Source organism: Marmota monax, unplaced genomic scaffold (genome assembly GCF_021218885.2).
Source record: "Marmota monax isolate L192 unplaced genomic scaffold, Marmota_monax_Labrador192_F-V1.1 WCK01_AAM20220418_F8-fsc00647, whole genome shotgun sequence".
Taxonomy (NCBI): Eukaryota; Metazoa; Chordata; class Mammalia; order Rodentia; family Sciuridae; genus Marmota; species Marmota monax.
This window is the reverse complement of record NW_026695061.1, coordinates 4,246-148,424: the sequence shown is the minus strand read 5'-3', so window position 1 is coordinate 148,424 and position 144,179 is coordinate 4,246. Positions and strand designations below refer to the sequence as shown.

The 144,179-nt window shown below is 36.5% G+C and overlaps 1 protein-coding gene and 1 non-coding gene across 7 annotated transcripts; one reads left to right on the top strand and one right to left on the bottom strand.

The window, feature by feature from the left end:
* Nucleotides 1-39,467: 39,467 nt before the first annotated feature.
* Nucleotides 39,468-139,392, top strand: LOC124081583 (phosphorylase b kinase regulatory subunit alpha, skeletal muscle isoform; the record flags this gene model as incomplete). 6 transcript variants are annotated; one of them, XM_046427800.2, is given in 30 exon segments in its annotated part: nt 39,468-39,945; nt 41,069-41,227; nt 47,186-47,233; nt 49,277-49,445; nt 61,880-61,962; nt 68,184-68,264; nt 75,034-75,132; nt 76,263-76,409; nt 79,293-79,346; nt 81,275-81,397; nt 83,381-83,476; nt 84,224-84,331; nt 86,148-86,226; nt 89,364-89,498; nt 96,058-96,167; nt 97,260-97,404; nt 101,100-101,178; nt 103,936-104,105; nt 107,037-107,213; nt 108,734-108,825; nt 109,188-109,327; nt 118,040-118,196; nt 119,164-119,243; nt 121,361-121,439; nt 121,581-121,710; nt 124,210-124,311; nt 125,845-125,960; nt 126,084-126,122; nt 127,800-127,850; nt 139,222-139,392. In XM_046427800.2, coding segments are annotated over 30 exon segments (3,297 nt in total), but the record flags the coding sequence as incomplete, so codon positions are not given.
* On the bottom strand, nt 88,175-88,247 carry Trnaa-agc (transfer RNA alanine (anticodon AGC)). Its single transcript has one exon. It is a non-coding gene; the product is annotated as a tRNA-Ala (tRNA).
* Nucleotides 139,393-144,179: the final 4,787 nt, after the last annotated feature.

Below are 144,179 nucleotides of genomic sequence, written 5' to 3'. Positions count from 1 at the left end.
GTAGCTTGCAAAGAGTGGTCCTGACCTTCCCTGTACAAAACAACTCTCTGCAACAGGTGCAGATGACCAGGCCCCAAAGCACAGCCCACAAGACCTCCAGAGAGAGAGAGGTTCCTGATTGAACCCAGGGCGATGTGCATGCTGTGCAAACATTCTACCATTGAGCTAGACCTCAACTGTCATAATTCTTTTTTTTCTAAATTTATTTATTTACTTATTTTTTTCAAATTTGTTATACATGACAGCAGAATGCATTCGCTTCATAGTACACAAATGGAGCACAAATTTTCACCTCTCTGACTCTACACAAAGTATAAAATCACACCACTGGTGTTCTACCCCCATGCCCCCTCCCTTTCCCTCCCTCCCCTTTGCCCCATCCAAACTTCCTTCATTCCTCCCATGGTCCCACCCCTCCATTATGTATCAGCATCCACTTATCAGAGAAAACATTTGGCCTTTGGCTTTGGGGGATTGGCTTACTTTGCTTAGCATGATATTATTCAGCTCCATCCATTTACCTGCAAATGCCATGATTTTATTCTCTTTCATTGCTGAGTAATATTCCATTGTGTATATATGCCACAGTTTCTTCATCCATTCTTCCATTTAAGGACATCTAATTTGGCTCCACAATTTAGCTATTGTGAATTGTGCTGCTATAAACATGGGTGTGGGGCTGGGGCTGGGGCTGGGGCTCAGTAGTAGTGCACTTGCCTGGCATGTGTGAGGCACTGGGTTTGATTCTCAGCACCACGTAGAAAAAATAAAGTTCTATCAACAACTAAAAAAAAAGGAAAAATACCCCCCCAAAAAAACCAAAATCAAATCAAAACAAACAAACAAACAAACAAACAAAAAATATTGATATGGCTGTGTCCCTGTAGTATGTTGTTTTTAAGCCCTTTGGGTATAAACCAAGGAGTGAAATAGCTGGGCCAAATGATGGTTCCATTCCAAGCTTTCCAAGGAATCGCCATATGACTTTCCAGACTCCTTGCACCAATTTGCAGTCCCACTAGCAATGTATGCGTATGCTTTTTCCCGCCATATCTTCGCCAACTCTTATTGTTATTTGTATTCTTAATAGCTGTCATTCTGACTGGAGAGAGATGAAGTCTTAGAGTAGTTTTGATTTGCATTTCTCTAATTGCTAGAGATGTTGAACATTTTTTCATATATTTGTTGGTTGATTGTATATCATCTTCTGAGAAGTGTCTGTTCAGTTCCTTGGTCCATTCATTGATTGGGGTTTGTTTTTTTGTTTGTTTGTTTTTTGGTATTCACTTTTTTGAGTTCTTATATATCCTAGAGATTAGTGTTCTATCTGATGTGTGTGTGGTAAAAATTTGCTCCCATTCTGTAGTCTCTCTCTTCACCTCACTGTTTCTTTTGTTGAGAAGAAGGTTTTTAATTTGAATCTATCCCATTTATTGATTCTTGGTTTTAATTCTTACACTATAGGAGTCTTATTAAGGAAATTGGTGCCTAATCCAACATGATGAAGATTTGGGTCTATTTTTCTTTTATTAGACGCAGTGTGTCTGGTCTAATTCCTAGGTTCTTGATCCATTTTGAGTAGAATTTTGTGCATGCTGAGAGATAGGGGCTTAATTTCATTTTACTGCATATGGATTTCCAGTTTTCCCAGCACAATTTGTTGAACAGGCTGTCTTTTCTCCAATGTATGTTTTCGGCACGTTTGTCTAGTATGAGATAACTGTTTTTATGTGGGTTAGTCTCTGTGTACTCTATTCTGTACCATTGGTCTACAGGTCTGTTTTGGTGCCAATACCATGCCGTTTTTGTTACTATTGCTCTGTAAGGTCTGATATAGTGATGCCCCCTAGCTTCACTCTTCCTGCTAAGGATTGCATTAGCTATTCTGGGTCTCTTATTTTTCCAGATGAATTTCATGACTGCTTTTTCTATTTCTATGAGGAATGTCATTGGGATTTTGATTGGCATTGCATTAAATCTGTATATTGCTTTTGGTAATATGGTCATTTTGTCAATATTAACTCTGCCTATTCAAGAGCAAAGGAGCTCTTTCCATCTTCTATGGTCTTCTTTAATTTCTTTCTTTAGTGTTCTGTAGTTTTCATTGTAGAGGTCTTTTGTTAGGTTGATTCCGAAGTCTTTCTTTCTTTCTTTCTTTCTTTCTTTCTTTCTTTCTTTCTTTCTATCTATCTATTTGAGGCTATTGTAAATAGGGTATTTTTCCTCATTTTTCTTTCAGAGAATTTGTCACTGATGCACAGAAATGCCTTTGATTTACTGGTGTTGATTTTATATTCTGCTACTTTGCTGAATTCATTTATTAGTGCTAGAAGTTTTCTGGTGGAATTTTTTGGATCCTCTAGGTATAGAATCATGTCATTGGCAAATAGTGATAGTTTGAGGTCTTTTTATATCCATATCCCTTTAATTTCTTTTGTCTGTCTAATTGCTCTGGCTAGATTTTCAAGGACTATGTGAAATAGATGTGGTGGAAGACGGCATCCCTCTCTTGTTGCAGTTTTTAGAGGGAATGCTTTCAATTTTTCTCCATTTAGAATGATGTTGGCCTTGGGCTTAGCATAGATAGCCTTTATGATGTTGAGGTATGCTCCTATGATCCATAGATTTGATAGTGTTTTAAACATGAATGGGGTGCTGTATTTTGTCCAAATGCTTTTTCTGCATTTATTGAGATGATCATATGATTCTTATCTTTGAGTCTATGGATGTGATGAGTTACATTTAATGATTTCTGTATGTTGAACCAACCTTGCATCCCTGGGATGAACCCCACTTGATCATGGTGCACTATCTTTTTGATATGTTTTTGTGTTCAGTTTGCCAGAATGCTGTTGAGAATTTTTGCATCTATGTTTACATTAGAGTTAATGGTCTGAAGTTTTCTTTCTTTGATGTGTCTTTGTCTGTTTTAGAATCAGATATTGGCCTCATAGAATGAGTTTGGAAGTATTCCCTCTTTTTCTATGTCATAGAATAATTTGAGGAGTATTGCTATAATTTTTTTCTGAAAGTCTTGTAGAACTCTGTGAATTCATCTAGCCCTACACTTTTCTTGGTTGGTAGGCTTTTGTTGACACATTCTATTTCATTACTTGAAATTAATCTGTTTAACTTGTGCATATCATCCTGAATTAGTTTTGTAAATCATATGATTCTACAAATTTGTTGATGTCTTCTATATTTTCTATTTTATTGGAGTACAAGTTTTCAATTAATTTCTAATTATCTTCTGTATTTCTGTAATATCCATCTTGATATTTCCTTTTTCATCTGGATATTAGTAATTTGAGTTTTCTCTCTCCTTCTCTTCATTAGCATGGCTAAGGGTTTATCAGTCTTATTCATTTTTTCAAACAACCAACTCTTTGTTTTGTCATTTTTTTCAATTGTTTCAATTTCATTGATTTTAGCTCTGTTTTTAATGATTTCCTGTCTTCTACTGCTTTGGTGTTGATTTGTTCTTCTTTTTATAGGGCTTTCAGATATAACGGTTAGGTCATTTATGTGTTGACTTTTTCTTCTTTAAAGAAATGAATTCCATCCCATGAACTTTCCTCTTAGTACTGCCTTCCTACTGTCCCAGAGATTTTGATATGTTGTATCAGTGTATCATTTGCCTCTAAGAATTTTTTTTTAAAGAGAGAGACAGACAGACAGACAGAATTTTTAAAAATATTTATTTATTTATTTTAGTTCTTGGCGGACACAACATCTCTGTTTGTATGTGGTGCTAAGGATCGAACCCGGGCCTCACGCATGCCAGACGAGCACTCTACCGCTTGAGCCACATCCCCAGCCCCTACCTCTAAGAATTTTTAATCTCCTATTTGATACCCTCTGCAATCCACTGTTCATTCAATAGCATATTGTTTAATCTGCAGGTGTTGGAGTAGCTTCTAGTTTTTATTTTATCTTTGATTTCTAATTCCATTTCATCATGATCTGGTAAAATGCAGAGTAGTATCTCTACTATTTTGTATTTGCTAAGAGTTGCCTTGTGGCATAATGTATGGTCTATTTTAGAGAAGGATCCATGCGCTGTTGAGAAGAAAGTGTATTCACTCATTGATGGATGAAATATTCTATATATGTCTGTTAAGTTTAAGTTAGTGATTGTATATTATGTTTTGTTGGTGTATGGTTCCCTTAAGCAGTATGAACTATCCTTCTTTATCCCCTTTGATTAACTTTGCCTTGCAGTCTACTTTATCTGATATGAGGATGGAAACTCCTGCTTCTTTCTGCAGTCCATGTGAGTGGTATGTTTTTTCCCAACCTTTCATCTTCAGTCTGTGGATGTCTTTTTCTATGAGATGAGTCTCTTGAAGGCATCATATTGTTGGGTCTTTTTTTTTTTTAAATCTAATCTGCCATTATATGTCTTTTGATTGATGAGTTTAGGCCATTAGCATTCAGGGTTATTATTGAGACATGACTTGTATTCCCAGTCATTTCTGTTAATTTTTGGTATTTTAACTTGGCTTAGTTTCTCCTTTCATTGGTTTTTCCTTTAGTGTAATACCTCCCTTTGCTGATTTTCATTGTTGTTTTTTTATTTCCTCCTCAGGGAATATTTTAAGGAGGATGTGGTGTAGTGTAGACTTTCTAATTATAATTTTTTTAAACTTTGACATCAAATCTAAAGCTTAATTTTGCTGGATATATAAGATTCTTGGTTAACATCCATTTTCTGTCAGAGCTTGATATATGTTATTCCAGGATCTTCTAGCTTCAAGGGTCTGGTTTCAGTGATCCACACAGATCCTAATTAGTTTCCCTCTCTTGCGGTTTTTAAAATTCTCTCCTTATTCTGTATGCTAGGCATTTTCATTATAATATGCTTTGGTGTAGACCTGATGTTATTTTGTACATTTGGTGTCCTGTAAGCCTCTTTTATTTGACTTTCCAATTCATTCTTCATGCTTGGAAATTTTTCTGATATTATTTCATTCAATAGATTGTTCATTCCTTTGGTTTGTAACTCTATGCCCTCCTTCATCCCCCAAATTTTTAAATCTAGTCTTTTTGTGCTGTCTCATTACTCTTGAATGTTCTGATCATGGTTTCTCATCATCTCACTGTGTGGTCAACCTTATTTTTAACATTATATATTTTGTCTTTGTTTTCTGAGATCCTGTCTTCCACGTGATCTAGTCTGTTGGTGGTGCTTTCTACTTTGGGTTATTATTTCCTTCATTTCAAGGATTTCTGTGTTTAATTTTTTAAGAACCTCTATCTCTTTATTGAAGTAATCTTTTGCTTCCTGTATTTGCTTTTGTAGCTCTTTATCAAAATGATCTTTTGCTGTCTGTATTTGCTCTCTTATATCATCCTTTAATTCACAGAACATTTTAATCATGTACATTCTGAACTCCTTCTCTATAATTTCTTCTGTTGTGCTGGCCATGGATTCTAATAATGTAGTATTTTGGTTTGTTTGAGGCACTTTCTTCCCTTGTTTTTTCATGTTGTTCGTGTGTCTTCCCTTCTAGCACTTTCGATCTGAGGCGTTACAGTTTTTATGCTATAGGCTTATATTGTCCCTGAAGGTTTTCAATACCTCTCCTTTGAGGGGGAGAACAATGTGAACAGATCGCAATACAAACAATATACAGCCTTAAACCAAATAGCTCCTATTACTAAAATGCTCATGGTTTTGTCACAATATATAGAAATTGTGTGTTCAATTTTTATCTACAGTATAAACAGTAGGTTTGCAAAACGGTCTAAGTTTCTGATGGTGGGGTGTGGGATGAGATGTTAAGGAGGTAGGAGGTGAGGATATACAGTTATTAGATCTTAGAAAGTGTGAAAGAGGAATCTAAAGAAGTTGTCTACTAGCAGGAGAAAGGAGAGTGTGTGATTTTGAGGAGTCAAGTAAGTGGAAGACAATAGACAGAGTACAAAAAACAAACATAAGAATTAAGAAGAATAAAAATGTAAAACTAGGAGATAAGAGAATATACAACACAACTGCAATATACTATTCAGACATCCCAGTCCTCAGTAGCATAATCCATGAAAAGTACTTGGTTTCACAAATGTTGGGGATGTGAGGGTGGGAAAAGAGAGAGAGAGAAAAGAAAAAGAGAAAAGAAAAAAATCAAAGGAAAATACAAGGATAGTTTTTGTTGGAGTTCAGTGTCTTTCCTGCTTCCCTTCTCATCCAATAGGTGAGGATGTCTGTTGTTGGCTGGTTTCTCTACCCTCAGGATGGTGAAGGTTATTAGGGTGGGAGGGTTGGCCTTGGGGGCAGAGAACCTGGAAGTGGGGTATAGCACTCACCAGTCCCAATGGGAAACGGCACCCCAAGGATCTCCTTTGATGCCCTCTTGTGTGATGTGGGTGCCTGGACTTATTTCCTTATCTCACCTATAGACCTCACAATTCCTGGTCTCTAATTCAGTCTATAAACTATCTCACTCACCCCCTCCCTTTCTGCTTCCCAGTCAGGAACCTCTCTCTCCAGAGGTCTTGTGGGCTGAGCTCTGGGGGCTGCACACCTGTCATGGAGAGCTGTTTGGTATTGAGCAGTTCAGGAGCAGGCATTGTGACCTATTGTCCGGCTGTCCACATAGCTACAAGCACTGTGCCGGGTTAGTGGCTGTAGAGAGAAGGGGGAGTTGGGGGCTATAAACACCTTGATATTGCTTCTAGGCCCCAGCCAGTGTCCCAAGCTGGGAGTTGCCCCAACTAAAGATGGTAACAAAGGTATCTCAAGATGGAGGTGGCTGGTTGCAGAGATGGGGTGTTGGGTTGGGTCGGGCCAGGTAGAGGCTTTGTGTGACGTGTTCGGAGAAGCAGCTCTGTGGCGTGCAGTGTTATGGCTAGAAGTTGTCTCCAGACCCTGTCTGGTGACCCCAGGTGCAGGATACCATGGGTAGAGGACTATGGCAGTGTTTGCAGTGTCCCAACATGGAGGCAACTGGGGGAGCCCCTTGTTGGTAGATGGGTGTTCATGCAGGCATGGTGGCCAGAAGTCCTGCATGGCTGCTGATGCTGATGGTCGTGCTAGGGCATGGCAGCCGGAGGTCTTGTGTAGGAGCAGCTGTCGGGGGTCCTTGAATAACTCTCAGAGAAACAGTATTCCCACTACTTGAATCCCAGCTCACAGAGCCACACACAATGCAGCCTCCCTCTAGCCCTCCATCGTGGGTGCCCTCATTTTGGTTTTGACCTGTGTTTCTGGGCTTTTCTTTGATAGAAGAACATGTTTTCATTTATTTATTTTTTCAGTATTGGTGATTGAACCCATGGGCACTCTATCATTTAGCTACTTTCCTAGCCATTTTTATTTTTTTATTGCTGAGACAAGGATCTTACTAAGTTACCGAGGCTGATCTCAAACTTATGATCCTCCTGTCTCAGCCTCCTGAGTAGCTGGCATTACAGACATGCACTTCCTTACCAATGATAGGAGATTTTATTACTGATTCCATGTCATTACTTGTGATTGGTCTGCTCAGATATTCTACTTTTATTCAGGATTCAGTCAAAGTAGGTTCTGTGATTCTAGGAATTTACTCAAATATTTCAAGCTTATAATTGTTATTTTTGTGATATTAGTTGTAATGCCATGTTTTCCTTTCTGATTTTCTTTGAGTGTTTTATTTTTTCTGGGTTAGTCTAGCTAAAGGTTAATCTTTTTTAAAAAAAAAAAATTCTAGTCAGAAGACCAACTCTTATCTTTGTGGATCTTTTTCATGATTTTCTAGTTTCAATTTCATTGGGTTCTGCTGTAATCTTAATTGATTCCTTCCTTCAACTATCTTTGAGTTTGGTTCATTATTCTTTCTCAGGTTTTTTGAGTTGCATCATTAGGGTGTTGATTTGAGATCTCTCCTCTTTTATGATGTGGGTGTTTATTGCTATGAACTTCCCTCTTAGAACTGCTACATCACGTAGGATTTCTTATGTTGTATTTCTATATATCTCAAGGTATTTTTTAACATTTTTTTGGTCCAGGGATAGAACCCAAGGGGATTCAACAATTCAGCCACATCCCTATCCCTTTTATTGTAAAATTTGAAGTAGTGTCTCACTGAGTTGCTGAGGGCCTTGCCAAGTTGCTGAGGCTGGGTTTGAACTTGCTATCCTCCAGCCTCAGCCTTCCAAGCCTCTGGGATTACAAGTGTGCCCCTCCACACCCAGCAACATCTCTTTTGATTTCTACTTTGACCAATGCCTTATCAGGAGCATATTTTTTTAAGTTGCTTATATTTGTGAATTCATCCTAATTACTCCTGTTTGTGATATCCAGTTTTATTCCACCATGGTTGGAATTGAGGCTTAATACATTTTCTGTCTTCTCAAATTTGTTAAGACTTTTTTTGTGGCTTAACATATGATCTATCCTGGAGAATGGTCCATGTGTGATTGAAAGGAGTTGTGTGTTCCATTGCATTTGAATAGAATGTCCTGACTATGTCTGTTAGACACATTTTGTTTAAAGCACAGTTCTAGTCCAAGGTTTCCATATTGGCTCTAGGTTTGGATGATCTGTAGTTGTTGAAAGTAAGATTGTCAAAGTTTGCTGTGATTGGAATGTTTATGTCCCTCCAAAACTCATGTTGAAACAAAATCCCTGTGAAATAATTTCAGAGGTGACAAAAAAAAAAGAGGTGAAGTCTTCAGGACATTAAATCATGAGAACTCCACCATCACAGATGGGATTAGTGCCCTATAAGAGGGCTTGAGGGAGCCTGCTTGTCCCTTCTGCTATGTGAGGATGCACCTATAGTGCATCATCTATGAAGCAGAGAGACCCTTCCCCAGACACCAAGTCTCCCAATGCTCTCACCTTAGACTTTCCAGCTTGTACCACTGTGAGAAATCAATTTCTCTCCTTTATAAATTACTGAGGCCAAGGTATTTTGTTATGCAGCCTAACAGACTAAAACAAAGTTCCCTGTTCTTAAGTCACTGCTATTTGTCTCTCTCTTCACCTCTGTTAATATTTGCTTATAGAGGTGTCCTGATGTTGGAGATATAAATAGATAGATGTGGACAGTTGTTATATCTTCTTGATGAAATGACCCCTTTATCACTATATAATGACTTTCTTTACCTCCTGTGACAGATTTTGATTTACAGTATATTTTGTCTGATGTTAATACAGCTTCACTTGTACTCTTTTGGCTTCAATTTGCATGCGTTACCTTTTTCCATCTCTTCATTCTTGGTCTCCATGTGTCCTTAATGGCAACAGGAGTTTGTTGTAGGCTGAATGGAGTTGAGTCTTACTTTTCTTCTTTTAATCCATTGAGCCACCCCATGTCTTGTGATTGGAGAATGTTGTCTACTTACATTTAAAGTAAATATCAATAGGTAAGCCCTTATTATACCTTTTTTGTTTATTTTTTTCTTAGTTTTTTTTTGGAGTTTCTTTCTCATTCTTTTGCTTCCTGCATATATATATATATATATATATATATATATATAATATAATTTTGTAGTCATGTCATTCCTTTCTCTTTTGTGAGTGTACTAGTGGTTTTTTTATTTGTGGTTAACATGGAGTTTGCATAAAGCACCTTGTAGTTTTAATATTCTATTTTAGCATCACAATAATTTGATTTCACATACAACACTCCACATTTTCAGTCCTCACCCCCCATACACCTCATGCAATTGATATCACACTTTATTTCTGAGAACAAAAATGCAAACTATATTTGAAGTGAGGACAATGGGTGCACAGTTTCTGGAGTCCTACTCAAACGCTGAGGTTCTGAGCCCTGCGTGGGGGTATCAGCGCTGGTGATTTCTGTGGAAATCAGCTGTATAAGGTTCCTCTTACACTCTCTGAGATGCAGTATTCTGACTAGGTGAGATCTGGGTCAGGGCGTGAAACAGAATGCTGCCTCCCTCTGGCCCACCATCTTGGAATCTTCTTTGATACACGGTTTCTGTATATGAGGTGATGAAACATTCTAGCAATAGATTGCCATGATGGGCTCACAACAAATTCAGTGCCATAATTTCATTCTGGATGGAATTATGGCACTGAATTTTACACTTGAACTATGAAACTTGGCATACTCTATAGCATATCCATTTTACCACAGTGAAAATTTCAAATCCAAAAGGAAGAAATCCAGGACTACAGGAGGTACATTCTTGGGGTATCCCACCCTTGCCCCCATCTTTAAGAACATCGTAAATGGAACCCAGGATAGTTCTGGGAAACCTGAAACCCATTAATCATCGACACTTGGCAGAAAACATTTTCCAGTTGCCTCTGAGTCAGCGTCCACTTTTCCTCTCTCCCTCCTTTACTTTCTTGGTTACAACGTTACCCTAACAACCTCTCTTCCCCGCCCTGCTGGTATGCTGGAGGTTTCTCACAAATAATAGTCCTAGTGAAAATCATCTGCCTACATTTATGCCCTTATTTTATGTGTCCAAATCCAGAGTTGTGTGGTTCAGAAAGAACTGGCAGTACATAGAAGAATAGTGCATCCCTCCAAGCCTCTCTGTGGAGTGGAGCCAGGGTACACCCAGATACCTCATCCACACTTTGGTCAGGCACTACATGCTTCTGCCTGGCACTGGGGACAGTCAACCTGGATGAACCAGACCCAGGCCCATAGGTCCTGCCTGTGGCCACCCATGCTGTCAATTGGCACCATTCCCTAAGCTCACAGCCCATCAAGACCATCACAGCCCTAGGGGAGATCCAAGGCCCACATTACTATGGTCTGCCTATTGCTAAGTGGTACTCCTGGCCCAAGACAGCTGCAACCAGTCACAGGTGACGCTAGATGGAATGGAATTTCAAGAGACTGGAGCTGTGTGTCTTTACCTGTTACTGGGGCTGTTCCAGAATCTCTGTCCACAAGCAGGCCTAGGGATGGGGACCATTAGGATCTGCCCAGCATTAGGTTCTACCAGCCGAGCACTGAGTGAGTTCCAGGGCCAAACCCTGAGCTTACTTCCCTCTCTTTACTACTGGAAATAGAGTCTTGCTCTATGCTATGCCATGTGAGATTTGGATAGTGTTGATGAAAGCAGATCCATGGCCGCAAAGAGTGTCACTATTCCCAGCAGCTTTGGAGGCTGAGGTCAGAGGATTGCAAGTTCAAAGCCAGTCTCAGCAACTTAGCATGGCCCTAAGAAACTCAGTGAGACCCTGTCTCAAAATTAAAATAAATTAATTAATTAATTAATTAAAGGGCTGGGGATATGGTTCAGTGGTTAAGTTTCCCTGGGTTCAATCTAGAGTTCAAAACAGAACTCTAGAATATCATGCATTTATTAATATGAACCGATGAGAAAGATGAGAAAGGGTTAGGGGCATGAAGTTCACTATATATCTTTTATTTTTATTTGGGTTTTTGAACCACACAACTCTGGATTTGGACAAACATAAATACATGATCAATTCAAGGAAAAATCATACACTAAAATTAAAGATAAAATTAAAATTCCAGGAAATAAGAGCAGGATGAGGAAAGATTGTTTGTTCAGTGAGTTGATAAAACACACCACAAAACTTTTCATGTCTGAAAGAACGAAAAGAAATACTAGGTTGTTTCACATGTGTTAAAACACCTTATAGCTATGTATACACATTAAAATCTAAGGTCAGGCTGGGTATAATGGAGAAGAAACTTGGGAGGCTGAGGCAGGAGGATCCCAAGCTGGAGACCAGACTGGGCAACTTAGAGAGACTCTGTCGTGGGTTCTATCCCCAATACAAAACAAAAAGAAATACCCTAATGGCAACCTGCAAGAGAACAGAAATGCAAACTATATTTGAAGTGAGGACAAGGAATAAAAAGGCAAATAATAAGCATTATCAATTTATGAGAAGGAAGGAAGGGGAAGATTGATTAAAAGAAAATACCAAACAATCCTCCAAAAGTGGCAATCATAATTGTCTTAGAGTATTTGCACTCTGAAAAGATCCTGACAAGAACAATTTTAGAGGAGGAAAACTTTATTTGGGTCTCATGGCTTCAGAGGTCTCAGTCTATAGGTGTCCTCATCCATTGCTCTATACCAGAGGTGTGGCAGAACATCATGGTGGAAGAGTGTGATGGAGGGAAGGGTCTCAGGACATGGCCACCAGGAACAGAGAGAACAACTCCACTCACAAGGTACAAAATATATGTCCTAAACACATGCCCCCAGTGACCAAACTTCTCCAGACACACCCTTCTGGCCTGCAGTTACCCTCACCTGCATCCCATGCAGGTGGTGGAAATGGGGTTCCCATCAGAGGAATGGGCTGGCTGAGGAATAAATGCTAGGAAAAATAGGGCGAAAACACCACAGGACACAGAAAATAATTTCAAAAGCAGGGGCAGGCCGGGCAAGCTGATCAGATGGATGTAGCTTCTAGATTAATGGCAAAATGGAGCTCTGGCCTGCTTTATTTATATCGCAAAACATCAAAGGCCTTCCAAGGAATGTTCTTCACCAAAAAAAATGTTAAAAGTGGTCTGTCCAGTTCCAAACCGGTTACATCCATCTCTGCAGCTACTATGAGGTATCTTCTTAGCAGAGCAGAGATAAATGACACATGCATTGGGCAATCTATTGTCCCGGGAGAGTCACAGATAGTTCACAATGCCAAACCTAAATCTCCCTGGCTATCATACTGAGAAAAGACCCTCAAGTAATTCAGGGATGACTCCCTGCAAGTTACCATCCAGTTAATCCCCAGCAGAGGATTAATGCACTGTTTAGGTTATATGTCTCTTAATCCGATCATTTTACCTCTAAACATTCTTGCATTTTGTCTTACACATGAGTTCCTGGGGGACACCAAAGATCCAAACCATAATAATAAGATATTTAAACAGATGTAATGCATCAGTTAAAAGAATGATATCAGAGTAGATTAGAGATATTAGAGATCTCCAGGATGGTTAATTTAATAAAAGCAACGTGGTCAGGCATGTAGGCCATATCTGCAAACCGAGCTACTCAGGAGGAAGGAAGATTGCAAGTTCAAAGTCTCACTAAGGCAACTTAGTGAGAGCTCGTCTCAAAATACAATTTTAAAAAAGGAACTGGACTTGCAGCTAAGTGCTTGCTACAGATGTGCAAGGCCCTGGGTTCAACTCCACTACTGCAAAACAACAAAAAAACACACACAAGAAAGTGGAGAAAAGTATGTATGATACCACATACATAAGAAGGGAAAAGCTAGAAATATAAGTGTGTGCATATTTTTATGTTCAAAAGGAAAGGGAAGCCTAAGAGAAATCATTACCTATGGGAATAGGAAGAAGGGCATGAGGTACAGTGGTAATAGTTACACTTCTTTACATATATTTTGTTCTGCACATTTGAATTGGAACCACATAAATATATTTCACAATTATGAAATCATTTTTTTAAAAACAGTTAAATTTCCAAAGCAAAATGAAACAGATAAGCCTATGTATCCAGGTTTTCACCCAGAAAGTAACTTTAAAACACAGCAACATTAATGGATATGGTAATAGGATACCTCCAAAGATAAGGATAATAACCTGCAATATCTGCAGAAGAATCTTACATTCTTCATAGTAACCATATTTTTGGTGCTGTAAGCTTGGTTGGTATTCTGAGATTATTATCTGTATAATGGTGGGATATATGAGTGGTTTGTTTGTTGCCTTGGGAATCAGGATTTAGCTGTGGGGGGAAGGAGTTACTGGTTGTTGAGATTAAGTAAGAATCCTGTGTTCATGGATTTGAAGTGAAAGGATCATGCTGCCCAGATTTTTATTCCCAATCACCATTTTACACTAAAAGGAACAAGGACACCTAGGGGAAATGGCTGAGTTCTAGTCTGGGGCTGGAAATGTGCTAGCAGATCCTCCAGCACTTGCATTCTCACAAAGCAAGGAGGCTTTCACACACCACTAGGACCAGCACCAACAGGGACAATATTGTAAAGCACCGAAATGCTTCAAACGTTTAAACACATTTTTATGATAATATTCCAAATATGATCACACTTAAAAGATGATAGGGAACAAATCCATTGCTTTGAAAAGCAGTATGTTAAGGGAAAGAAAAGAATTGATCTTGCCCATCCTGCAGAATCTGTGCCCCAGGTGCCAAATAGTAAATGAAAGGGATTTTCTTTATAAAAGACTGACAACTAATAAATGAACGTAGAATGATGGGATACCACTGTTTTGCAGTCCTTCATGAATTAAGGTGTATGGCTACTGAGAGACCACCAAACACCACGTCCCTCCTGGACAGAACTCCACACAAGCTATGGGCCGTGAAGCCGATAAACCTGAACCTGAATGTGATTAAGCCTCTAAAGGGAAGTATCAATTTGTAGAAAGTTTAGAAGACAAAAATGCAGTAAATGATACCATGGGAAAGCAATCACAAAGTCCAAATGGGGAAATTCTACAGGACGACTAATCTGATTTCTTCAACAAACTGCAAGGAAAAAAGGAAAGAGAAGATGGGAAATCTATGGCTCAAAAGAGACTTCAAGGGCTGGAGGTGTATGTAGCTCAGTGGTGGAGCGCTTGCCTAGCACAAGTGAGGCACTGGGTTTGATTCTTAGGACCACATAAAAATAAATAGATAAAATAAAGGCATTGTGTCCATCTACAACTAAAAATTTTTAAAAAGACACTTCAAGAGCTAGAGAACATATCAATTGAATGCAATGTACAGACCTTATTAAATTCTGATTCTACAAATATACATCTCTTTCTCTCTGTCACACAAAGTCACAAACACATTTATGAAGAGATATTTGATAATATTAAGGAATTTTATTTTAGGTGTAGTAAGGGTTGTGTGTTCTGTTTAATAAAATTGTTGCCTTATCTTTTATAGGTACTTAATATTTATGTGAAATGATTTTAAATTTGGGGCTTGTGTAAGAATGATAGGAAGGAGAAACTGTGTAGGTGAAAAAAAAACAAGATTAGCTAAGAGGTAATAATTGTTTTAGTTAGATGGTAAGTTTCATTGTATTTTATACTCTTTTTTGTAATAAAATTTCTTAAAATTTCAACACTTATTAAGTTAAAAAGGTATGCAAAAGTAAAAGTATAATTGATCTATAGAACTAAGAGCTGCTCTGGTAAAAGACTAATAAAATAGAGATATTTCTTGGCATGTTCATCTTATTAAAAAAAAAGAGACAAGGCACAAATAAAGTCCATAAAGAATATAAAAGGGGAATAATTCTGATTTAGATCAGATACGAAGGAGTCTGAAAACATTTGCCTTAATCCGTGTTGGTTAATTTTGACCTCCTGAGGATATTGAGCAATACCTGGAGATATTTTAATTGTCACAAATGTGTGCACTGTGGGAGGTTGCTACTGACATAGTTGGTAGAAACCAGTGCTGCTGCTGCTGCTGCTGCTGCACATCCAACAACACACAGGACAGCTTCCCACAACCAAGAAGCATCCAGAATGAAATGTCAATAACACTGAGATTGAAAAACTCTGAACTGGTTGACAGGCTTCTAGGAAAACTTTAATAAGAGAAATTGGCCTCAGAAGAAGCTGAAAATCTGGATAATGCAATAACCAGAGAAGATATTGAATCATTTTCCATGAATCTTCCTATTCCCCAAAAGTACAAGGCAAGTAAATTCTACCAGTTGTGTTCTACCAACACTTCAAGTAATACATAATTTTCATTTCATCTAAACAGTTTTAGAGAATAGAAAAAGATGAGAATCCATGAATCTCATTTATTAGCAAAGCATAACCTTGATACTGAAACCAAACAAAGACACCATAAAAGTAGAAGGCTACAGGCCAATGTAATTTATTAAAGACCAAAATCCCTGGATAAAATATTAGTAAATCAAATTGAGTGTATATTAAAGAATGGGTCATCACAATCAAGTGTGGTTTATTTTTTTTCAAGATTTTTTATTTGTTCTTTTTAGTTATACATGACAGTACAATGTATTTTGACATGTCATACATACATAACTCCCCATTCTTGTGGATGTACATGATGTGGAGTTACACTGGTTGTGTATTCATATGTGAACATAGGAAAATTAAGTCCCATTCATTTTACTGTCTTTCCCACTCACACCCCCCTTACCTTCCTCCCACTTCCCCCTGTCTGGTTTGCTGAACCTCCACTCTTCCTTCCCCCATGCCTATTGTCAGTCAGCATCGACATATCAGACAGAACATTCTGCCTTTGGTTTTGGGGGATTGGCTTATTTCACTTAGCATGATACTCTCCAGTTCTATCCATTTACTTGCAAATGCCATAATTTCATTCTTCTCTATGGCTGAGTAATAAGTGTGGTTTATTTTAAGAATAAAAGTTTCTTTCACCATAGGAAAGCTATCCATGTAATTCACCCATGACCCAAGTAAAGGCATAAAACCACATGATTTTTTGAGTACATGCAGAAAAAGAATTCAGTAAAATTCAACATTCATTCATAGTAATAATAATAAAGTCTTAGGGAAACAAGGAGAGAAATAAACTATTTTATAGTAATAGCCATCTAATAATATCTTCCAGAAACCAACCACAGACATATTTAATGGTGAAACATTAGGCCCTGTTCTGTTAAAGTCAGGAGCGAGAAATGATACCCCACTGTAGGAGTCATTAATATTTGGAAGATAAAGACAAAATTTTTACTTTTGAAAAAGATGTGACTATCTGGCTAAAAAACCTAAAAACAAAACCTTCATACCCTTGGATCCAATTAGAGTTTAACATAGAATGGGTGGAAGATAAACATGCAAAATTAATTTTATTATGCAAAATAATAATCTATTAAATATAAAAGGATACATTTATAGTATAATAAAGTTATAAAATACCAAGAAGTAAATCTGGACTAGAGATGTAGCTCAATGGTGGTGCACTTGCCTTGGATGTGTGACACCTTGGGATCTGAGTTCCAGTACTGCCAAAAAAAAAAAAAAATTCCTTTTTCCCAGAAGTAAACCTATCAAAAACAGTGCAAACATTTCGTGGAGAAAATTATAAGTTTATTGAAAGAAAGAAATTAAGGTTCTAATAAATAAATAAATATATTTTTGCACACAGGAAAATGAAATACTGTCAAAATATCAGTTCTCCCCAATGAAGCTATAAATTCAATGCAATCACACAAAAAACCCAGAATTTTACTTATAACCTGAGCAGATGACTCCAAAATTCATAGGCAATGCAATATTGATAAAGGAAGAAGAAATAGAGTAATGTAACTGTCCCATGAATATGCTCAAAGTAGCATTTCAAATCAGTGGGGAAAGAATACCTCAATAAATGGTGTTAGCACAAGTGGCTAACCATTAAGTTCAGTTTCTGTCTAAACTCATTTTTTAAGAGAGAGAATCTTTTTTGTAGATGGACACAACACAGTGCCTTTTTTTTTATGTGGTGCTGAGAATCGAACCCGGGTCCTGCCCTTGCTAGGCAAGGGCTCTACCACTGAGCCACAATCCCAGCCCAACACTCATTTGTAAAAGTATAATTAAAAGTTACAGATAGGGCTGGGGTTGTGGCTCAGTGATAGAGCACTTGCCTAGCACATGCGAGGCCCTGGGTTCGATCCTCCACATTATATAAAAATAAATAAAATAAAGGTATTGTTTCCAACTACAATTGAAAAACAAATTTTTTAAAAGTTACAGATTAAAACACATGAATAAAAATATTAGAAGGCTGCGAACATTTTTAAAAATAATTTTAAAGATTGAATTGTAAATTATGGAAATGAGTCATTGTATGGGTTTTTCATAAAGAAATTTAATAATAAAAGTTATTAATCGGTAATAAAAGAGCTGGGTGCAGTGATGCACGCCTATAATCCCAGTGGCTTGGGAGACTGAGACAGGAGGATTGCAAGTTAAAATAAAGCCTCAGCAAATTAGTGAGGCCCTAAGCAACTTAGCAAGACCCTGTCTCAAAATAAAAACTAAAAAGTGCTGACAATGTGGCTCAGTAGTTAAGAGCCCCTGTGTTCAATCCCTAGTACCCCCCTGCAAAAAGGTAAACAAACTATGGAATACATACTGGAGGGAAGATTAATACAGACATAAATGAAAAATCTAAAACCAAGAGGAATACTTATGGAATGTAAAGTAAATTACTATGATTAAAACTTCTAAGTAGTTTAAAGGAGCAACAATAAAATGCACTCAGGAACTTGGGAATAAAATTTAATTTGAGAGTTAAATTATAAAATAAATGTAGAATGAATTAAATAGAATGATCACCTTCAAAAATCACAATGGGATCCATCTCTAGTCTCCCTTTCCTTTTCTCAGAAAACCCAGGTTGCTCTGCCTTGCAGGTGGTGGAAGAATCATAGGGAAAATGCCAGGCACTCTGAAAATTAGGAAATGTTATTATAAAGTATCAGAGAAAATGGCAGAGATAATCTAGGCAGCAACCCTAGACTCCTCCACTGCCTGGAAATGAAACAGTGAAAAAACAGCTGACCAGAAGGGTGGGTGACAGAGTACATATTCTAAAGCTCATACTGGAGGGAAGATTTATATAGACTTCAGACTTAAGACTTGGGATTTGGTTACCAGAGCAGAAAATAAAGAAAGAATTCTAAGACCTAGAACCCTAGCCAGCAATAGGAACAGAGGGGAGGGATAACAAAAAGAGAAAGAACGAGAAGAGAAGCCCATAATTTTACATCCTTAACAACAGTTGGAGAGAAAAGCAGAACAAGTTGAAATGGGAGTTGGGTATTATAGACAACACAAATTGTGGGCTAAAAACTATGCCAGGTGGAGCAGTTATTTTGTAGCGTCCACAGCTGGCCAGCCTCCCTAGAACACAGTTTCTCTCCATCTTCAGTTAGCAACAAATAGAATCAGAGGGAGTATCTCTAAAATGGGTTGTCCCAGTAATCCATCTAGAAGGAGCTTTTTGAGGGATCCCTGTTAGCTGAAGGCTACTGGGTAGTGTTGACGGCAATCCAGCATTCCCCACAATCTCCCCAAGAGCTCAAGCAAAGACAGATCAACTGACACCATATACCTGTCACAGTGACAAGAGTAAAACCCAATGATTTGCAGCAGCCTGTGCCAGAAAGCACCCACAGATAGCCTGAACCCACAGGCCTCAAAGTTGTAGACAACCACCAAAACTTTAGTGCCACTACATGAAAGCCCCAGTGGAGCAAAGTGAATGCTCAGTGACTCATGACCTCCAACCATAGGAGCTCAAATAAAGGCGGGCCAACTGACACTCTACTCTATAGGGATTGTACCATGGTGATTGTACATCAGCCAGGATGGAAGCTTCTGTGCCACAGACCCACAGAGAACCTCCACAGTTGCAGAGGGCCACCAAGTTCTATGCCACTATGAAGAAGCTTCTGTGCAGGGGTGCGAGCACTCTGCATTCTATAGCAGTCAGCAATAATCCTGAGCCCTGTACCCCTGTAACCCCACACCCAACAGAAATAAGCAGAAGATGCAGTACCCTCTAGACATGCAGACTTGGGAAGCTGGGCTGGCTAACAAGCACCTGCTAGTGAGAGAACCATAGCAGCTAGGGAAATAGCTCTTGTGCCTCAGCACCTCTAAGAAGGTACATAGCTGAGTCCCAGAGTTGACAGTTAACTCAGTTGCTCCTCAGACATGTGGACATCGGGGGCCGTGAATGAATTATGTGTTTATTTGAGCTGTCTCAAGGCAGGGGATTGCTTTTCTGAGAACTCTTGGTGAAATTTCACTGATTTGAGACTGCTTAGGTTATACTGACACCAAGGCCCATCGACTCAGGAAGCCTAGGTTCAAACATAGCAGATTGAAAGTAGAGGAGGTGGGCTTAACCTCCTAAGTTCCAACCGAGTTGTCCTTACCATCTTCTTCCTGTTTTCCTCAGGAAGTCTTTCACTCTGAATCCCACTGGTGTTTCTACCCATTTAAATAAAGCACACAGGCTCCATTTTGTTGTTAGATCCAGTCTGTATCAGAGATGGATCATCACACTTTGCCCCACTTTTCATTTATTTCTGTGTCTTGTCTTTATTTCTTAAATTCCTCATACCTTTAATATTTCTAATGTGACTCACCACCCAAGTTGGGGGAAACTGAGTAAACATCACATGGGTCGTGTTCTGTGGACCCACAGAACACAATTCTGGAGGATAACCACAAGCAGTAAACAGAGAACCTCAGCACATACACAATGGCAGTACACCCCACAAAGAGGCTTACAGAGGAGTGTCCCAGAGACACTAGCCACTGTCCAGTGTACCCAAATACAAACCTGCCTACCTGTGTACTCCAGAGCAGGCAGCAGTCCTACAACCCCCACTGCAGGCCACCCAGCTCCACATCAACCAGAATACAACACCTCTACTTTTTGTTTTAAAGTCTGTGGATTGATTGAATTATTAATTCAACTTATTAGTGGAAGAAAACGGATTTTAATTATAATTATTAATGCAAATTATTCAAATCATTAGAATTCAATATTTTCATACAGGAATATATTGCACATCTATAATCTTCCCTTTTTCTATACTCCCCCCAACCTCCCCTTGTTCCCCCCACTCCCGTCCCCTTTTCAGTCCCTAATAGTCCCTCTTCTACTTTAAAGTGATGTTTTCTTTCCTTTTCTTTGATTCCACATATAAGAGAAAACATGTGATACACGTCTTTATGTGTCTGAATGGTTACAATACTACTACTTTTGACCACCATGCCCCACATAATCTGAATTGTATGTGGGAGAATCCAAAGTAGATTTATTTATTTAGGTACTAGAGATTTAACCTAGGGACATTTTACCATTGTGCTATATCCCTTTCCTTTTTGTTTTTAATTTTGAGACAGGGTCTTGCTAAGTTGCATAGGGCCTCACTAAATTCTGAGGTTAACATAAAGCTTGTGATCCTCTTATCTCAGCCTCCCAAGCTGCTGGAATTACAGGCATGAGCCACCATGCCCAGCCCAAACTGGATCAACAGTGCTGGATACATGAAGTTTTCTTTGGAGGGCACATAAGACTACACCCCCTAACAAGGAGTAACCTGGGGACTAAGTCACAGACAATTAAGGACCATCTTGGCTAAACCAACAGAAATCTAGTATACATACCAAGGAAAGAAAGAGCCTTCCTAGAATTGTTTCAGAGGTCAACTGGTATGATCATTACCTCTATACATGGGGAAACTTAGAGGTAAAGCCAAGGAGTGGAGGGTACCTTTTAAAGGTCCTAAATCCTGATGAAATCCAAATAAAAAAAGACTTAATAAGAAATCTCCCACCTCAGCATGAAATATCATAAATAGCTCTAATGTTAATTTTGATCTTACCAATATTATTTTTTGTTTTGGATTGATAGATATTCCAGTATTATTCAATATTATAGCCCTCAATTCATTTGTCTATATTTCTTCTAATGTTTTAAAGCATTAACTGGAATCATTCTTTCTGTCTTTGTTTTCCTTTCCTATATCAGGTTTATATTTTCAGTCTGTCTTTTCCAAACTCTTACATTACCTGTTCCTGCTTCAACTCTCTCTTTTTCCTTTTATCTTAGTTTGCATTATTTTTTCTATCTTTTCTCTTTCCTTCCATTTTTCTTTGCCCATCTTTCTCTTCTTCCCCTTTTCAACACATATATAGTATAATAGTAATTTTACTATCTTTAATAACTAAGTCCTCAACCTATTCTAGAACATTACTGATTCTATACACAGATTACAGGAGCTGTGGAGAACATTTGCAATGACTGTTTTCCCCTAAGGTTTATTAGTACATGGCTTTGCTCTGAAGTGATGGCAGTTAACAGGTTTCTTATTTTCTCTCAAAGTGATGCTGATCCTAGGCAGAACAGAAGATAGAGGTTGAGTGAGAGTATCAGTACATGGGTATTTGCCCAACCTGGGGCACTTAAAAAACGGAAGGTCATTAAATAGTCCCTTACATAAAAGTAGAAGGGAACAAACCACTCAAAATGTTCTACAACACTTCAAAATTCTGTTGACACCACAATATAGGAAATATAAAAATTTAGGAAGTTCAGAGATAAAATGTTCAATGAACTAAAAGATTATATAAGGGATGAACAAAGAGAGGAAATGCAGGAAATGAAAGATCAATTCAATAAAGAGATAAAGATTCTGAGAAAAAAAACAAAAAAAACAAAACAGAAATCCTGGAAATGAAAGACTCAATAGGCACGGCCATTTCCGCTCCTCCATCCGTGCGGCTTTCCGACTCCGCCGACTTTGGCTGCTGTTGGAGAGTGGTGAGCCAATGGGACCGCATCCATGATGCCCACCTCACCAAGAAACTGTTGGACCTCGTTCATCAGTCATGTAACTACTAGCAACTTCGGAAAGGAGCCAATGAGGCCACCAAAACCCTCAACAGAGGCATCTCTGAATTCATTGTGATGGCTGCAGATGCTGAACCTCTGGAGATCATCCTGCACCTCCCACTGCTATGTGAAGACAAGAATGTGCCCTATGTGTTTGTGCATTCCAAGCAGGCCCTAGGGCTGGCCTGTGGGGTCTCCAGGCCTGTCATTGCCTGTTCTGTCATCATCAAAGAAGGCTCTCAACTAAAGCAGCAGATCCAGTCCATTCAGCAGTCTATTGAAAGACTCTTAGTCTAAACCTGTGGCCTCTGCCCTGCTCTCCCCACCAACCCCACCCCCAGGTTGTGTATCATATTGTCTGTCTTAGCATGTAGTCAGCAGCTTTCTATTATAAAATATTATACTAAATCTGAAAAAAGAAAGACTCAATAAATAAAATGAAAAATTCAGTTGAAAGCATCACCAATAGATGAGACCACATAGAAGACAGATTCTCAAAACTCAAAATATATAATCTTGAAAATAAAGCTGTCAATAAAGAAGACATGTTAAGACAGATCATAATGGAATGAAATTAGAAGTTGATAACAAGATGAAAACAAACCAATTTAATTTCTGTATATTAAATAATGCACTTTTGAATGAAGAATAGATCATAGAAAATTGGGGAGAAATAGAAAAAGCAAAGCTCTTAGAAACAAATGAGGACAGAAATATATCAAACTCTCTGGGAAGGTTCTAAAAGGAAACTTTATTGCATTTAATGTCCAAAATTTAAAAAAAAAAAGCCAGGCATAGTAAACACCTGCAATCCCAGTGGCTCAGGAGGCTGAGGCAGGAGGATCATGAGTTCAAAGCCAGCCTCAGCAAATTAGTGAGGCAAGAAGCAACTCAATTCAGTGAGACCCTGTCTCTAAATAAAATATAGGTCCAGGGATATAGCTCAGTTGGTACAGTGCTTGCCTTAGATGCACAAGGCCCTGGGTTCAATCCCCAGCACCACCAAAGTAAATAAATAAAATATATAGAGGGACTGGGGATGTGACTCAGTGGTTAAGTGCCCCTGAGTTCAATCCCTGGTATCAAAAAAAAAAAAACAAGCCAGTTAGCCAATCCCAAAAAAACAAATGCCGAATGTCTTCTCTGATATAAGGGGGGTGACTCAAAATGGGGTTGGGAGGGAGAGCAAGAGAGGAAAATTACCTCTAGATAGGGAATAGGGGTGGGAGGGAAAGGGAGGGAGAAGGGGAATAGCATGGATGATGAAAGGAGACCCTCATCATTATACAAAATACATGTATGAAGATGTGAATTTGGTGTCAACATACATTATATGTAATCAGAGATATGATAAATTATGATATAATAGTGTATTAAGAATTGTAATGGAAAAATAAATAAATAAATGAAAAAACACAAGTCAGCCAAAAAAAAAAAAATCCCAAATGACCTAATGTTTCACCTTAAGACCCTACAAAAGAAAGCACAAACTAATTCCCCAGTCACTAGAAGATAGGAAATAATTAAGATCAGAGCCAAAATTAATGAAATTGAGAATAAAAGAACATGATAAAGATCAATACAACAAAGAATCGTTTTTTTTAAAAAAAAAATACTATTAGCCACACTAACCAAAAGAAAGAGAGAAGATCCAAATCAATACAATTAGAGTTAAAAAAGAAGATATTATCATAGATACTTCTGAAATCTGAAGGAATTATAGAAACCAGTTTGAAAACTTATACTTCAATAAAATGGAAAATATACAACAATTTGACAAATTTCTGGACATATATGATATAACCAAATTGATTCATGAGGGTGTAGAAAAACTAAACAGACCAATATCCAGCAATGAGATTAAAGCAGTAGCTGGGCAAGGTGGTGGACACGTGTAATCTAAGCAGCTCAGGAGATTGAGGAAGGAGGGTCATAGATTCAAAGTCAGCCTCAGCAACTTTGCAAAGCCTTAAGTAACTCTGAGACCTGACTTAAAATTGAAAATTAAAAGGGCTGGGAATATAGTTTAGTGGTAAATCATCTCTGTGTTCAATCCTTTAGCCCCCTGCCCCCAACACACACCATGCCCAAATGAGATTAAAGCAGCATTAAAAGCCTTCAACAAAGAAAAGTCCAGGACCAGATGGAATCTCAGCTGAATTCAATCAGACCCTTACAGAAGAAATAACACCAACACTCCTCCACGTATTCCATGAAATAAAAAGAGAAGGAATATTGCCAAATGCATTCTATGAAACCCAAATCACCCTGATACCAAAACCTGACAAAGACATACAAAGGAAAAAACTACAGACCAATATCCCAGAAGAACATAGATGCAAAAGTCCCTAATAAAAATTAGCAAAGTACATTCAAAACACACTGAGAAGATAGTACACCATGATCAAATGGGTTTCATCCCAGGGATGCAAGATTTGTTCAACATAATACAAATCATAGTATAATTCACCACATAAATAGAATTAAGGGAAAAAAGCACACATTATTATCTCAACCAATGCATAAAAATCCTTCAACAAAGGTCAGTACCCATATATGTTTAAAACACTAGAGAAACCAGGGATATAAGGAACTTACCTCAACATTATAAAAGCTATATATGACAAACCCCAGGTCAACAATATACTGAATTCAGAAAAACTGAAAGCATTTCTTCTAAAGTCAGGAACTAGATAAGGGTGTCCACTTTCACCACTCCTATTCAATACAGTTCTTGAAAATAGAGAAATCAGGCAAGAGAAGAAAAAGAAGAATTCAATTTATCTCTGTTTTCCAATGACAAGATCCTATGACTGACTTCCTTAACAAGACCCTTAAAGTGCAAAACATAAAACCAACAATCAATAAGTGAAAATCGCAGCCTTGGGGACAGGAGTCTCCTGTGTTTCTCCCTTGCTAGCAAAGCAATAAACCTTTTTCCTTTTTCTCAAAACCATGTCCTCATTATTGCATTGGCATCAAGGACAAGAACCAAGTTTTCAAAAACAAATTTGGTGACCCAGATGGGACCCAAGAGCAGACCCTGTTCCAGCTTTCTTGGGAAGGCCTGGCTGTCCAGAACCCTATTTTCATGCTGAGGATGCAAGGTGCTGGGGAACTTGTTGAGAGCCAAGTGTAGGAGACAGGTGAGTTTGCTTTGGATCCAACTGGAGGAGCTATTCCTGTGAGTAAAGAGAGGGACTAATTAACCATCCCAGCAGCTGCTGAGGCTCCTTTTGCTTCGGAGAACTTCCAACTTCTCTTCCTGAATGGTACAGGTTGTTCCATTGTGGTCCACTTAAGGAAAAAGGAAACTGAACTCAGTAAAGTTGTAACATGGCCATCTGGTAAGTCCCCCGGTGTGCAGGCTGAGACCCCTGATTCCACACATCTGGTTTCTCTTCATGGGAACATCTGGTCCCTCTTTATGGGGACATTCTAGTGCCAATGGTGTAGGAGTCATGGTTAAACCGGACTAGAAAAACTAGGGATATTGCTGCTCTAGGTTCTCATCTGTTTTGGGGTCTTGAGTTTGGGAATTCCCTGTGGTTGTCTGTGTTTTTGTTTTTGTTTTGTTTTGTTTGTATCTCTGTCCCTTTTAAAATATGATCAATACTGCATTGATCCTATAAGGAAAGATCTTGGGTGGTTAAATTAAAGGTTCCCATGTGTCTGCCATGGTTTCGGGGCTCCTCTTTGGTTGTCTCTCTCTGTTTCTTTTTTTGTACAATCTTGTATTTGGAGTTGGTATGTCAGAAGTAAAGTAATTGGAAGGGCCACACCTATAGGTATAAGCCTGTCTAAGATAATGTTTTATTGTAATGATCTGTTTTTTAAATAGCTTTATGGATTTATACAATCTCACAGTTGGAGTTAGTCTGTCAAAGGTAAAGTAAGTGGAATAAATTTCTACATGCAGGTTTATCTGTTTCAAAGGTTCCTGTCTGTCAGCCCTGGTTTCAGTGATTCTCTGTGTGTGTGTGTGTGTGGTTTTGGTTTTTTTGTGTGTGTGTTTTTTTTTTTTTTTTGGTTTTTTGTATCCATTACTGGCCCTTTAAGACATGGGTTATACTGCCTTGATCTTATCAGTAGTCTCTTGAGTAGAGAGATCTTGACTGAATGGGTCACAGGTAGGGATAAGCCTGTCTAAGAGAAAGAGGGTTTACTGTTACACAATCTGGCCCTTGAATGGTTTTTCTGGTTATATAATCTTGATGTTGAAGTTGGTCTGTCAGGGGTAAAGTATATGAAAGAAATTTTATATGTACAGGCATTTATACAGTTGCATGATAAGGGGTCTCAAATGTGAGGAACTGAGTTGAAGGTGCCAAAAGTCACTGCCTCTAATGTGCAAAGATAGCAGGACACTAGAAGAAAGGGTTAAAAAGATTTCAATATTTCAAATGGGGGAGTGCCAGTGCTGGCACTCCCAGCACTATTTCTCAGCCTGGCCCCAGGCAGCCACAGATCATCTTACTGTGGTCAAGGACATTAGCTCTAAACTGGGGAAAAAAATCCAGAAAAGCTGCCTGGGCAGTAGAAAAATGGCCAAAGAGAACCTGGCCTCTGACCTGCCTTCCAGCCCCTTTTGTCCATGGATGGTGGAGATTACTGGCCACAAAAGGATGTGTCAGGAGGTTTCAGCACTATTAGTTTATGACCTGGGGACAGGAATAGTCTCCCCTTTTAAGATCTAATGGGACACCTCATTTGGCCAGGGGATATCCATCACTGGGGCAAAGCAGTTCTTGCTATAACAGTATACCATCAAACTAAAATGCTTAGGGACAGAATAAATAACTGCATCCAGGAAAGAAAAAGACAGAAACTAAGGCCAACCTGTGTTTTGTAGGCAGTGTCTGCAAAGTGATCTTCAAGGAAGCCTAATGAAAAGGATGGAAAGGGCCTTCTCCATTGCATATCAATATGCCTAGTATAAGAAAAAAGGCCAAAAAGGATCCTATGGGTACAATTGACAGTGGGGAACTCACTTAAAGTTGATGGCATTGTGATAATGGTAGCAGAGACAGGTCAGGCTCAAAAATATCCTGTGTTCCAACCCCTTGAATGCAACTTGGAAGAAAAAAGATTAAGGCAGTTTTTGTATGTGCCAAATTGTCTGATCCCTCTCCTGGGATGAAATTCATTGTGTAAATTACATGATAGATAACATTCATAAATATTGTTTCATAATATGAAATTAACAAAGGGTCTGAAACTAAAAAATATAAAGGAAAGTTATAGGTATGGAAATAGTTTAGCATGGAAAATTCAAAGGTAAAAGAAATGCTTCTGGATGAGAAAATATTTTATCTGGCAAAGTAATACACTTGTGCTAAAGTCCAAGATGAAAGAGGACAAAACTAAGGATATAAAGAAGTTGTAAATGTTTAAGTAATTAAAAGAGGTTTGCGGAAGGTAAATCTCAAAATGTTTGTGTTTGTGATTAAGTTAGCTGTAATTAGTAGTCAGTTAAAGTTATTTGAACTTTAATGTACTGATATGAAACATTGATATGCTATAATCAATATGATTTTATTGTACTTGTTAGGTTTTATTACTTTGGAAGCTAAGTCTTAAAGAAATTAGGGTTTGTATCTGTTTTTATAGTCTTAAATGATTACTTCATAACTGGTTAAACAACTGTTATTTAGGTTATAATGATATAGTTGACACCCAAAATATATGTGACTAGGTATATGTACACATCTGAGAACTATATATGTCTAAGCCTATCTAAGTGTTATGTAAAACTTTATAAAAATAAAAGTTTATATAAATTTACTAGCAAAATAACCAATAAGTGCTTTTACACATTGTATCTGACATAGAAGGGCCACACTATTATTAGAAGACCTGTCTTACATCTGTTTGCTTTGACTTAGACAATTTCGGATCATTAACACTGTTTCATAAAAATATAAGAGATTTAAGGCTATCCTTTGATTTTTGCTAACTCATGCAGACCTCTGATTATTGTTGCTATACATTCTAAATTGTACTTTTAAACTTCAACTTAGTTAAATGTAAAATTTAGGTGGGCACTTTGCCAAGTTGTTGATCTTTAAACTAAAATTATCTGTAGCAGTAGTCTCAGATTTGCATAGATAAAACAAATTTGGTTGGTATTTATTCATGCCATTTGATGAATTATGGCTGAATAAAGTAACCTGGTGCCAATAAGTTATATGTACAATTTTGTGTTTCTCTTCATACTGGAATTGGAATTTAAATGTATTTTAAAAGGTGTTGGGTGCAGAGCAGGCTGAACTGTGTTGTCTGCAGGGCAGGCTGAACAGATGTTGGCTGCAAGATAGACCACGCACTCAAACCCCCCTCTATCTGGTCCTTTATCACCTGTTTGCCTCAAATCTGAACATTCAACCCTGCTTAAGGCTGAACACTTAACCCCCCCCTTGGGCCAACAAGGCAGCTTGCAGACCCAGAGGCCCTATTAGATTTGGGCCATAAAAACTCCCTCCTGCCAGGCTCCCTCTCTCTCTTGCTCTCTCTCTCTTGCTCTCTCTCTTGCTCTTTCTCTCTCTCTCTTGCTCTTTCTCTCTTGCTCTCTCTCTCTCCTGCTCTTTATCTTTCTTATGCGCACTCTCTGTCTCTCTCTTGCTCTTGCTCTCTCCCTGTTCATCTCTTCTCTTTTATCTCTCTCTCTTTCCTTCTTTCCTTTCTCTTTGTTGCACTGCTGCAATAAAGATCTTTTGGTTGCTCCGAGTGTTGTGGTCACTTTCCTTTCAAAAGGTAATAAGTAGAGCCTGGTCCATTTAAAGGTGACATTATGAAACATGATAGCATTTTGCCACTTTTTCCACAAAAGAAAGTTAAAGTTAAAAGCTCTCTTAGCCTTTTTTGATTCATGGGTTCAGATATAATATGTCATTTGTCAAGACCCCCACCTTACCTGAGATAAGGCTCTGCTTCTCACCTTAATCCTTGTTAGAATGGCTCCAAAATAGGCTAGACTTCAACTTATTTAAATTTGTGTTCAAAAGATTGATTTTTGTTATAAAAGTCACTGTGATCTCAAAATAAACAGGGGATATATAACTAAGTAAAGGTTTAAGATTATAAAAATAATTTTCTTGGTTTATACTAATTACAGAAATTGAATAATTTTTGCTTTGTTAATTTCATTTTGTATTTTCCTTGTAAACTTTATAATTGTTGCTTATTAGTATTTTGCAGAGGTGCTGCTTTCAATGAAACAACTTGAGTTAATTTGAGATAATAAGCCATCACCTATAGGACATACAGTATATAATGTTGGCTTCCAACAATAATACTAACCCCAATTAAGTGAACTTATAACCTGCTACTCCTTCTTTAAGACTGGTAACACTGGCCTGCTGTGTATTTAAAAACCAAAAACTTGGATATCAAAGTCAAGGAAGTAAAAGGGCCAAAGAAAAAGCAGCCACCACTTTGGCCTTTGCCCTCTAAGGTCAGCCAGGACCCAGAGAATGATAGGACCCCTCTCTGGGGTCCTGTGACTCCAGCGAGTCATACAATCTACCGATCAGGGAAAGCCAGAGGACCTTAAAGAACATGAATCCAGGGCTAGGGTTGTGGCTCATTGGTAGAGTGCTTACCTGGAACATGTGAGGCACTGGGTTCAATCCTCAGCACCACATAAAAATAAATAAATAAAGTCATTGTGTCCATCTACAACTCAAATATTAAAAAAAAGAACACGAAGGCAACCAGACCATATTCTGCAAAGAGGAGGGTCATATGGTGAGGGAAATGTCCCTGATGCTTCCAAGAGAAGCCATGTATGGTCAGCAGGACTCTGATGCATCCTGGAAAATGGCACCACCAGTAGAGGAAAGCTAAAGGAGCCAGGAGGTTTCACACAAGCTCCCAAGAGTGATCTTTGAGGAATCTTAGCTGACATTTAAGAGTAGATAGGAACAAGGTCAGTTTTGACCAACTTGATCTTAAACATCTAGCAAGAGAGTATAGCCTAAGCACAGTCCTACATGGACATTTAAAAGTAAAAACAATGGTTTTTTAAAATGTAAACTAGGATGTATATTAGTGTCAGCCCTACTAAAAGTAAGTAAAGCTGGAGGCTATAAAGGAGGGGTTCTTATGTGGGAATGCCTAATAATAATGCTCACAAAGGACTCAAGTTTGTCCTGAGTTAATTTGAGCCTGATCTCATAGACTTACAAACCTTCCTAACTTCCTACATTGATAAACTCAATCTACTATTCACTGATATGATTATGAGTTACAGTCTTCATGGTTTTCATAGACTGGCTTAAATGTTAATTGATTTTGTGATAATTGTTTGTGAAAAAAGTAATGCTTTTCTGACTTGTTTATTGTTGTCTTAGCATTATCCCTGCCTTAAGTATGCCTTGTCCAGTTACCTGCCATCTGCCACTGTGGACATCTGGAATGCTTGGATGCTGAATATCCTTAACTGTCTATGCCTACCGCCCAAGTAGAAAACAAGAACTTTGGGTTACTTCCCCAAACTATACCTCTTTCAGCAGGAAGCAGCTTGGAGATGTTATTGCCCATTTTTCCATAGAAATGGAAGGTGGAGATTGACAGTGGGGAAATGTTCCACATTATGCTTTGAATATAGCCCTTGCTTCTCTGCTATTGCAACTTATTTTTAAATGGACATGTTTCTATATCTTCCTCTCTCCCTGCTCTTCCCTAATCTTTCCCCCTCCCTGAACTCAGAGGAAACAGGATTACCATTCTTCCCCATTTTAGGCAGAGTCATCTGTACTTGAGTACATACAAATCAGAGGAATGAAGTAATCCAGACTTTGGGTATGGTCCTAAAGCCAGAATTAGACAGGCAGATAGGCAAGGGTCAGATCCAGAGAATGGAGGGATTGAAATGTTAACTCCTTCAGAGCCCTTCCTTCATCCTTATCAAGAACCTGACCCTGCTCCAACCTTATGCTATGATAACCTATCCCAGTGATTATCACTCCCTACAGGGAGTTGTTAATTATGCCCCCTTCCTGCCTGGATCACTCCTCCCTGGCCCCTTCAGCCCACCTGTTTCCCACATTTTGGCCATCCCACCAAGCATTTCCTGGGCCTAGGCATACATTCAGGAAGGAGAAAAATAAGGGGAAGAGAGCAGGTGAACAAAGGACCTAGGACATATAAAAAAGGCAAAACCCCTCACTTCTTGGGATACCAGGATACCAGTTATGGCCCCCTTCTCCCTCCCTGGAGAAGTCTATCTCACCCCCTTTTTAAATAAACCCTGTTTTATATGCCTGCCTTGGCATGCTTCTCTAATATTATACTTCAACCTGTGAGGGAGCAGAACTCATCACCGGTAACCAGTGGTATCAGTACCAAAAAAATCTCAGGAATAACCATCTCCCAAATGAATAAGCTAATTACAACTGCATCAGAGAACACATGGAATGTAGCCTTTGAATCACCTCTTTAAAAGTATCCTGTTCCTGCTGATGGGAAGAATTATAGTCTTTAGGACAGGAGTTCCCTTGTGTTTCTCCTTTGCTAGCAAAGAAATAAACCCTCTTTTTTTCTTTTTCTCAAAAAATAAAAAAATAATAAGTGGGATAGCATCAAATTAAAAAGTGTTTCCACAGCAAACAAAACAATTAACAGTATGGAGAGAGAGCCTATAGCATGGGAGAAAATCTTTGCCACCTACTCCTCTTACAGTGGATTAATATGCAGCATTATAAAGAACACAAAAAAAATCAACACTAAAAATTAAGACAAACAATAATTGGGCAAAGGGATTCAAAAAACATTTTGCAAAAGAAGAAATACAAATGGCCAACAAATATATGAAAAAATATTCAACATTCCTGAGAATTAGGGGAATGCAATTCAAAACTACATTGAGATTCTTTTTCACTCCAGTTAGAATAGCAATCATGAAGGATATAAATAAAAAATAAATGCTGGTGAGGATGCAGGCAAAAAAGTATGCTCATACATTGTTGGTAGGACTACAAATTATTACAACCACTTTGAAAAACAGCATGGAAATTCCTAAAAAGAATATAAATATAAACACCATATGACCTACCTATTCCCTTCCTCAGTATTTATCAGACACAGTATTTATACAGACACACACACACACACATACATATATACACACACAGTGGAGGTTTTACTGTTATAAATAAGAATGAAATGATGTCATTTGCCAGTTAATGAATGGAATTGAAGAAATTATGCTAACTGTAATAGGCCAAACTCAGAAAGTCATGTATTGATTATTTTCTCTCACATACAGAAGCTAGAGAAGAATAAGGAAGAAAAAGTGGAGACATTCCCAAGAAAAGAGAAGGGAGGTGAGTACAGTGGAGAAAAGGGAGAGAGGAGGAGGGAAAAGGGAGGAACTGCAGAATAAAACTGACCAACTTATGCTATATACACATATGAATATACCAAAGTGAATTTCACCTTTTGTTGAGCCACAGTTTAGTCGGAATGACACCTGGCATTTTGCTAGAGGGAATGGTTGAAAGGTGACCCTGCTCTGGGATTAGGGCGGATCCTGCTGGGATTAGGGTGGATCCTGCTGCCTCGGGTGCCCAATACTTTGGAGTTCCCGTTGAGTTCTTGGGGGGGGGGGGAGAATTGGCGCGTGGAGCCGGTGGAGGGAGTGTGTTCCGAGAAGTGTGTGTAGAGTGCTGATGAGAGTTCGGGAATAAAGAGTTGCTGTTTGAACCTACAAGGCTTTGTGGTGGCTCGGTTATTTGTGCCCAGCCAGACTGCGGCAACCTTTATGTGTATTTATAAAACACCAATTAAAAATAAATAAATAAATAGAAGGAAGACCAGTAAATTAAAGGAAGGCAAATGAGGAGAGAGCAGGAGAAAAAAGAGGAAGTACTGAGTAATGAAATGGACCAAATTATATTCCAAGCATATATGATTATGCCACAATGAACCCCACTATTCCATGTAATGTGCTAAAATATTTTTTAAACTGTGCTGTAGAGACACAATTTTTTTTTTTATTATTTTTATTTTATTTTATTTTTTTAAAGAGAGAGTGGGAGAGAGAGAGAGAGAGAGAGAGAGAGAGAGAGAGAGAGAATTTTTTAATATTTATTTTTTTTTTTAGTTCTCGGCGGACACAACATCTTTGTTTGTATGTGGTGCTGAGGATCGAACCCGGGCCGCAAGCACGCCAGGCGAGCACGCTACCGCTTGAGCCACATCCCCAGCCCCCACAATTTTTAATTAAATAAAATTTAATTTTATTTCTTGATTGTGTCCTAGTTATCATTGTCTATCCCAAGGTCACAGTGAATTTATCTTATTCTTTTCTTTTAGAAGATTTAGAATTTTATTTCTGCCATTTAGATCTCAGTTCCATTTCAAGTAAAATTTTAAGGTATGCTTTGAAGAAAAGTCAATAATCACAGTTTTGCATATAGCTGTCAAATTTTTCTAAGAATATTTATTTAAATAATTAATCTTTCCCCTTTTTAATTATCCTGATGTCATTCCTGATAAACGACTTATTTGTTGGCCTATTTCTGAGCTTCCTATATTATCCACCTTATTTTATTTTTCTTTTTCTTGTTTAGCTCTAGTTGGACACAATACCTTTATTTTATTTATTTATTTTTATGTGGTGCTGAGGATTGAACCCAGCACCTTGCACTTGTTAGGCGAGCACTTTACCGCTGACCCACAACCCAAGCCCCCCAAGTTATTTTCAATTATTTCCATAGGCAAGACCCATTTTTTAAATTTTAATTTTAATTTTTTTAGTCATACATGACAGCAGAATGTATTTTGACATATAACACATACATGGAATGTACAAACATCAATCATATTGTCTATTCTATTCTGCTGCCCTTCCTATCCCCCCTACTACTCCTCTCCTCTCCCATCCTTTCTCTCTACCCAATCTAATGTGACACACTTTTTTTTCTTTTTCTCATTACAACATCATATATGTATTCTGTATAACAATGAGGTTCTCTTTCCATCTTCTGTGCAAATCCCCTTCTCCCTCCCATTCCCTCCCACCTCTCTTCCCTATTTAGTGGTAGTCTTCTTCTCATGCTCTTCTTCCCTATCCCATTTTGAGTCACCCCCCTTATATCAGAGAAGACATTCGGCATTTGTTTTTTGGCTAACTTCACTTAGCATTATCTGCTCTAATGCCATCCATTTTCCTGCAAATACCATGATCTTGTTATTTTTTAGTGCTGAGTAATATTCCATTGTGTATAAATGCCACATTTTTTTAATCCATTCATCTATTGAAGGGCATCTAGGTTGGTTCCATATTCTAGCTATTGTGAATTGTGCTGCTATAAACATTGATGTGGCTGTGTCCCTGTAGTATGCTCTTTTTAGGTCTTTTTGGTATAGTCCGAGAAGGGGACTAGCTGGTCAAATGGTGGTTCCATTCCCAGTTTTCCAAGGAATCTCCATACTGCTTTCCAAATTGGCTGCACCAATTTGCAGTCCCACCAGCAATGTATGAGTATACCTTTTTCCCCCCTGCATCCTCGCCAGCACTTAATGTTGTTTGACTTCATAATGGCTGTCATTCTTATTGGAGTGAAATGGTATCTTAGAGTAGTTTTAATTTGCATTTCTCTGACTGCTAGAGATGGTAAGCATTTTTTCATGTATTTGTTGATTGATTGTATATCCTCTTCTGAGAAGTTTCTGTTCAAGTCCTTGGCCCATTTGTTGATTGGGTTATTTGCTTTTTTGTTGTTTAACTTTTTGAGTTCTTTGTATACTCTAGAGATTAGAACTCTATCTGATGTTTGAGGGGTAAAAATTTGTTCCCAGGATGTAGGCTCGCATATTATTTCTCTTGCTGAGAAAAAAACTTTTTAGTTTGAATTCGTCCCATTCGTTGATTCTTGGTTTTAACTGGCAAGACCCATTTTTGTAAATTCAGTAGCTGTATAGTATGCTTTGATTTCAAGTAGTATATGTCTCTAAATTTGACTCGTTTTCAGTATCTTTTGAATGATTCAGGTTATTTACATTTTCAGGTAACTTTTAGAATCAGCTTATTCAATTCAACAAAGTACTCTGCTAGAATTTTCAATGGAATTTGTTCATTGAATCTGTAGATTAATTTGGGGGGATTTGTGCATGATTTTATTGAATCTTACCATATGTGGACATGGAAACTCTATTATTTAGGTCTTATTTTATTCCTTTCAACAACATTTTTGTATTTTTCAGTAAACTGTTCAATTTTCACTGCAAATACAAACACAGACACAAAGCATAATGGCATGGCAAGAATGTAGATAAAAGGGAACCTTTGTACAATGTTGGTAGGAATGTACAATTAGTACAGAAAACAGTATATAGCTTCCTTTAAACTATTATATGATCCAGCAATCTCATTAATGGGTTTATATTAAAGGGAAATGAAATCAGTATATCAAAGAAACATCTGCATTCTTATGTTTTTTGCAATGCTATTCACAATAGCCCCAAAATGGAAAATCTAAGTGTCCATCAGCTGATGAATGGATAAAGAAAATGTGGTGTGGGGCTGGGGCTGTGGCTTAGTGGTAGAGCACTTACCTAACGTGTGCGAGGCCCTGGGTTCAATCCTCAGCACCACATAAAAATAAAAATAAAACAAAGGTATAAAAAAAATCACATCAATCTTAAAAAAATGTGTATGTACACAGTAAAATACTATTCAGCTATGAGAAAGGATGAAATCCTATTATTTGTGATAGCATGGATAGTACTGGAGGACATTAAGTAAAATAAGTGAGGCCCAGAAAGACAAGTACTATGTGATCTCACACATGGAGTACAGAAAAGTTGATCTCGCCAAAATTGAGGGTAGAATAGTGGCTACCAGAGGCTGAGGCGAGTAGGGGAGAAGGAGGGATGAGGAAAGTTTGGCCAATGGTTCTTAAGTTACTTAGAACATCAGGAGAAAGAAGTCCTGATGTTCTATTTCACAGTAGGGTGAATATATATAACAATAATTTATTTCCTATATGAAAAAGCTAAAAGTGAGGATTTTGAATGTTTTCCCCACAAAGAAATGAGAAATGTTTGAAGAGATAGATATGCTTACCCTGATTTGAATATTAAACAAATCATACACATATAGAGACATCACATAGGATCCCATAAATATGTGTAATTTTTATGAAAATAATCAAGGTTTATAGCAGCTTAACTCACAATAGCTAAACTACAGAACCAACCTAGGGGCCCTTCAACAGATGAATGGATAAAGAAATTGTGGTATATATACACAATGGAATATTATTCGGCCTTAAGAAGGATGAAATTATGGCATTAGCCGGTAAGTGGATGAAGCAGAAAATATCATGCTAAGCGAAATAAGCCAATCCCCCAAAATAGAAAGGCCAAATGTTTTCTCTGATATCTGGATGCTAATTCACAGTAAGAGGGGGTGCGCTAGGGAAGAATAGAGGTACCTTGAATTAGGCAGAGGGAAATGAAGGGAGGGGAGGGGGTATGGGGGTGCAAAGGATAGTGCAATGAATCGGACATAATTACTTTATGTACATACATGATTACATGACCAGTGTTATTTTAACATCATGTACAACCAGAAAAATGAGAAGTTATAGTTCATTTATGCATGATGTATCAAAATGCATTCCACTGTCATGTATAATTAGAACAAATAAAAAAGTTAAAATAATGAAATAATAATAATAAAGAAACATAATGGCTTCTAGACTGATGAGACTTGACTAAAACTTGATGACAATTTTGATATACTTAAAGAAAGAATGTGTCAGTGAGCCATGGAATTGTTGATAAGGCAGAGTCAGTGAAACCAGAATGGAAGAGCACACTGGTCAGCTACTTAATCTTTATATGCCTTAGTTTTTTCACCTCTAAAATGGCTTAAATAATAGTACACTTAATAGGGTCATTGTATAAAACAAAACAGTACCTGGTATGTAATGAGACTTACATATTACTAGAGGGAGGAAATGTAATGGTCAGGTCAGTGTAAACTGTGCCATAGTTCTTTCTATTTCTCATCAACCAGTATCCTGGTCTACACGCATCAAGTTGTTATGAAGTAGTCAGCATGAGTCAGCCTCTTGAGTCTGACCAGTTCTGGAACTCTGAGTAGATCAAGTTTCTCAGACTGTAAGACTGAAGGTCCAAACTGAACTGAGGTTGAAAGCATCAAGACAATGAAATCTAACAAGATCCCTGATAGCCAGCCAGCTGCCTTTTTTAGTGACACCCCACTTCTGGCATAATCTATTCATACTTCTAAACAAACAACTTGGGGGCAGGTCTATGCAGAAGGAATAAAAAGACTAGAAAAAGTTCCTTAAAATATTAATAGGTGGTGTGCAAAGGAATTATGGATGATTTTTAATATCTTCTTTGCTTTACTTTTTTTTTACCTTTTATTTTGTTTAATTAATTTGTTTATGTGGTGCTGAGGATCGAACCCAGTGCCTCACGCATGCCAGGCAAGCACTCTACCTCTGTGCCACAACCCCAGCCCCTTTGCTTTACTTTTTGTACGCTCCTATTTTTCTTTAGTGAGCAGGTATTACTTTAATATTTTGTAAGCATGATTAAATGATGAGGAGGAGAAGAAAAAAGAGTAGGTGCTTGAAGGGGGCAAGAGTAGAAAAGGATTCTGGGGCCCCAGACTGAGGGGAGGATGTCAGGGAGTTGGGGGCATTTCAGGGATGATCTTTCATCCAATATGTACTTGCTATTCCTGTGCACTGGAGACTTGAAGTGGTGCCTTACAGGCCAGTCATTCCATTTGCGTAGGTAGTGAATGTAATGGAAAATATTTGCCTGAGAATTCCGTGTCACTGTATCTAATTGTATCACTGACTGACTGGCTGCTTAATATGAAGTACCAGATCTAAGGGGTCTTGTTTGTTTGTTTTGTTTTTGGTACTGGGGATTGAATCCAGGGGCGCTTAACCACTGAACCACATCCTCAGACCCCCCTCCTTTATATATATATTTTTAAAATTTAAGAGACAAGGTCTCACTAAGTTGCTTAGGGCCTCGCTAAATTGCTGAGGCTGGCTTTGAACTTGTGATCTCCCTGTCTCAGCCTCCTGAGCTGCTGGGATTACAGGCATGTGCCTCCACTCCAGGCCCAGATCTGAGTTTTTGAGTCTTCCCTCCTTCTTCAGTATCCTTATCAAATATTTGCTGGTTTCTTTTCAAATTTCCTGGCTATACGCTAAATTGGACAGGGGAGAGGTGGTGTTGACAGTAGAAAAGAGGGAATTTATAAGGAGAAAGCAAAGTTGAGGAAATGAAAAGAAAATGCAAAATCACTGTGGCCTGGGGGCGGTGACTAGGGAAGGTTTAGAATTTGCAAGGTCAGTCATTCTAAATCTTTTACCCTGGGATTGAGAGAGCAGGTGGTACTTAAGCTGAGCCTGGAGAGGCAAGTAGGGTTTGGATCAGCAGGGAGCAAGGGGTGGGGGTGGGAACAGTAGAAAGAGGAAGCAAAGTCTCCGGGGCCCCTGCTGCCTGAAGGGTTGTGAACGAATCCCCAGAAGCCAGTAATCTGCGTTACCTGCAGGCTTCTTTCCCAGCCTCTCTCTCCCCCTTTATTTTCAGCTGAGTCTTTGTTGCTTCAGCCTTGTGACCTACGTGGGCAGTGGGGCCACCAAAGCAGTTATATGATCTCCAGCCCAGTCCTGCCAAGGCCGCCCTATGGCGCTGCTCCTTCCCATCCCGATTCCCTGCCTGTGGCATTCGCTTCCTCCCAGCGCACCACTGACGCCTCCTTTGCCAAATTCGCAGACTCCCCGTTTTTTTAAGAAATGAAGTATCTTAGGGAGTTCTTTCTTGTTTGGTTTCAGTTGGAGTGCGGAGTTCAGTCTGAACCTTTGGTAAAAATCTAAGATACAATAAAGACCCGGAAATCCAATTCTTTAGACCTTGAGCGCAAACGTGTCTTTCAGTTTTGAAGTTCCTAAACCTATCCTGCAGAAGAAAGAAAAAAACAGCCTCCTCAACATCCTGTGTGCACAGCAAGTGTGTTAAATTAAAATAGTCACTTGTAGGGTTTCGAAAATAAACCTGAGAGAGCACATTGCCTACTATGGCACATTCTCCGCCGCGGGGCTGGCGGCCTAGCCCTGGGGCTGCAGCGCGCAGCTGCCAGGACCCGCAGCACCCGCCCCGCCTCCGGCTCGCGTCTCCAGCAAAGCGTAGGCGGCGCCGTGGCCAGCGACCTGCTGTCTGTGACCGCGCTGGAGGCTCAGGGCCGCCGAGGTCTCCAGGAATTGGGTGGAGGATGCCAGAGCCACGCGCGGAGGCCACACGGGACTAGGGTGGTAGCGAGCGTCCTCTGGGAAGTTGTGGCGGAGCTGTAGATTGCGGAGGTTTGACTGGCCTTGGCGTGTCGTGGGCTCTGGAGGCCGCCGGACCCCGGAGTGCTACACCGGACCGGCCGGCCCCAGGCCGGAGCGGTGGGAAGGCTCTGCCCGGCCTGGCACTCGTGCTTCCCACAGCGAGGGTGCATCAGCGTTGGAGCCTCCTTCGTTAGTGGTCAGCAGCACTCCAGTCTTTCTCTGAGGGGATTCGAAACGTGGCGCGATGAGGAGCCGGAGTAACTCGGGGGTCCAGCTGGACGGCTATGCTCGACTGGTGCATCAGACCATCCTATGCCATCAGGTAAGTGTGGGGGTGTCTCCTACACATACTACTACACTACTCCTGGGATCACCGAGCATGTGGAGTGTGATAGACCAGAGACCCGGGGTGAACCTTCGTATGCGTATATGTGTGTATCTTTAGCAGGTTCTCCTGACCCCTAGCTGGGAAGGCCAAAAAAGGACCCTTAAGGAAAGGTACGTGTTGGGCCTGGAACAGAACCAGAGTCAGGCACCCATAGCCAGGACCCCCTCTGCCCCCTCCCCCATGATGATTTCAGAGCCCTGCACCCCCAAGCCACAGCTGGGATCCAGGAGTAGAGTTGCAAGATGTGTTGGTGCTTGTTTATTGATGCCCCCTATCCCGGGTTTGGGCCTCACTTCCTTCCCTTCTACCCTACCACCCCCGTCAGAAAAGAGATAGGGAACATTTAGCCTTTTTAGGACTAGAATATTGTGAAGGTCAAGGCACTTTGTGTGTATGTTTACTTTTAGTTGTATTTTTTCTACTTCTGTAATTACTACTGTTTTTTTTGTTGGTGATAGTTAATTCTTTCAAACTAGAAAAGTTAAAACTTTTAATAATGCCCTTTAATAATGCATTTAATGATGCTTTTAATAAATTTATTGATATTATTTAAGTACTTTAACAATAACCTCATTTCAGGCTTGTAAGTAAGTCAGTTCTTTCCCCATACTCAAGATAGCATTTGGAAATAGTGCAAACTTTCCATTACAAGATGACTATATTCTGGGGAGCTAATGAACAGCAGCATGATAACTGGAGTTATTAATACTTTATACTTGAAATGTGCTAAGAGAGTAAATCTTCAGTATTCTCACCACACCAAAGAAAGATAACTAAGTGAGGTGATGTATGTAGTAATTTAACTTGATTGTGGTAATATGTGAATCCAGATATCAAATCATCCTGTTGTACATAGTAAATATATACAATTTTTATTGTTAATTATAACTCAATAAAGATGGGGTGGGGAGAGATAGCATTTGTCTGCAATAGTCAGAAGACGTTTCAAAACTTGAATGGGGAAATAGGAGAAAGATAAAAAATACCCAATAATTCATTCCCTAATTTTGTTCCCTAATATGAACACCTACCTGCCCTCTTTTTCTTGGTCTTACAGAATCCAGTGACTGGCTTGCTTCCAGCCAGCTATGATCAGAAAGATGCTTGGGTCCGAGATAATGTATATAGCATCCTGGCTGTGTGGGGTTTGGGCCTGGCCTATCGGAAGAATGCAGACCGAGATGAGGATAAGGCAAAGGCATATGAACTGGAGCAGGTACGGGAAACAAAAATACAAAGCAATCCAAAGCTGTATATGGTTGGGTGAGGGAGAGCAAGGATTGAAGAAAATGTAGCCCTTTCTTCACATCCTTGAAATTACATTCCAAAAAGTTTTCCTATATTGTACTAAACTGTTTCTTGGCAGTGGAGACTTGACACTTGTTGATTCAGGGGACGAGGGCACAGTCTGTTCTATTACCATGGAAAATCCTACCCTGGGATCTTAAAATTAATAATCTTCTTTCTAAGTAAATGTATTTTGCAATTTCCACCATTTTATTCTCATGGACAAGAATGTTTGGGGGCAGATATCTAGTACTTTACTTCATTTTTGAAAAGTATTGGTGGTATTTGTATGAGGGTATCTGACACAGATCAGTAGACTTTTTGTACTAAACACAAGTAGACTATTTGTTGATTTTTTTATAAAAAAATCTGTGGCCTGCTACCTCCCTGCCCCCCACCCCCAGGGACAAAATGAGGTCAGAGCCAGCAAACGCTTTTATGCCAACTTTTAAGGTACTTCCTCACAGTAAATTAGCATCCTTTTATAGAACAATTTATACACTCGGGGAAGTGCATCCTCTTGAATGACCAAAAAAACAGTAATCTGGGCTACAGGAAACTTTTTTTTAATCCCTTTATTTTATTTATTTTTATACGATGCTGAGGATTGAACCCAGCACTTTGTGCTGCTAGGCAAGCACTTTACCACTGAGCCACAACCCCAGCCCTACAGCAAACTTTTAATGTTGAGGTCCTCTGCTGTCAGTTGTAAGATATAGTGAGGTTCTTTCTACACCAACCATTTTTTACTATGGTCTCCCTCAGATTTAGGCAATCTGAGCTTAAGTATTCATTTATAAATCAGAATATTGATATTTGTTTTTTTTAAGAGCACCAACATATCATGGAGTTGCAATTCTCGGCAATAAGAAAAGTCTCACTGTTGTCCTCAGCAACAGCAGGCATTTGTTATTCCTTCAAGCCACTATTGAAAGATACTTACATCTGTGCCCCCAAAAGTTAGTTTTTGCTGTAGCTCAGGAGGTACAGATCAATATTTCTATGACCTTTATAGAATTAATACCATTATGGACATTTGGAAAATACAGGAGAGTATTTTAAAAAAATCACATGCAAATTACCCTACCTCAAATCTTATATCCTATTCTGAATATTTGCTATTTTTTTAAGAGAGGAGAGAGAGAGTATTTTTAATATTTATTTCTTAGTTTTCGGCGGAATAACATCTTTGTTTGTATGTGGTGCTGAGGATCGAACCCAGGCTGCACGCATGCTAGGCGAGCACGCTACCGCTTGAGCCACATCCCCAATCTGAATATTTGCTATTTTGATTGCAATACTTTGTTTCTTTATTGTTTTGTTTTGCTAGAAATTAATATGAGCAGAACTGAAATGACATGCCTGGTACAATTTGACCAACTCTTTTCAATGCTTTAAAAAAAGAGATGTGTTTTCTCTATGTTGAACAATCATTATGCAGAGTTAACATTTATCCTTACTGGGCCCAAGTAGAAAGAATTTTACAGAGGAAGAGAGGAAAAGTAGGGAAACATTAAATTGCCCATTCTGAAATTTTCATGATCCATTCTGTAACTTTTTAGAGTTTTATTAATGTATTATAGTTATACGTAATAGTAGGGTTCATTGTTACATTCATATATGCAAATAACATAATTTGTTCCATTTAATTAGCCAGTACTTCCCTCCCCACATTATGTAACTTTTCACATAGCTGAAAATATTTTTCACATCACCCCAATAATAACTTTAGAATGTTTCAAAAAATTATGGAAATAGGAAGCAAATTAAAAACAGAGTTTCTGTGGGAATTCTAGAATTATTTTCTTTCTTTCTTTCTTTTTTGGTACCAGGGATTAAACTCAGGGACACTAGACCACTGAGCCACATCCCCAGCCCTATTTTGTATCTTATTTAGAAATATGGTCTCACTGAGTTGCTTAGGGCCTCACTAAGTTGCTGGGGCTGGCTTTTAACTTCCAATCCTCTGGCCTCAGCCTCCCAAACTTCTGGGATTACAGGCGTGTGCCACTGCACCTGGCAGAATTCTAAAATTTCTATGAATTTACATTGTAGATCAAAACAGATTTTATTATTATAATATCATTATGTTTTTTTCAAACTTGATTCAGCATTAATCTAGACCATCTCTGTAGAATCACAGATAGCAAACATTTTCAGCATTATAGGTCACTTATTGTTGGATTAACTCAACTGTGTATTTTAACACAAAAGAGCCAGAGATCATATACAAACAATGAACATGGTTATGTTCTAATAACATTTTATTTACAAAACTAGCTATGGGTTGGATTTGTCCTTGATCTAGATGAGTGGTTCTGAACTTTGAATATACATTGGAATTATTTGGGAAGCTTTTTGGAAATACTTTTACTAGATCCCATCTTAGAACAATTTTTTTAAAAACTCTGTAAATAGAGATTACAGACATCAAATTTTTAAATCACCCAGGCAATTCTAATGTATAGACAGATCTAATGTAGATAAATCAGATAATGACTTTACTATGGGCAATAAATAAACATAAATTAAATCCAATAAATCCATAGATTAAATTCCCACCTAATGCCAACTTTTTGTTATGGTGTGGATTTTACCAAAATAATGATTGTTAACCATTTATGCCATTCTGACTCTCACCTTGGTTTTTTTCTGATAAATAATGTCAAGAACTGAAGAGAATTCTAAGAAAAGTGTTTAAGCAACTTCCATATTCTAGATTGAGAATAGAATTATGGACTTCCATGTTATTTGTTGTTGTTTTTTGTGCTGGGAATTGAACCTAGCTGCTCTTAACCACTGAGCCACATCCCCAGCCCTCTTTATTTTTATTTATTTAAAAATTCTTTTAGTTGTTGATGGTCCTTTATTTTATTTATTTTTATGTGGTGCTGAGGATTGAACCCAGTGCCTCACACATGCTAGGCAAGTGCTCTACCACTGAGCCACAACCCACGCCCCCCCTTTATTTTTAATTTGAGACGTGGTCTCATTAAGATTGTTAAGACCTTGATGAACTGTTGAGGCTGGCTTTCAACTTGTGGTCCTCCTGCCTCAGCCTCTGGAGTCACTGGAAATACAGATGTGCACCACCATGTCTGGTGGACATGTATATTTTTACAAATGTCCCTTTCTCTTGGCACATAGATAACTTTATAGCCATAAAAATCATATAAATAAAGGTTTCTATTTGGTTGCCTCAAGGTTTCTGTTCTTTGTGAAGTCTCTTTATCTTTTTTCTCGAGTCATTAACACTCACCTTTATGACAATCACTTCTAAATCTTCATCTTTAACTCTGACCTCCCTTTAATTTCAAGCCCCCCTTTTCAATTATCTGCTCATTATTTTTGCCTGTATATCTTGTGGCTCCTTAAACTGAATGTGTCCAAAATCTCACCTTCCCCACTAAAACCAAAGAAAATAAAATAGCAAGCAATAGCACCTCACCAAAACTCCCTTTTTCTCTTAATAGTGTCTTCATTTTGCCAATCAACCTGGCAGCATTATTTGGAGTATTTCTCATAGTATGTTCCATTGAATACTAGGCCAACTAACTAAGGTTGAGGCTATGTTAAAAAGTAGGTTTCTATACTCCTTAATTTCTCAGAGCCTTTGATGTACTTATGTGTGTTTTCAATCTAAGGTGGTAGTGAAATTTATAGTCTTTCTAGAATTTCTTGGACTAATGTTCTATAATACAGTGCTTAATAAGTATTTCCTGTAAGGTGATTTTTTATTTGTTCTTTCCAGATATACATGACAGTAGAGTGTATTTTGTCATATTATATGTACATGGAGTATAACTTTTGCTACTTACGATCCCATTCTTGTGGTTGTACATAATATGTAGTTTCACTGGTGGTATATTCATATATAAACACAGGAATGTTATGTCCAATTCATTCTACTGTCTTTCCTATTCCCATCCCCCTTTGTCTAATACACTGAATTTCCATTCTTCCCTCTGCTTATGGTGTGTTAGCATCTGCATATCAGAGACAATATTCAGCCTTTGGTTTTATGGGATTGGCTTATTTCATTTAGCATGATAGTCTTCAGATCCATCCATTTACTGTCAAAAGTCATGAAATTATTCTTTTTATGACTAATATTCCAGATATGCCACATTTTTTTTTTATCCATTCATCTGTTGAAGATACGGTATTTAGGTTGGTTCCATAGTTTAGCTATTGTGAGTTGAGCTGCTATAAACATTGATATGGCTGCATTAATACAGTATGCTGATTTTAAGTCCTTTGGGTGTATACTGATGAATGGGAAATGGTGACTTCATTCCTAGTTTTCTGAAGAATCTCCATATTGCTTTCCAGAGTGGCTGCACCAATTTGCAGTCCCATCAACAAGGTATGAGTGAAATTTTATCCCCACATCCTCGCCAACAATTATTGCTACTTGTATTCTTGATAATTGCCATTCTGACTGGAGTGAGATGAATTCTCAGTGTAGTTTTAATTTGCATTTCTCTAATATGTAGAGATGTTGAACATTTTTTCATATATTTCTTGACCGTTTGCATTTCTTCTGTGAAGTGCCTGCTCAGTTCCTGTAGGGTGATTTTTGAGTTGTTGCTCTTGCTTGTTTGATACATGCAAATGAAAGATAGTTGATTCTTTCAATTTCTCTATAGAGTCCATTCTCTTTCCTTTCTGCTTTAACCCTAACCTAAACCCTTATTACCTAATAGTGTTGTGAAAACCATATTTACATTATGCTATTTCCATCCTTAACAGTCCTTCTGTAACTCTTTTTTTTTTCCCTACAAGTAAAGTCCAAGTTGTCTTGGCTGGTCTTGAACCTGTGTACCTCCTGCCTCAGCCTCCCAATTAGCTGGGATTACAGGCATGTACCATCATGCCCAGCTAGTAGATTAGTTTTCAGAGATGTCCTGAAGCCACCTCTGAGCCAGCATTCTCTGAGGTAACCTGGTTCAATTTCTTCTGGACTGCAAACCATAAAACTTCTTAGAGAAATGGAGAAGCTGTTCAGTGCTGTGTTCTAAAACATATTGCCTACCCATGCTGCTACTCATGGGCCCTTCTTATTTCATGTAGTATACAGTTGTTGACAGAATTTAGGGATGTTGTGATTGGAAAACAAACCATTTTAGAAATTGTCAAGGTTTAGTAAGAGATACTGATGATGAGGAGTTCATAGCCAGTCACAGTGGCACATGCCTATGGCAGGAAGATCACAAGTTTGAGGTTCAGCATGAGCAACTTAGTGAGACCCAGTCTCAAAATTTAAAAATGCTGGGAATGTAGCTCAGTAGCAGAGCACCCCTGGGTTCAATCCTCAGTACCACACTCCCCCCACCAAAAGAGGACTTAAGAAGTCTATGACTTTTTTTTTTCATGGAGAAGGAGTTGAGTCATACTAACAATTTCCCTTTATGCTTACTCTGAATTACAATTCATTTACTTTTTTAGGTAACATGTTCAGATAAACATTTCTATAGAATTTTTAAGTTTTGGCTGGTTTAGGAAAGTCATGTCGTGTGAAGCCTTTCTAGGTTATAAGATGTTTTAGAATATCTCCAGAGCTCTATGATTTATTTTTAGTTGACTTGCCTCTTTCTCCAGGTGGAAGGAATGTCCTCTACTAGGATAGTTGACTTACTTTTACATAAATCTGTCATAGCATAGACTATTATTTTTTAACTTGAAGGCATCAGAAACTGTAGCTTTTGATTCCATTTTTAGCTGCAATCTGCCTTTCTGTGTACCTATAAAGTAAATGCCATGTGAATAGGAACCCAGGATAGGGTTACTTGTTCTCAAAAGGTCATGTACCAACTGCAGTTGCTGAGCAAGTGTTTTTCTCATCTAGGCATGTTTATAACAGTCTTGTTTCCATTTATTTCTGCAGAGTGTAGTGAAGCTGATGAGGGGACTGCTGCACTGCATGATCAGACAGGTATGAAGTTGCGAACAACTTGCTCTCTAATAAAAGCACATTGTAACAATATCTCTACCCCTTAGGGAAATGCATATGGCTTTTTTTTTCAACTTCACAAGTAGTATACTCTAATTTTAGAAAATTTGGAAAATCAATGAGAAAATGTCGACAATCAATGAGAAAATGTCATCCGTAATCCCACCACCAGACTCCCTCCAAGATATTTCATTCCAATCTTTTTTTTTCTCCCTTCTACAAGGGATTTTTAAAAATGTGTCCCATCATTACCGTTCATGCAATTACATATACTGGGTAGAAGATGTATAAGCCTAAAATCCCTCATCTGAAACTCTTGGGGCCCTATCAATTTTAGAGTTAAGATTTTTTTCAGATCTTTAAAAGGTAGTGCAATACATATACCATATATTTATTTTATGCCTTCAGTGGATTCAGGACAGCACTGTTTAATCAAAAACTTATCTCTGAAGGGAAAAATGCCTTTTCACATCAATTGGAATAAAGTCCAAAAATAGCTTTATGTCAGTCTGAACCTGGTGTTGCCACCAAATGAACTTTGATGCAAAACTTAAGTGAGATAGCTTTTCAAAGTGTTTTAGATTTTAGGAATGGATATAAAGAATTTTGGAATTCAATAATTTATAATTCCTGACCTTGAGTGAAGTTGAACATCCTTTCATGTTCAGATGGAAAATTTGCAATTCCTTCCCTATAGGTCCTTTGCCTATCTTTCTTTTAGATTGCCTCTTTCTTGCCTAATGAGGAGTTTTTGTACATTATGGACATCCTTTGTCACATGCATTGCAAACATTTTAACAATCTACTATTTGTCTTTTGAGTTTATGATATTTTCTTTGTACAAAAGTATACTTTACTTAAAAATTGTTTCATTTTAGATCTTAAAAATGTTGCAGACATTGAACCTGACTTAATTTTCTGAAGATCAAAGTTATGTTTCATTAGAAGAATAATGGAGATCTAGATGGATAAAGTAATTGCTCGTAGACACACAACAAATCTAAAGTACAAAGAAATTTATTCCAGATTTCTGAACTTTCTTTTCAGTACTCTGTTTATTGGATAGTTATTATTTTCTCTTTCCCTATCTTTACTACTGTTTTTAAAATATGGACACAATATTTTATTTATTTTTATGTGGTGCGAGGATCAAACCTAGTGCCTCACACATACAAGGCAAGTGCTCTACTGCTGAGCCACAACCCTGACCCCTCTTTACACTTTTTTATACTTTAAATATTTTAACTTTCTACTCTAATAAATAGTTTTAATGTCTCTAATTTCCAAACCATATTTAAGGTATAATAAGTAGTATCATATGTCAGAAGCATAAATATTCAAATCTAAGTTTCAAGAACTAAGTCTTTCAGTGTTTTGCCCAGTGTTTTTCATCTGAACTTTGTGTGTGTGTGTGTGTGTGGGGGCGATTGTGAGCTTGGAGTGAACCCAGGGTCTCATGTATGCTAATCACATACTCTACCACTGAACTACCTCCCTGATCCCCATGTTTCCCTTCTGATCTCTAGTTTCAGCTTCTGTCATACCTGTCACTCTTTCTCTGACCAGTTCTTTTCATTACTACTTCAAAACATGTCCCCTTGACCTATTTTTCCTCAAAATTAATACCCTCCCACTTCTGCACACCAGGTATCCCATCAGGAACAAATGTGTAAACTGAGTTCTCTCTTACTAAGCTGTTCTTAATCAGAACATTTTGAATATCATTTATATCTATAATATAGCAAAGCAACTATCTGAAGAGTGAGAGGCAGTGAACAGGAAATAGGTGTTTTTGACTATTTGGCATTGTTTTCTAAATTGCCTAAAATTGAAAAATTAAATTGCCTAAATTGAAAAATAACAATAATGGACTTCCCCAATTATGGAAAAAGAAGTAATAGTGTATTTTAAATATTCATAATTGCCCAAAGACTGAGTACAATAATGTATGTTAGAGTATTACAGAAGTGTGACATATAGGTTCATTTTTATGAATATCCTTTTACTGTTTTTGTTTTATTTCAGGTGGATAAAGTAGAGTCCTTCAAGTATAGTCAGAGTACTAAGGATAGCCTTCATGCCAAGTACAATACCAAAACCTGTGCTACTGTAGTGGGTGATGACCAGTGGGGACACCTGCAGTTGGATGCTACCTCTGTATACCTGCTCTTCTTAGCACAAATGACTGCCTCAGGTCAGTACAAGGAGAGAAGTAGTGTAACTCCCTGAGCTTGGAGCACTTGCTCTGGCACACTTGGCTTCTCCAAAGGTATTGACCAAAAAAATAATAGCTGTTGACATTGCCCAAAGAAGCATATTGGAAACAAATGACAGTTTGCAAATTTTATACAGATTCTTTGAGGACTAGTTAATGTTTTATTATATTGAGATACAATAAGTCTGGGGTATTAATTAATATTCTTTTAAAATGAGAACCAAGAAGTTTGAGGTAGATCTTCTTTAGATAGGTACTTTTATTATTTATTAATTCTTAGATACCAGGAAATGGAAAGGAAGGGCTAGGTTTATTTATTGTTCTCATATTGTATGGATAAGCACCTACTGTACATACTCTTTATGAATGTTATGAAGTACATCTATCTTTAGGGATCTGCTTTATATTTACAAAATTGCCTTAGGGATCAGAATCCATTTTTTATTGAATTATACACTCTTTTCAGGTGATTTTGCTGTTATATTTAGCTACTTGACCTGGAAATGGAAAATGTAATAAATAATATAATTCCCTTAATTTATCCTACATTGGGAGGAGCAAGGAATCTCATTATATCAAGTATATGAATTTAATGAGACATTTGACAGATGATAGTGAGTCAGTTAATGTACTTCTCACAATACCATATTTTTGTATGTGTGGTGTGTGGGATGGAACTAAGAGCCCTGCAGGTACTAAGCAAGCACTGAACTATAACCCTAGAAATACCACATTTTTGACATTTCTTCTTATCTGATTACAGAGATCTCTAATACTAAGGTCATCCAAGGTAGGAATGCCCTCAGAATTCTTTTCTCCTTTTCTTGCAGAAACACATCTCTGGTGATAAACCCTTCTTCTTTTACTCTAGAACATATATCCCAGAGCCTGATTAAACTTTTCTCAAAATTATGAATTTGTTACCCACATAGTCTATCCTTTTGGAGGGAAATTTTTTCTTGGATAAATATAAAATTTTTAGGTTTTTGTTGTTGTTGTTACTGAGATTGCACTCAGGGACACCTGACCACTGAGCCACATCCCTAACCCTACTTTTGTATTTTATTTAGAGACAGGGTCTCAATGAGTTGCTTAGTGCCTCACTTTTGCTGAGGCTGGCTTTGAATTTGTTATCCTCCTGACTCAGCTTCCTGAGCCTCTGGGATAATAGGCATGCACCACTGCATCCAGCTAGTTTTATTTCTTTTAATAGAGAGGCTATAATTTCTATTTTTATATTTATTTTTTTAATTTGGTACTGGAGATTTAACCCAGGGGTGCTATTCCACTAACTACATCTCCAGCAGTTTTTATTATTTATTTTGAGACAGGGTTTCACTAAATTGTTTAGAAAGTCACTAAATTGCTGAGGCTGGCTTTGAATTTGTGATCCTCCTGCCTCAGCCTCCCCAGGGGCTGTGATAACAAGTGTGTACCCCCATGCCCAGCTCTAGTATTATTTTAATACCAACTCTGGAGTTATATTTTGTTTTGTTGTTTTTTGCAAAGCAAACAGGTGGTTTTTCTTTTTTTCTTTTTTTTTTTTTTCTGGTACCAGGGATTGAACTCAGGGACACTCCGCCACTGAGCCACATCCCCAGACCTATTTTGTATTTTATTTAGAGATAGGGTCTCACTGAATTGCTTAGTGCCTCTGTAAGTTACTGAGGCTGGCTTTGAACTCATGATCCTCCTGCCTCAGCCTCCAGAGCCACTGGGATTACAGGCATGCACCACTGCACCCAGCTGTGGTTTTTCATTTTGAGCTCAGAATAAAAACAGAAACATACTGAAAAGGGTTATAAGAATGTTTGTTGATTCCTGGTTTAACATTTGATTTTCAATGCACTCAGCTCACTTGATAGATTCTTGGAATAAGGTGGATGTTATTTGATCAGGTCTTTGATAAATAAATAGGAGTAAGAAATTCACAAGTAAAGGAATAGTATGAGTACCACATAGAAATTTGAAAGGTTCAGGCCATCAAAGTAAGGCTAGGTCTGTTCTATGTTTAGGGTATAAGTCATGTCTGGAAAATGACAAAATATGAAGCTAGAAAGTTGGGCCTAGCTATCTGAGGACAGGTAAATAGTTCTGACTTTAGTCTGCAATCAGTGGAAAAACATTCAATATAGATAAAGGAAGTTTCAAATGATTCACTCTAGTAGCAAGAAGGATAGATTGGGTTGGGGAATAAAATTAAGATGGAAAGCTTGAGAGGAAGTTAGTGAAATACTTTTAGCAAGAAGTGATTACAGAACCTTTGTTAGGCAGTTGCCTTGAAAATGGAAAGTGCTTAAGTGAGATATAATTGGTAGAGTATGAAAGTTCTTCATAGACTATTTAGTAATACTATGCATGTTTCTGAATACTTAATCTGAACCTTGGTTAAGACAGACTTAGAATCTGACTGCAACTTACATAATGGTAGTATAAAGAGTTTCATGGATCTTCCCCCAGCAAAGCAATCACAAATGCTAAAAATTATTTTCAGAAAACTAACCCTTTTAAGTCACTGGAAATTGTCCAAAGGACATAGAACAAGTGGAGAAACACTCCAGCAAACGTCCTAAATCTTGGTAAAAGCAGTGAGGAACTGTGGCTTCTGAGTCTCAATCTACTCCCTCCTCCACTCCAAATCAGCATGACAGAATTATTATTCAAGGTAGGTATAGCCAAAATCCAAATCCTCCTCTACCCTCAGCTCCAGATCAGTGCTACTGTATGTCTTTGAGAGGTAGATTGCCATAATTTCTCATCCTCCTCACTCATGTTTTAGAAGCTCTAGTCCAAGCAGTGTCCTTGTTTAGAAGTCTGGAGCTCACCTCCTCTTCACTCCTAGCCCCTTGTAGAATGGAATCTTTTCCCTAGGCAGGGTAAGGGGAGAATACTAATCTCTGATTGCCTTCAGTCCACCTCTCTATTAGGACAGATGTTTAATACTGGGAGAGAAAAGCTGAGAATCTCATAGGCTACCACTCGTGCTTAGTACTCAGTTTGTAAAGAAGAAATATCACTCCAAAAGGTATGGACTACTGTTCTCACCAACAGTTCTGGACCACTGGCTTAGGGGGAAAGGCAAACTGTAAGTACCAAACATCTTAGCTCTTCCAAAGAGAACTGACTTTTTTGGAACAAGTGTGAGAAAGTTCAAGCCTAAGGGTGATTTCAAAAAACAATGTAGAATTTGGTTCTAAGCAATAGAGAAGACTAGTTGCTCATTAAGAGTAATAAGCTAAACCAAAGAGTAGCTGAAAGTTTTAATAGAACCAAGTTTTAATAGAACCAAGGTAGGAGTCTCCCTAGTGTTGGAACAAGTCTCAAAGACTTGACTCAAAGATTACCTGAAGAGGGGCCTGAATTTAATTGGATGAGACTGTGATGCAATTTATAGGATATTGTACCAAAGAGTACAGAAATCAGTTGGAATCATTGGAGGCAGAAGCATGACAGATTAAGAGATAGTCGATGAGTCACCTGCTAAAACAGCATCTTCCCTGTGATAGTGCACCTGCCCAATTCCTCTCTGAGGATTATGAGAGGCTGCATACTATGGAGATAATAGATTTCACTGAAATAGTCCATCCAGGAAACTAAATAAATAAACAAAAATAAGAGAGAATAATGTATCAGTATCTAGAGTTCTCACAACATATTATCTAAAAATATTCCTTTTCAACAAAAATTAATGAGACAGGCAAAGCAATAAGAAAGTATTAACCATCCACAAGAAAAAACAGGTAACAGAAATTACCTTTGAAAGGGCACATATGTTGGATCTAGGAGACAAAGATTTCAAAATACTCATAAAATATTCACAAATCTGAAGGAAACCATGCTTGAGGAAAAAGCAATAGATCAACAGAGATTCAATCTCAAGGACAGAGAAAAAATCATTTAAAAAATGAATAGAAGACTGGGGTTGTGGCACAGTGGTAGAGCACTTGCCTTGCATATGTGAAGCACTGGGTTCCATTCTCAGCACCACATAAAAATAAATAAAATAAAGGTCCAACAACAACTAAAATATTTTTTTAAAAAAATGAATAGAACCTCAGAGAAGTGTAGAACAGGGAAAAACCATGAAGTAAGCTTTACCAATTTTGTAGGCATCCCTCAGTACTGTCAGGTCAACAAGCAAAATTAGCTATTAAATTTTATATTAGTCTGCCATAACAGAATCCCACAGAATAAATGGCATAAGCAACAAGAACTTATTTCCTCTCAGTTTTGGCGTTTCAAAGTCCAAGTTCAAGGATGGCAGAGTTGGATTCTGGTAAGACCTCTCTTCTTGGGTTGCAGATGACTGCCTTCTATGTCCTCACATGGCCTTTTCTCTCAGTCTAGTCCCATACTGGGAATTGAACTCAGTGGTGCTCTATCACTGAGCTACATTTCCTGTCCTTTTTCTTTCTTTTTTTTTTAATTTTGAGACATGGTCTCACTAGCTTGCTAAGGCTGGCCTCAAACTTGCAATCCTTCAGTCTCAAAATCCTGAGTTGCTGGGATTATGTGCCCCCACATAGGATTTTCTGTGTGAGCATCCCTGGTGTCTTCCTCTTCTTATAATGGTACAGGTCATATTGGATTAGGACAATACACCAAAATGGCCATATTTATCTCTTTAAATACCCTACTGCCAAATACAGTCACATTGTCAGTTAGAGCTCAATATATGATTTTTGAGGGAGTGACATAATTCAGTCCATGATAAACACTTAAAGAAAATATAGGAGTAAATCTTTCTGATCTTGAGTTAGGCAAAGTCCTCATAGATATGACACAAAAGCATAAATAGTTAAACTAAAGAAAAAATTGATAAATTGGTATTTGTTGAAATTAAGAACTTTTTATGCTTCAAAGGACTCCTTCAGGAAGTAAAAAATAATAATTCATGACAGGAGAAAATAATTACAAATATATCTGATAAGGTACTTATATCTAGAAGAAAGAACTTGACAACTATTAAAAAGATTAATAACCTAATTCAAAATGGCCAAGATATCTGAATTGACATTTCTCTAAAGAAGACGTTCAAATAACCAATAAATACACAAAAAGACACTGAACATCATTAGTCAGTAGAAAAATGCAGATCGATACTACAATGAGATACTACTGCATACCCACTAGAATTACTGTGGCCAAAAACACAAATAATATCAAGTGTTGCTGGGGGTACACAGAAATGGGAGCCCTCATACACTGCTGACAGAAATTTACAATGGGATAGCCCCTTTGGAAAACAATCTAATAGTTCCTCAAAAAGTTAAAAAGAATTACCATATGATCCAGTAATTTTGCTCCTAACTTCATGGATACCCAAGAGAAATTAAGACTTCCGAGCTGGAAATGTAGCACAGTGGTAGTTCTTTCCTAGCATACTCAAAGCCCTGGGTTCAATTCCTAGTACTGAAGAAAAAGGAAAAAGAAGACATATGTTCATGCAAAAAGTTGATACATGAATATTCATAACAACATTATTTATGATAGCCAAAAATTAGAAACATTCCAAATGCCTATTAACTAATGATTGGATAAATAAAATGTGATTCATCTACACAACAGAATAGTTTTAGCAATACAAAATAAAATACTGATACATGCCAAAACAGATAAACCTTGAAAATGTTTTGCTCAATGAAAGAACCCAGACAAAAAGGCCACCAATTACATGTTTTCATTTACGTAAGTGTTCAATGACGCAAATCTATAGAGACAGAAAGTAAATTAGTGACTACTTAGGCTATGAGGCAAGTATTGAAAGTAAATGGGGAAAAACTGCTAAGGGGTACAGGGTTTCTTTTGCGGGTGATGAAAATGTTCTAAAATTAATTGTGCTGATGGTTTGCACAACTGTGCATACAAGAAAATTCATTAAATTATATATACTTAGATTGGGTAAGTTACATGGTATTTGAATTATTTATTAAGCTGAATTTTTGTTTGTTTGGTTTGGTTTGGTTGTAGTGGTGGGTTTTGTTTTGTTTTGTTTTGTACCAAGGATTGAACCCAGTGGTACTTTACCACTGAGTTACATCCCCAGCCCTTTTTGTTTTTATTTTGAGACAAGGTCTCACTAAGTTACTTAGAGCCTCACTAAATTGCTGAGGCTGGCTTTGAACTCTTGAATGAGCCTCCAGAGTCACTGGGATTACAGGCATGCACCACTGCACCCGGCCTCAAGCTGTTTTTAAAAATGAAGGAGAAACTAGGCACAGTAGTGCACAACTGTAATTCCAGCTACTTAGAAGACCAAGTCAGGAGGATCTCAAGTTGGAGGCCAGCCTGGGCAATTTAGTGAAAATGTCTCAAAATAAAAAAGGACTGGGAATATAGCTCAGTGATTGAGCTTTTGCCTAGCATGCAAGAAGCCCTGGGTCTAATCCCCAGTACTGGAAAAAATGAAGGAGAAAGAGGCTTAATGTTAGGTAAATGCAGGTCAGTCTATAAATTGAGTAGATTTAAGTTTAATCCATAGAACAAACTCTGTTCTTGGAGCCCTACATGCTTTAGAATGCTTTATGTAGCATAGTTGCCTTGGCCCAATCCAGCCTACCTCAGTTCATGTGTACTCACCTCTGCACTCTGGATTCAATAAGTTGTGCCTTAGATCTACAGAAGGGACGGGATCCAGAGGGCCTGTGCTTAGGATCTTGTTTCAAGAGATTGGATTTCTTCCTTGGTTAACAAAATTGTTGAACATCTGCAGTTCAGTACTCTAATACTGTTCACTGTACTTTGTAAGATATGTTTAAGAATGCTAAGATATGGTTCTTTTCCTAAAATTCAGGTACACATTTATAATACAGAGTAGAAAATAAGTTCTTAAAAGCAAGAAAAATGCAGCTCTATAAAGTACAAAAGAAGGGAATCAATGATGGAATCACAGAGGAAATAGCAGTTGAACCGAGGCTTAAAAATACAGTTGGGTTTCAAGATGTGGAAAGGAGGGAAAGGCTGTTTAATCAGAGAATATCATGAGCCAAGGGACAGATGGGAGAAATGTGTGGACTTTATACAGTATAGTGATTAGTTAGCTGTGATACTAAGAGATGACCAAGACCTGTTTCACATTTGCCTTCTCACAGTCTCTGTTCAATCATGTTGGTATATGAAAAATGACAAGATGAAGCTGTGAAGCTGATGTCCAATGCCACTGTCTCTCTTTTTCTTGTATCCTTCTATTCAATAAGTTGAGGTTATTACTGCTGCAAGAAAGATGTTTGCTGCTGCAGCTACCCTGTACTGTGGTTACTATTTTGACAGAACCATGAATCAGGAGAAGTTTACATTTTGATGGTACTAAATCATATAGTCCTTTTTAGTTCTAAAGTTACATAGCTCCGATTTAAAATATCTGTCAGTAGATAAAATGTTTATATAAAAAACATGAAAGCATAAAATTGCCAGAAATATTCATAGGATAAAATTATTTTATAAAATTTTCTGAGAAGGAAAATATACTACAGGGTGAGCATTTCTAATACGAAAAATTCAAAATCTAATATGCTCCAAAATCCAGAACTTTTTGAGTGTGTTCATACTTAACCTCTTGTGACAAATAGGTGGCAAGCAAAATGTAGGCTGCTAAATATTGTATAAAATTACCTTCAGGCTCTGTATATAAGGTACATGAAACAAATGTGAAAGGCATATATGAAACAAGTGAATATTGTGTTCAAACTTGTGTCCCTTTCCTGAGATATTTCATTATGTATGTGCAAATATTCCAAAATATGAAATCTGAAACACTTCTGGTCCAAAGCATTTCAGATAAAGTGATACTCAACCTAAAAAAAATCAAAATTCAAACAAAGTAGAAGATACTTGGAATATATATGATGGGAAAAAGATTAATTTCCTTAATATTCATTAAAATATCAGTGACAGAAACAAATAAGAATAGAAACTGTAGTTCTGTGTTAAGCTGTATATATCAATAAACCAGAAGGACCAGTAATTCAATGGAATTCCATGAAGGATATGCCCAAACAGTTCTTTGGAAAGGAAATATGAATGGCTTATACTAAAAGATTCAGTATCTTACTCATAATAAAAGAATTGCAAAATTAAACTAAAGGAATATTCTATTTTGTATTTTTTAGAATAGGGCAAAGATCAAAATCTTTTTTTGCCATTTTAATTTTTTGTTTTTTCTTTTTAAAAATATTTTATTTTATATTTTAAATTTACATATGACAGCAGAATGCATTATAATTCATATTACACATATAAAGCACAATTTTTCATATCTCTAGTTGTATACAAAGTATATTCATACTAATTCATGTCTTTATACATGTACTTTGGATAATGATGTCCATCTCATTCCACCATAATTTCTAACCCCCTTTCCCCTCCTTTTCCCTCTCACCCCTCTGCCCTATCTAGAGTTCATCTATTCCTCCCTTGTTCCCCCTCCCTACCCCACTATGAATCAGGCTCTTTATATCAGAGGGAACATTCTGCATTTGTTTTTTGGGATTGGCTAACTTCACTTTTCATTATCTTCTCCAGTTTCATCCTTTTACCTGCAAATGCCATGATTTTATTCTCTTTTATTGCTGAGTAATATTCCATTGTGTACATTTACCACATTTTTTTATCAGTTCATCTACTGAAGGGCATCTAGGTTGGTTCCACAGTTTAGCTATTGTGAATTGTGCTGCTATAAACATTGATGTGGCTATGTCTCTGTAGTATGCTGTTTTTAAGTCTTTTGGGTATAGACCAAGGAGAGGAATAGCTGGGTCAAATGGTGGTTCCATTCCCAGTTTTCCAAGGAATCTCCAAACTACTTTCCATATTGGCTGCACCAATTTGCTGTCCCACCAGCAGTGTATGAGTGCACCTTTTCCCCCACGTCCTCACCAATGCATTGTTGTTTGTATTCATAATAGCTGCCATTCTGACTGGAGTGAGATGAAATCTTACAGTAGTTTTGATTTGCATTTCTGTAATTGCTAGAGATGATGAGCATTTTTTCAAATATTTGTTGATTGATTGTATATCATTTTCTGAGAGGTGTCTGTTTAGGTCCTTGGCCCATTTATTGATTGGGTTATTTGTTTTTTTGGTGTTTAGCTTTTTGAGTTCTTTATATGTCCTGGAGATTAGTGCTCTATTTGATGTGTGAGGGGTAAAAATTTGCTTCCAAGAAGTAGGCTCTCTATTCACCTCACAGATTGTTTCTTTTGCTGAGAAGAATTTTTTTAGTTTGAGTCCATCCCATTTATTGATTCTTAATTTTAATTCTTGCATTGTAGGAATCCTTTTAAGGAAGTTGGGGCCTAATCCGAAATGATGGAGATAAGGGCCTACTTTTTCTTCTATTAGACGCAGGGTCTCTGGTTTTATTCCTAGGTCCTTGATCCACTTTTAGTTGAATTTTGTGCATAGTGAGAGATAGGGTTTTAATTTCATTTTGTTGCATATGGATTTCCAGTTTTCCCAGCACCATTTGTTGAAGAGGCTATCTTTTCTCCAATATATGTTTTTGGCACCTTTGTCTAATATAAGATAATTGTAATTTTGTAGGTTAGTCTCTGTGTCTTCTATTCTGTACCATTGGTCTACCAGTCTGTTTTGGTGCCAATACCATGCTGTTTTTTTTTGTTTGTTTGTTTGTTTGTTTGTTTACTATTGCTCTGCAATATAGTTTAAGGTCTAATTTAGTGATACCACCTGCTTCATTCTTCCTGCTATTGCTGTAGCTATTCTGGGTCTCTTATTTTTCCAGGTGAATTTCATGACTGCTTTTTCTATTTCTATGAGGAATTCCATCGGGATTTTGATTGGCATTGCATTAAACCTGTATAGTGTTTTTGGTAGTATGGTCATTTTGATAACATTAACTCTGCCTATCTGGGGCTGAGGTTGTGGCTCAGTGGCAGAGCACTTGCCTCCCACATGTAAGTCACTGGGTTTGATCCTCAGCACCACATTAAAAATAAATTCACAAAATAAAGATATTGTGTTCATGTATAACTAAAAAAAAATTTTAAAAATTCTGCCTATCCAAGAGCAAGGTAGACCTTTCCATCTTCTACGGTCTTCTTTGATTTCTTTCTTTAGGGTTCTGTAGTTTTCAATGTATAGATCTTTCACCTCTTTCATTGATTCCCAAGTATTTTATTTTATTTTATTTTATTGAGGCTATTGTAGATGGGGTAGTTTTCCTCATTTCCCTTTCTGAGGATTTGTCACTGATATACAGAAATGCATTTGATTTATGGGTGTTGATTTTATATCCTGCTTCATTGCTGAATTCATTTATTAGTTCTAGAAGTTTTCTGGTGAAACATTTTGGATTTTCCCCTGTAATCCCATCTACTCCTGAGAGTGAGGCAAGAAGATAAAAAGTTTGATGCCATCTAGACCCTGTCTCAAAAAAGGAAAAGTTTTATTAGTGTTTTATAGTTATACATACTATTGGGGTTCATTTTGACATAATTGTACAAGCATGGAGTATAATTTGTTCCACTTCAGTCCCCAGTACTTCCCCTTTCCTTTTCCTCCTCCTTCCCCCTGTTGCACTTCCTCTCCTCTACTGGTCTTTTATTTTTTGTTAAAGGGCTGGCCATATAGCTCAATGGTATAGCACTTGCCTACTATGCACAATGCTCTTGATTTAGTTCCCAGTACCTGAAAAAAAGAGAAAGGAGAATGAAATATTTGACAAACTTTTTACATCATGCTTCTAAGAATGTTAGATTTTTTTTCTTTTCCATTCCCAAGCTGCCCCCTTCTCCCCACCCTTTTTAGGTTTTTTTGGTACGAGCAATTGAACCCAGAGACACTTAACCACTGAGCCACATCCCCAGCCCTATTTATTTATTTATTTATTTATTTATTTATTTATTTATTTATTTGTTATTTTGAGACAGGGTCTCACTGAATTGTTTAGGGCCTCACTATGTTGCTGAGCCTGGCTTTGAACTTGTGATCCTCCTGCCCCAGCCTCCCAAGTCACTGGGGTTTTAGGTGTGCACCACCATGCCTGGCTCCCAAGCACTTTTAAAAATGTATTTTTCCCCTAGACCTACTCACTGTAGATACACCCATTACTCAGAAAACTGCAAATTCTGAACTTGGTATAACATGACATAGCTGGTAGATATAATCATTTCCACTGAACCAACCCAATTTTGCTACAAAATGTGGATATAAAATCCTTGTTGAAATAGAATATTTTTCTATCAGGAAAATAAGAGAAACTTTAACATTCAGCATCTACAATTAACACAATTTTCACATCTTCTTCCTGCTTATTTAAAGACCAGAAAGGAAAAAGCAAGCTTCCTTATTCTTCAATTCTGACATAATTTCTTAGTCTAAATAGAGCTTTAGACAATATGCATGCAGTAATATTTTTGTAACAAATGATGTATTTAAAATTTAATTGTTTATTTTATACATATAAACATTTTTAGCACTCAGGATTTGATAGTTTTCTATAAAATTTTATGAAATATATCCTCCCATTTTCTATCTTATTTAATGACTTTGCTTTTATGTACAACTTTTTAAATTATATAAGTAGTACCTATTTATTATAGAATACTATAAAATTATAAAGATGTCCAAACAAGAAGAAAATAAGGCTACTTTGAATCTTGACACCAAAGAAAATGACTATAAACATCTTTCTAGTTTTTTTTTTTAGTTTTAGTTCTGTTTTGGTGGTGAAATGGGGGAGAAAAAGATTTTTTAGACAGAAAAAAAATGGATCATATTTTTCATATTAGGAGGTAATATAGCATCTGGATTAGGAATTCAATCTCTAAAGTGAAACAGAAGTCTACAGTCAACTGAGTCATTGTTCCACTATTTATTAGTTATGTGAAATAGTTAATCACTCTAAATTTAATGGAGAAAATAGAGGTACCCATCTGTTAAGGTTGTTATAAAAATTATTCATGCAAACATTCCATATGTAATCTATAATTGTCTTTGAGTATCTTACATTTAGAATAACTGTAATTTTTACTCAAAATACAGCTTGAAGTTCTTAATATCATCATTTTATCCACTTTATGTTTTGCTTAGTGTTTAGACTCCTTCACACTCTGTTTTGAAATAATTGTCTCTATCATTTTGTATATTTAAGTACATTATAAATTAGATACCTAATGTATCAGGAATCAGAGTTTCTATAAAAACCTATAAATAATAGTTAAAATGTTTCCTGTTTCCTGTTAAAATATACTCACATCTCACTTAATTGGAGACTAGCCTAGGATTGATTTATGATCTTTTCTTTTTTTATGGTTACAAATCAAAATGCCTTCTATTTTTTCCTAAGCCACAATGGATTACCTGGGAGCAGTGAGCACTTCACCTGTATGGCCGCCTATCAAACTTGTAGTGCAAATTGACTAGCTATATATCATTTTTCTCTTTTTTCTTAGGACTTCATATCATCCACAGCCTAGATGAAGTCAATTTCATACAGAACCTTGTGTTTTACATTGAAGCTGCATATAAAACTGCTGTAAGTAGCTCATTTTTGAGTGGGTTTTAAACACATGATGGTTTTGTTTTTAAAATACTAGACAATCCATCCCTTCTCTTAATGCTGTCCCTCATAGTGAACTAATCTAAAAAGACTTCTGGCAGAAATTGTATTCAGTCTCTTTCCAGAGGGTCCAGATACTATAATCTCAAACTTTCTGATATCTTATAGCATGTGTTGGTAAATCTGGGGCTAAATTATGATCTTATTTTAATGGTTTAAAGTCATAAATGGGAGCAAGATGTCTAGGGAGAATTATGAACCAGTTAGCTATGTAGAAATAAAATTTGCTCATGTGTTTAATGTTATCTGTAGGTATTAATTTAGCATACAAAAAGGTTTTTTTCCTTACACCTACCATATGAGGTAACTTCATATTAATTCATTATATATAACATACTCTCTGTATAAAATGTTACATTAGACACTATACAGGAATGTGGGGTTTTTCCCTCCTTTGTTCTAACATAAACAGTTTGTTGTTCTTGTTGTTGTTTATTGAAGCTTTATTTATAATCTCCCAAACTGGAAATAATGTAAATGACCATCAACAGATAAATAGGTAAACAAATTGCAGTCTACCAATAAAATGGAATATTGTTCAGCAATAAAAAGGAATGAACTATGACATTCATGAACAATATGAATGAATCTTAATAAAATTATGCTTAGTGAAAGAAGTTAGACACAAATTTATATACTCTATGATTACACTAATGCAAAATTCTGGAAATATATAGTGATAGAAAGCAGATATGTATAGTTATAGAAAGCAAGGGCAGAGGGAGAGATGAATTACAGTGGGTATGAAGAGCCTGGGAGAGGGATGGGCTTGTGGCCCAGTGGTAGAGCACTTGCCTAGCACGTGTGAGGCACTGGGTTCAATCTTCAGCACCACATAAAAAAATGAATAAATTAAGGTCATTGTGTGCATCTACAACAATAACAAAAAAAATTTAAAGAGACTGGGGATTTTGCAAATGATCATTTTTATGATGACAGTTGCAGTCATTTAAATGTAGGATAAAACCAAATTTTACATTTTAAGTGTGTAGCTTTTTTGTATAGCAATTATACCTCAAAAATGATATATAAAGTTATTAGTATTTGAAGAATGCATAAGTGTAATTGCTGTAGGACTATGCTAAAGACACTGCCAGTCATTTTCTGACCTCTCCTTTGCTCTTTCAGTTTCTTACTAACCACCCTCCTCCTTTGTGGCCAACACATTTTTTTCTTTAGTGGAGCTGGGGATAGAACCCAGGGCCTCATACATGCTAGGCAAGTGCTCTGCCACTGAGTTACACCCTCAGCCACCACATCATTTTTAAAAATTTTTGTTAACTGTTCCATTATCCTTCTAAGAAATTTAATTAAAAATGAAAGTGTTTATAATTTCTGGTGCTCTTTATTCCTTCGTGTACATTCAAATTTCAAACTGGTACCATTCCTTTTGCCTAAAGAATTTCCTTTAACATTTCTTGGGTCTGATGGTGATGAATTATTTCAGCTTTTATATGCCTTTAATTTTACCTTTACTTTTCACAGATATTGTTACTAGATATAGAATTTTCTGTTGACAGTGTTTTTGTCTTTCAGCACTGAAAAAAAATTGCTTCTTTATCTTCTTATTTGTATTGTTTCTCATGAGGAGTTTGTTATCCTTGTCTTTTGTGCTCACTACATAATGAGCCTTCCTATACCTCTGCTGCTTTTTAAGAGTTTCTTCTTCATGTATGAATAGATAATAATGTATAATTATAATGATCCGGTAAAAAAGATCTAAAAAATAGAGTTCCTTCTTATTACTGACATTAAGCATTCTGATTATAGTGTTCCTTCCTTGAGTTTTCTTCATGTTTCTTGTGCTTAGTTTACCTTCATGAATCTGTGGATATATAATTTTCACCAAAAATTTTCAGCAAATACTTCTTTGTATACTCTTTATTTTGCCCCCTATTTATAGGGACTCCAGTTACATATGTATTGGACCACATGATGTTGATCCACAGCTCACTGATACACTGTTTATTTTTTAAATTATTTTTTTGCTTTCTGTTTCTCATTTTGGATAGTTTCTATTGCTGTGTCTCAACTTCACTAATCTTTTCATTCACAATGTCTAATTTGTCATGAATTCTATCCAGTGTATTTTTCATCTTAAAAAGTTTCATTTCTAGCCAGGCACAGTGGTGCATGCCCATAACCCCAACAGCTGGGGAGGCTGAGGCAGGAGGATTGGGAGTTCAGAGCCAGCCTCAGCAACATAGCAAGGCCCTAAGCAACTCTGCGAGACCCTGTCTCTAAGTAAAATATTAAAAAAAGGCTGGGGAGGGCTGGAGTTGTGGCTCAGTGGTAGAGCACTTGCCTGGCCTGTATGAGGCCCTGGGTTTGATCCTTAACACCACAGATAAATAAATAAAACAAAAGATCCATTGATAACTTAAAAAATTTTAAAACAGGATTGGGAATGTGGCTCAGTGTTTAAGTGCCTGTGGGTTAAATCCCTGGTACTAAAAAAAAATGTTTCATTTCTAGAAGTTCATTTTGGTCCTTTTTGTATCTTCCACATGTCCACTTAACTCTTTAAACTCATGGAATACGATTGTACTAAATATTTTAATGTCTTTGTCTAAGAATTCTAAAGTCTGTCAGTTCCAGGTTGTTTTCAATTGATGACATTTCTCTCATTAATTGGTTGTATTTTCCTGCTTCTTTGCTTGCCTAATAATTTTTTACTGGATGCCAGATATCATATATCTTACCTTGCTGCATCCTGAATGTTTTTGTTCTTCCATACATACTCTTGATCTTTGTTCTAAGATCCACTTAAGTTAGTTGGAAATAGTTTGATCCTTTATTTCTTTTTTATAAAATTTTAGTTGTAGGTGGACACAATACATTTATTTTATTTTTATGTGGTGCTGAGGATCAAACCCAGTGCCTCATGCATACTAGGCTCACATTCTACCACTGAGCCACAACCCTAGCCTTGATCCTTTATTTCTTTAAAGGTGTTATGTGGGTCAAGAATCATGTTTAGTCTAAGGCTAATTATTCCTCACTACTTAACCTAGACCCTTGAATATTCTAGCCATTACCTCCACAAAATGGTTGGAACAAGCACCATTTCTGGTCCTGTTTGAGCACCAGGTATTTTTCCCTCTTAATTCTTTTGGGCTATTCTTCCCCCAGCCTCAAGTGGTTTTCTTGCATACATACATCGGCCATTTTTCTGATGAATATTAGAGAGGAGGGACCTCTGCAGAATTCTGAGGTTCATTCTCTCTCTCTCTCTCTCTCTCTCTCTCTCTCTCTCTCTCTCTCTCTCTCTTCCAGTACTGTCCTGAAAATTATATGTACCTTGGTCTCTTTGTACTCTGAGCTCCATTTACTCAACTTAGGAATCTGCCAAACTCTGCTTGTTTTTTATTATTTGGCCTTTCTGTACTATAGTCAGGGAATGCTTACAAACAGTAGTCTGGAGCAATCATAGGACTTGTCCTGTGGTGTTGCTACCTCTCAGGAATCACAGCCCTTCATTGCAGAAACTTCATTATATTGAAAATCACTATCTTGGGCTTGGAATATGGCTCAGTGCTAGAATGTTTGCACTGCATGAATGAGCTCCTAGGTTCAGTTCCTAGAACCACAAAAAAAAAAAAAAAAAAAAGAAGAAGAAAGAAAGAAAAGGGAAAAAAGGAAGGAAGGAAGGGAAAACCACTGTATGATAAATTGTACAGTTTTTTAAAAAGTTGTTTCTGGCAGGAGGGTGAATCTGGAATCCCTTTCTCCATATTTTCCAGAAACACAAGTCTAAATGTTAGACTTTTTTAATGGAAGTAGACATTATTTGTCAATTGATCACTATGCCTTCTGAGACCACAGGCTTGCTGTGGTAGAAGTCAGGATTCTTTGACCTCTCTGTTGCATCCAGGGGTTTAGTTGTAATGGTAGACTTAATGATATTTGTGTCTTCTTATATTTTAATCTTTGCTATACAAACTAGGGCAGATCTGAGTTTGGGGGCAGGTTAGCAAGCCATGGGTAAAATAGAACTTACATTCCCGAAACATCACTTTAACTCAGAGATTTGACATTAGAAAAAGGCCAGGTGCAGTGATGCACACCTTTAATCCCCATGACTTGGGAGGCTGAGACAAGAAGACCACATGTTTGAGGCCAGCCTCAGCAACTTAGCAAGGCCCCAGCAATTTAATGAGACCCTGTTCAAAATTGGAAAAAAAAAGGCTGGAGATGTGGCTCAGTGGTAAAGAGTCCCTGGGTTCATTCCCCAATACCAGAAAAGAAGGAAGAAATAAAAGCAATTAAAGGTGAATATAGAAATAAGTAGAGATGTGGGGGAGCATGCGTGAGCATGTATGTATGCATGTACAAGCACATACATGTGTGTATATGTCTTATTCTAAGTTCTGTCATGACATCCCTGTGACAATGAATACACCCAGTGCCCAGGCCTTGGATTCTATAATTTTCTAATAAAATAAACAAGGGCTCCTTTGTAGAGAAATTGATTCCAGGGCTGGGATTAATTAAAATACAAGATGAGCACCTTATAATGCCAAAAAGTAAAGAAGTGTTCAAAAAAAGAATAGGGCATATCAAAAAGGCACAGGAAAAAATCATTAATAAGTAAAATGAAAAAAAAACACAGGAGTCAACCTGAAAAAACACCTGATGACCTAACCTTGAACAGTTAACAATCTGGATAACAAAATAGTAATAGAATTTTAAGTTAAGGAAAAACCTAACTATCCTGAAACTCATACCAATATAAAAAACTGACTAAATAAATAAATGAGAGAGAAGGGACAGCTCTTCAGTAGGGAAATGCAATTAATGACTATAGAAGTAATGAAGAAACTAGAAAATCTCCACTAAAACATCACTGTAATAGTTGTTGTAGGCAAGATCCACCAATGGATACTGAATTAGTGGGTGGATGTTTGAGGAGAAATAGGATCTTTGCATGTTCTAAAAGTGTGTTTCTCAAGATATGTATTAATTACAAAAGGGAAAATAGTAACAGAAGAATGCAGAAACTCAGCAGATAGTACCTTAACAAAGTGAAGGTTAACATTCACCAGTAATAATATATCCAGCATCTTATACCTCTGATATAATGTACTGAGAAGGACACAGCATAATAGCTGCAATACATATTCCTGCCAAAAATGCATAACCTCAATCTAGTTATGAGGAAACATCATGAAAATCCAAATTTGGAAAATCTATAAAATATATGATCACTAATCTTCAAAAAGTGTCAAGGTCATGAAAGACAAGACTAGAGGAATCATTGATTGGAAGAAACTGAGGAGACATTACAAATGTGACATGGAATTCTGGATTAGATTACGGAATGTCAGAAAGGCTATTAGTGAGAAACTAATGAAATCCAAATAAAATACACAATTTGGTTAATAGTGTTGTACTGATGTTAATTTCTTGACTTTAACAATTGTACTATATTTATGTTAGATATTAAAATTGGAAAAAGACAAATTAAAGTCATATGGGAACTCACTGTACTATTTTTGCAACTTCTATCAGTCTGAAGTTATTTCAAAGCAAGAGTTTAAAAGGTGATTTTGAATATTATTTATATTATCAAGGGGACATATATAGAACTATTATTAAGAATAGGCTTTGAGTAAGACGACTTAAACATTAATCCTGGTTGTGTCACTTATTAGCTCTGTGAACTAGAGTGAGTCACTTAATCTCTCTTTTCATCTCAGTTTCATCATCTATAAAATGTAAGGATTAAGGAAGAACAATATATAACATGCATCAGTTAGTGTGTGGTACGTTATCAGTGCCCAAAGAGGGTAAAATTAAATTGGATATTTAAGATAAAGTACTGGGCTCCAACTCCTAGATCCTCTGGGTACCTGCTGTGGTGAAAATCTTTGAGAAGCCTGTCTGCAGATGGACTGAGTTATAGTTCTTAGCCCTTCTGATTAACTGTTATGAAGTCTTCCAACTTTTTGTAGGCTTCAGTAGAATTTAAAGCTATAGGGAAAGTAGCTACCAGAGCCACCAACTCATTGGCATTGTGGTTATATATATGTATGGCAGATTAGTTACTATCAATTTTTTTTACTTAAGGATTGTGCATCTAGTTAGTATTTAGTAGTTATGACTTGCTAATGGTGTATTGGTTATTGTTATGCCAGGACTTCGGGATATGGGAACGTGGAGACAAGACCAACCAAGGGATCTCAGAACTGAATGCCAGTTCAGTTGGAATGGCAAAGGTAATTTTGCTTTCTTGTTTATACAAAGTATGGGGTAAGGAAGTCTGGTGTACCTTTGCCATAGAAAAAACTTAATGAGCACGTGGACCATCATCAGATTAATTATTCTTTTAAACCACAGACAAAATTCAGATTCTCCCATGGAACTATGGGTATGTAGATAAAAACTTTTACAAGCTCCAGATTTGATAACCAACTGCTTTTCTGGTATGCCTCTACTTAAATGTCTCACAAGGATTTCAAAGTACTTTAAACCCATTATCTCTACCATTACAAAAACAAAGGAAACTTTTTGTTCTTCCATGGAGCAGTTGACCAAGCTTGATATCAGAGAACCATCTCTCAATCCTCCATTCCCTTACTCTCCTCTGTCCCCCATATCATCATCATCATCATCACCACCACCACTTTCTGCTTAGCTCTGTCTTTTCATCCTATCAGCTTTTATTTTCTCTGAAAACAGCAAGACTGCACAAAATAGTATAGCAGAAATAGGATTTAATATATCCATCATGATAAATATGTATAATATGATTTTTCTACTAAAAGGCAAAGACACAGATTGATTTTTCAAATTTATATATATATATATATATATATATATGTATGTATTAGTTGTAGATGGACACAGTACCTTTATTTATTTATTTATTTATTTATTTATTTATTTTTAATGCCATCCTGAGGATCGAACCCAGTGCTTGACACATACTAGTTAAGTGCTCTATCCCTGAGCCATAACCCCAGCCCCAACAGATTGATTTTAAAAAAGAAATTCAATCTATATTGGCTAAATAACAAAGATGATACAGAAGATTAAAGACAAAAGGATAAGCAAAGTCTGAAATACATGAAAAATATTAGTGGAGCTGGGCATAATGGTGCATGCCTGTAATCCCAATGACTCAGGAGGCTCAGGCAGGAGGATAACAACTTTGAGGCCAGCCTCAGCAATTTATCAAGATCATAAGCAACTTAGTGAGAACCCCATCTCAAAAAAAAAAAAAAAAAAAACAAGCTGGGGATATAGAATAGTTGAAAAAAGCACCATTTGGCTCAATCACCAGCACCAAAAAAAAAAAAAAAGAAGGAAAGAAAGAAAAAAGAGCAGGGGTGACTCTATATGAATATCAAATGAAATAGATTTCAAAGCAAAAATATTACATTGGATAAAGAACACAAAGAGGATCATGATAAACTTTAAGGATTGAACTCAGGGGTGCTTAATCACTGAGCTACACCCCCAGCCTTTTTTTTATATTTTACTTGGAGACAGGGTCTCACTGAATTGCTAAGTGCCTTGCTAAATTGCTAAGGCTGGCTTTGAACTCGTGATCCTCCTACCTCAGCCTCTACAGCTGCTGGATTATAGGCATGCACCACCATGCCCAGCCATGATAGACTTTTAAGAGGCACAACCTATAATAAGAAAGTCTAATCTGAAATGTAGTTTCAATTAGTACACAGTAAATATATTATATATATAAGGCTAACAGAAATAGTTATAAGGTAGTAATTGAACAAAAAATATTGTCAGGCTATGATTCATGCAATAAACTAAAACAGATCATAGAAAATTTGAATTATATAATTGATGCAGTAGAGTTAATAAATATATGTGGAACTTTGTATTTATAAATATTTACTGGGTAAGCTCTTTCTTTTTAATGTATTTTAAAATGAAAAAATAGTACGGATATTAAATTTATATTTTAAAATGAGGTCATACTACACCTACTTCTTTGTAACCTGATTTTTTCATTCAGTAAATCTCGTGTCACTGAAGAGCATAACTAAACATGCTACTGTGTCATTTCTTTTAAGATTAATTTGGTCTTTTCAGTTGTTGTATAGCATTTAATAACACTCTATTAATGAAATTATGTTCATTTTTTTACTATTTCAAATAATGTTTAATTAGTATTCTTGTACATACATCTTGATGAACTTGCACAAATATTTTTTATAGAATATATTTTTTTTTAAAGTGGAAACACTGAGTTAAGGGATATATACTTTAAAATTGCCCTCCAAAATTTCTTTACTAGTTTCCTTTTTCTCATCAATATATGAAAGGTATATGACATTATATGCCATATATGATCATTTTCTTCAAACTTTTATTTTTGTATATTTGACCCCAAAAGTTTTAACCACTGAAACTATTTTTTTTTTCTATTTTGAAATCATTTCAGACTGGAGAACATTGTAAGAATGGTACAAATAATTCTCATACATTTTTCATCTAAGTTTCTCACTTGGTGACATTTACTTTACATTTTTCTCTAGCTGTTTAAGCGCACATTCACACACACACACACACACACAATTTTTTTTTCTGAGCCAGTTGAGAGTACACTACAGAAATGAAGCCCCACTACTCCTCAACTACTTCATTGTGAATTTCCTCAAAGACTCTTCCATAACTATAATACAATCATTAAAATCAGGAAATGAACACTGGCGTTATCCTACCATCCAATTCTCATATCTCATCCAAATTTTGTTCATTGTCCCAATAATGGCATTTATGGCAAAAAAAATCTTTGTGATATAGGATCCAATCTAGAATAACATATTACATTTAGTTATAATGTCTCTTTAGGCTCCTTCAATCTGGAACACTACTTCAGTCTTATCTTTCATGACCCTGGCAGTTTTGAAGAATACAGGCTCATTTTTTTGTTTGTTTTGTTTGGCCTAGTTTGATCCTGGGAATAGAATCCAGGATCTTAAACATGCTAAGCACGTACTGTACCACTGAGCTTCCCCTCACTTGATTACCCAGCCTCAGATCAGTTATTTATAGAATGTCCCTTAATTTGATTTGGTGTGCTATTCCCTTATGATTAGATTCAAGTTATGTTTTTGGCAAGAATACCACAGAGGTGATTCTGTATCATCAGGGAGTGCATAATGTAAGTTTGTCCCATTACTGTTAAGGTTATCTTTAATCACTTAATTAAGTTGGCTTTTGCCAGAAACCTCTGCTATGAATTTGCTATTTTCCCCTTTGTTATTAATGAGTATTTTGTGCCTGGTCTACTTCCACTTACCCTTACTTTTGTTTTGAGTATTATTTCTTTAGGGAAGCATCTTTGAAACTGCCTTTTAGCCCTAAGACGAGATCAGTCCTGCCTATAATTGAATTATATTCAATCTTGCTCACAATTTAATGCAAGTAAATGCAACAGATAAACCTTTTTTATCAAATCAGGGAAAAATCAAGACACTTTTTTTTTGTACAAAGGAAGGTATTGTCAAGTACCTTCCTTTATTTTACTTATTTATTTTTATTTGGTGCTGAGGATCAAACCCAGTGCCTCACATGTGCTATGAAAGTGCTCTATCACTGAGCCACAACCTCAGCCCTCAAATACCCTCCTGGTAGTTATATTGGTATGACATGCATTAAAAACAATTTAGCATTATATCTCAAAAATTGATCATACCCATTGACCAAATAATTCTACTTCAGGAAAATAATGCTTACAAAACAACTCAAAACGAAAACACATAATTGTTAGCTCAACAACAAGCCTACTATATACCCTGCTATGTACTCTAGATATTAGTAAAAACACAACCCTGACCTCAAGGAATTTTTAATTTAGCAAGAGATGAAATAGGAAATGAAACTTAAGTCATTTACTTGGCATGAGTGGTATTTTGAATTTAAGTTTACATAAAAAAGTATGAATTGGCCAGCCATTTTGCCTTAAAACTGGCAAGTATCACTTTGTCAGGAGATATAGCCTATATGGAAAAATAAATTCATAATTCTGACACAGTTTTCATCTATCACTCAGTTGTGTTATTTGTTATTATTTTTTTTTCTTTAGGCATTGGCAATTGAAACCAGGGACATTTTACCACTGAGATACATCCCCAGCTCTTTTTATTTTATTATTATTATTTTTTATTTTGAGAAGGGTCTCACTAAGTTTGCTTGGGGCTTCACTAAGTTGCTAAGGTTGGCCTCAAACTTTCAATCCTCCTGCCTCAGCCTCCAGTGTTGTTGGAATTACAGATGTGTGTACCACCAGGCCCAGCTCACCCAGTTATATTATTTATGAGGATAATAAGATTAATTATAAGTTTGGCTATTGACCAGAAATATTGAAATAATATAATCTAGTTTAAGTATCTGTCTTAAGGATTTGATAGCCTAAACAACTTTGTCAGCCTTCTCTTGCCTTCTTTTTTAAAATTATAATTATTAATGCATGTTCATTGTACAAAATAATGGTTTTGACCGTGACATGGCCATACATTCATATATTGTGCCATAATTATATTCATCCTCCCTATTACCTTCCTTTGCCATTCTCTCTCTCCCCCTTTCTCCTGGTGCATTTTTCCTTCCCTAATAGTCCCTCTTCTAGTTTCAGGTCATCCTTTGTTTGTTTTGTATGTTTGTTTGTTTGAGTTTCCACATATGAGAGAAAATACTAGTCTTGCAATGTCTGGCATATTTTGCTTAACATGATGACCTCTGATACATCTTTTTTTTTTTTTTTTTTTTTTTTTTTACAGATGACATGATTTCATTCTTTTTTGGGGAGATACCAGGGATTGAACTCAGGGGCACTCGACCACTGAGCCACATCCCCAGCCCTATTTTGTATTTTATTTGGAGACATGGTCTCACTGAGTTGCTTAGCACCTCACTTCTGCTGAGGCTGGCTTTGAATTCATGATCCTCCTGTCTCAGCCTCCCCAGTCACTGGGATTACAGGCATGCACCATGGTGCCTGGATATTTCATTCTTCTTCATGGCTGAAGTAATAAACACTTCTTTATGGAATGTGGACATATACTCTACTGTGTATATATACTATATTTTTGTTATTGGTTTATCTGTTGACAAGCACCTAGGCTGATTACATAACTTGGCTGTTGTAAATGGTGCTGTAGTAAACATGGATAGGTATATCTGTCTTTTGTATGTTGACTTTTTTTCTTTGGATATATACCCAAGAGTGGTACAGCTGGATTATACAGTAGATCTGTTTTTAGACTTTTAAAGGAACTTCCATGCTGTTTTCCCTAGTGACTGTAGTAATTTACATTTCTACCACCAGTTCCTTTTTTCCACATCTTCCTCAGCATTTGTTATTTTGCATTTTTTAATATTGACTATTCTGAATGGGGTAGTTTGGGAATTTTTTATTTGCATTTCCTTGATGTTGAATATTTTTTCATATACTAATTGGCTGTTTGTACTTCTTTTGAGAAGTGTCCATTCAGATCTTTTGCCCATTTATTGATTAGATTACTTGTTCTTAGATTTTTTTTAGTTCTTCTTATATTCTGAATATTAATCTTCTATCAGATGAATAGCTGGCAAAGTAGTATTTTCATAATGTGGAAAACACTTATGCTGCAAATGAATTGTAAAAATATACCAAATGTAATCTCAAGTATATATATAAATATGCATAGGAAAAACTAGTGGCTGTTTGGAATGATTTCTCCCTCTTTATACTTTACTATGTTTTAAAAAATTCTATAAGGAGTATACTTTACTTTTATGATCTGAAAGCATATTTAGAAATGCAAGAAATTAATAAATTATTTTTAAATGTTGATCTCACATGTGTGTGGAATCTTAAAAAGTCAAAGCCTGGCATGGTAGCACACAACTGTAATCCCAGTAACTTGGGAGCCTGAGGTAGAGGAGTCAAAAGTTCAAGGCCAACTTGGGCAATTTAGCAAGACACCATCTCAAAAAATAAAAAAGGGCTGGGATTGTAGTTTGGTGGTAGAGTGTCCCTGGGATCACTCCCCAGTACCAAAAGGAAAAAGAAAAACAAGTCAAACAGAGAAGTAGAGAATCGAATGATGATCACCAAGGCTGGAGCAATGGAGAAGGGAAGCAATGTGGAATTATTGATCAATGGGTAGAAAGTTTCAGATAGAAGAAATAAATTTTATCTGTTGCTCATTAGGTTGACTATAATAAATAAATTGTGTGTGTGTGTGTGTGTGTGTGTGTATAAAATTAAAACCATGGAAGGGCTGGGGTTGTGGCTCAGCGGTAGAGTGCTCGCCTAGCACATGTAAGGCACTGGGTTCGATCCTCAGCAACACATATAAATAAATAAATTAAATTAAGGTATTGTGTCCAACTATAACTAAAAAATAAAATATTCTTAAAAAATTAAAACCATGGGAATTCCTTCTTTGGTGACTAAGAATGTTTATTTTAAAGTCAACTATAGTATGTTTCTAAGGAAGTTACTTCTGTGTGGAAACTCAGCTGTGTAGCAATATGTATGGTGGTTATGTTATCTTACACCACACAACTTCTAACATTTCTTATGTGCTGGTATCATACTTGGAGCATCCTTGCCAAAAAAAAAACAATGGTTTACTACAAATTCATGTTCTATGTTCAAATTATTTTTTCACTTTTTTGGAGCATTATAGTTGTACATAATGATGTCAAATTATTTTGGTGTGCTGCTTGACTTGATCTCTGGGACCATATGGGAGAAAAAGAAAAATAAATATTATTGTATTTTCTGCTCTATCAAACATATTTAAAAGTGACATCATATGCATTGGTAAGATACTAGGATACAGGGAATATAAATATACACCTTTTGGGATTTGTTTGTTTGTTTTTGGTGGTAGTGGTATTAGGAATTGAACCCAGCGCTTTGCATATGCTAGGCTAGTGCTGTATCACTGAGCTATATCTCCAGCCCAGAAGTATTTATCTTTCTAACCTTGAAGGTGTCCTTTCTTCCATTGCTTTGTACAGGCAGCCCTGGAAGCACTAGATGAACTGGACCTATTTGGTGGAAAAGGTGGGCCCCAATCTGTTATTCATGTCCTAGCTGATGAAGTACAACACTGCCAGGTAAGGGAATAATGGACCATGTTATAGAAAATTTTATTCTTGCCTAGACTCACATTTAGCATGAGCTATAGATTAAGAAGAACAGATGGATAGTACATCATCTGATTTATTACCATGTGTCAAGAAATGTCTTTATCAAGCATAGTGTACTGAGATAAGTCAGATATAGCATGGTCTATAAAATGTATAATATTCCTGTTCTGTTATAAAAGGTTTTGAAAGGATCCTATCTTAGTATACAAAATTCTTCATTGCCATCATATCAAGAGGCTATAATATTCTTGAAAATTTCCTTTTCTAAATATATAAAGAGAACAAGAGATAATAGTTTGGGGGTATTTTTCACAGTGTCTCTGAAACAGTCTTTTGTTTGGTAACCTCCAGGGTTAGATAATTTGGAGATCAGAATGTTAATGTTGTAAATATACATCTTCAGTTTTGTTTATGATTACTATCATTTTTGAAATATAAGTTTTACCTGGGTGTGGTAGCACATGCCTATATTCCCAGCTACTGAGGAAGCTGAAATGGGAGGATCACTTGAGCTCATGGCGAACTCATGAATTTGAGATGAACATGGGCAACATTGTGAGGCCCCATCTGAAACAAATGGATATAAAGAAAGAGTTTATTATAAAGAAAGATTTAGATGTTTTTTTCTCATTGGAATGATGAATTTTATCCTTTTTTTCAAAGTCTGATTAGATGTTCATGTGTTCTAATGAATATAACCTTGCCTTCTAATTTTAAAAACAAAACTTTTCCATGGGAAAAAATATATGTCAGAAGCATAAGACCTGACCCTTCCTTATCTTGTGTTTCAGCAGCTATATTTTGCCTTAACTTTATCCTTAAATAGCTACTAATGGACCAATACGACAATGGGTGGGATAATGTTAGAGTGATCTCTATACACAAGCAGCTCCTTAAGAATAGAATGGGGACTTATTAAGAACAGGATTAAGAGAAGGGATGACTTAACCAAAGTAGCTAGTTTTCTAAACTCTCTCTATTGAATAATGTTGAGGTTATCTTCTGAAAGATCTTCCACATTAATCTCTTGAAACTAAAACTGTTTTATAATGCCAAGGTATTTACTAATGTACCATATTTGAATTTCTTCTTCTTAGTCTATCCTTAATTCACTACTGCCCCGGGCTTCAACATCCAAAGAAGTTGATGCTAGTCTGTTGTCAGTGATTTCTTTCCCAGCCTTTGCTGTCGAGGACAGCCAGTTGGTGGAGCTCACAAAACAGGAGATAATCACCAAGCTTCAGGTATGTCCACATTTGCCTTTCTTCTCTTTGAGGCTGTGACTTTGAGGGGAATAGTGCATCTGGAGGCCTTGAACATGATCGGTGTCAGTGATTTTAAGGAATTTTTTATTTTTCTGAGTTGTCCTCTTCTAATAGTTTCCTTTAAAAACTTTTTAGTTTCTATAATTATTGCTAGTGGAAATACAGAATGGGTACATCCACTTTGGGAAACAGTTTGGCAGTTTCTTACAAATTTAAACATATACCTACCATGTGATCCAATGACTTATTTCCTATATAGCTACCCTACAGAAATAAAAATTTGTTTTTATTTTATACTTTATTTATTTTCTAACAAAAATCTGCACGCAGATGTTTATAACATTGTTACTGATAATTGCAAAAAAAGAACTAGAAACAACCTTCAATGCAAAAATAGATAAAAATTATAATTCCTCCCAATGTAATACTGTTCAACAATACTGATCTATGTGACAATATGGATGATTCTTAAGTGCATTTTGCTAAGTGAAATAAATACCAGACCCCAAAAACTATGTTTTCTATGATTCTACTTACATGGTACTCTGGAAAAGAAAAATGAACAGGAAAAAAAAAAAAAAAACAAACATTAGTGGTTGCCAGAAGTTGGAGGTAGAGGTTGTCTATAAGGATATAGTCTAAAGGGGTTGGGGTTGTGACTTAGCAGTAGACCCCTTGCCTAGCACATGCAAGGCTCTGGGTTTGATCCTCAGCACCACATAAAAAATAAATAAATAAAATAATGGTATTGTGTCCAACTACAACTAAAAAAAAATTTAAAAAGATATAGCTCTGGAATTTTGTTTAATTTTAACAATAAGATTTTTAATTGGTGCCTTATAATTACACATAATGATGGGTTTGTTGTTATATATTCATACACACACAATATAACAATATAATTTGGTCAATGTTTTAGTCAGCTTTTTCACTGCTGTGACTAAAAGACCCTGACCAGAACAGTTGTAAGGGAGGAAAAGTTTATTTGGGGGCTCATGTTTTCAGAGGTCTTAGTCCATAGACAGCTCCATTTTCAAGGGCTTCAGGTGAGGCAGAACATAGTGGTGGAAGAGTGTGTCAGAGGGAAACAGCTCACATGCTGATCAGGAAGCAAAGAGACTCCACTTGCCAGATACAATATCTATACCCCAAAGGCATACCCCCAATGCCCCATCTCCTCCAGCCATACCCTACCCACATTCAGTTAACACTCAGTCCTATCAGGAGATTAACACACTGATCGGGTTAAGGCTTTCATAATCCAATCATGTAATCTCTAAACCTTCTTACATTGTTTCACACATGAGCTTTTGGGGCACATCTCACATCCAAACCATAGCAGTCAATATCATCCTGTAGTATTTCCCATTTCCCTCTGTGGTCCCTTTCCTCTACCCTACTAGTTTCCCTTTGGTTTTCATGAGATACCCACCTGTCATGTGGAAGTTACAGAGAAAAAAGAAAAAGAAAGGTGGGGGAGGAGCTCTGCATTATTTTGAGGGCGATGGAATGGTTCTTTATGGACTATGCTAGTAGAAACATGACTCTATAAGAAACCATTAGTGTATAGGTAGGGAGGCAGGGGGATCAAGAGAGAGAGCAGAGGACATATTGGGGAATGTTATTAATCATGTTATATGCATGTACAAATGTGCCACAATGAAACCTGCTGTTCTGTATAATTATTATTCACCAATAAAATTATTTAGGGGTCATAGCTTATGTGAAATGTTTAAGCAACTAAGAATCATTCATTATCAAATATTAAGTAAATGTTTACTGTATACACAAAAACATATTGAAGAAATAAAGGAAATATAAAATTACCATTAGGTAAACACTAAAATATAATTGTTTCAGGAGTGACCCACTGATGGATGCTAAAATCTGTGGATGAAAGCTTAAGCAGAGAGAGAATATTTGTATAGTTTCAAAGTGTCTCCCTCCAAATATCTAATATCTAATATTTACAATGGGAAAACTATAGTGAAGAAACCCAGCAGATACCACTTTAACAGAATGATCGGGGGAACTTCACCACTAATAGGATATATTGATATCACATGCCCCCTTCTATAATGCACTGAGAAGGGCACATCAACTGTGTGGTATCCTCCAGTAATACATAACCTAAATTGCATTATGAGAAAAAGTCAGACAAAACTAAATGTGGGACATTATACAAAATAACTCATGAATACTCTTTAAAAGTATCAAGGTCATAAAAAACAAACAAAGGCTTAGGAACTGTCATAGAGTGGAAGAGACTAAGGACACAGGGCAACTAAAAGAAGTGTGGGATTCCGAATTTGGTTCTGGAACAAACACACACACAAAAAGAGCATTAGTAGAATAACTGGTGAAAACCATTTAACTTCTGTACTTTGGTTAATAGTATTGTACCAAAGTTAATGTTTTAGTTCTGATAAATGTTCTATGATTATGTAAGATGTTAATATAAGATTATGGTGATTGATGGATATATTGGTACACTGTACAGTATTTGTAACTTCTCAAATTTAAAAATATGTTTTTTAAACCCTGTGGTCTCTCATAAGCTCTGTGAGCTATTGGCAGGACCATATAGATTAGTAATTAGGCTGTCAGACTTACCCTAAGGTGGATATTGTTAGTAATGCTCATCTAAGGAAGAACCTATAACTTAGCCCTCACTTGAAATCACATTGCTGGAAATCAGTTTCTGCTGCTGGGCTGATTTCAGGTTTTTTGTTTTTGTTTTTAGCTATCATGTCTGTATTGGTGAGAAACTGCACAGATAGATTTTACCAAATATATATTTCTGACTATTTATATTGATGTACCTATGTATAAGCTTCTGAGATTTTTGCTCTATCTCCCCAGGGTCGTTATGGTTGCTGTCGTTTCCTACGAGATGGATATAAAACTCCTAAAGAAGTAGGTTTCTTTTTCCATAAATGAACGTATGGGAGAAGGGTCACTGCTATCTGCAACATCATTCAGAGAGAATATTTATGTCATTGATGGTGCTTACATAAATCACTAAATAGGAAAATAATAACTGGTGTTTGCTGTATTTGTTGGGCTTCACTGCCATGTTCTCAGTTTGGGGACCATTCTGGATTAGATAAATAGAAAGAAAACTCTTGCAGTTAGTTTATTTCAGGAAAGAATTACTGATGAATGTTAAAAATCAGTGGGCAAAAGTTTAAGCAAAACCAGAAAATTTGCATAATCTCATGAGTATCTCCCCCCAATATTTAAAAATTACAAAGGAAAAAATCTTGCCATCAGTACATCTTTCTGGTCCCTTGTCTTCATCCATTTTCTGCTGCCAATAACATAATACACAGAATGGGTGAGTTATATAGAAAAATGTTTTATTTATTTTGGCTCACAGTTCTGGAGGTATGAGTTCAAGGGTTCATGTCTAGTGATGGCCTTCTTGTTGGCAGAGTCCTAAGGTGGTGCAGGGCATCATGTGGCAAAAGCTAGGGAGCATAAGCATGTCTGTGTGTCTCTTCTGGTCACTCTCTCTCTCTTTTAATAAAGCCACCAGTATTCATTCATGAGGGCTCCACCCTAATAATCTTATTGAATCCTAATCCCATCTCCCAGGCCTCACCTCTAAACACCATAGTTGGATTAAGTTTCTGCCCTCTTAATAGCTAACAGTGCAGATTAAATTTCAACACATAGACCCTTGGGGAACACACTCAAACGAAATCCAAATTATAGCAACCCTTTGCAAGTTTTTTTAGTTGGTTAGTTCTAAACAGTACTTAATCTTGAAAAGGTTAAATTCCTTTTTTTTCTAATAGACAAATTTTTTCTTGGAAATATCCATGGGGAAAATTAAATAAATTAAAAGTGTTTTTTTTTTGTTGTTCCTGGAGATTGAACCAGAGGTGCTTTACCACTGGGCTACATCTCCAGCCCTTATTTATTTATTGAAGACAGCCTAGCTAATTTGCCCAGGCTAATCTGGAACTTGTAATCCTCCCGCCTCAGTCTTCCAAATAACTAGGGTTACAGGCATTTATCACTACACCTGACTATTAAAGAGAATTAATGGTCAATAATAAACATTTTCATTGGTAATGCAAATATTGTTTAAGACTTCAGTGAGATGGTCAAGGGCCATTGTGATCTTTTAAATCAAGCTCAAACTTTTCTGGCCTACTTCCTCTTTTTCACTTTATTCCTTAGCATTGAATTTGACTGTTGCCCCCACCAGTATACTAAAATTATGCCCTAAAGCATCATCATAAGCTTCTAAGTGACTGATCCGATAGCTTTTTCTCAATCCTTAATCTCCTTGACTTCTTCATTTTGTATCACTATTACCTACTCCTACATTTTCTTGAAATTCTTTTCCTATTTTAATTTTCACACTGTTCTCTCCTGAGTCTTCTTTCTGTCCTTCTGTCACCCCACTCTGAAGATTTGTGAGGATTCCATTTTGGGGCAGTTTGCTCATTGTATATAGTACTTTTTCACTAAGTTCATCTATAACTGGTAATTCATGTATCATTTCTATGAAGATGATTCCCAAACCCTCATCTCTAGCTGCCCTGGTAAGCATTCCTATTTGTACGTCCTATTACTAACTCAAACTTAGCAAGTATAAAACCAAATGAAACTTCATTGCAAGCTAAACTTACTTCTTCATATACCCTCCTGTGATGTCCTTATTACTCCACTTTCACTAGTTATAATCACCTCATACAGTATTAAGTACTGACTGACTTTTCTGAATCAAACTATATGAAGGGAAAGGCCATAATAATAATAATACCTCTGAACAAAAGATGTACATCTAATCTCTGAGTGATAAGACAGAATGTTTATTGTATTTTTACCAGGATCCCAATCGTTTGTACTATGAACCAGCTGAGCTGAAGTTGTTTGAAAACATTGAGTGTGAATGGCCGTTGTTCTGGACATATTTTATCCTTGATGGGGTCTTCAGTGGAAATACTGAACAGGTAATGAGTTTGGGGAAGGAGTTTTCAGCAGACTGGTCTTGTTATATCTTGCTCTTTCAGTTAATGGTTATATCAATTTTGTGTTCAAATTGAAGTCTTCCTACTACAAAGGAGACAGAGATGTCCCCTACAGACTAGTAGCTGAGGGTACTAAGATAAGAATTGGGAGACCTAAATTCTATTTTTTTTTTGGCTTCAATTTTGACCACTGAGTAGCCCAAATATTGTTGTTGACTTCTTTCATTTCTCTGTACATCAGAACAGTTTTTCTCTCATCATAAATTATTAAAAAGATGGAAATGTTAACTATCCTAATTGATTAACTAATCAAATTGATTCTTATACACTGTGTCTATGGATCAAATTACTACACTGAATCCCATAAATATGTACAATTAAGATTATGATTTTACACTACTAGGGATTAAACCCAGGATTTTGCACACTGTATATACATGCTCCACCACTGAGCTTCATCTCCAGCCTTTTTTTTTCAATCTGTTCATCTCCAGCCTTTTAAACAGTTTTTTTTTTTTTTTTTTTTGAGACAGAGTATCCCTAATTTGCCCAGGCTGGGCTAAACTTGCAATCCTCCTGCCTTAGCCTCTCAAGTTGCTGAGACTATAGGTGTGTGCCACCATGCCCAGATCAAATAATATTTTTTTTAAAAAAAAAGTATCCCTGGAGTTCTTTGAATTTCACAGATAGAGACATGTTGTAAATTCAAGGTACAATCAGTTTTTCTCAGAGATAAAAACATAAATGGACTGGAGTGGAAAAAGGGGGATGCCATGAAAGTAGAGGGTGAACAGTAGAGTGGAGAGAGGACATCTAGAGGGGAGGAAGAAAAAGATGGTGGAAGCAGTATTGGGGAGTAAAATCGATTAGATTGTGTTTTAGTATATGTGCAAATATACCACAATGAAACCTATCATTCTGTATAATTGAGATGCAACAATACAAGAAAATAATGAGAGAAATTAGAGAAAAAGAACATAGAACAAAGAAGAAAAATTTAAAAAGAGGGAAGAGTGGGGAATACTCATAGCCATGTGGCCAGGTTGACCATCAAAGGGTTACAGTTTGTAAGCTATGAAGTGGTAAAAGAAGGGTTATCTGAAATGGGATAGAAATTTTTAACAGCATATCTGGATGGATACAGTTCACTGTCCTCCTGAGGTATGTGCCTGTGTGTGTTTTGTGTATTCTTAAGCAGCTGAATGCATTCTTGGGATGAAACCATATATAAGCAAACATGAAATTTATGTTCTGCTCAAATTGTTCCCTAAACTATCCAATTCATCAGAACAAATTACCCCACTTTCACTAGTTATAATAACAAATGTTATAGAATAACTGATTGTACATTTTTCTATCATAAATTATAGGGTTTTTTAACTTTATTTTTCAGTATCAGGAATCAAACCCAGGGCCTTATGCATGCTAGGCATGTGCTCTGTCACTGAGCTATACCCCCAGCCCTTATTTGTTTGTTTCTATTTGTTTTTATTTTTTACATCTTATGTATTGCTAGGCTTTAACAAATTACTAAGCAAAGGAACAAAACTAATCATATTAGAAACCAAATTTGACACAGGAAAATGCAGTTTTAAAGTCCAACCCATCCTAAAATCAAGGAGGTATACTTGAAGTACTACACATGGAATCAAGCAGGACTTTGGAAGAAGGCTGACTTGGGTTGAACTCTGGACTCAACCATTTCCTTGCCCTGTGATCTTTCACAAATTCAGAACCTCTCTGAGCCTGCATTTCCCTGTAAGATGGCTTCAATCACACATGCCTACTGTTATTGAAATTAAATACATTAAAGTATACAAAGTCTTAAAATAATATTTTTCTATAACAAGTATCTACTACCATTCCCCTTTCTTTCCCTTTAATAAGCTGCTTTGAAATAGTACCTCTTGGCTACCGCCTCTCCTAGGTACCTACAAGAACTGTCTGCCTTTCTTTTCTCTGTAGGTTCAAGAGTATAGAGAGGCTCTTGAAGCAGTCCTCATCAAGGGCAAAAATGGAGTCCCACTTCTGCCAGAGCTGTACAGTGTTCCTCCTGACAGGGTAAGTTGGAAAATGCTATAACACTGATTGAAGAGGAGGCATAATTCAATAGGACTGCTTCATTTGCATCAAATAATTGCTTATCTTCTGATTTTAGTGTTCAATAAGTTTTTCTTTAGACAATAGAAATATGATTTTATTCCTTTAGTAATAAATTGGTAAAGGAGTCTCAATCATGGCACTACTAAACAGGGAGATAGGATGAGACCAAACCATAATGCTGAGGATGACATAGAGATCAGTAGGTAGGACTAGCGTGATGTTCTGTGTGTACTCTCAGGTTTTGATATTCTCCACTTTGAGACCAATAATCCAGGATCATTTGAGTAGATCAGGCTTGGATAACAAAGTATGTTCTATCTTCATTTTCCCAAAATACAAATCAGGTATACCATTGTTCCTCTTTGTTAAAGAGCCCTAATCGTAAGAGATATACAACCTTGCATTCTGTTGGGATTGGAAGGAAGAATAAGCTCCTAGCAATATCAGCAGCATCACCTGAGTCTTTTTCAAAAATAGATGTCATGCCCTCCCTCACACCTCAACCAGAATCTCCATTTGAATTAGCTCTTCTGGTAATTACAGTTTGTGGAGCAAGCACTGCCCTAGACTATTGTTATAATGCTTCACTTATCAGTGCATTGCATATGTTACTATGTAAAGCCAAAATCAAGACTCAGCCTTTTATGGTCTAGTATCATAAGCCTTGTATTGCCTCTCATCTGGCCTCTTTGTGTTTTCATTTAGGTTGATGAAGAATATCAAAATCCTCACACTGTGGACCGAGTACCCATGGGGAAGTTGCCTCATATGTGGGGTCAGTCTCTATACATTTTAGGAAGCTTGATGGCAGAGGTAAGGGGAAACTTTAAGCTACTCAGCCTTTTTCTGCCTTAGTCACCTTAATAATCAGATTTGTGAGTGGCTCATTAAATCTGAAGGATGTCTTGCCTTTTATAGTGTGCCTTAATTATAGTTTTTCTTCCAAGTTTTCAGAGTAGGAAGCACAGTCAGCCCTTGATGAAAATATTGTACTCCTTGGAAACCATTTTCCTTATGCCACCCAGTGCTTTCTACTTTGGCATTGTACTTGGAGATGCTAAAGGATCAAGCCCAGGATTTTTCCCATTCAGAACTCCTAGGTGCCTTGCCTGGTGATTAATAAATGCAATTGTCCTTAGATAGCAATTACTGACAGTGGATTAAGTGCTAACCTTTCTAAGCAACATAATGTTTCTTTCTTTAATTGAACTAATCATTTTAGGCACCCTGACAACTGGGTAGGAACACTATGGACTTTTTATTTGGTTGTTTTTGGTAAGGGACTCTTGAAATGTTCCGCACATCAAATTCTATTGAGGCAGCCTTTAATGAAGCACTTCTGACTTTGTATTCAGCTTCTTTGTAGCATTTTGAACCTACACAAAGGGGTTTCTTTCTCCAAAGTTTTCCAGATTTACTAGCAAATATATTTCCCCATTGTAGGTTATTTTGATGTGATATATAACCAGGTTCCTAGAGAATCTGCTCTGGGACTTAGCTGTCCTTTCTTTTTTTAATATTTATTTTTTAGTTGTAGGTGGACATACAATATCTTTATTTCATTTTTATGTGGTGCTGAGGATCGAACCCAGTGCCTCAAGCATGCTAGGTGAGCGGTCTACCACTGAGCCACAACCCCAGCCCCCTAAGCTGTCCTTTCTGAGCCAGACTCTTTGACCTATTTATATATGATATTTCTTTTCTGAGATGTTTTTGTTTGTTTGTTTGTTTTTTGTGACCATGGCTGTTTGATTATCTTTAGTTGACATGAACATGAATAGAGCAAATAATGGGAAGAATGTTTTGTTTAAAGTAATCCATGCCTGGTAAACTTATCATTCAATTAGAATAAATTATATGTAATGAAAATAGGAGGAGATAAGTGGTATGCTTAAGAATAAAATAGGTGAGTTCATCACATTTCATAAAGGACAGAAACTCAAGTTAAGTCAAACGATTTCTGATACTCAGACACAGTGCAACATAGCTGTGATCCCAGCGACTTGGGAGGCTGAGGCAGGAGGGTCATAAATTTGAGCCAGCCTGAACAATTTAGTGAGACCTTGACTCAAAATAAAATTTTAGGGTTGGGGATATAGCTCAGCTGGTAGAATGCTTGCCTCATATGCACAAGACCCTGGGTTCAAATCCCCAGCACCACAAAAACATAAAATAAAATTTTTAAAAGTCTGAGGATGTAGGTCAGTTGTAGAGGTCCTGGGTTGATCCCTAGAACTGGAAAACGAGATTTCCAATGAGCAGAAAGCATAGAAGATGCAGGAAAAAAAAGTGCAGAAACAGCAGGACTAATGACTTAAAATATTCATAACACTGGAGTCTGATCATCTAAATATGTGTCATTATATGTATATCTAGAGAAAGAAGAGGAGTAATCTGAAACTTTCTGTTCATTTAGAATTTATACCCTGCCTACTTCCAAGAGAAGGATTTGTGGGCACCACTAGGAATAAACTTCAAATAAAATTAATTTGGATGTGAATTATGGGAGTTCAAACATATTCATACAAGAAGTTTATTTATTTTATTTCTGATGATGTTGTTTTCCCTAAAACATTAGCTTATTTGTTTTTGATTTAGTGACCTAATAATCTTTCTGATTTTTTTTTAGGGATTTTTAGCTCCTGGAGAAATTGATCCCCTGAATCGTAGATTTTCTACTGTACCAAAGCCAGATGTTGTGGTTCAAGGTGTGTATTCCTATTCCCAATAGTAAAACTTTATATTCAAGGTGTGGTTAGGGACAGAGACCTTGGGGCCAGTAAATTATGACTTTTTTTCTTCATCTTGCATTTGTTAGATTTCAAAAAGTATATGATGATCTTGGTTCTGTTTGGTTCAAAACTTACTGTTAATCTTAATCCTAAATGAATAATGTGTGATATCAGAGGACTCAAAATATTATTTGATGCTTTTTATTTCTGGAAACTCTTTTCATTGTCACAACATTTCAGCCTCCTATTTATCTCTGCTTCCTTTCTAATTACCTTTTCTGTGCTTTATCTGCTAATACTCCTTTCTTTTCATGTTCTCCTATTGTTTCTGTACTTAATCTCATACTCTCATCTTTCTGTGTGTACATATACTGTGTGTTAATTTGCTGGGACTACCTACTTCATAATAAGGTTGCTTCTGACCATTACCTCCTTGGAGGGTATGCCTAACTTTTATTTTTACTGCTAAATAAATCAACTTAAATTTGTAGCTATCTATTCCATACAAAACACTGAGCTAAGTTATAAACATATTAAAAATTTGTGTTCCAGTACCTAAAAAACTTCTCTATCACTTACACTTCAAATACAAAACTGATATCTTCTGTTTTTATCCCATCCTTTTACCTCTCCCAAGAAAAACAGATATTTCTATTTTCCTTATCACTTTCAATGACATTACCAATGTCCTCATTTCCTAGGGTAGAAAGCTTGAGGTGATTCTTGACTTTCCAACATCACTAAGCATTAATACGGTATTAAGTACTGCTGTGAACCTCCCTTTAAATGTCTCTAGTCACTTAATATTCTGATCTTTGTCAGTCCTCCAACCCTCCCCACCCCAACAATTTTACCCATCCTTGCTTCCTTTTCTCTAATCTCAGAAAAAAGGTGTTATTCTCCTATTCAAAGCCAAGGCCCCCTTCTGATGCTTGATTTTATCCTCTTCCCCAGCATCCTCAAGAAACTTATAATTTTCCAGTATCTTCAAACTCTCCCACTGTTTCTTCTGTTTTTCAATCATTTGACGTGTTTTATCTCCCTCTAGTTTCTTCCTTTGTCATCTGCACTTATGCCTTTTTATATTCCATTCATTCTGCAGTACTTTATAGACTAGTTTATTTTGAACATGTTCTTGCTTAAGATACCAGTGACCTTTGTGTTGCCAATTTTGGGAATATTTTTAATCCATATCTTAGTGGATCTTCCAGTTTCATTTATTATTTGTATTTCTGGAAATGCTAGCTTTTCATCTCTTCTGTGATGTCATAGTCTCTTGGATTTTCTTTAACCTATATTAAGTGCTTTTCTGCCCATTCAAGTTTTCCTGTTCCTATACTTGCCCTTTAACTATTGGCATTCTTGAGTCTGTCATCAGGGTACTGATCTTCTTACTCTTAATATTTGTTCCTGTCTCTCAGCTTCCTCCTATTCCAAACTTTTCCCCTTTTTTCACCTCCTTACTTCTTCCCTCATTTTCAGAAGATGACCTCACCTGCTATGCCACTGAGAAAATACAAGCCATGAGACAAGAATCCCCCACTCCAGGCTTTCCTTCCTTCCTTCCTTCCTTCCTTCTTTGGTACCATGTATTGAACCCAGGGGTGCTTAACCACTAAGCCACATCCCCAGCCCTATTTTGTATTTTATTTAGAGACAGGATCTCACTGAGTTGCTTAGCATCTCGCTATTGTTGAGGCTGACTTTGAACTCATAATCCTCCTGCCTCAGGCTCCCGAGTTGCTGGGATTACAGCTGTATGCCATCATGCCCAACAATCCCAGGATTTTCTATCCTTCCATTCTTTATATATGTCAGAATCTCTCAAGTTAATATTCTGGGTCCTCTTCTCTATATATCCTCCCATGTCATATCTCTCTCTCTCTCTCTCTCTCTCTCTCTCTCTCTCTCTCTCTCTCTCTCTCGGTGGTGCTAGGGATTGAACCCAGGGCCTTGTGCATGCTAGGCAAGCACTCTACCAACTGAGCTACATCACCAGCTCCACACCTCATTCATTTAGGTAGTTAGTAAGTATTTTTTAATGAACAAATGTTTGAATACATGTATTTTCCTAGACTGTTATTAGTTGTTATCATTTTCCTCTATATATGTTCCTCTTTCATTTTCATGTTTTCCATTTCGAAGTGATCAAGATGATGTTATGTTCAAGGGATTCTTTAATCACCATGTCCTACATATCCTAGCCCAGACCTCAGCAACCTATTAGCATGAGATTGCCAAGATACAAAAATACACAAAGGATAATGGCAAAGGAAAACAAAGTAGCATTTTGTTAACCAGGCATTTGCCCAAAGCTCAAAAGAAAATATTATTAAGCTGGAATTCACCAACTGGTACGTTTTTCCCCTGTGAACTAAATGGAACACATCTAACAGTACTAGTGGAGCAGAAGAAGAGGGCATGTTTCAAGCCAGCTGAAGCTTCACTTCACTTCAACTTGGGAAGAATCAGGGAGTTGACCTGGCCTCTTGCCTTGTGGATAGGCTTACTACTTCAGGGACATTGGTGTTAATGGAAAAAAAAGGAATTTTCCAGGCTTGGCAGGCTCTGGGTCTAGAGAAATGTCATTGCTATCATTACTAACCCCTCCTCCCACAAATCCACAACTATAATACCTCCTGTATGTTGATGACTCAGTCTTTATCCCCAATTCATATAGCTTTCTTTCATTCTATAGCTATAGGAAAACTTGTTATCAGAATGTTCTTTATAACCCTCACATTCCTGGCTCTGACCTTAAGTGTATTGATACAAAAGAGTGTGGGTAGTGTGGGGAATCAATTTTTACCCAAGCTATAAAGAAAAACCCCCATAATGAATTTTTCCCATTTGAATACAAAGTGTGTCATTCTCTAAGCACTTAGGTAGTTAGCCAAAAAGCACAATCTAATACTCTAGTCATCTTTTCCCTTTCCTATTTAGATAATATTGCTAAAGTACCTAGGATGATACCTGCTTAACCTATTTCCTCCATAACTGTTAATTTCCTCTCCTTTCCTTTTTTTACCTCCAAAAGAAATTATGTGCCATGGGGATTTTTACATTCCTATTGAAATGAAACTGTCTATTGATCTCATCTTTATTTTCTGTAGTCTCCATTCTTGCTGAAACAGAAGAAATCAAGGCCATTTTGAAGGACAATGGAATTGATGTGGAGACCATTGCTGAGGTGTACCCCATCAGAGTACAACCAGCTCGTATTCTCAGCCACATTTATTCCAGTCTAGGTAAGGATATTGACCATCCTGCCAGAACCAAAGCATTACTCAATACAGGCTTATTTCCTTCCGTTTTTTCCAATCTTGACCTTGTAGTGCTTTATTAAACTGGATCTGAGGAAGAATTTAAAGTATCTGGAGTCCGAGTTTCTAATTCTTTTTTGAGCAGGTGTGATAATTTTAGATATCCTTTGGTATGCAGGGCATGACTACTTTCAGACAACATTATATCTTTATTCCAAGTGTGTATTCAATTAACCTGTTCTCTTTCCTGGTATCTATATTTCTGTTTCAAATACATATGAATTTCATACAGAAGAATAACCAAGAAACTTATTTTTAGGTCTTTTATACTTTGTTATGTAATGAACTAGTTGATAATATTTTTAAAATTCCCTAATCTGATACTTACTTTTTATTGGTACTTATTTTTATTTAATTTAAATATTAAACATAGTGACTTACTTTTCAAATTCAATAAACTACTATATTGTTAGATTTTAAAATATATGGAAGTTAGGGGGATACCTCAGTAGCAGAGTGAATATCTAGTATGTTCAATGTCTAGCACCAATAAAAAGGATATAAAAATTTCTAAACTGCATTTGTGGAAGACTACAGAATGACCCTCAAAGATATCCAGGTACTGATCCCCAGGACCTATGTACATTACCTAATATGGCAAAAGGAACTTTGCAGGCATAATTAAATTAAAGAGCTCCAGATGGAAATATTATTCTGGATTACTCAGTTGAACCCTAAGTGTAATTGCAATGTCCTTATAAGACACATTCAGAGGGCTATCAGACTACAGAAGTATGAGATGTGACTACAGAGCAAGAGATTAGTGTGATAAGGCTATAACCCAAAGATAAATACATGTACATTCCCACATCCTTTAGAAGTTAGAAGAGGCAAGGAATGGTTTTTTCCCTAGAATCTCCAAAAGGAATCAGTCCTGGTAAAACCTTGATTTTGGTTTTAGCCCCATAATACTCATTTTGAACATTGAGATTGTTTGTTTGTTGATTTATTGTGGAGCTAGGGATTGAACCTAGGACCTCCCACATGAAAAACAAGCACTCTACCACTGAGCTACATTCCCAGCCCAAATATCAGTGAGATTTGTAACATATATATTTCCTAGTTTGTTACTTTCCTTTTATTTTCTTGCCTTTTTTTTTCAAATCTTTAAATTCAAATACATCAATTTTATCAGATATATTTTCCACTCCTTCTAGAATTACAAATATATCTTCTAGTTTCATCAGAATAGATATGGTATTCTGGTTCTGTTCATTTTCATAAGTTGTAAGCTATCTAATTTCCAGATGATATGTACATATAGACTTCCGGAAACTGGGGAATAGAGAAAAGCACAAAGGAAAGAGATAAAAACCACTTATTATTATAATACTCTAAGGAAGTTGCTGTTTTATTTTGGTGTACTTGTTTCCAATAAGTTTTTTTTAGTGGGGGGAGTACTGGGGATTGAACCCAGGGGTGCTTAACCACTGAGCTACATCCCCATCCATATATATTTAGAGATAGGATCTTGCCGAGTTGCTTAGGGCCTTGCTATGATGGTGAGGCTGGCTTTGAACTCACAATCCTCCTGCTTCAGCCTCCCAAGCTATTGGGATTACAGGCATGTGTCACCTGATTCCAATATGCTTTTATAAAATAAAGCACACTTACTTTTAGAAAAATGTTGTCATAAAAATAGATTTTGCCTTCTGTTTTTACAATATAACAATATATGACCAACCCTGTTAACATTTTGGGAAGTACCGTACTCCAATTTCCTACTTGTGTTAGCATAATTTCTTCAAATTTCTGGATTTATGGTGGATTAACATGTTTTCATAAATTAGTCTTTTTTCAATTTATTTTGAAAATTGTCTGTTTATATTCTTTTGGCTTTTTTTTCTACTGTACAACTGTCAGTTTCTTTCTGATTTCTATGCATTTTATATACATAGGAACACACACACACACAAATACATGTACATACTAGAGATGCAGACACTGTCTTCCACATGTTATCACTATATTTTGCTCTTTTATTATTTGCCTTTTAATTTTGTGTTTGCTTTTGAAATATAAAATTTTATGTTTTTATATATTAAAATTTTCTTCTTTTTGTTTTCTTTCTTTCCTGTTACACTTAGAGATCAGCTTCTCACTAAGTCAGCTACATTTTCACTACATTTTCTCTTAGTTATGTTTTGGTTACAATTTTACATTTAACTCTTAGGCTAGAGTTTTAACTTGTTCAATCCCTGGTACCCCCCCAAAAAAATAATTAACCATTTATTACAGCACTATTTATTGAATAGTTCACATATACAATATTTATAAATGCAATGACTTTCATTTACTCTGTGTGTATTTGTTTATACTTCTGATCTTACGTTTGATCTCTCAATCACTGTTTCTCCTTTCCTAGTACTTACATTTTTAAAGATTTTTAAAGTTATCACAGCTTCAATCTCACTAATGATTTGGAAAATTTAAGGTAAAACAAAAAAACACTATTATTTGTTGCCATCAGTTTTATAAAAGTTAACATTGGTAATATCCAGTTGTAATGACTGTGTGGCAGCATGGACATTCCCAACATTCTTGGTAGTAGTACAAATCAGAGGCAGATTAGCATTAACTGTAAAATAGTTTAATATAGCTACCTTTAGTCAACAATCCTTACTTCTAGGAATCTATCCTACATGACATTTATAGAAGTGTTCTTTATAGCACAATTTGACAGAAAAATTAAAAGGAACATATTATGTATGAACAAGAATGGTAGAATTATGATATAGTATGCCACAAGTAAAAGGAGACTTTCAACTTCCAGCTATAATGAAATAGCTTGTATTGGGTTAATCCTCTTACTGAGAATTAATACAATGTCTGAATTTTAAAAATAAAGGTGAAGAAGGCTTCAGAGCATAATTATGAAAGCCAGGATTTGAGAAGCCAAAACTGTCGACCTCAAAGAAGTAAATGTACCATTCCCCGTGCAATTTCCCTTTTAGGCATATACTAATTCTTAAGCTTTGTTTAAGACTGAAATAAGGAGCCAAGAAAATATGCAGAGAGTTTATGGAAGGGAGGAAAATTGCAATTCATGACCATCTTATGTGGAAGGGACTGGGATGAACACCTCTGGATTCTGGGTGAAAGCTTTGAGGAGAGGGCAGTATGCTGGGGTAAGGAAAAACCACAAATAGACCAATTCTTAGAAGGCCTTAAACACAAAGCCTTAAACAAAACCTTTTGAACCCCGGATTAGACTAAGGTAATCTGCTTGAGATGATCTGACTGCCAAAATAAAGTAAGTTGTCTGTGGAGAAAAATAATACCATCCAGAGCCCCTACAATTCTTTTTTTTTAACTGAAAATTGAACCCAGGGCTTTGCAAATGCAAGGCAGATGCTTTGCCACTGAGCTACATCCCAGCCCCTACAATTCTTTTTACATTGTATTTAACATTGAAAAAGTATAAGAAGACATACCAGTAAACCAAGTGAATAAAAGTTAAAAAAAATACAGTCAAAACAGACACAGATTTCTATTCTATATAGTATTCAAAGGTCCAATTAGAGAAAGTAGGCAAGAAAAAGAAATAAATCACATCCAAATAATCAAGGAAGAATTAAAATTATCTCTATTCATCTGTGATCTTATATGAAGAAAACTTGAAAGTTTTCATGTACACAAAAATATTGATTGAACTAATAAACTTAGTAGTTATAAGACAAAAATCAACACACAAGTCATGTCTATACATTAACAATAAACAATTCAAATGGGAAATTAAGAAAACACTTCCATTTACAATAGTGTCAAAAAGAATAAAATATTTTAAATCAATCTTAACTAAAGAAGTAAAAGATCTGTACACTGAAAATGATAAGACCTTGATGAAAAAAATTAAAGAATATAGAAATAAATGGAAAGACATCTCATATTTATAGATTTGAACATGTAACATTGTTAAGATATCAGTACAACCCAAACTTATCAACAGATTGAATATAATACCTATTAAAAGGCCACAAGAAGAAGCTGAGTGTGATCGTACAAGCCTATAATCCCAGCAGCTTGGAAAGCTGAGGCAGGAGGATCCAAGTTCAAGGCCAGCCTCTGCAATTTAGTGAGGCCCTAAGCAACTTACTAAGACCCTATCTCAAATTTTAAAAAATGAAAAGGGCTGGAGATGTATCTCAGTGGTAAAGTACCTCTGGGTTCCATCCCCAGTACAAAAAAAAAAAAAAAGCCAAAATAAAAGGGCCACAAGATTTTTTTTTTTTTGCAAAAATAGAAAAATTCATTCTAAAATTCATGTGGATCAGCAGCTCAGGAGGCTGAGGCAGGAGGATTGTGAGTTCAAAGCCAGCCTCAGCAACTTAGTAAGGCCCTAAGCAACTCAGTGAGACCTTGTCTCTAATAAAATATTTTTAGAAAGGCTGGGGATGTGGCTCAGTGGTTAGGCGTCCCTGGGTTTAATCCAAGGTACCCCCCAAAAAATTTCATATGGAAACTCAAGGGACCCCCAAAATGGCCAAGACCATTTTGAAAAAGAAGAAATTGAAGGACTTGGTGCTTCCTAACTTCAAAACATACTACCATGCTACAGCAATCAAAACAATGTAGTATTAGCATACAGATAGACATACAGAACAATGGAATAGAATAGAGAGCACATAAATAAACCTTTGCCTAAATGATCAGATTATTTTCAACAAGGGTGCCAAGATCACTTAATGGAGAAAGGACAGTCTTTTCAACAAATGGTTCTGGGAAAACTACATTCCACTTGAAAAGAATTAAGTTAGATCCTAACCTAACACCATGTACAATTAACTCAAAATGTATTAAAGACCAAATGTAAAACCCAAAACTATGATATTCTTAGAAGAAACAGGAGAAATGCTTCTTGACATTCAATTTAGCAGGAATTTCTTAGATTAATATGATACTGAAAGCACAGTCAACAAAAGAAGAATAGAGAAATTGAACTTCATCAAAATAAAACTTTTGTGCCTCAAAGGAAACCATCAACAAAGTAAAAAGGCAATCGACAAAATAAGAAAAAATATTTATAAATCTCATATCTGATAAGGGAATTTATCCAAAAATGTTAAGAAAGTTAAGAAGAACTACAATTCAACAATAACAGCCAGATTTTAAAAAATCAACAAAGAACTTGAATAGACATTTCTTTAATAAAAAGACATAGAAATGGCCAATAAGGAAATAAAAAAATGCTTAACAACACTAATCATTTGACAAATATAAATCAAAACCACAATGAGATACATACCCATTATGATGACTTGCTAAAAAAAACAATGAGTGTTGGTGTGGATTTAGAGAAATTAAAACCATTGTTTTACATTCCCATGTCCATCAGTAGATAGATAGATAAACAAAATGTGTTATATACATGGAATGAAATATTATTCAGCTTTAAGAAGGAAGGAAATTCTGGCATGTGCTATAACAGATGAACCTTGAGGACATTATGCTAAGTCAAATCAGGCAATTATAAACCTAGAATATTCAAATTCATAAACACATGGTAGAATGGTAGTTCTCAGAGCCTGGGAGGAAGAGGACATGAGAAGTTACTGTTTAATGGGTATAGAATTTTAGTTTGGGAAGATAAAAAGTTCTAGAGATGGAAGTTATTTAACAATTATGTTAATGTATTTAATGCCACTGAATTGTACATTTAAATATTAAAGTGGGCTGGGTGCAGTGGTGCATGCGTATAATCCCATCTGCATGGGAAATTGAGGCCAAAAAATGGTAAGTTTGAGGCCAATGTTAGCAATTTAGTAAGACCCTGTCTCAAAATAAAGATAAAAGAAGGCTGGAGATATAGCTCAGGGGTAGAGGATCCCCTGGTTTTGATCCCCAGTTCAACAAAAATTATTAAAATTATAAATTTTATGCTATGTATACTTTACTGTAATGAAAAAGAAAGGAGAAGTGGCTAAATCTAGTTGCAAAACCACGTTCAGGTAAATTGTGTGATTTACTAAGCAGGCCCTGGAATATGATCAAGACATTGACAGTTCTTTGGTACTGGCCTCCAAAGAATAAATGAACTCTAAAACTGTAGCATATTTTTGTAGTTCAGTACTTAGGATAAAGTAAGGGCAAATATCAAAGACTCAAAAAAAAAGTTCAAAAAATAAAAAAGTATTGGAAATTTTGTCAGTACTGACATGACAATATATTCACTATGTATTTTGTGGGAAAGAAATTTAAGAGTAATGTGTATAGTATTATCCTGTGTTATACAGGAAAATCTGCATGAAAAATTTAATAATTTCCTCTTTGTAAGAAGTATTGATTTAATGACAGCCTTTTGGAGGACTAAAGAAATTTGAGTATATTTAACATAAACATCAATTATTATAAGATTAATTTTGATCTCAGAATGCTAAATTGTAAAAGGAAGACATCTTCAACTCAAAGATGTGTGTGTTTAAACAGGCTTCCTGCTTTAATTTGTGCACTAAAATATCTTGACCATTTCTTAATTTTATGTCAGGATGCAACAGTAGAATGAAACTCAGCGGACGACCCTATAGACTCATGGGAGTACTCGGAACTTCAAAACTCTATGACATTCGGAAAACTATCTTTACTTTCACTCCCCAGGTGGGTGAAATAAGTGGGAACATGCATTGAGATGAATAGAAATTAAGAAAAAAACAATGGATCTGGGGTTGTGGCTCAGTGATAGAGTGCTGGCCCCACACCTGAGGCACTGGGTTCAATTCTCAGCACAACATGTAAATAAATAAATAAAATAAAGGTTCATCAACAACTAATAAAATGTTGAAAAAGAAAGAAACATTGCAGAAATAATGTATTTACTGGAATTGGGATAAGTATCAAAGAGTTCCACAAGGCCTTGCACATATTAAATTGCTTGATAAATATTTGTTGAGTTGAACTAAATCAAACTTGCACCACGGTTATGCCAAGTGATCCAAGTGATTGTGATTACCAAGAGTAGTCCTGGGTGTTGCAGGATTTTACAAGGGTTACTTAAAAAGTTCCCCTTATTTTTAAAAGTTAAAATAAGGTTGTATTTGTCCTTTATAAATAAAATACAATGTTTTTTATTCAGCTACTAAATTAATGTGTTTCCTTTATTTGGGGGAGGGGTCTTTTTATGGGCATGGAAATTTTAATCTTCTAAACAAAAATATCAATATTGTAAGTTGTGAGTATATATATTGTTAGCATGATGTTTCTTAACTACATCACAATAGCAAGCCCTAGTTGTGTGTCTGGGGAGGGGAAAATTTTTCTGGAAAGTATAGACTTTCCATTTCTCATCTTGTGAAATAGTATAGCTGAGATGCATACAGACACAAAAGTAGAGGATCCTGCACTGTTTCTGAATTTGCAATTTGCTAGCCATATGACTTTGCTATTCCATATATTGTTTCTTGGCTTTATTTTGTATTTATCAAAGGAAGAAAAACACTTGTCAGGTGGTTATAGGTTTAAATAAAAATATATATTTGAAAAAACTTTCTAAACAGGAGCACTTTAAAAGTGTCAGAAACGTTGTATTTGCTGATTGACCACCACATACTTTGTTTGGGACTTATTAGGCATTAAATTTGGGAATATCATTGCTTCAATGACATCTTATATAGCCTTCTGAATATGTATTTTTAAAATATTATTTCATAGTTATGAGACCAAATTGTTCTGAAGTATTATTTTTTTCCTCAGTTTATAGACCAGCAACAGTTCTACCTGGCTCTGGACAACAAGATGATAGTGGAAATGCTCAGGACAGATCTCTCCTACCTCTGTAGCCGCTGGAGGATGACAGGCCAGCCCACCATCACCTTCCCCATCTCACACACCATGCTTGGTAAGGGCTCTAAGAGCCAAGGAATGAGTATACTTTTAAAAATGTCTGATATTTAGTCCTTCAATGTCCTAGATGTAATGGAGAGCTAGCTACTTCTTATGATTTTATTCTTTCAGCAGTTTTCATTAGCTCCTCTTTTGTTTTCTAAGAATTGGGGACATATGGGGAGAAAGAGTTTGATCAGGTCTCTGCTCCCTTATGTTTTAGAAAGCTAAGACACAATAAGTATAAAACAAATACACAGAATATTTAAAATGATTTGAGAGCCATGATTTTTAAAAATGTACCAGAGAAAACCTTGGTTGGGGGCTACTTTAGATAATTTATTTCTAAGTCAATTTATAGAAACCATATTCATGCAATACTTTTTAAAATGTTTTGATTAGTGCATTATAGTTATACATAACATTGGGGTTCATTTTAACATAATCATACATGCATGGAATATAATTTGTTCCACTTTGGTCCACAATACTTTCTCTTTCCCTCATCTTCTCTCCCCCCCTCCCCGTTTCCTCTCCTCTATTCTATTGGTCTTCCTTCTATTTATTTATAGTGATTTTTAAATTAGGGCTTTATAGATACACATTCTTTTTAGAGACAGTAATATCAGTTGGGTGTGGTGGTACACACCTGTAATCCCAGTGTCTTAGGAAACTGAGGCAGGAGGATTTCAAGTTCAAAGACAGCCTTGGTGACCCTGCCTCAAAATTAAAATAAAAAGGGACCTGGGTGTAGCTCAGTGGCAGACAACCCCTAGGTTAAATTGCCAGTTCTACAGAAAAACAAATAGCAAAACAGTAATACTACATTTTGCATCTTATTCCAATAGAACAATATTTTATAGAAAAATTCCCAGGCTTCTCCTTCCAAAGCCTGTCTGGTGGAAACAGTAAAATGTAGCAGAGAAAAAGTGAAAAGGCTTTTGGTGTATTTTTTTTCTTTTTTGGCTGGGCTTCCTGCCATTGCTTAGTTGAAACTGGGTGAAAGGCTTTATTGTTCTCTCAGTTCCTGGAAGACTAGAGCCAATACTGAAGCCACTGCTTTCTTTCTGTGCTTCTGTTGTTGCTTCCAAAGGTTTGTTTATACTGCCAAAGTACATAGAGTTCCTTTTCACTAAAGAAGAATATTGTACCATAAGTCATTTAAAATCCAGATAGACTGTTAGGAATTTTAGTCACATCTTAAAAGTGCTTCAGAATCATAGGAGTTGAGAAAGTAGGGTAGTCTTTCTTCTTTTTCCTTTAGGGCAATTAACAAGTACCCATTTAATAACTACTTTGTTCCCAGAATTGTCTTTAGAAAGAAGAAAGTCTAATTGGAGGGGCAAAATTAATACATAAAATAACAGAAATCAATCAATAAGTTAGTATTTCACAGTGAAGGTTATCAGATTATAAAAGAAAATTTCTCAACTGAGGTGAGACTTAAGCAGGTTTTTGGAATTGTTCATATAAATATAGGAGGAGGCATGAAGAAAGGGTACTTTGAGGGGGGAAATACCATGAGTGCAACCTGAAGGCAGGAATGAGCTTGACTTGTGAGGCCAATGAAGAGACTAACCTTAGTAGAATGGATTTTGCATACTGGAGGATAATTATAAACAAAACTGGAGAAATAAAGTAGGATCAGATTATGTCAACCATCAAAAGGTTTTCAGTAGGGAGTGACATGATCAAAGTGATGTTTAGGAAATATTGGTTGTGACTGTACACATTGTAATGAGGAGAGACTGATCTCAAGGAAGATAATTTACATATGAGGTGAAGAAAAGACACACTGAATGGGTGGTATTAGAAATAGAGTGGAAATGAGTGGTGGTCTGTGCCTGTAGTCCCAGCTAATCAAGAGACTGAGTCAGAAAGTTCACTTAAGTATAGCAGTTTAAGGCCAGCCTGGACAACATTTGTTTCCAACAAACAGCTGGGTGTGGTGGCCTGTACCTGTAATCCCAGTGACTCAGGAGGCTGAGGCAGGAGGATTCCAAATTTGAGGCCAACCTTAGCAACTTAGCAAGTATTTGTCTCAAAATAAAAATAAAATAAATAAATAAATAAAAGTGTTGGGATTATCACTCAGTAGTAAAGTGCTCCTGGGTTCAGTCTCCAGTACCAAAAAAAATAAAAGGCTTCTTGGAGGTGATAGGTGAGGCATAATAATGAAAAAAAGAATTATTGAGGAACAAACACTGCTATAGAGATGTGAAGTAAGATATATCAGTAAAGAGATTGTGGCAAAAGAAGATAAAGACAGCATTTCAAATAGAGGCAAGAGACTATAAATAAATACATTTCAGATGATAATAAATTTAGGCTTATTACTTTACTTTTTGTGAAAAACAAATTCTAAATTAATAAAAAAGCTACACACACACAAAATAAACCTTTGAAGGGCTGGGACTGTGGCTCAGCGGTAGAGCACTAACCTAGCATGTGCAAGGCAAATATGGAAGCAAATATGGTAGAATATTTTTGCAATCTTAGACTGACGAAATCTGTCCTTTGAAATATACCAAAAAGAAAAAAATTGACAAATGTAAAAACACAAAATACATAAAAGCACCAAGGATGAGGTTGAAAGAAAAATAATAAAGCTATATAAAGTATTTGCCATGTATCTATAGAGAAAATATTAATATTCAAAACATAAAAAGCTCTTGAAAGTCAATTGAAAAAAAGAAATGTAAACTACTTTAATGGAAAAATGATCCTTGATGGGCAATTCATGAAAGAAATGCAAATGGCCAGTAAATACATGAAAACATGCTCAATTTACTGGCAATAAAATTAAAACAGTGTCTTCTTATTTTATCTATCAGATAAACAAAGATTAAAAAGATTGCTAATGCCCATTCTTGTTAAAAGTATAGAAATGCAGTCACTTTCTATACTGTTGGCAGAAATATAATTGGCACAATGATTTTAGTGGTGATTTGCAGTCTCTATAATTATATTAATATGTGCTCCCTTTGTCCTACAAGTTCTACCTGTAGAAATTTAACCTAAGGAAATAATAGAATAAATCCATAAAGATTAGGTACAATGATCTTCAGTACAGAGTTGATTATAACTTTAAATGTCTTCTATGGAGTCATTTTTAGCTATTGCAAAGGATGAATCAGAAAAAGTGGATCACAAATGATTATGTGCAGTATGATCACTTTCACACAAAATCAGATAATTATTAGCCTTCTAGACATTTTTATGCTTATGCACACACATATAAATCAAGGCTGAGGAAAGTTGTCCTTTGCAAGACACAAAAAGAAAAAAAAATGACAAACTTAAAACATGAAATTTTAAATCAATCTCATAAAAAGCACTAAGGATGTGTTGCTTAAGATATATGTATGAAATAATGTATATAAAACATTTATTATAGTGCTTGGCACATAACAGTCAACAAATAGTTACTGCTGCATAATTATGTCAGCATTCAGGAGTGATTAAACACTCTGCCATCAGATACTGTATTAAGTACTTAGGATAAATAAAATAATGCCTTTGAAGAACTCTTTCTATTAGTCATAATGCCTTACCATGTGCCCATTCAGCATGTTGCTTCTCAGGCAGGTGAATTATTGAAATATAAGGTGATTATTTGTACCATCACCACCAGAATGTTGGTTTTAAATATTTCCCCCTACTTTAAAGTTAAAGCCATAAATATTGTGCTAAAATTCTCTCCATTTCAAGATGAAGATGGAACGAGCTTGAATTCAAGTATCCTGGCAGCACTCCGAAAAATGCAGGATGGCTATTTTGGTGGGGCAAGGTAAGTGATCTATATATTCCTGTTAGTGAAATGAATTGAAACTTGTGAGTTGAGAAGAGTAATGGCAGACTTGTGTTGCCTCACTGTGTGTCTTCAACAACACAATCCCATCATACTAGAGGAACTAGAATTTGATTGAATGAATCGAGGAATTCAATGTAATAGAAAAAGTTTAGATTTCCACACCCTGTTATTTTTCTAGATCTCAGGGGACCATAAAACATATTTTTTAGAAAAAGAAGTTTACTGAATTTACCCAATTCTGGCTGCTTTTTTCTCCCAAATTTTTATTTTTGCAGAGTTTCCAGCTTACAGAAATTTGTAAGCATAGTATGAAACACCCATGTACCCTTTCTCAGTATTCACCTATTGTTGACGTTTGTTTCAATGTGTGTTTTCTCTCTCCCTTCTTCTCTCTCTTCCTTTGTTCCTCCCTGTCACTTCCCTCACTCACACATACGTGCATACATACACACACACACACAAACACACACACACATGTATGGGTGAGGGTATATATATATGTGTGTGTTTATATATATAAACACATATATACACATACTTTTTTGCTAAGAAGGTTAGCTATAGACATCATAACTCTTCAGCCTTTAATACTTCAATTTCCATCATCTAAGAACAAAAATAGTATTATAAGTAACCACAATATAATCATCATAGGTAGGGAATTTCATATTAATACACTACAATATTCCCCTCTTATCTCTCAGGGATACTATGCCTAGATAAACGTGGTGGATGCCTGAAACTACAGATAGCTGCGAATTAGGCACAGTAAGAGATGAATAACAATAACTAAAAGTAAAACAATTATATCAATATACTATGATAAAATTTATAGAAAATTTATGAATTATTTGTTTTTATATTTTCTATTTAATATTTTTGGACAACCATAGACCTTGAGTAACTGAAACAATGGAATGCCAACCCACAGATAAGAAGGGAATACCATATCTAACGTCTAATAACATCCTTGTTTAAAATTGCCCAATTGCCCCAGTAATGTTTTCCCATAGCTTTTTTCCCTATCCAGGATCCAACCAAAGGAGTACTTACTTCCAAAGAAGTAAACATTAGCATTAAATTATTATATCTCTTTGGTATCTTTTAATCTAGAACAGTTTTCCAGCATTTTGATAATCTTTCTTGATAATCTCATTAACTTTTGAAGAATGTGGGTCAGTTATTTTGCAGGATGTCTCTCAATTTGAATTTGTCAGGTTATATGTTTGGCAGGAGGCCTACCTGGGTGATGTTGAATCCTTGTTTTAATTTAGGATCTTCAAGATGGAAAGAATCCTTTAAATGATTAGGAGAGATACACGATGGGAATATAGATTTTATTACTTACTGGCCAAGGAAAGAGTGAATTGCATGCCCAGAAACCACACACAGAGGCCAGGAGCCCAAAGACAGAGACCCATGGGCCATCTCCTGTATTGGGATCCAAGGCATTATAAAAACAGGTTTCCAATAGGAAATTCTAAGGGGTAAAGTAATTTAAAGTAAGCAGATATGAATTCTAGGAGGTCATACTATGGCTCAGAAGAGATCACTAAGCATATCTACACTGTCTATGCAGGATGTGGGGATCATAAGGACCAGTCAAATAGACTGTATCTAGCTGTACTTAGGAATGTGATCACCAGAAGGAAGTTGTATAAGGCAGATATCTTGATCAATCCTAAGTAAATAGAGGAGGTGCAGAACTGGAAACTGTTAAGGATGACTGAGCTCTCCCTGTGTTATGAGAAAGTTATTAAACATATTCAAAATAGATGCTGAAGTCACCTAAAATAAGAAATCACTAGGGTCCTTCTCAGGACATTGTATCAGGAGGCACATGAGATTGGTTTCTTACCTTAGTGATGTTAACTTTGATCACTTGGTTAAAGTGGTATCTGCCAAGTTTCTCCATCTGTTTTCCCAACAGTCTTCAACCAAATAATTAGCTTCCGTTGATTCTTCCATGACTTAATTATTACTAATAGAGTTGTAAAAGGGCATTTCTGTGTTTCTGTCACTCTGTGTACATTCATTCGTTGACATTGCTATGTATAAAAGGGAGCTTTGTCTTCCCCTATATTTTGTCATTTAGTATCAGCATAGATTCATAGGCTTTTATTTTATTTCAATATGTCATGATCTATTCCTGTCATCATTTATTTCAATGAACACATTATCCAAGGTCTGGGAATAAGCAGCTCCTTCAAGCTGGATTTTTTAGAAAATTATTACTACTCACTTTCCTTTTGAGTTTTGTAATTGGCTTTATAAGTAGGGGAAAATATGCCTTACAGGCTACTGTAATGTATAAAATTTTCAAATACCATCTTTTATGTTCCAAATGTTCAGCAGGGGCTAGTTTTTAAATGATGTGATGGGTTTGTTTTGATTTATATTCATTCTCTCCTGGCTTATCTAAGTAGCCAATGCAAATTGGACATCTGACATAGTTATCAAAATAACATATGGCAATGGAAGAGAACAAAATTGATGTGCTTGGAGATTGTGAACCCATAATTGTAGACTTTATTAAGAGAACCCTCTGACCATTTAAGCTGAGCATTATGCCTAGGAGTGCTGAGAAATTTCACGTTTACAAAATGTATACTAATGATGAATTTTAGTAATCCTCCAACAAATCATAATAAGTATTATTTTATCACAAAGATTTTGTGGTGTTAAAAGGATTGCCCCTGATTTCCTGTTTTGTATCTACCCTCTAATTGTCAGGATTCAAACAGGTAAATTGTCAGAGTTTTTGACGACATCCTGCTGCTCGCACTTGAGCTTCATGGATCCTGGACCTGAGGGTAAGCTGTACAGTGAAGATTATGATGATGACACCTATGATGAGCTTGAATCTGGCAACTGGATGGATGGCTTTGATTCAATCAATAATGGTAAGGAGGCTTCATAAAGCACTGGCTAGCTGGATAAGAATATAAAATATTGTTCAGCATTGTCTTTAATAATTCACGCTGCCAGCAATCTCACAGTGTACCAACCTCACTCCTCTTTAATACACCTAGATTTCTACTTTTGTTTGGCTTCACTTTTCATCCCTTTACTTACCTTTGGTTTCTGGTCTAATATCCCTGCCGTGATTGTGGAGTTGGACTGTCCCTTACTAAGGTTAGGGAAGATTTCTCTTCTGGGGCATTTGAAGTGCCTGGTGATTTTGAAATGGGAAGAAGCAGTGGTGAGTAAGAGATATTTAATCAAGTGCACAGTTTAAAAATACATATACAGGGCTGGGGTTGTGGCTCAGTGGTAGAATGTTTGCCTAGCATGTGTAAGGCACTGGGTTCAATTCTCAGTACTGCATACAAATAAGTAAAATAAAGGTCCATTGACAACTAAAAAGTATTTTTAAAATACATATACAGGGCTGGGGTTGTGGCTTAGCAGTAGAGTGCTCACCTAGCACATGAGAGGCCCTGGGTTCAATCCTCAGCACCCATAAAAATAAATAAATAATGATATCATGTAAAAAAATACATATACATTACTGCATTTTACTTTAAAATTATAAAATATAAAATTTAATTTAGAGTGCTTTTTATATAATATTTAAGGGCTATATCAGAATCTCTGGGGAGATATGTTAGTTCAAAAAAAAGCCTGTTTAAAATGCCTATTGCTTTCATATTACAAACTAGACAAATAATACACAGTAAAACAAAAATACAACTGGCTACTAGGATATAGTAAGAAAGCTTTGTGGGAGCTTAAATTAAAAATGACTGAGAAATCCTTACCTGTAGTGTAAAAACACTGACCTATGCCAGACAAGCTGTTATATTGTTTGAATCTTAAAGAAAGAAGGGACCTTAAAAAGTAATTATTCTTCTAGCCATCTAAAACTTGGGTTGCTACTTTTATTGTTTGGGTATTTGACTGTTAGCCTGAATTTTTTTTAAAAAAATTTCATATGTATGTTATAGTTGTATATTTTGATGGGATTTGTTGTTACATATGCATCCATGCACACAATATAATTTGGCCAATATCATTTCCCAGCATTCCACTCCTCCCTCCCCACCTCCCACCCTTTGGTCCCATTCCTTTACTGATCTCTCTTTGATTTTTAGCAGATCCAACCCACCTTTGTTTTCCTTTTTCCTCTTGAGCTTCTGCATATGAAAGAGAACACATGACCCTTAATGTCTGAGATTGACTTATTTCCATTAACAGTGGTCTGTATTCCATCCATTTTCCTGCAATTGACAATTTTATTTTTCTTTATGGCTGAATAAACTCCATTGTGTGTGTGTGTGTGTGTGTGTGTGTGTGTGTGTGTGTGTGTATCACATTTTCTTTATCCATTCATCCATTGTCAGACACCTAGGCTGGCTCCATAGTTTGGTTATTGTGAATCATGCTGCTATAAACAGTAGTATGACTGTATCACTGTAGTACAGTGACTTTAATTATTTTGAATAAATACTGAGGAGTGGTATAGCTGGGTCATATATGGTGGTTCCATGACTAACCTTTTGAGGAACTGCCGTACTGATTTCCATAGTGGTTGTACTAATTTACAATCTCATCAACAGTGTAGGAATGTTCCTTTTTCTCCACATCCCCACCAGCATTTACTATTGTTTGTGTTCTTCAGGACTGCCACATTTTTATTTTTTATATTGAGATAAGATCTCATTAAGTTGCTCAGGATGGCACTGAATTTGCAGTCCTCCTGCCTCAGCCTCCCAAGTAGCTGGGATTACAGATGTGCTAAAATACATATTTTTTATGATTTGTATCACTACATTTGTTCTTACAGCATTCTGAGTCACTTTCCCACATTTGGGTGTGCTCATTAGTGGTCTCACAGTGGGTATGTTGATTGCTTAGGTAGAAAGATTCTCTTCATATTCTTGTAATTCTCAACTTAAGATCATCCAAAACTAGATAATGTGTGACTGACTTAGCTGACTTCTCTACTGATCCAGAGAGTGTACTTTTCAACTGTAAACAGTATGAATATTTATGTAAAGTTTAAAGTATTAAGCATCCACAGAGTATATGTATATTTTTATTTCAATTATCTGTATTTCATTATCTAATATTATATGCTGGCATGCAAATAAAGATCAATTAACTTTAAAAAATAATAATATTATAGAAGTTGTATGGTGGAGGGGGAGCCCAAAAGGATATGGACCATATCTACTTCACCAAAACATAGCACATAGTATACTGCCTGGTACATAGTAGCCAATATACATTTGGCAAATAAATATATGATGTGACTAAAAGGCCACAAGAGTCTCATAGTGCTTTCTTCATAAATGCCACATGGAGATTTTTTTTTATTAGTAGTAATTGTAGTTTTTGTTCATAGATTATGTTTATCACCAGGCTTAATGTTTTTTGGAAGATTTTTGCCATTCCCTGACCCTTTCTCACAAAAGTCTCCTACTAGTGGGACTTGAAAGGCCTTGCTCTGCTCCCCCTTCACTACCTCTGCCACCATTCCATCACTCACACCTACCTACACAAATTATGAAACATTTGCTCCACCTATCTTAGAATAAGCTCATACTGCTACAGGGTACCTTAACATCGTCCCAGGAAACCTGAAGAACAGGTGGGTCCTGGTGGATGGCCATATTCTCTAAATCTTAAATCTATGAGGTTATATAATGCTCACAAGCTTTTTAGCCCCTCCATGATTAAAAAAAACAACAACAACAACAAAAAAAAAAAACAGCCTACTTCCGGTGCTGCGTTATGAGTACGGGAGCCCATCATTCTGATTGCTGGGGTAGACTTTGAAGTAACTAAACTGTTCATTCTTTTCTCTCTCCCTCCTCCCACTAATCCTGCAGCTCTCTGTGGTGATGAAGTTGCTCGTTATTTAGATCACCTTTTGGTGCACACTGCTCCCCATCCTAAACTAGCCCCTACCTCACAGAAGGGAGGGCTAGATCGGTTCCGAGCTGCTGTGCAAACAACCTGCGACTTAATGTCCTTGGTGACCAAGGCCAAGGAACTCCATGTACAGAGTGAGTAATGCCATGACTCACCAGAGTCAGGCACAGGATGACATAAAGCCCAGGATGGGGGCGGGATATTGATTACACATAAGCAGGAACTTTGTTTTGTTCACTGCTTTATCCCCAGCATCTTGGACAGCACCTGGAACATATCAGACACTCAAATATTTGTAAAACAATAAACCAAATACAGTTTTGCTATCCATAATGCTATAGAGTCTGGTTTAACCAGGGACATGGTAGGAGAGTCAGAACAATAGGCGTGGAGCATATTCAGTTCTATCATCACAGTAAAATGATGGTAAGAAGGAAAAGTTTAGAAAAAATCCTCCTTTGGAAGTAGTTTTGTTTATAGATAAAGCATTGCAAGATGATTACAGGTCAGCTATGCAATGGAAAGGGAGATAGTCTTAAGTAAGTTACAATTGGTTCCATTAGGCCAGTTGTAATTTTTATAGTTGGTCATTCTAGCCATGTAGATCTGTAATTGTCAAATATGATACTCATCCTTCACTGAATACTCTTCCCCATGACCCCTTTCCTCTTTCAGTAATATTTACAGTGGGGGATGTCTTCTACTACACATTATTAGGAGTTGCCATGGTTCCTAAAAGTATTCATTGTTTCTGTGTAGTAGCCACAAATGAAGGGAGAGAAGGGCTCCTTGGCCACACCTAGAAAACCCAAATGTTAACATTATTTAAATAATGAGGATGCTTGAGATGCATGCTCTTGCTGTCTAAAACTTTATTGACCATTACTAACCAAAGATATTAAATATGAACTCTAGGGATTCATTTAACATGTATAAAGGAGAAAAGCTTAGCATGCCCTTTGGGTATACTCACTGGAGAACGGGCTTATGTAAGATGAAGTTTATTGTCATATTTCTTGATTGTGAATCAGGAAAACTTGAGCTTAATTCCTAGCTCTGCTACTTACTTGCTTGAGCTCTGTAACTCTTTGTATATGTAAAATGGTGAAAATGACAAGAGAGTCTCTTCTTAGTGATTATGGGTAAGTATTTCAACAATGTACTGTAAGTAAGAAATCTTAAGAATATCTCAAAGTTGGTCAGCCACTAGATTGTTTTGATTCCCTAGACAAGTTCATCCAATCACCTATTCTCAGGGAAATCTAACCACTAGCCATCAAGTATTTTCTTAGGAATGTCCAGAAAATATAAAATGTAACTGAACCCTTTGTGTTACTTGTGGCATTCTGCCAAAGTTTCAGTGATAGCACCATCATGGAATTCATTGCACTTAGTAAATTTAATATCTTACATGACCACCTGATGGTATAATTCTAGAAAATCAAATTAAAATATGTTTATTGATTAATTGGACAGTCTTTAAATTATCTAATATTCACATTTCTCTTTTTTGGTATTAACAAGGAATAAAAAAATTGCCATTCTTGTTTTATAAAGAATTGACTGATATATAACCTAATTCCTGAGGTCAGCTGTGCATTTTTATTGGTCTCTTAGTTAGCTAACCTTCCTAATAAATGTCAACCTCTTGCAGATGTTCACATGTATCTTCCTACAAAGTTATTTCAGCCTTCTCGGCCTTCATTCAAATTACTTGACTCGCCTCAGTCCCCACAAGATGACCAGGTAAATGTGCGCTTGAATTATTTCTATTTGTGTGTGCAAAAAAGCCATCTTTATAGAAAATTATAGAACTAGCCATTATGGTTCCTGTTAGTAGCTGATAGTAGGCAAAATACTATCCTGATGAAGATACATGTCCTTTTCAGTTCCGTCTTAAAGTGGACAAGTTTTCCTAAGTACATTTCAAGAAAACTACTTTGCTGTATCATATGTCTTGATGGTTTCACTGTTTTTGCTTTGCTTTTCATCAACATTTAGAGAATTCTTATGTAAAAGTTTTAAAGATAGAAAGATGACTCATTCTAGGGCATATTAAGTGGAGCACTTGTGGACTTAATTTCTTTTCAACATTTCTCAAACTAAAGGTTCCCTCTGTTCGTGTAGAAATGCATCTTCCTAGAGACCAATCTGGGGAGGTAGACTTTGAAGCACTGGTTTCACAATTAAAGGAGACCACAAGCTTACAGGAACAAGCTGATATTCTCTACATGTTGTATACTATGAAGTAAGTGATGGATATTATCAGCATATTTTAATGTTCATATAGAGAGGAAGTATAACATAGTCTTTTTATTCTATAACAAATATCTTAGATAATCCACTTATTAAAAGAAAAGGTTCTTTTAGCTTATGGTTTTGGAGGCTTCAGTTCATGATTTATTTCTTTTGGTTCTGTGGTGAGTCAGCATACCATGGCAGCTGCATGTGGCAAAACCATTCACCTCATGGACAGGATGTAGAAAAGAGAGAGAGAGAAAGAGAGGGAGAGAGAAAAGAGACCAGGATCACATAATCACCTTCAAGGGCATGCCCCCAGTGATCTAAGACCTCCCACAAGGTCTCACCCCTTAAAGTTTCCACCATCTCCCAATAGTACCATGGGCTGGGACTAAACCTTTAACACATGGGCCTTTGGGACAATATTCCAGATCCAGATCATAGCATATAGGAAATGAACACAGCTTTGGAGTTTCACTGATCTGGTTTTGAATACAGGTTTGCAACCTACTCATTCCACAACTTAAAGCCTCAATTTTCCTCATTTACAAAATTTGGATTATACATACCTCATAGAATTATTATAAAAATCTATAAAGTTCCTAATGCCTGGCACATCGTCAGTAATCAATAATTGCCAAGGATTATTATCAGTATTGTGGTTCTTTTTAAAATATTTATTTATTTATTCATTTTAGTTAGTTACAACATCTTTATTTTATTTATTTATTTTTATGTGGTGGTGAGGATCAAACCCAGGACCTCACACGTGCTAGGCGAGTGCTCTACCGCTGAGCCACAACCCCAGCCCCAGTATTATGGTTCTTATTAAGCCTCCATTATTTGGTAAAACCTACAGATATATTCTTAACACAAGAGAAAGAAGAATATAGAGGCTTATAGGAAAAAGAAACTAATATTTTCAAATGTATTCTTATGTGTCATGTACCCCCTTAGTACTTTGTATCTTAAACTCAATATGTCCAAATTGATCTTCTCTTTCTTGCTTACCTCTACACAAAAATACCTGCTCTTCCTCCTCTTTTCTTGTTATGGTGAATAGAATATAAAGAGGCAGGATTTATGCCCCCTTCTAAATTTGGAAAAAGGGGCTGTCCATGTAGCTTGGTGTTAGTTTACTTGCCTAGCATGTGCAAGACCCTGGGTTTGATCCCCAGCACTGCAAAAAAATAAAAAAATAAAATGGGCAACAACTAGATATCATGTGCCTTCTGATGTTACTTAAGTACAGAGCATCGCCTATGAAGTTGCTCTTTTTGTCATTTGAATATTAATAAGATCTAATTAGCCTATTGTTGCCATTATACAATTCCTCATTAGCTTTTTTCCTAACGATTTTAGCAACTATCAGTGGTGATTGCCCAGATCTACTATTTCATTAGAGGTTTGCCAAATCCTGGTCTTCTAATTCTACACAATGATCTCTTTAATATGCTCATCTTACTAAATCCCTTCCCTTAATTTTTTTTTTTTTTGCTTCACTTAAGCAGGGGGAAAGTTCAGGAGCCTTAATATGGCACATAGGAACCTCTGTGATAAAGTTCCTGCCTCCTTCCAGATTCCACTTTCACCACTTTGTGTCCTGTAATTGGTATTCCAGCAACACCAAAGTGCACGTAGTTTTTCATCAACACTATGTTGTCTCATTTCTGTGTCTTAGCTCATGTTCCTCTCTTTGCAAGGACTCTCTCCTTCCTCTTCAGTCTGACTTATACTCAGCTCTTCTCATATCGTCCAAGGAGTCAGCTTGAAACCTTTCACTTTCCTAATCCCTGCTCCTTAAGCATTCCTTGTAATGCAGTACAGACAACTAATACTTTATTGCCATGTTATTGTGTGTGTGTGTGTGTGTGTGTGTGTATCACCTCCATTACACTAAGCTCTTCGAGGACATTGACTGTTTTATTGTAGTCTGAAAACAACCTAGTGCTTGCCTTATAATATGTTCTCAGTATAGGCTGGTCAAACAAATGAACTTCTTCATTTAATCCTTATACTTTTTCTATGAGATGATTGGTACCTACATTTATTGCAGATGGGAGGACCAACTCAGAAAGGTTGATCAACTTTCTGAAGGTCACACAGTTAGGGGAAGAGATGAGATGAAAAACCTTGTTCTCTGACTCCAAAGTTCATGCTATTTTCATCAAACTATCCTATTTAATGAGCAAATGAAAAAGACACAGGTCTTCTGTTAGCTGAAAAGCCATTGAATACCAAAGTAAAAATTTTACATACTCAGTTGTTTAAAAAAAATAACCTTCTGGGTGTGGTGGCACATGCCTGTAATTCTAGCAACTCTGGAGACTGAGGCAGGAGGATAGCAAGTTTGAGGCCAGCCTCAGCAACTTAGTGAGGCTCTAAGCAACTTAGGGAGACCCGGTCTCAAAATAAAAAATAAAAGGGTTGGGCATGTAGCTCAGTGGTAAATCACTCCTGGGTTCAATCCCTAGTACCAAAATAAATAAATAAATAACCCAAAAAAGCCAGGCATGGTGGCACAGACCTGTTGTCCCAGCTACTCAGTGGCTGAGGTGGAAGGATCACCTGATTGTATGAGTTCAAAGCCAATCTGGGTAACATAGCAAGACATATCAAAAATTAGAATAAAAATAATTAAAATAATTCAAATAGTTTTTAGCTATATGGGGCCTGAGTTTTTGTATATGCTTCACCTCAGACTTGTTCATAATAACTAAACCTCAGCCATGAATACTCTAAACCACTGCACCCCTTCAGAATTCACTAACCTAGACATCCCACACAGTGCTGCAGAGGGACATCACCTAGACATTTAACCCTTACCCCAGCTTCTCCATTCCCTCTGACAGTTCCCTTGTCCTTCTCCTTTTCTGAGTGACAGAATCTGGGCCAAGGTCTTCTGAATGATTTCATGTTTTGAGAGACTTCCCTTCTTATGCAACCTGTCAAAGTGCCACCCAGTAAAGCTTATTGTGTGTTACTATTTTTCTTAAAAGCCTGGGTCTTATTTTGGTATCTTTGTTCCTTTCTTTTTTTTCTTTTGTGGTATAGCACTTTATTCAGGTATGTGTCATGTACTTATTAGTCCAGCACATACTAAATGCAGGGGAATGGAAAGATAGAGAGAGTGAAAGGAGATAAAGGATAAGGACAGAATAACTGTAGCTTGAATAGAACTTGAAGATTCAGAGGGGTAATTGAGATGGGCAGGCAAAACGTTGCACACAAAAGCTCATGCTCACACCAATTCATATGATCCATGGTTGACCACCTCTTCTGCTCCTACATTGCATCCTAACTTGACCATGACATCTGAGTGAACCCTGTAATCTCCTTGAAACTAATATTCTATATAATATCAGATCACTTCAATAGGGGTTGTGGGCATAGCACAATGCACTGGGTTCCATCCAGCAACACACATATACACATGCACACCCAAAAACTTGACTAGTTTGTGTATGATCATGCTATGTGGCTATGTGATACACTTGGAACTCTATCCAGTTTCCCTGTGTAGACAAGAATAACAGATGTATTTTCCTATGTTTATTGACAGATATTCCTTTTGTGAATTGTATGTTTATAACCGTGAGTTATTTTTTATTTTTCTTATGAATATTAGATTACCCTTTTGTTATACATGTTTCATGTATTTTTCTAAGGATTTGCCTTTTAACTTTATGTGCCTTTCTCTACATTAAAACTTTAGTTTTTATGTAGTCAAACCTTTTGATCTTTTTATTTTTCTCTTTACTTTGTGGCACTGGAGATTGAGCCCAGCACCTTGCATATGCTAGGCACACACTCTTCAACTGAGTGATACCCCCAACCTGATATTTTCCTCTTTTGGCTTCGAGATTTCTTGCATGCATCAGGGATCTTCTCCCCTTCCAGAATTTAAAAAATGCTTTAAATACCTTTGATAAATTTTTTAATGTTTTAGGTCTTTAACCTACCTGGAATTTATTTTTATGTATGTCTTCCTGCTCAATGTGTCTAAAATCAGATTCACTGTACCAGAACATACTGCTTGTCTTTCTTTACTCTGTTTGTGATACCATCATTCTTTCAAATCACCCAGAAATTGTATCATCTTCAAGTCCTCCTTTTCCCTGCCTCTCCCCACATCACCAAATTCCATAGGGAATCACTGGCCAAATCTACACCTTCTAAGACCTTTCAACCTAATTTATCTACTATTGCTTCCACTCACAATGTGAATGCTCTCACCAAAGCTCAGCCTCTGCATGTCTACCTTCATACCTTGATTCATGTTTTTTCCTCTGCCTAGAATATTCTCCTTTGCTATACCACATCTCTATTTATACTTGCAATTCTCTCTATCCATCAAAGTCTAGTTCATCTGTCACCTCCACAAAGTATTCTCTGATCTCTAATAATAGAGAACAGAGATTAATAATAATATTTCCTGATTCTGAGATCTTGTAGCACTTTTTCATACTTTTAAAGTAAATTTGGATAATTTCAGATTTAAAGAAAAGTTTTAAAGATAACACAAAATTTTTCTAGTATCCTTTATCCTGATTCCTCTAGTGTTTCCACTGAGCTTTAATATCTCTCTCTTTTCTCATTGTCTCTATTTCTCCCTTATACCACCACAACCACCATCTATACTCAGTCTCTCTCTCTCTCTCTCTCTCTCTCTCTCTCTCTCTCTCTCTCTCTCTCTCTCTCACACACACACACACACACACACACAGACAGAGAGAGACACACACATTATTTTTTGAACCATTTGGGAGTGATAGAGTAGATGGGGATCATGTCTAAATTATTCAGTGTGTATTTCCTAAAAATTAGGAATTCTCTTACATAAGCATACTGTACTCACCAAAATCAGAAAATAACTTTGAAACAATACTAGTATCTATCTGCAGATCCTATTAAGATCTGTCAGACCATTAATGTATTTACTGCAAAAGAAAATCTAAAAATCATGTATTTCATTCAGTTCTTGTGTATCTTGAATCTCCATTGATCTAAAATAGTTTGAGTCTCATTTTTCATGTTATTGATATTTTTAGAAAAATAAAGATCATTTATCCTGTAGAATCCCCTCAGTCTTGAGTTTTTTGTTTTGTTTTGTTTGTTTTGTTTCTGGTACTGAGGATTGAACTCAGGGGCACTCAACCACTGAGCCACTTCCATACCCCATTTTGTATTTTATTTAGAGACAGGGTTTCTCTGAGTTGCTTAGCACTTTGCAGTTGCTGAGGCTGGCTTTGAACTCACGATCTTCCTATCTTAGCCTCCCAATCCGCTGGGATTACAGGTGTGCACCACCACGCCCTGCTCAGTCTTGATTTCTGTGATGCTTTATCACAAGTAAATTCAGGTTATGCCTTTTTTTTTTTCAGGAATACCCCTGAGTGATGCCAAGTTCTCTGAGTGTCATGTCAGGAGGCACATAATGTTGACTAGTCCAATTGCTAGTAGTGTTAACTTTGATCACTTGGTTTGATCAGTTGGTTAAGACAGTAGCTTCAAGATTCCTTCACTGTAAAGTTATTATCTTTTGAAATAAAAAAATAAATCTTGTAGAGCTATACCTTGAGACTGTAAATATGCTATTATTTTTTCAAACTTTAACTCACTTCATTTGTATCCATTGATGATCTCCTGTAGTATTTATTTCTTCTTTTTTTTTTCTTTTGGTACCGGGGATTTAACTCAGGCACGTGACCACTGAGCCACATCCCCAGCTCTATTTAGTATTTTATTGAGAGACAGGGTCTCACTGAGTTGCTTAGCATTTGGCTGTTGCTGAGGCTGGCTTTAAGCTCGAAATCCTCCTGCCTCAGCCTCCTGAGCTGTTGGGATTATAGGTGTGCACCACTGCACCTGGCTAACCTCTTGTAGTATTTCATGTTTTTTTTAAAAAAATTGATATATTAAATAGACAATACATTCTCATGATCGAAATTTTTTAAATACAAAAGAAAATATAATGAATGGGTAAAAGATCTTTCCCCAACTCTAGATACCCAGTTCCCCCCTTCACAGGCAACCAGTATATTTGTGTGTGTGTGCAACCTCCAGGGATATTTTATGCTTATTATGTAAATGCAGACATCTGTATTTTATCCCTATTTTGCCCAAATTTAGTATAGTATATACACGGCTGTATACCATGCTTTTTTCACTGAAACTTTGTATCATGACACAGATTGCTCATCCATATGTCAGGGGATTGATACTAACTGGCTGGCTGTTGGCTAGAATCTCATTACCTACAGGTGGAATAACAGCAAATAACCTCCCCATGTGTGTCTCTATTTTCTGACAGCATGAATACTGGGTTCTAAGAGTATGTGTCCCAGAGAAGACCAGGTAGAAGCCGTGTTGCTTTTTATGACAGCCTCAGAAATCATATGGTGTCACTTTTACCTTAGTCAAAAGCATGCCTGGGCTCAAGTAGGGGGAATACAGACCCCACTTCTTTTATTTTTTAACTGGTTAATTAATTTGTTTAACCATTCATTCATTTGCAGTACTAGATATTATACCTAGGTCCTCTCACTACTAGGCAAGTTTTCTACTAACTAAGCTACATCCCAAATCCTTTTTTATTTTTCATCTTGAGATGATCTTCCTATGCTGCTGAGGATGGTTTCGAACTTATGATCCTCCTACCTCAGCCTCCTGAGTTGCTGAGATTACAGGTGTGGGCCACCACGCCTGGCTAGATCTACTTTATATTTTCTTAGTAGCTGTATTGAATTCTATTATTTCACTGTACTATAATTTATTAAACCAGTCTTCTATTGATGAACATTTGTGTATTATCCATCACAATGTTTATAGTGAAAAACCTTTAATCATATATCATTTCACATGTGTAGAAGGAATTTATCCTCCAGAAAACCAGAAATTGGACTGATAGGTTAAAGAATATAGGTATTTTTATGTGTATAATGGCTTTTTGTATACTCTCTGTATCATACATATCTCTTTCACCATCCATTTTAGAGCTCTTTCATTATCCCAAAGAGAATTTCTATTCCTTTTATCCATTAACTTCCAATCCCTCCATCTCCCAGCCCTTGGCAACCAACCATTAATCTATTTCTTGCTTCTACAAATTTGCCTATTTTGGACATTTTATATAAATGGAGTCATACAATATGTGGTCCTTTGTAACAATTATCTTTCATTTAGCAAAGTATTTTCAAGGTTCACTTCTGTTGTAGCATGTATCAATTCTTCATTTATTTGCAAATATTATTACCTGTAGGACTCTGCCACATTTTATTTATCTATTTATCAGTTCATGGACATTTGAATTATTTCCACTTTTTTGGCAAATTGAATAATGCTAGTATAAACATTCACATACAAGTTAATGTGGACATATGCTTTCATTTCTCTTGGATAAGAGTAGAAATGCTGAGTCATGGTAACTATGTTTAACCATTGTAGGCACCACAAGGCTGTTTTCCAGTATTTTTGATATTAATATATATTTCCAGAAAGCCCTCCAGATGGATCACCCCAATTTTTATACCTACTAGGAACATATGGAAAGTGCCTGTTTTAACCAATGCAGTGTTATCAAATTTGGAAACTTTTGACAACTTGATATATTAAAAATCTTATCTTGGTATAATGTTAATTTTAATTTTTATTATTGTGGGTGAGGTAGAGCAACCTTTCCTATATTTAATTCCTGCCAGTATTTGTTTTGTCAGGTTTTCTTTTGTTGTTTCTTATTTTCTGATCTATTTACCAGAGGTCTTTATGTATGTAAAGAGAATTGGCCCTACGAAGTGCCAATATTTTCCCATTTTTGTAATTTGTCCTATACTTTGCATACAGTGGTTTTTGAGATCAAAGGTTTTTTTGTTGTTTTATGTGTACAAATGTATTAACGTTTTTATGGCTTCAAACATGTGTTCCATAGTTTAAAAGTCCTCTTCCCTCCAAAGTTATAAACAAATTCTCCCATATTTTTCTAGTTTCTTTACATTTAGATCTTTGATACATTTTGAATTATGGTATATACAGTGTAAAGTATAGATCCAACCTTTTTCAAGATGGCTACTTGATTGTCTTAACATCATGTAATAAATAATCTGCCTTTATCACATATTAAATTCCAAATTTCAGAGAACTTTGTATGTCTTTTATGGCCCTTCATAGTTGATTGTGTTATAGTAATTTTGTGCCAATAATGTATATGTATCCTTTAAAAATAAACACACATCCTTCTTATTTCTTCATTAGTTCCTGAAGTACAATCATACTTTCTGAACTTCCAGTAGGTAAACTAAATCTGTCTTTAGTGTCATCCCTGTTGAGGCCTGTAAAGAGGGTAAAATAATGCATTTTGTCCAAGTATAAATGAAACTAAGAAATTATTGGCTAGGTAGTTGCCTTTTAGGTTGACTATTTATCATAGTTTTATAAGGGTTTCTAGTAAATAGTATTAGTTTCCTGATGAAGGGAGGCCTATCAAAAATAGGTATATCCTGGTGGAGGTTGTGGCTCAGTGGTAGAGCACTTGCCTAGCACGTGTGAGGCACTGGATTCTATCCTTAGCACCATATAACAAATAAAATAAAGGCATGCTGTCCAAATACAACTACAAAAAAAGAATTTAAAACAATAGGTATATCCATTATAACACTGAAAGATAAGATTGTTGTTGGATACTTTACTTTTAATTAATATACTTCTGTCTTTAAAATTCCAGAGGACCTGACTGGGACACTGAATTATATGAAGAAGGGGGTGCTACAGTCAGAGAGCTTCTTACTGAACTATATGGCAAAGTTGGAGAAATTCGTCATTGGGGCCTGATTAGATACATCTCTGGGATATTAAGGAAGAAAGTGGAAGCACTTGATGAAGTACTATAAACTCTTGAATTTATGTCATGTCTAAATGGGCATGCTTTTTTTCCCTTGGTTCTTTTTAGTTATAAGTAACATAGGGTTACATATATGTAATATAGGGTTCAGTTTTCCTCTACTGATCTTTCTGATATTTGCTTACAGTTTTTTTTTAAATTATTGTCTTGTGGATGTATATAATGGTAAGATTCACTGTGGCATATTTATATATGTATGAAGGAAAGTTAGATTCATTCCATTATTGTCCCCTTATCCCATCCCTCCTCCCTCTCCCTCAATCCCCTTCATCAACTCCACTGATCTTTCCTTTATTTTGATGAAATCCCTCCTACACTTTCTTTTTCTTTTATTGTACTAGCTTCTGCACATCAAAGAAAACATTTGACCTTTGACTTTCTGGATCTGGCTTATTTCAGTTAGCATGATAATCTCCAGTTTCATCCATTTACCAACAAATGGGTGTGCTTTTTTAAAATTAGTTTTAGGGATGGAGGTGTAGCTCAGTGGTAGAGTGCTTGCCTAGCATACATAAAGCCCCAGATTCCATTCCGACTGCTGGAAAAAAAAATTGGTTTCCTTAATTGTTTTTAAGGCAACCACATTCTCTAATCATTATATATGGCTTTTTTTCACATATACAGTTTCTGATATTCAGTTACATTTCTGTTAGTGACAAATGTATATTACTGAACCATAATAACTATAGACTTTTGAGGTGCTATAAACTATAAGAATTCTACATCCTAAGAATGAATTTAAACTAAACTAAAAGTACCTACCTCCAAGGAGGTAGGAGTTCCTTCCTAGAAATCCCTCTTTTCTGATCTTCATGGTATTTCCTGAGGAAGAGAGTTTGGTGTGTTATTAGGTTAGGGGAACTCAAAGGTTTCTAGGCTAAGAAGAGAAAAGTTTGTGGAAATCTGAGGTTTTATGGAAAGGATAATGTCATGCTGTCTCTTCTTAGGCCTGCACAGACCTTCTATCCCACCAGAAACATTTGACAGTGGGACTCCCTCCAGAACCTCGAGAAAAGACCATCTCTGCGTGAGTATGGCATTTGGTTAGGTTTGATAAGGTTTCTCTGAGCCTTTAAGGAACTGTGTGAACTTATACAATTCTATTGCCTTAATCTGTCCATTGATGACAACATCCTCCATACACACTTCTGTCCGAGACATTCAGCAGGAAAATACTGGGAATAACAGGGCATGGGTAAATTAAAGAGAACAACTAACACGGAGTAGTGTTTAAACTTTTCTTTTCTTATTAGTATTTCCTAAACCTCTCTTCAAAAAAAGCACAACAAAACATGCAGGTCACTGTAAATTGGCACCCATAGTCAACTAACCATCCTCTGAGAGAGGAAGTAGAAGAAGGTGTCTGGCTAGAGTACAGGGCTGATGATGCAACTCTATGCTGCTTAATAAGTGATAAAAGTGGTAGAAGTCAAGGTCAAAGTGGGGAAATGGGTACTTTTAGAGCAGAGTGAGGTGGCAACCTTGGAAGAACAGTATCATCAAACTGCTCCTGCCTCAGTTCTGCCACAACCTCCAATTGGCAGCAGTACCCTCAGATAGGCTAGGACTGGAGAGGGTGGGAAGAAGGGTGAAAGGCTAGAATGGAACATTTTATTTCTTACACAAGTTTTCCCTTTGTCACAAGCCATACCAGTAAAACTCATCTGCACTAAATCTGTCTAATTTCATGTCCTGCCAGTGCCAATGTATAAATCTGCAAGCAGGTTGTATTTCCAAGAAATATTTTTAGAAGGTTTCTAACTTCATTCATAACTGATCTGCAAAATACATTTTTCTATGAGGGAGTAATTTAAAACAGGATGTTTATCCTAACTGCCAGTTCTACTTCAGTAGCCAGTATAGTGAAAAGTTCATTTTGTAAACAAAATATGTTCTAGATATAGAGTTGAATCAGGAATAAATGAGAAATAAGTGATCAGGGATGCCTTTGCTGATGTCTATGTTCTACCTTCTTCCTATTCCATGCCCATGGTTTCTGTTGCCTGTAATATCCAGTTTAAACTCCTGATGAAGACTTGGGGAGACATGTCCTAGGACCATGCATCAGGTTCCATGTGTAAAATCCCAGTTATGCTTTAGGAAAATATCCCTATCCTTGAGTGTTAATGTGCTTAGGAAGTCATAGTACAATACCACAGATAGGGTGGTTTAATCAACAGAAAAGAAATGTATTCTCTCACATTTCTGGAGGCTAGAAGTTCACATCACTGTATCAGTGGGGTTGGTTCATTCTGAAGGCTGTGAAGGACTTTTTTCCAGGAATCTTTTCTTGTGGGTAGCCATCTTATTTCTTATGTCTCTTCACATTTCTTCCCTCCACACATTTTCATGTCTAAATTTCCCTTTTTTATAAAGATACTAGTCATATTGGATTAGGGTGAACTCCAGTGACATTACTTTAACATAGCCACCTCTAAAGAGCATATGAGCAAATAAGGTTACACTCTCCAGTACAAGTGTTGGATTTCAACTTATGAATTTGGGAGCAATACAATTCAGCCCATAACACTTTGCTCCTGGAAAACCACCTTTTATGACAAAGTAGATCAGTTTTGTTACACTGTAAATAATCCAAAAAAGATGTCATATTCCCATATGTGTCAATAAGAGAGTCACCGGTGTGTGTTAAATAGCTATTAACATTAGAAAGGTAACCATTATGGCTATAAAGAAATACATAATATTTATATTTAATTTAGTGTGTGTCTGTATATATATGTGAACTAATGAAACTTGAAAATGAATATGTGACTGCAAACACAAATGGTTTCCAAAAAACACAACTTAGTGTATTTCTTTATAGCCATAATAGTTAACCTTTCTAATGTTATTGACTAACCATGAAAGACTAGTTCTGGAAGGATATCATGGATAACTTTTAAATAAAAATGTTTAGGAGAAGGAAAATCTAGGTGTATAGAGGAAAAAGCAAGCTCCTCTGAGTTGATATAGGCCAGAGTGGTTTAGGGAGGCAATGAATGAACTCTGGAAATGAAAAGAACCAAAATGCTACTGGTAATAATGAGGTATTGAGGCAATAACCTGGACTTAGTAAGAGGTTTTTTAAAATTTATTTATGTTTAAGTGGGTGTAGATTTTTTTTTTTACTTTTTTCTTCTTCAGACCTCTGCCCTATGAGGCACTTACTCAGCTGATAGATGAAGCCAGTGAAGGGGACATGAGTATTTCAATCCTTACACAGGTAAGCAGAATTGTAATGCCTAATATGCTGATTAATATTTAAAAATTAGTTTTCAGTTAGGATAGCAATTTGTAAAGACAACAAAATAGGCATTGTGAGGCCTCATGCATATTTTTTTTGTCTATATCCATCTGTGCACAGGAAATAATGGTATATCTAGCCATGTATATGCGAACCCAGCCTGGCCTCTTTGCAGAAATGTTTCGACTTCGAATTGGTCTGATCATACAAGTTATGGCAACAGAACTGGCCCACTCCCTTCGATGCTCAGGTACTCAATTCAGTAACTATTTTTAGGCAGAATTCACTTTTCATGTAGATCAATGGAGTTTGGCATCAGGAGGGAAAGAAAGCTAAAATATTTTTACCTATATCTCAGAAGCTGTGTAAGGCAATCTTGTTCTCATGTCTTAGTCACTACTATGCAAGTGAAAGGACTGATTTGATAACACTTTTGTATATTGATTCTGTAACTTCAAAATGCCACATCTTAGGGGCTCTGCACTCGAAATTCTTCCTATCTGCTAACTTCATTCCTCCCAACTCCTCAGAGTGTGTTGGAGAATACTGGAGTGTGACATACTGGGTTTGGTTCTGATTCAGGCAGTGGAGCTTCAGGACACCAAAGTTAAGTCACTATATCAGTAGATATAGGATCAGTATCCTATCTCTCTAGTCAACATCATGATTGATAAAGGAAGACAATATTTTTATTAATATTTGTCTAAAAATACTCTCTTTGAAATTAATAATAGTTGTATTTGTCAAGATAAGTTTTAGTTGGAAAAGTATTTGGGGCCTGTGGAAGCTATAGATAATTGTATAAAGTGGAGGCAGAACTCCCCGCCATGACTCTGTTTTCCATTGATATTTGTTTGATTTCAACACGAATCGCAAAATAATAGAGACAGGGATGGCGCAGAAAAATAAAATCACAATTGAAAAAACTCACAACCGAAGCTCATTGTTTTGGTTAAATTTGCCCAAAATACTTTTAATTGAGGTGTTAATGGATATCTAAATTGATTGGTTTTAAGGAAGCCTAAATCAAACATATGAAATAATTTACATTTAAATAGCCCTTCAAAAGAAGAGAACTAATAACTATTTTATACCTATCATATGCTAGTCATTGTACTTTTTGCTTTATATCTACACACCTTTTGATATTTAATCCTTATAACAATTCTGTAAGGAATGTAATCCCACTTTTGCCAATAAGGAAAAGGAAATTCAAAGAGGTTAAGTAACTTGTTCAAAGTAATATAGCTAGTAAGTAGTATAATTTGAGTTCAAGTATGTCTCACTTTAAATGATATCCAGTTCAGATTTCATTATTAAAAATAAATGTATTATATAGTATTCTCCAGCTGTGGTATCAAGGGATGTTTTATGAGAGGTTGTAGCTGTTCCATAGTAAACCTCAGCAAGGGATAACCTCCCCAACATTCTTTGCTTTTCCTTGATCACCTGTAATGGATTTATTCCCCTGTGGATTCATCAAGACCATGGCTCTTTAGTTCTTTGTAGAACTAAGTCATGATCTCCAGGTTTGATATATAAGACCCTCAATAGTCTGCCTTTTACCTACTATTTTAATAGTGCTTCCCACTATTTTTATAAATCCCCTTCCTTGGAGATCAATATATCTCCTCTGATTTCCAAAGCACTTCTTATCTATGCCTCTCTTTTGGCATGTAATATATACAGTGTTTTATTGTTGTTTATCTTGTTTGCATGTTCCATCTCTCCCAAATGATCAGCCTCTCAAGGTAAAACAACATGCCATACCTGTTTTCACTAACATTGTTTAAAATAATGACCTTCATGTAGTAAACTCTTTAACTAGTTCTGATGTTGATGAACAACTTCAAGTTACCCTCTCAGTATTCTTTTATAACTTCATGGATTTCATATCTATTCTCTTTTAACTGTCTATTTCTAGGTTGAGAAGTTTTCAGTATTTTATTTGTATATATATATATATATATATATATATATATATATATATATATATATATATATGCATTCCTTGACTTTCTCTGAATGTCCTCCAGTTCAATTTTTCTTTCATTCTTCTCACTTTCAAATAAAGATTCTACCGAGTACCCTAATGGTATGGAAGTGGGTGACAGCAAAATTTATGGCCTGGCTAATCCATAAACTGTATTGTCAGTCCCTAAATAATTAAGAGTCTATTGCAGTATGAATAGTTAAGTGTATGGTTCTAGAAATATATTCTGTAATTCTCACCTTCCAAACAAGTGACTCAGAAATTCTAAGCAAGAGGCCTAGCACAGTGGCACATGCCTGTAATCCCAGCAGCTAGGGAGGCTGAGGTAGGAGGACATGAGTTCAAAGCCAGCCTCAGCAACTTAGTAAGGAACTAAGGTACTCAGTGACACCCTGTCTCTAAATAAAATATAAAAATGGCTTGGGGATATGGCTCAGTGGTAAAGTGCCCCTGGGCTCAATCCTCAGTACCAAAAAAAAAAAAAAAAAGAAGAAGAAGGGAAAAGAAAGAAGAAATTCTAAGCAATAAAGGAAATAGAGGAGTTGAAGGTATATAGCTCAGTGGTACTGGGCTGTTGAGCATGTGCAAGGTCCTGTTTCCAATCCCCAGCACCAAAGAAAAAGAGAAAGGAGTTGGGGAGGAAGGAAGGAAGGGTGAGAGAAGGAGGGAAAAGGAAAGGAGGGAAATGGATTAAAATAGGGAGAGTATTATAGACAAATTAGAATTCCTTTTTTCTCTGTCCTATGATTCTGCTAGCTGAAGAAGCCACAGAGGGCCTAATGAATCTCAGTCCTTCAGCCATGAAGAACCTCCTACATCACATTCTCAGTGGCAAGGAGTTTGGTGTGGAACGAAGTGGTAAGATTAAATAACTGCATTTCCATCTCAGAGTGGTTAGTTTAAATGTCTCATTAGTATTAAAATGTTTTTCATTTGATAACTGCCATTCTGACTGTAGTGAGATGAAATCTTAGAGTAGTTTTGATTTGCATTTCTCTAATTACTAGAGATGTTGAACATTTTTTCATATATTTGTTGATCGAATGTATACCTTCTTCTGAGAAGTGTCTGTTCAGCACTTTAGCCCATTTATTGATTGGGTTGTTTGGTTTTCTGGTGTTAAGTTTTTGGAGTTCTTTTTATTTCCTGGAGATTAGGGCTCTATCTGACGTGTGTGTGGCAAAATTTGCTCCCAAAATGCAGGCTCTCTGTTCACCTCATTGATCATTTATTTTGCTGAGAAGAAGCTTTTTAGTTTGAATCCATCCCTTTTATTAATTCTTGATTTTATTTCTTGCATTTTAGGAGTCTTGTTAAGGAAGTTGGGCCTAATCTAACATAATGAAGATTTGGGCCTACTTTTTCCTCTATTAGGCACAGGGTCTCTGGACTAATTCCTAGGTTCTTGATCTACTTTGAGTTGAGTTTTGTGCATGGTGAGAGATAGAGGTTCATTTTCATTTTGCTGAATATGAATTTCTAGTTCTCCCATTTTGCCCCAAATAAATAGAACTCCACTTATAAAACAATTAAAAGCAAAGCTATCATTTGCAATAATATTTGAAAAACACTGTGTCTCAATTTTTCCCTTAAATGATATATTGACTAAGTGGATTCATTACTATCATATTTCATTTTAACTACTTTGACCATTCCCTTACATTATCCTAAGTCTCTAGGACAACTAACAATCCAAATTATCTGAAACTTTTTGTATTCTAATTGCCAATAAATTCAGTAGCACTTACAGTGTTTGGAGTGTGTATGTATGTGGATAGATGCTACTGTATATCTAAGTGTGTCCTTTTCAACCTTAAATTCTAATATGTCTAGGAGTCCATCAAAAACTAGTCTTCTTCCTGCACTTTTTAAGTTTGTGATTAATATATTTTAATTGTATATGAAATAGGTTTTGATGTGGTATTTTAGTGAGTGCCTACAGCAAGCACTAAACCCAGCCTGCACTTTTGGTTTCAGCAACATTATTTGGTGTTGCATATGTAAAGAAGCAGAGCTAATGAAATGGGTTACCTCGCATGTTCAGCTCTTAAGCTTAGGATAACAAATATATATAAAATCAGATGGATGGATGGCCAGAACTTATAGTGGCAAAAGAAAGAAAGCAGTGTATGTCAGGATGGGGATCTTACTTTAATGTGGATTCTGATTCAGTGGGTCTGAAGTGGGACCAGAGAGTCTTCTACCAAGCTCCTAAATAATACTGATGCTGCTGGTCCATGGACCATAATTTAAGTAGCAAGGTTATACTCATTGAGTTTTTAAAAAATTAAGTTAAAAATAAAAGAAGGACATACATCTAAGCCTTTTTAACATGGGAGAGGAGAAAATGAACCTGATCATTCTTTATTTCTAATTCCTTATTGTATATAGTTCGTCCCACTGATTCAAATGTCAGTCCTGCTATTTCTATCCATGAGATTGGTGCTGTTGGAGCAACCAAAACAGAACGAACTGGGATCATGCAGTTAAAAAGTGAGATAAAACAGGTGAGATACTACCTGGGAGATTAGGTGGGATGTTGTCAAGAACAATCTTTTGGAATCAGACTTTGTTGGAATCATTTATGATGTTTTATATCCTAAGTATAATTTGAGACATTTATTTTTCAGGTGGAATTTCGTAGACTGTCTATCTCAACTGAGAGTCAGGTGAAACAACTAGGGATCCTTTAACATACTTTAACTTGTCTTTAGTTCTGTATAACATGCATGAGCTCATGGCCTTTTTACAAATAATAACAAGCCATGGAGTTGGTTGTTTGAACCTCCTTTATAACAATAATTTATAAATAGTTTTTTTCCTTTTTCTGAACCAAACTACTTCTCTAACTTTAGGAGGAAAATAAGTTGCATTGAAAAGCAAGAAATTGAAATTCCAAGTTCCTCTTATTAGGATTGATTTGGAATTAATTTTCTTTATAAAGCTTGACTTGGATGTCTTACTTCTAAGAATAGATATTAGAACATCAGATTAAGTAAAGGCTTTATTTTAAAAAAAATTATCTTTAGGCCTAGCACGTGCAAGGCCCTGTGTTCAATGCCCAGCACCACAAAAAATGAATAAATATATAAATAATTTTCAGGTTTTTATCCCCAAACTAGACCTTTACCACTGCCACAACAGAGGTATATGAAGGGTACTCTAGATATACAGAGGAAAATCATCTAAATCCATCTGGGAATTGGTGGGAGTCACAATACACCATATTGTAGCCTCTCACTTTTCCTAGCAGGTGATAATAGATGAGCTATTATATTCTACAAAGAAATAATTAACATGGACTTCCATAGCTTATTTTTAAAAACTTTGGGAAATCATTTGATTTCAAGATCTAGAAGTTGAAATGGTACTGATTTGGTCCCTTCTAGAAGCACTTGTTATGAAAAGCTTAAAACTTACTATTCCTGCTTTCAAAGTAGAATTATGATAACTTACTGCATTAAAACACACCCAGAAGAGGAGAGGTGAAATGGAGATTTTGTTTGTTTTCTTTTAAAAAGGTAATTGGAAACCATTTAAGAGGAGAATGAAGCAATGCCTGAAGTTTAATTTCAAATAAACTTAATTTGAGTAGACTTATCAAATGCCCTCAGACATTCATATTTATGCCAGGGCAAGAATGGAATATGAAAGAGCTTTGTGTTTAAAATTACATAATTTTTCCCAGATAATATGGGTAATCTGAGCATTTTCCTATTTGAAAGGGGAAAGAATAATATTCAATAACTGAATAGCTAGACTGATGTTGGTGGTTAATGATCCTTATTTTGTTTGAGTGATTGGCTAAAATTTGTATAGTTGTTTATAGTCACATAATATTACTTACAAGTTAATCTTATATTTAGAACTTGAAGTCCATGTTCCCAGCTAGATTAATATGATATTAAGACTTGGTCAACTCAGCAACTTCATTTAGTTTTTTTAAACCTGCATATCCACTATCTATAGGACTTTAATTGAGTCAAAAATCATTGGAACTAAAATTTTGGAGGACTGAGAGCCCTAAATTTTCATTACTTTCTTATTTCTAAATAATGATTTCCATCTTCACCTGCCTATTAGTATTGTTCTAAGTCCTTTCCTCTGCGCTCACTAATGCCCTCTTCTGGGCAAAAACATTTTTAAGGTAGTTTTATTTATTTCACTCTTTACTATGACATCTAGAATAAACGTATTTCATCAGCTTTTTAATGATAATATGGCTGGCTAGTTACTTGAATGACTCATACTTTTACTCTACTAAAAACTTCTAAAACTGCAAGTACTGGTTGCCTTACCTCATTCCTTTAAAAATTTTATTTTCTTAATTTTTTTTTTTTCCGTAGCCCAATGGTGGTCATCTCTCGGGTATAGATATGATGTCACCGTCTTTTCTGGTAACTGCTGTTATATTATATTCCATTCACAAATGCTTTGAATATCTGTTATATAAATCATGACATATACATTGTATGAAAAAGAAAAAATGCTCAAGAACTAAAATAAGTATAAAGCAACTTCATATTAGCAGGGGTTCTGATTCTTTCCCAATAAGGCCGGAAAGAAAGTTCATTTTCAACTTCTTTTCCACTTCTGAAAACAAATGCAAATTTTAAAGTATTTGTTAAATATTTATTAATTTATTCTTTCAACTAATGTAACCTATTACATGCTTACTATGCACCAGGCAGCATACTAGGCAGCATCAGCATCACCTAGAAACTCACTTAAAATGTCAATTCTTTGTCTCCATCCCACACTTAATGAACCAGAAAGACTGAAAGTGCTGGAGGTGAGGCCTAGCACTCTGCATTTTAATAAGCTCTGTAGGTGACTCTGATGCACTTTTCAATCTCAAAACCACCTGGCTAGTTTTGTGTTCTTCTAAGCATTAATTCATTTAGTAAATGTTATTTGAGTGCAAATTTTGTGTCAACCACTAGATATTTGATAGTAAACAAAATGGATGTGGTCCTTGCCTTCATGAAACTTATAGTTTAGGAAGACTGATCTTTAATTCAATTTCTTCTATTTAAATCAGTGCTTCCTAAAGGGCTGTGATTTCAGATCTCACAGACTAAAGATATTTAGACCAGATGACAGCCAAACAAAAAGTGGAAAATTTTTGGAAACAATATTTCAGTTTACCTCAACCAAATACCCTATAATGAATGTAATGAATTAGCCAACTCTGTCATATCCATATTAATAGAGGATAGAGACATAGAAGATAATTTTATTTAAAAACTCAAACTATTGACAGTCTGAATTTTACTGTATCAGATACATATCCTTCTGGTTCGACCCCACTATATTCAGCCTAGGATTTGGTGGTAGAGATAATACAATGAAAACTAATTAAATGGTAGTTCATCTACTTGACAGATTTGTGTGATAGTCACTTGTCAATAGAAATGTTTCAGGGCACATTTCTTTTTTACATAGCAATAGTTGGTGATTTAGACAATTAAAATATGAGAAGCTCTTTTCTCAGGAAATATCTGTTATCTTTTATTCTATATTTCTGAATCTCAACTGTCAACCACTTTTGCCAGTGTATTTCATCCTTTATTTGGTATCATTTTTTTCAAAACTCTTCATGTTGTAGTACCTATCAACAATTCATTCCTTTTTATTACAAAATAATATCCTATAGTACTGATATACCACAATTTGTTTATTCATTCATCAGTTGATAGACATCTGAATTGTTTCCACTTTTTGGATATTATGAATAGGGCTATACTAGGGATGTGGCTCATTGGTAGAGAACTTGCCTGGCATAGGAGAGGCCCTGGGTTTGATCCCTCTTTTAGTCAGCTTTTTTGCTGCTGTGACTAAAGGATCTGACCAAAATAATTGTAGGGGAGAAAAAAGTTATTTGAGGGCTCACGGTTTCAGAGGTCTTAGTCCACAGAAGGCTGGCTCCATTCCTCTGGGCTAAAGGTGAGGCTGAACATCAGGTGGGAGAGTGTGACAGAGGGAAGCAGCTCAAATCATGAGAGAGACTCCACTAGCCAGAGACTCCACTCGCCAGCCACGCCCCCAATGAGCCACTTCCTCCCACCACACCCCACCTGTCTCCAGTTACCACTCAGTTAATCCCATTAGGGATTAATACACCCACTAGGATAAGGCTATAACCCAATCATCTATCCTCCAAACCTTTCATTGCCTTACACATGAGTTTTTGGGAGACACCACATTTAAACCATAACAATCTCCAACACTGCAAACATAAATAAATAAACACAAATGAATATTGCTGTTCTGAATCTTCATGTACAAGTTAATGCAGACATATTTTCATTTCTCTTGAATGTATATTTAGGAATATAAGTGCTGGATCATATGGTAAATATGTTTGGCATTCTGAGGAACTGGCAAACTTTTCTAAAGGGGCTGTACTATTTTACACTCCCATTAGCAATGTTTAGGGTTCTAACTTCATCACATCCTCACCAACCCTTATAACTGTCTTTTTTATTATAGCCATCTTAGTGTATGAAGCAGTATCTCATTGTGGTTTTGACTTGCATTTCCCTGGTGGCTAGTAATACAGAGCACTTTTTCATGAACCTATTGGCTGTTTGATTATCTGCTTTGGAAGAATGGCTGTTCAAATCCTTTGCCCATTTTTAATTGGGTTATTTCTTTTATTGTTGGTTTACAAATATTTTTTATGTATTCTGGATACAGTTCCCTTATATCATATGTGATTTGTAAGTATTTGCTCCCACTTTGAGGATTGCCTCTCTTAATGATGTTCTTTTTAATATTGACAAAGTTCAATTTATCTATTTTTTTTTCTTTTGTTTCTTTGGTTTTGGTGTCATATCTGAGAAGGTTTTAACTAATCCAAGGTTGCAAAAATTTAGTTCTACTTTTTTGTTCTGATAGTTTTATTATTTTAGCTCTTACATTTAGGTCTGTGATTATATTGAGATAGGGGACTCCCCAAGACCACCCCCAGGTTTGGTGATTTACTAGGAGAACTCAGAAATCAGCATATACTCATAAGTATGATTTATTACAGCAAAAGAGTGCAAAGCAAAGTCAGCAAAGAAAGAAGGTACACTGGGTAAATTCCAGGGAGAACAGGCACAGCTTCCAGAATATTCTCCCAGTGGAGTCATACAGGATGCACTTAATTCCCTCTGCATCAGATTTTGACAGCATGTGTGAAATGTTCCCAGCCAAAGAAGCTCATTAAAGAATGTACCCAGGGTCTTTATTGGAGGCTGGTCATATAAAATAGCCTCTGTCTGGTACTTCCAAAAGGAAAGCAGGTGTTCAACATAAACTATAATGTTTGCACAGTTAGGCACATTCCTTTGGTTTGGAGCTCTGTACCTTCCTGTATCCCAATGACTCTTAAGTTTGGTCTCTTAATGTTATCCCATATTTCTTGGATGTTCTGCTCATGGTTTCTTAACAGTCTTGCTGAGCTGTCTATGTTCTTTTCCAGTTGAAATACTTTGTCTTCATTGTCTGATGTTCTATCTTCTAAGTGTTCTACTCTGCTGGTAGTATTCTCCATTGAGTTTTTAAGTTGGTTTATTGCTTCCTGCATTTCTAGGATTTCTGTTTGTTTGTTTTTTATAACCTCTATCTCCCTGTAAACAACCCAATCAACAAATGGGCCAAGGACCTGAACAGACACTTCTCAGAGGAGGACATACAGTCAATCAACAAGTACATGAAAAAATGCTCACCATCTCTAGCTGTCAGAGAAATGCAAATCAAAACCACCCTAAGATACCATCTCACTCCAGTAAGATTGGCAGCCATTATGAAGTCAAACAACAACAAGTGCTGGCGAGGATGTGGGGAAAAGGGTACACTTGTTCATTGCTGGTGGGACTGCAAATTGGTGCAGCCAATTTGGAAAGCAGTATGGAGATTTCTTGGAAAGCTGGGAATGGAGCCACCATTTGACCCAGCTATTCCCCTTCTTGGTCTATTCCCTAAAGACCTAAAAAGAGCATGCTACAGGGACACTGCTACATCGATGTTCATAGCAGCACAGTTCACAATAGCAAGACTGTGGAACCAACCTAGATGCCCTTCAATAGACGAATGGATAAAAAAAATGTGGCATTTATACACAATGGAGTATTACTCTGCATTAAAAAATGACAAAATCATAGAATTTACAGGGAAATGGATGGCATTAGAGCAGATTATGCTAAGTGAAGCTAGCCAATCCCTAAAAAACAAATGCCAAATGTCTTCTTGGATATAAGGAGAGTAACTAAGATCAGAGTAGGGACGAAGAGCAGGAGAAGAAGATTAACATTTAACAGGGATGAGAGGTGGGAGGGAAAGGGAGAGAGAAGGGAAATTGCATGGTAATGGAAGGAGACCCTCAGGGTTATACAGTGGAGGGGGTAGAAAGAGAGGAGGGGAGGGGAGGGGAGAGGTGGGGAGGGGGGAGGGTGGAGGATGGGAAAGGCAGCGGAGCACAACAGACACTAGTATGGCAATATGTAAATCAATGGATGTGTAACTGATGTGATTCTGCAATCTGTGTATGGGGTGAAGGTGGGAGTTCATAACCCACTTGAATCAAAGTGTGGAATATGATATGTCAAGAAATTTGTAATGTTTTGAACAACCCACAATAAAAAATTAAAAATATAAAAAGAAAAAAAATTTATTTATTTTTATATGGTGCTGAGGATCAAACCCAGTGCCTTATATGTGCTAGGCAAGCACTCTACCACTGAGCCACAACCTCAGCCCCTGCTCTGTTAACTCTTTTACAGCTCAATGATGCAATTGGATTTATTTTTGTGTATGGTGTGAGGTAAGGGTCCATTCATTCTTTGGCATATGGATATTCAATTGTTCCAGCACATCTTATTGAAAAGACTGTCTTCTCCCATTTAATTCTCTTGGCACCTTTGTTGAAAATTTATTTACCATACTATAATGACTGACTTCTGAATTCCAAATTCTATTCCATTCGTCTGTAGTATGGAATATACTAGTATATCCTATACCAGTATGACACAGTTTTGAAATTGAGAAGTATGAGTCCTCTGACTTCAGTCTTAAAGATTGTATTAACTATCCTAGGTCCCTTGGATTTATATATGAATGTTAGAGCAGTTAATTAATTTCTACAAAGAAATAAGCTGTGACTTTGATAGGAATTGTGTTCAATCTGTAGATCAATTTTGGGAGAATTGACATCTTGAAAGTGTTAAGTGTTCTGATCCATGAACATGTATTTTTTTCCATTTATTTAAATGCCTAATTTCTTTCAACATATTTTATAGCTTTCATGGTAAATACTGCACTTCCTTTGTTAAATTTACTTCCAAGTATTTTATTTTTTTTATGCCATTTTAAATGGAATTGTTAATTTTATTTTTGGATTGCTGATAGCTACTATTTAGGAATATAGTTGATTGTTGTAATTAAAATAAGAACATTTAAACATGAGATTTATCCTTTAAAAAATGTAACTATGTAATATGCTATCATTGATTTAGTCATGATGGTGTACAGTACATCTCTGTTAATTCATTCAATTGTATAAATGGAAACTTTATGCCTATTGAATAGCAAGTCCCTATTTTCCCCACCACCTGGCAACCGTCATACTACTCTCTGCTTCTATGAGTCTGGCTATTTTAGATAGTTTATGTAACTAAAATCATACAGTATTTGTCCTTTTGTGAATATCTTATTTGATTTAGCATAGTGTCCTTTGTATACTGTAAGATGTTCTTTTTTATAAGGCTAACATATAACACATATTTCCACCATTCATCTGTGATAGACATTTAGATTTTTTAATATCTTGGCTATTGTGAATAATGAATGCTACATTGCACATAGGAATACAAGTATATTTTCAAGATCCTAATTTCAGGCTGGGGATGTGACTCAGTGGTTGAGTGCTTTCCTGGTATGTGTAGGGTCCTGGGTTTGATCCCCAGCACCTCCAAAATAAGGATATTCTCTTATTTTTAAAAAAGATTCTGATTTCAGTTCTTTTGGATAAATACTCAGAAGTAGAATTATAGTTCTGTTTTTAATTTTTTTGAGGAATTTCAATACTCTTTTCCATAGTGGCTCACAATTGTATACAGAGTTCCAGTTTATTCACATTCACACCAATATTTGTAATCTTTTCTCTTATAAAAAATATCCACCCTAGGGGCTGGGATTATGGCTCAGTGGTAGAGTGCTTGCCTAGCATGTGTGAGGCACTGGGTTCAATTCTCAGCACAACATACAAATAAATAAATAAAATAAAATAAATTCATCAACAACTAGTAAAAAAAGTTAAAAAAAGAAAATGTCCATCCTAAATAAGCCTTTTTAGAAAATTTGTTGTATTTAAGTATACATAACAGTAGAATGCATTTTGACATATCATACATAAATGGAGTATAACTTCTCATTCTTCTAGTTGTACACAATGAAGAGTTACACCAGTCGTGTAATCATATATGCACATAGGGTAATAATGTCCAATTCATTCTACTATCCTTCCTACCCCCACTGCCCCTCCCCTCCCTGCAGTCCCCTCTGCCTAATCCAAAGTACCTCTGTTCTTCCTTAGCCCCCCCACCCTTATTGTGAATTAGCATCCACATATCAGAGAAAATATTCTGCCTTGTTTTGGGGGGATTGGCTTATTTCACTTAGCAGGGTATTCTCCAGTGCTATCCATTTACTGGCAAATGCCACAATTTCATTCTTCTTTAAGGCTGAATAATATTCACAGTTTCTTCCATTCATCTGTTGAATGGCACCTCTGTTGGTTCCATAGTTTAGCTATAGTGAATTGATCTGCTGTAAACATTGATGTGGCTGTGTCACTGTAGTATGCTGATTTTAAGTCCTTTGGCTATAACCAAGGAGTGGGATAACTGGGTCAAATGGTGGTTCCATTCCAAGTTTTCTGAGGAATCTCCATACTTCTTTCCATAGTGGTTGCACCAATTTGCAGTCACACCAGCAATGTATGATGATGATGTTGAATAAAAGTGGTGAAAGAGGACATCCTTGTTTTATTCCAGTTCTCAGAGGGAATGCTTTCTTTTTTTTTCCATTTAGAATGATGTTGACCTTAGGTTTAGCATAGATAGCTTTTACAATGTATGAGTGTATCTTATTCCCCACATCATTCCCAACATTTATTGTTGCATTTATTATTCCCCACATCCTTCCCAACATTTATTCTTGATAATTGCATTCTGACTTGAGTGAGGTGGAATCTCAGTGTAGTTTTGATTTGCATTTTTCTAATATGTAGAGATAGTGAACATTTTTTTTCATATATTTGTGGATTGATTGTATTTTTTTCTCTGTGAAGTGTTCAGTTCCTTAGCCAACTTATTGATTAGATTAATTGTTTTTTGGTGTTGAGTTTTTACAGATCCTGGAGATTAATACTCTCTGAGGTGCATGTGATAATGATTTTTCTCCAATTCCTAGGCTCTTTTTCATGTTATTGATTGTCTTGTTTGCTGAGAAGAAGCTTTTTAGTTTGATTCTATCCCATTTATTGATTCTTGATTTTACTTCTTGTGCTTTAGGAGTCTTATTAAGAAGTCACTTCCTAAGCTGACATGGAGATTTGGGCCTACTTTTTCTTTTATTAGGCACAGGGTCTGTGTTCTAGTGCTTAAGTCTTTGATCCACTTTGAGTTGAGTTTTGTGCAGGGTGAGAGATAGGGGTTTAATTTCATTTTGCTACATATGGATTTCCAGTTTTCCCAGCACCATTTGTTGAAGAGGATATCTTTTCTCCAATGTATGTTTTTGGCACCTTTGTCTAGTATGACATAACTGTATTTATATGGATTTGTCTCTGTGTCTTCTTTTCTGTACCATTGGTCTATATGTCTGTTTTGGTGCCAATACCATATTGTTTTTGTTACTATGGCTCTGTAGAATAATTTAAGGTCTCGTATTGTGATGCCTCATACTTCATTCTTCTTGCTAAGGATTGCTTTGACTATTCTGGGTCTCCTATTTTTCCAAATGAATTTCATGATTGCTCTTTCTATTTCTATGTAGAATATCATTGAGATTTTAATAGGAATTACATTAAATCTGTATAATGCTTTTGGTAGTATGGGCATTTTGACAATGTTAATTCTGCCTATCCAAGAGCATGGGCAATCTTTCCATCTTCTAAGATCTTCTTCAGTTTCTTTCTTTAGTGTTCTATAGTTTTCATTGTAGAGGTCTTTCACCTCTTTTGTTAGGTTGATTCCCAAGTATTTTATTTTTTGAGGCTATTGTGAATGGGGTAGTTTTCCTAATTTCTCTTCCAGTGGTTTCATCACTGATGTATAGGAACACATTTGATTTATGGGTGTTAATTTTATATCCTGCTATGTTGATGAATTCATTTATTAGTTCTAGAAGTTTTCTGGTGGAATTTTTTGGATCTTCTAAATATAGAATCATGTTGTAAGCAAATAGTGATAGTTTGAGTTCTTCTTTTCCAATTTATATCCCTTTAACTTCTTTCTTCTCTCTAATTGCTCTGGCTAGAGTTTCAAGGATGGTGTTGAATAAAATTGGTGAAAGAGGACATCCTTGTTTTATTCCAGTTCTCAGAGGGAATACTTTCTTTTTTTCTCCATTTAGAATGATGTTGACCTTAGATTTAGCATAGATAGCTTTTACAATGTTGAGGTATGTTCCTACTCTCCCTAGTTTGCCTAGTGTTTTGAACACGAAGGGGTGGATTGTGGGTTGATTTGCATTTCCATGATAATAAGTGATGTTTAGCACCTTTTTATCATTTAAAAACTAAATTTACAATTTAGTTCTTTAAATTTCTTATTTATTTTATTATTCTTTTAGTTACATAAATATTAGGATTCATTTTGACATAATTATAAAAGCATGGAATATAATTTGCTCTATTTCAGTCCCTGGTACCTTCCCTTTTCCTCCCCTCCTCTTCTCTCCCCCATTCTCTTCCCTCTACTCTAATGATTTTTCTGTGTTGGGTATCTTTTGATATACCTGTGGACCATTTACATATATTCTTTAGTGGAACATCTATTCAAGTAAAATATAATTGATTTTTGTTGATCTGAAATCATACAACTTTACTGAAATTATTTATTAGTTGTAGTTACGTTTAAGGAGTTACTTAGTATTTTCTAGATACAAGATTATGTTATCTGTAAATAGAAATAATGTTACTTCTTTTCTTGCTTAATTGTCCTGTCTAGAACCTCCACTACAATGCTGAATAGTAGTGGTGAGATTTGGCATCCTTATCTTAAGAGGGGAAAGTATCAGTCTTTATTAGTGTTCATTTTCAGAGAATACAAAATGTAACTTTTTGTTAGATTGAGGAAATTCCTTTCTTTTCCTAGTTTGTTAAGTGTTTTTTTTTTTTTTTCAGGAAGGCATATCAAATTTTGTCAAATGCTTTTTCTTCATCTGTTCAGATGGTGTTTTTTATTAATGTTTAGATATTTTAAAAACCTTGAACTGATAGAATAAATCCTACTTCATTATAGTGTGCAATCCTTTTAATATATCACAAAACTCAGTTTGCTAGCATTTGGTGTTTGTTAGTTTGTTTGCAGTACTGGGGATTGAATACAAGGGTGTTCTACATCCCTGGCTCTTTTTTTATCTTTTATTTGCTAAGGCTGGCCTCTAACTTGCATTCCTCCTGCCTCATCTCTCCAAATAGCTGGGATCATAGGAGGGTACCACCATACCCATCTTGTTGAACATTCTTTTATCTATATTTGTAAAGGGTATCAGACTGCAGTTTTCTTTATTTGTGATGTCTTTGGCTGGTTTTGGTATTGGGATAATACTAGTCTCATAGAATTAGTTGGGATGTGTTCCTTCCTCTTTTTTGGAAGTGATTATAAAGAACTGATATTAATAATGAAGTTTCCCTTAGCCATAAAGAAGAATGAAATTATGGCATTTGCTGGTAAATGGATAGAAGTGGAGAACATTGAGCTAAGTGAAATAAGCCGGACTCAGAAAGTCAAGGATTAAATGTTTTCTCTCATATGAAGAAGCTAGACCAAAATAAAGGGGTAAAAAGGCAGGGCTGGGGAGGAAAATCCCATGAAAATAGAAGGGATTTCAATGAAGTAAAGGGGATAAAGAGGGAGGGAGGAGGGATGGGAAAAGGGAGGAACTGCAGAATGAAATTGACCAAATTAAGCTATGTACATATATGAATATATTACAATGAATTTAACCTTTCTGAATACCTATAAAGCATCAATTAAAGAAACAATAAACACATAGAAGGAAGACCAGTAGAAATGGCAATGGGGAGGAGGTATGGGAGAGGGGAGAGAAAGAAGAAGTAAAGTATGAAGAATGAAATGGAATGAATTATATTCCAAGCATGTATGATTATGTCAAAATGAAACCCACTGTTATGTATAACTATAATGCATGATTTTAACATTTCAAAAAGAACTAGTGCTAAGCCAGACATGGTTGCACATACCTGTAATCCCAGCTGCTAGAGATGCTAAGGCAGGAGAATTTAAAAAATTTCAAAGTTCAAAGCCAGCCTGGGCAGTTTAGCAAGACCCAGTCTCAAAATAAAAAATTAAAAGGGCACAGTTATAGCTCAATAACAGAACACTTGCATAGCATTAAAAAATGACCAGGGTTCAACCCCAGATACTAGGAAGAAAGAAAAAGGACTGGTATTGATTTGTCTTTAAATGTTTTATAGATTAATCAGTGAAGCTATCTGTACTAGGGCTTTTCTTTGTAGGAATTGTTGGTCTTATTAATCTGATCTTATGAATTGATTTAGATTTTGTTTTTTTAAAGCAGTTTAGGTAGTTTGTTCTTTCTAGGAATTTGTCCATTTCATCTAGGTTATGTGATTAATTGTTAGCACATGGCTGCTAATAATATGTTCTTATGATTCTTTTCATTTATGTGAGGTTGGAATTGATGTCATCTATTTCTTCTTTTTCAGTTCATCTACCTAATGATTTTTCTATTCATTGATATTTTCATAGAAACAAATTTAGATTTCATTATTTTTTCTCTTTTATTTTTTTATTCTCTACTTCATTTCTTTTCACTTGAATCTTTACTATGTCCTTCCTTCTGCTTTATTTCTGTTCAATTTTTTTCTGAAGATAGGTTTGGTTATTGATTTGAGATTCAGTTCTTTTTAATGCAAGCATTTAAAACATAAATATCTCTTTAAGCACCATTTTAACTATACCACATACGTTTTTGTATGTTGTGTTTTTGTTTTCATTCATCTTCCAATTTTTCTTCTGATTTTTTTCCTTAATACATTGGTTACTCAGGAGTGTGTTCTTTAATTATAATATATTTGTTAATTTCCTGAATTTCTTCCTTTAACTGATTTCTAATTAAATTATATTGTGGTGCTTGGATTTTAATCCTTTTAAATTTACTGAGGCTTGTGTTATGGCTCATAAGAGCAATAAACAAAACTATAGACCAGTTGGAAATTTAAGAGATAACCAGGTAAAGAGATAGCTAACAATGTTCTATTCATCAGTATTTGTAAGGTTCTTCTTTTTTGTACATAACATCAGATTGTGTTCTAAAAGGATTCTTCAAATTTACAGCACTACTAACTATATAGATGTCTATTAGCTTCCCTGTTACCTCTTTATCATAGCTATATTACATAATATGTGGCATAAAATTTGGCAGATTTTTTATTGTTCACTGTGTTGTAATACTTTATCAGAGAAATAGAGATCACTTCTGATTTATGTTTTTTCTTTCTCTTCTTCCAAGTCCCCTGGGACCTGTAATACTCCAAATAGTGGGTCCTTTGCTAGTGCATTTGGTCAGCAGACAACTAGAGATAGTCGTCAAGGTCAATGGCAACGCCGGAGAAGGTTGGATGGAGCCCTGAATAGAGTCCCAGTTGGATTTTATCAAAAAGTTTGGAAAGTTTTACAGAAGGTAAGCATAATACATTGCTGATGTCTCCTTATTTTCCCTCTTGAAATCCTTGGTCTTATTGACTAAGATATGACATAACTATAATGTCACTGTAATTATGTGAATATCATATGTTCAGATGGACAAAACCTAAGAGAAAAGATAAAAATGAAACAGTTGAATTTATACTGTGGCATTATAAAAATTTAGTCTCTTTATATTATTGTTGCAATGATGTTTCTAAAGTAGTTTTAAAATCATGACTTCTCTGCTTTGGGCTCTAGTAGCATGTTATGGGACGTTGTGATACATTTGCTGCTAGCCAAATGATTTAATAATAAAGACCTCACTTACTTTGTAGCTATGGTGAACTGGAAATGGTATTTACAACTGTGTGCTCTTTTGTAAGTACATATCACTGTGGTAAAACAAGTACTGCATCTGGGGAGTTTGTGTAAGGATCGCTTACCTACATTTTTTCTTGAATAAAAACTACTAAACAAATACAAAATTATAAAGATGTTAGTAGTCCAAAGACTCTTGGTGTGATCAATATTTGTTTATCTTTCAGAGGTCCATTATACCAAAGATATATAATTGTACATCACACCATTTTGATGGTGATAATTTTAGAAGGCCAGAAAGACTACTATACTAATTCATAGTTTTTATTCAAGTGTCTCAGGTGCCACTTTTTGCTTCTTGCCCTTGATAAGGATCTGAAGAATACTTTATCCAGAACTTCAAAACCTTCAGTGGTGTCTTTCTCCTCAGCACACTGTTATTTTTCCAGAGACAGGATGAGGTGATTTTTTTTTTTTTTTGAAAAGGTGAAAGCTGATTCCTCAGATTATTGGCTCTGGCAATCTCCTTTTCAAAGAATACATAGAACTTGTTCTCTTTCCACCTTACTCCTTTCACACAGTGATGACAGATATGCATTTTCTCTCTCCAATTATGCATGGATTATGGCAATTCAACTTAGCAGACATGTATTAGGTACAATTCTGCCCCAGATACCATGTAATAATCACGTAAATTATCTGTCCATTGTCATTGAGTAGTTGAATCTATAGGTATCTTAAAAAGCAGCTATGATGCAAGGCAAAAGAAGTTTCTAATAAAGATGCCTAACTACAAGCCTATAAGAATTAGAAAAGAAAGAACACTTAAATAGGATTGGGGATGTTGGGAATTTTATAGCAAAATAAAAATCTGAACTTGGGATCCCAACATAGGAGGCAAAAGACATATCCTGTTTTTCAGATCCATCCCTTTAAGAATCTGAATGTAACAAAATAATTTTGCATACATGTTTGAAGGGCAACAATTCTCTGTACAAACAGTATTATTTGGTATATGAAATAAAAGATGGATGTGTCTACTGGAGTCAGCAAATCTCTTGGCTTGGAATCTTTTTCTGTGGTTGTTTCATATATAGCATTTTGAATTATCTAGAGACTATAATTGTAAATCATTAATCCCCATTACTTTTTAATAATTAAAATTGATAGTTATAGGTGATAGAAAAGATAAAATATAATTAATATGATATTTATAAAATTATAAAATACATAATAAATATGATAATTTGTATTTATTTATTTAAATATATAATATATTTATTATATGTTATTATATTCATTATGTTTTCTATAACAAATAAAATATCATTAATATAATATAATGATAAATATAATATTTATTGTTAGAAATATAATAATACATGATAAATATTTATTATATATTTTTATAATATTTGTAAATATTATAGTAATGATATTTTATCTTTAACAGACACTGTTCTATGTGTTCCTACAAAAAAAGACAACAATCATTGTTCTTATAAAATTTACATTGTCCTAGAAAGAAACAATAAATAATAAATACAGTAAATGAGTACCGAGAATGTTGAAAGATATAAGTACTATGGAAAAAAGAAGGGCAGGATAAGAGTACTGATGGGGATATAGGATGCCTAACTAGAACACGTAGTAATGTAACCTGTTTGATAAATGCATATCTTAAGTTTATCCTGCAACCTAAAAATCTTTCTAAAGGTCTCTTTGTGATGGTTCTGGGATGTAGCTTGATATACTCCCAGGTAGTCTCTCTCAATATTTGTTGGGTAGGAAGGTTGCTAGTGTTTCCCAAAATGCAGATCTTCCCTACCCATCTTTCATCCCTAAGTAGAGGATGAACCTTGGTCTTTTGTAGTCCAGTCCTGCATCTTGGTACCTAGTACTCATGATCCCACGACAAGGCCATGTGGGGCTGTGGGACCTCTTACTGACCTGTGATCACACAGCAAAAACCCTTGAAACGCACTTAGAAATACAAAGTGTCGAGAGGTTTGTCGCATGGAGGGTAACACTGCTTATTAAGCAAATCGCCCCGCGGCTAGAGTCTGCAAGGCGCGCTGGGATAGAGACGCAGGGTTACAGCGCTGCAGTTTCTGCCAGACGCGCAAGCACCGCACTCAGGGCTGAATTCTGGGTTCGAGACGGGGAAGGAAGCGGTCCATCTCGGTTCTCCACACCGGTCAGACCACAGAGGAGGCCAGCAGCCACCATGTTGGTAAACTGACGTCACCACACCTGTTTTTGACTGACCGCAGCTCATTCAGCCATAGAACAGGTAATTTCAGGCTGCAATTCGCCTGCGGCTTGCAGACAGATTGCTAGGGTTCAGCGCCTGGGGGCTTCTTAAAATCTGATCTTATCGGAGTGAACACGGAGCGCGGGGCGGCCGAGTTCCGGCTCCCGGAACCGTCCCGGAACCGCCCTGGCTCCGGGCTGCGGAGCCTGCGGAGGCTGCTTCTTGGACCCTGCTAATATCAGAGCAAACACGAAGCACCAAGAAGCAGAATTCCAGCTCCCGGAACTGAGCCCGCGGGGACTGCTTCTTGGAGCTTACACTTATAGGAGCTTACACCGAGCACAGAGCGGCCGAGTCCCGGCTCCCGGAACCGTCCCGGAACCGCCCTGGCTCAGGGCTGCGGAGCCCGCGGAGGCTGCTTCTTGGACCCTGCTACTATCAGAGCATACACCAAGCACTAAGCGGCCGAATTCCGGCTCCCGGAACTGAGCCCGCGGGGGCTGCTTCTTGGAGCTTACACTTATAGGAGCTTACACCGAGCACGGAGCGGCCGAGTTCCGGCTCCCGGAACTTCCCTGGACCGGGGCTAGGAGCCCGCGGAAACTGTGTCTCGGTCCGGGTCCTGCTGAGGGCAGGTCAGGACTCACCCATTGCTTGGGTTGCCTGGCAAGGGGAACGAAATGCTGCCATTCGCATAGGATACCAACATGGCAGAGATCTGATGTCAGCAGAAAGCGGTGGAGGAGAGATCTTCATCAATACCAGCGGTGACATAAGCAGTTGGTCTCCTGGTAAGGGGGGTGAGGCTCAGTCACCCGAGTCTCCTCAATTTGTCCTCGAGCCAGAGGGAAGGAGCCGGGCCGCCGCCAGCCCCCGGAGCAGGCCCAGCGGCTCGCCAGCGTGGTGACCGCGTGACCCCAATTGGAGAGGGGGCGGAGCGGAGCCGCCACCCACACCCGCCAGGTGGGCAGACCCACAACCCAGTAGTACATGGGCGTGGTAGGAGGGGCAGGGCAGAGCCGCCCTTCGCGCTTGCAAGGTAAACAGACCTGTGACAGCCTGGCGGGTCAGGCCCAGTGGCCTGCCAGTGTGGTACACACGTCACCCCAACTCGAGTAGGGGCAGAGCAGATCCTTATCCCACGCCCGGATCAGGCCCTGCCGGTGTGGTGGTCACGTGACCCCAATTGGAGTGGGGGTGGAGCGGAACCGCCACCCGTGCCCACAGGGTGAGCAGACCAGTGATCAACCTGCAGATCAGGCCCAGGGGTCCGCAGGCGTGGTAGGAGGGGCAGGGCAGATCCGCCGCCCGCGCCTTCAAGGTAGGCAGACCTACAACAGACCGGCGGATCAGGCCCAGGAGCCTGCCGGCGGGGTACAAACACCACCCTAATTGGAGTAGTGACAGAGCAGAGTCGCCTCCCTTGCCAGGAACAGACCCAGCACCCTGCAGGCGGGGTAGTCACGACACCCCAATTGGAGTAGGGGCAAAGCAGAGCCTCCACCCGTGCCCGAAAGGTGGGCAGATCTGCGACCGACCAGCGGGACAGGCCCAGTGGCCTGCTGGTACGACAGACACGTCACCCCAATTGGAGTAGGGGCAGAACAGAGCCGCCACCAGCTCCCAGAACAGGCCCAGTGACCTGCCGGCGTGGTAGCCACGACACCCCAATTGGAATAAGGAGAGAGCAGAGCCGCCGCCCGCACCTGCAGGAAAGATACGCAAGCAGTATGAAAAGACAAGGAAAGAAAGGACCACAAGCAATGCAGGTCAACGCAACTTTAGAAGAGGTAACAGCTGCAGCAGATGGAATGTCAGATAAAGAATTCAGGATATACATGCTTCAGATGATCTGGAGTATCAAGGAAGACATTAAACAGCAAAATCAGACAATGAAAGATCACTTCGACAACGAATTACGCAAACAAATCCAGGAAGCAAAGGATCAACTATACAGGGAGATAGAGGTTATAAAAAACAAGCAATCAGAAATCCTAGAAATGCAGGAAGCAATAAACCAACTTAAAAACTCAATGGAGAATACTACCAACAGAGTAGAACACTTAGAAGATAGAACATCAGACAATGAAGACAAAGTATTTCAACTGGAAAAGAACATAGACAGCTCAGCAAGACTGTTAAGAAACCATGAGCAGAACATCCAAGAAATATGGGATAACATTAAGAGACCAAACTTAAGAGTCATTGGG